This window comes from Myxocyprinus asiaticus, chromosome 2 (genome assembly GCF_019703515.2).
Source record: "Myxocyprinus asiaticus isolate MX2 ecotype Aquarium Trade chromosome 2, UBuf_Myxa_2, whole genome shotgun sequence".
Taxonomy (NCBI): Eukaryota; Metazoa; Chordata; class Actinopteri; order Cypriniformes; family Catostomidae; genus Myxocyprinus; species Myxocyprinus asiaticus.
Window position 1 is genome coordinate 32,083,048 of NC_059345.1, and position 134,119 is coordinate 32,217,166.

Genomic DNA, 134,119 nt, shown 5'->3' on the forward strand with positions numbered 1-134,119 from the left:
CAGATAATTCTTGCTCACTGTATCCACTTTTCTGATTAGGATAGCGCTACATGCACATTATTGGCAGTCAAGATGGATGTATCTCCAAACACTACCCTAAGCGATTGACAGTGCATACAAGTGTATATAATAATTATGTGTACCTTCAGTGGATTGCATGAACCAAATTCTGCCTCATTACAATTGCAATAATGCAAACTTGCTCATGTAATATGATTCCTGTTTTCTGAACTGTACCTTCTCCCTCTTGAAGAGCCTTCTGATCACCAACAGCCTCTGGTACCAGTTTGGCATAAGAGTGAGAAGGGCAGGCATCAAACTTTGCTGTGTCAAAATATACTGATCCATTTGATTCGTATCTAGTGAGAGAAGACATCAGAAACAAAACTGACAGGTTCTGAAAAGCTAGCCTTATTTAAAAGGGTCATATCATGAAAAATCAAAATACTCAATCTAAAATGAAAGGCAGCTCTGCTCCTACCCATAACCATTGTCCACAATCCTTTTGACAAATGCCACGATCTCTGGCACATACTCACTGACCCGTGTGAGAACATCAGGAGGAAGAACCTGTCAATCAACAATTGCCTTAAACACCCTTTTTTGCCACTGCTCAGACTTTTGATATTTAAACACATGAATCTAAATTGTTTATGCTAAACATACATGTCAACACATTAGATACAAGGCATAATTGGATCATTAACTTGTTTAAAGGACTGCTTTTTAAGTTTGCCCTTGGATTTCCCATTAAAGTCAACATGAAATCAAAACTGACATATTCCTGGGGCCTTTCTTCGTATGTCGCTTAATACATCTGAGATGATATGATGTATTCCAGATCTTCTAATATGCTAATTCCTCTCTGGCTAATTCTGTTCTTCAAACACATGAGCGGATTTGATGAGAATATCTGGATTGAGTTGTCTGAGATAATTGTGCGTTCCTGCGTTTACTGAAACGGGCACATGTATCGATACTCAAAACCATGATCAGCAATGCAGCAATTGGTTGGTGACGAGAGACCAATGTAATGACATTATAGTAAAAATATGAATATACTACAAATCATTATATGTATTTATTTATTGATAAACACTTACAGTATATAATGGATTTGATCAGCGGTGAATTCTCAGGGCCAGCAAAGCCTTCTCTGCTGGCCTAAAATGCCAAATAAATACATCTGGTTTATCCAGTCAGAATTTATTCAAAGTGTGACAACTGTTTCACAAATCACATGCCCAAAGCCAAGCTCATTAGCCGAAGCAGCGCGTGAGTCTGAGCTCCACCTCGTCAGGTCTTCAGAATTTCTTCAGAATCCCTCAACAGTGCAAATGAATGAGCAACTAAAGTCAGATTGTCAGATTCATCAGTCAATCAGATTGATTTATTTGTTCTTGGTGGGTGTGATCTTTAGGAAATGTTCCGGTCGAGGCCTTCTAGCTGGCCTTGAGCGACGCAATCATGCTTTAAGTGATGTACGTAATTCAAGAGAGAAAAGCATGAGATCTTGCTGATGAGTCGGCTGTCACTGCCACATCACCATTGAGAAAGGGATCCTTATGGATTTAAAAACAGGAGATGTTCTGCATGACCGTGTGATTGCTTAATTTATTAAACAGGAAAAGAGGACTGATTTTCACTTCAAGTAAACTGGTAAGTGCTTTTTGCATTGTTATAGTAACATCAGGAGTTTTCTGAGTGTAAATTAGGCTGCTGGAGCATTCAGTGTCGGATCAAGTTTTGAAAAGTAGTGCTGTGTTACATTCAACTCGGAAAGTCGGATTTTACAACTTCCTAAAGGAAAAGTGCAGTGGAATGCATCTTGAAGTCAGAATTACAACTTGTAGGCTCGTGCAGAAATTCTCAACTCCGATTTCGCCGAGATGTAGGGGTATGATGTCACACAAATATGTCAACATTCAGGGAGATATACAAAGTAAGTGATAAACATTCACTTTATTATGTAATATCGATAAATGAGTTTGTTTCCACATTACATGATATTAAAGCTTGTTTAACAAACACTTGCAGAAACAGGTGTATAAAACATTATAATCTCTTTTGATAATCATACACCTGAAGCACAAATGCTAGCGCTGCAGGATTGTTTATCAGTTGGGTTGCTAGGAGACATCTCTAATGAGAGTCAAACCCCTGCCAAGCTAAAGGGAGCGTTGCAGTTCCGAATATCGGGGAATGGATATCGGCGATATCAAATATTAATATCTCACATCTGATTTGAATGGAACGCAGGTACATAACCATGTATCCTGACGAAACGAAATTTATTGCAAGCAACATTTAAATCGCAAATATTATTAGAGAGCTTTTTCTTGGTATTATAGACCTCGTTGGTAGATTCATATGAAAAATTATGATTTTGAATGTCTGTTCGGGAGACATTCATTTCACAAAACAGTCATGCTGCAGTTCAAATTAGGCTTGCTTGAGCATTAAGTGTCGTTTCAAGTTCTGACTTTTGTGCGTGGACGTGTTTTTAAAATGTCAATTGGTATTATTAGTTAGCTGTGACATAATGTATGATGTCCAAAGGCATAGGGTGTCTTTTTAATTGTGAAACTGTGTTTTCTTAATGGCATGAATCACACTGAAGGCCTAGACTGTAAATGCACGGCCCGCCACTGGATTTGATATTTGTATATTTGTATATAACATAAATATGTACAGTACATAAAAATACTTTTTAAAAAAGCCTGCGTTCTTACATGGCCAGAAAACAATGGAAATCATGAAAGATTTTTATATTATGAAAGATGTACATGTTTTTAATGGCACAAATAAAGATATGGCTCTTTTATTTAGTCCATTACCTTTCTTGAGCTGTAGAGGGCGCTAAGAACCGAGGTCAATTCAGCCAGATTGCCTTAAAGTTAATGCACAAAAAAAATGTATGACTTATAAACATTTATGAAGTAGATTACTCCCTCACGACTAAAGCTGTACCTCTAAATGAACAAAATGCGCTGTACCTATTATAATCTACAATATTATTATTATTTTTAAATGATTACTAAAGTATAATCCTGTTTACGTTAAATAAGCCTGCTCCCAAGCAGGTTTGAGCTTACAGACCAGTTGCCATGACAGCAACTCCGAGATGTTCTTTGAAGAACGTAACAATCCACGATAGGGTCAAATCGTCGACAATGAAATCCAGATAACTAACTAACTAATCAACGTACGAAGAACAGGCCCCTGGTCTTCTCGTGCATGATTCATCAGTAAACGTTGTTCCAATGCAAAAATGCTCAGCTTCATAATCTTTTCTCTAAATACTGCACCTCTGAAAAGACCTTTGTTTTTGGCTGATGTCCCTAAGCCTTCTTATTTTTCAATATGTAATGCCCTCGTAACACAGTATGAAATTCCTGATGAATAAAATCATGTCCCACCCCACTTTATTTCTCGTTAAATATCCTGTCAAACTCAGAAATACACCCAATTGAAGAATGGGTTGCGAACTCTGTTTCATGTTGACTTTAACAGCTATATGTCTTCACTCACATTCAGAGCTTCCATGTCTTTATGAAACTCTCCCTCCCAGTACTTCGGCAACAAAGAGAAGATTGAGTTTTCGGTCACTTGGCTACCAAACTGGGAGTCTAACCAATCTGACAAAAGATCCTTGGCCTCCTCCAATAAAACCTAAAAAATCAGAACAATTAAGAAAGAACAGAACAGAACAGAACAAATAAAAAATATATAGTTTTAAGACTACACCACAAATTCACAATACTTCCTGTCAAAAGACACAACTACATTAATAAAGTCGGCACTGAAAGACATCACTCGCCAGATTTCCAACACTGTGGAAACTGATCAAACTAGGTCACATTAAGAGCTTTTACACATATTGGCTGTCTCTTGTTTGGAAGGCTGCATGCTAGGTAGGAAGCATCCTTTGTAGGATGCAGTATACCAAGTGTCCTCCTTTAAACAAGCCTCTTTTAAACGAGACGGCCTTCATAGGACAAACAGAAACGGAACGTAACATGGTTGCTATGACAGCACGCGACTCTTTAACAAGCGCGAGCACTTTGAGTGAGAAGGGAACAAAGTCCCTTTAGAAGGGAATGTATGAAATACATTTTAGGAGAGTTATAATGATGTAAAGAGAAAAGAAAATAGATTTTACAGGTGTACTTTTAGTCTAATAATTTATTTTAATTATATTAATATTAATATAATTATACATATTATATACTCTGCACCCATCTACTGTGGTACTTCAAATTGGGAATTAACATTACTTGCGTTTGAACATCATATTTACGGGCAAATTGGCATCATTTTTTTTCGACATTTCCGCTGAAGCAAAGAATTGTGGGTTGTGAGTGCCCACGAAGGATACACCTCATGCATCCTCCGAATTCCCATGAAAGAAGGTCGCATTCGAAGGCTGCATTCAAAATGTCCTACACGCTTTTCTGAAACGAGACAGCCTCGATGACGTATGCGGCCGAGAAATGCAACCTCTGGAGGACGCAGCCTTCCAAATGAGACACAGCCATTGTCTACCTCTGCCTGATTCTGGATTGATCCGTCTGCAGCTTTGCTCTGCACTGCCACTTGCAGGGGACCTAGGGCGGCGTCAACTGCTGCCTCCAGTCTCTCCAGCATCTGCTTCTTATCTGGGTCTGTAGTCTCACCAAGCTTGGCTTTGAAGGGCTAAATACAATAAAACTAATTTATATTAAAGCAGAATAAAGGGGAAAGAGATAAAAGCTATGACAACATTTGCGAGAGGGCCAGTCACAAACTGTCTGGAGTGTTTGAGGTTGTTTTATTTTGTGTTCAGGGTTGCTTAAATGACTTTAGTGCAGTCATTAATTTTCGTTAATTAATGGAAGTTCTGCCAGTACTTCTTTGTGCAGGTTATATAAATCTTTACCTTGGTAATGTTCACGTGGAAGGTTTGCGTTTATTGCTTTTTACTGCATTATCAGGGCACACTGATAATGATGACTGATAATACAGCCAAGACTAAAAGATTTGTGAAAACAGGCGACAGTCCTGAACTGTTACAAGAAGGGTTTATTTCGCACAGAATAATTTGGATTTAGACAAAAATGTGACTGAGGAAATTATTCTGATTTGCGAATTGCATTTCTGACCACCTAAAATTGGTACTTTCAGCATTTGAAATGTACAAATGGATCTTAATGGGATAGTACACCTACAAATAAAAATTCTGTCATTATCTACATAAGGACGATGACACTACACGACTTTAACCCCAAGTTTAGCTGCCCGAGTCGGTGCTATTCTACGCTAGTTGGCTCAAATCTGCAGATTTTGGGCCAGTCAGAGTTGTGTAGTATATAATCATCCGCCACAATAATATAATGCATTTTAATTATCTGATTTATTATATTTATAATTTAGATTATATTTAAAATTATTTAAATAACTATTTATAATTCTTTAGTCCTTATATACTGAATTATTGTTCTTTGAGGGCCTTTCACAGCAAATATTTATATATGCAATTCATTTTAATTAATTCGATTAACTAAGTACAACCCCAATTCCGAAAAAGTTGTGACAGTATGAAAAAATGCTAATAAAAACAAAAAGGAGTGATTTGTAAATCAGATTCACCCTTTGCTATATTGAAAGCACCACAACTACACATTATATGATGTTTTACCTTGTGAATTTCATAGTTTTTTTGAAAATGTACAGTAATTTCAAATCAGATGATTGCAACACGCTCCAAAAAAGCTGAGACGGGCAATTTAATACTAAAAACAATTTGACGAGTTGAAATAACAAGGCGATGTGAAACAGGAGATGTTAAACAGGTGAGGCAATTGTGTCATAGTATATAAGGAGCCTCCAAAAACAGCCTAGTCCTTCAAGAGCAAGGATTGTTCAAGACTTGTCAATTTGCCAACAGATGCTTCAGCAAATAATCCAGCACTTTGAGAACAATATTCCCCAAAGACAAATTGGAAGGATTTTGGCCATTTCACCCCGTACAGTGCACAATATATTTAAAAGATTCAAGGAATCTGGTCAAATCTCAGTGCGTAAAGGGCAAAATGAAAACCACTTCTGAATGTGCGTGATCTCTGATCCCACTGTCTTAAAAAACATCATTGATCTGTAATGGATATCCTGAACATGGGATTACTTTAGTAACCCTTTGTTTGTCAACACCACTCGCCGCTGCATCCACAGTTGCAAGTTAAGACTTTACTATGCAAAGCAGAAGCCCTACATCAACACTGTCCAGAAGCGCTGCCGACTTCTCTGGGCTCATTCTCATCTTAGTCCACATTTCAAAATGATTTTGAAAAACAAAGCTGTCGTGTTATCCGGGCCAAAGAGGAAAAGGACCATCCAAGATGTTATTAGCGTCAGGTCCAAAGCCAGTGTCTGTATGGGCCAGGGGTGTGTCAGTGCCCATGGCATGGGTAACTCACATTTGTGAGAACACCATGAATGCAGACAGATATGTACAAATTGTGGAGCAACATATACTGCCATCCAGCACCATCATTTCCAGGGACATCCCGGATTTGTCCAGCAGGACAACTTCAAACCACATACTGCCCGGATTACAAGTGCCTGGCTGTGTGAGCAGAGAGTGTGGGTGCTAGATTAGCCTGCCTGCAGTCCTGACCTGTCTCTAATTGAAAATGTGTGGTGCATTATGAAGCACAACATCCTGCAACGAAGACCCCATACAATTGTGCAGCTAAAGACCTACATAATGAATGAATGGGGGAAAATTCCACTTTCTAAACTTAAACTTGTGTCTCCAGTGCCCAAATGCTTAATAAATGTTATTAGAAGAAATGATGATATTTCACAGTGGTAAACACTCGACTGTCCCAACTTTTTTGGAGCCTGTTGCAATCATCTGATTTGAAATGGCTGTACATAAAAAAACCCCAATGAAATTCACAAGGTAAAACATCATATAAGGTGTAGTTGTAGTGCTTTCAATATAGCAAAGGGTGACTCTAATTTACAAATCACTCCTTTTTGTTTTCATTAGCATTTTTCATACTGTCCCAACTTTTCGGAATTGGGGTTGTAGCATTCCATGTAATTAATTCGATTCAAATTTTGAATCGATTGACAGCCCTACTTAAAAGATTTGAAAAATTACATAGAAATATCTACTGTATGAGTGATGTACAGTACATTATTCAAGTTATACTTGCTTTTCCCCACCTCTCTAGCTGTTAACACATCCAGAAGTATCTGAGAGGGACTGGGCTTCTTCTCTCTATACTGCTCCAGCAGGTAGTTCTGTCGGGCTCTTTTGATGATCTGAAATGCAGAGGTCACACTGCTGAACATTGTCTTTCCTTGATGTGATATTTAGATTAAACTTTCCACAATAGTTTTAAATGACCAATTTGTATTTGGAAAATTAAAGATAACTATTTGGTAAATTAGACTCTATGCAAACACTGTTCTTACCTTGTCATCAATATCTGTGATGTTCATACAGTAGAAGATGTCATATTTGAAATAGTTCTTCAATATTCTCCGGAGGATATCAAAAGAAATGTAGGATCTGAAAAAACAAGGACAATGAACCATCATGAAACACAGTGAACCAATACATTAAAAAAGTACACAAAACAGCCTTGCAGCTGCATGGGTCTTGGATGTAAAACTATCTATATTGTCTCTCTACCATGTTCATGAAAACATATCAAAACACAATACATGACATTTCTTCATGAGCAGGATTACAGCCTCACATACTCAATACATAAACACTAAAATTCCTATGCCTGGATTGAATGACTGAATGGGTGTTTAAGCCATTTCATTGAGCATTGTAGTGAGTCTACTGGGCCATTTTGAACAGCTGGGATACACAGAAAACAAAGAACTCTATGAATGGCTGAGGAACATGTCACCTGGCATGACCCATGTGAGAAGCGTCATACACTGTAGGGCCGCAGCAGTACCACAGAACCCTGTTTCCCCTTTGTGGTACAAACAACTCCTAATTGCAAAAAACAAGACAGATATTAATTATAATGGCAGTTCATTATTCAGTTAATTACTGACGATACAATGAAATGTGCTGTGCCAAGTAATGTGCAATGTCCTATCCACATAGCTGAGGTACATGAGGCAGTGTTGTTGTTCTTTCTTCAGTACCTTGGTTCGTGTGAGGCTGTTGTAGAAACGCAGCTTTGAAATGTCTGTTCCTTCTGGGGGAGACCAAGATGGCTGCACCCGTTTTCCCTTTGCTGCAAGACAAAATACATTTTTTACCAAAACGACTTCATCTAGTACAAAAAAGACTTACTGATCTAGATTTATTTATATAACAGTCTGAAATTAATCCCAAAAGTAAAAAGTATCTGAATAGTAGGCATCTCTCTGTGTCAAGACAACAGGTGCACCATGGGAAATCGCTTTGGTTGCACACCTGCTTTTAAAGTGTACAAGTGGGTTTTCTATCTCATAGAAAACATAAAACATTATGTCAGCTACACTAGCACATCAGTGCTCAAGATTAAGGATTTTTTTCTGCTGGCCTGGTCAGGCCAATACTTCAGATTTTTACTTGCCCTTGCTACATTTTAACTGGCCTCACCACAAAATAATTAGCATTTTTATTTTTAGCAATGCATTTTTGTATGCGTTTGTGCCAGAAATAATATTTAGACTTTTAATTAAATGTTCAGTTGTATTTTCCAAAATATACAAAATAAATAAAACTAGCTTTACTGGAAAACGATGGCATATGATAAGAAGACAATAACGATTGGCTTACATTTTCAAATATGACACTTCCAAAAGTAGTAATTTCAGAAATTTTGACAATCACATCTACGTTAATTAATGCTAAGGAATATTCCGGGTTCAATACAAGTTGAGCTCAATCAACAGCATTTATGACAATGTTGATTACCACAAAAAGTTTATTTTGACTCATCCCTCCTTTTCTTTAAAAAAAAAAAAAAGTAAAACTCGAGGTTACAGTGAGGCACTTACAATGGAAGTGAATGAAGCCCATTTTTGGAGGATTTAAAAACAGAAATGTGAAACTTATAATTTTATAAAAGCACTTACATGATTTCTTCTGTTAAAACTCATGTATTATTTGAACTGTAAAGTTGTTTGAATCGTAATTTTTACAGTCACTTTAGGGTTTGTTGACATTACATCATCATGGCAACAAAGTTGTAAAATTGGATATAACGTTGTTATTTTAAAACACTAAAATCATGTTAACACGCATATTGTTTATGTCTTGTGGTTATACTTTTGAAATAGTGAGTATTTTAATGTTTACGGATTGACCCCCATTCACCTCCGTTGTAAGTGCTTCACTGTGACACAGATTTTTGCTTTTTGTTTTTTTAAAGAAAAGGAGGAACAAGTATAAATACATTTTTGTGGTACTCAATATTATGCCACAAATGCTGTTGATTGAGCTTAACTTGTATTGAACCTGGAATATTCCTTTAAATCAGCAGCATTTGAGAAAACAATGTTCGATACATCACAGTTTGCAAAGCATAAAAACACATTTGCAAGATCAACAAATGTAAGATTTAGTGACAATGCAGTGCAGGGCCAATAGAGCAATTGGCAGTGCTGTCCTGCTGAGACTCTCTCACACTGGCCATCCTTATTGTTGAAATGTGAAAGTAAAACAAATAATGTGTAACAAAACCATATAACATTGTCTTCTAATGAAATAGCGGTTTAAAAGCTACAGAGTCCTCAGTGTGGACCAGACACCTATATTTCATGCCATGCTGGTTGTGTCCAGAACACACTTGAGAAGTGCTCATCTTGTTTAGACTGTAAACTACTTATCAGTTTCCGGTCAATTTCCAAGAAATACGATGAGCCACCCACTTCCTCTAAGAACATTCTGAACTCTTGCAACACAAACTGCAGGTCCCGAGTATAGACACAACTACGTACAAGACCTAGAAACCACAATTCAGCTACAACACATCTTAATGCACAACAGGGCACTGACTAAGACGGGCCGTAAATTCTGTCTACTCACTGCTGCATTCTGGGGTCTGGTCATTCATTTGGGGCTTCAGGGTGGCTATGTGTTTGTACCAGCGCAGGGCGTGGACATGCCGCTCGGGTGGGGGCCCACGGAAAAGTGAAAAGGCTTCTGCGTCCGCCTGCGAAGGCCCATAGCCGGCCAGGTAACTGCGACTGCTCAAATACTCATTGAGAGCCTCAACCCTGCGAGCATCCTCGCTTATGCGCAGTAAGAAGCCATAATCAAAGGCTGGAAAAACAAAAGAGTATAGACACATAAACACAGAGAAGCAGACATTAGAAAAGAGCTAGAGGCCCCCTGTCCCAGCCTATGCACACAGAAGGACTATGATCCCACCTGTAATCCTTTCAAACTTAATTTATCTGAAACCTAAGCTGTAATTAATCAGCTCACGCAATTATACAACTATGTACTCATGACTGACACTTAATTTCACAATTGACGGTAAAGGATATAACTTTATGAGTCAAACAGATGTATAGGGAAGTGCAATCCTGCTGTGAAAATGAAACAGAATTGAAACCCTAAAAATTATGGCATAACCATTAGACATTAAAAAGTGTTATTTCACTTTCTCTTATGACATACACTGGCTGCCAAAAGTTTGGAATAATGTACAGATTTTGCTGTTTCGGAAGGAAATTGGAACTTTAATTCACCAAAGTGTCATTCAACTGATCACAAAGTATAGTCAGGACATTACTGATGTTAAAAACAGCACCATCACTATTTGAAAAAAAGTCATTTATTATCAAATCTAGACAGGCCCCATTTCCAGCAGCCTTCACTCCAACACCTTATCCTTGAGTAATCATGATAAATTGCTCATTTGGTACTAGAAATTCACTTGCCATTATATCAAACACTGCTGAAAGCTATTTGGTTCGTTAAATGAAGCTTAACATTGTATTTGTGTTTGTTTTTAAGTTGCCACAGTATGCAATAGACTGGCATGTCTTATGGTCAATATTAGGTCAAAAATGGCAAAAAAGAAACAGCTTTCTCTAGAAACTCATCAGTCAATCATTGTTTTGAGGAATGAAGGCTATACAATGCTTGAAATTGCCAAAAAAACTGAAGATTTCATACAAAGATGTACACTACAGTCTTCAAAGACAAATGACAACTGGCTCTAACAAGGACAGAAAGAGATGTGGAAGGCCAGATGTACAACTAAACAAGAGGAGAAGTACATCAGAGTCTCTAGTTTGAGAAATAAATGCCTCACATGTCCTCAGCTGACAGCTTCATTGAATTCTACCCGCTCAACACCAGTTTCATGTATAACAGTAAAGAGAAGACTCAGGGGTGCAGGCCTTATGGGAAGAATTGCAAAGAAAAAGGCACTTTTGAAATAGAAAATCAAAAAGAAAAACAAAGGAGCGGGCAAAGAAACACAGACATTGGACAACAGATAATTGGAAAAGAGTGTTATGGATCTTAACCCCATTGAGCATTTGTGGGATCAGCTAGACTGTAAGGTGCATGACAAGTGCCCAACAAATCAGCCACATCTATGGCAAGTGCTACAGGAAGTGTGGGGTGAAATGTCACCTGAGTATCTGGACAAACTGACAGCTAGAATGCCAAGGATCTGCAAAGCTGTCAGTGCTGCACGTGGAGGATTTTTTGATGAGAACTCTTTTAGTTCAAGAAGTTCTGAACATGTTTTTCAAATTGTAATAGTAATTTTTCATGTTATTAATGTCCTGACTATACATTGTGATCAGCTGAATGCCACTAGAAGTACCAATTTCTTTCCATAAGAGCAAAATCTGTCCATTATTCCAAACTTTTAGCCGCCAGTGTATATAATCAGATATACATCTAGGACAACACCTGCAAAAGCGTCACTAATACTTGATACGTGTAAATCAATTCCAAAAAACAGATTACTGTTATTTTATGAAATAAGTGATGCAATTCTGCCTGACCATGTGCTGAGGCCAAAATAATTATAATGATAATAATAATTGAATAAATGAAAGTTAGCGCTAAAAGAACAAGAATAAGTATGTGAATACAACCGTTATGCTAAACACCTAATAAAACAAATGTAGAGACATTAGTAACTTAAGTAACTCATGCTCAAACATTGAGTATTGTCATTTTATTAAGTCTTTATGCTTAATGTGAGTAGCATAAGTGACGAAACTTTGCCTGAACATATGCTGAAGCTAAAATAAATAAATAAACTAAAAGTTGTCAAATAATTAGTACGTTAGGCAACTGTTATGCTGTATAATCATATTTTGACAGACATTGAAATCTGTCACAGTAACTAACACTGAGAATAGTAAGATTTTGTTTAAGCTGTAATTTAAATAATTTCACTCCTAGTGTGTCACTTCAGCTGTCAAACCAATGTTCAAGGGGAACAATGCAAAATCTAACAGCAATAGGAGAGACTTTGGCATGTTGCCACATATAACATTACACGTTTACTATATGTTTAAGAACACTATATGAGGAGAGTGCGTAGCGGTAACATCCTGAAACATATGCAGGTCTGGCTAGTACCAGCTTTGAAGAACCATTTAAACAGGCCTAATGGGAACGATGTGTTGATTTTCTACAGCATACATAACTACCCTTTCATCGCGAGCGAACTGAGATAAGTAAATAGAGTTAAATTTACCTTGATCTTCTGTACCTGCCATTTTCCACTATCTGATGCAACAATAACGTGTCCCGGAAAACCAAATAGGAACTCACAATGAAACACAGAACACAGAAATGAAAGTGCCGTGAGCGCTTGTACTGATCTTCAGCTCATTGACACAGATTCTGTGAGTGCATTATGATTTGCAGATCGAGTGATGTTTTACCAGAGATCTAGTAAAGAGCGTAACGGTCAACTAGCGTGTTACGACAGTAAGACACCGTTTGCGGATACCATATAAATGAACGGGGAGAGCCGTAAACTGACACCTATCTATCACAAAATTGTCCGTGACTTCTCTTATAAAACAGCAATTTTATCGTGGTAAACTCCACACATAGCTAATTCCAAAAGGATTTTTTCATGTAAAACATGTTGAATATTTGCGGACAGGTGGTCAATTCGTTAAGTGATGAGCTGTTTCCTCACAAAAGCTGTTTATTCAGCATACTAAAGCATCTCCTCCATAGACATCCATTTATTCTATGATAGATATATATATAGCTATGATGCTAACCTTGTAGTAACATTAGATAGAAGGGCTCTGGCAGAGAATGTTTAGCAAAGATGGGCCACTTCTATTAAAATGAATGGGAGAAATTGGAGCTCTGAGCGCCCAACGGTCAACAGATGTAGAAAGGAAGTCCCGCCTTACAGTTAAAAAGAGCCAATCGCCTTTTAGATACAGACATCACCTGTCAATCAACTTTAGAACGTACATGCGCATTAGCTATACAAGCCGCGGAAAATGCGTTTTTAAGCGTAATATGAGGTAAAGAATCACAATTTAGGGCTCCAGTATTGTCAGATTTTATTGTTGAGTTTGAAATATGTTCTTTGATCGTAAACTTGACCAACTGTTTTTGAGATTTTGGTCTTTCTCCATTCAAGTAGATAGGAGCTGCACTGGCATGACTGGAAATAGCTGCCCGAGAGCGTAACAAAGATGTCCGACAGTGGACTGACTTGCTATCGTTACTGTGGCTCTGGTTTTACGCCGGTTACGGGATTTTACAATACTTCCGGGTGTATTTTAAAGCCCCTTTTTCAAAGTAAAGGTTTCTACCCAAACGTATGCCGTTAATAAAAAGTACTTATTTAAGGAATTTAAGTAATTATTATTATTGGAAACATTTCCAATACATTTTTAAATATTCAGTTAAAGCTCAAATATATTTAAATTTTTGACAGGAATGTGGAACGAGGCTGTGAGGGACAGCAGTTTTGTCAATGTTTGTTTGTTGTACTGTTGTTTAAATTGGCGTTGATGAAACGTTGAAAATGCATCTTTCCTAAAACTCCAGAAAACACGAGTTCTACAAAAAATAACAGCCCTGTTTTCATTTCTGTCAAAATTAGATTGTTGCCACCTTTGATGTTTCTGAGATTTGTAATCCACATGGACCACTAGGGGGAATCCAAACATAACCATAGGAACCATGTTTTTTGGGCATTTCAAGTTGAATCTTTTTGAGTACTTAATATGGTTCATTTTGTGTGGATGAGAACTGTATGAAAACACACACACACACACACACACACACACACACACACACACACACACACACACACACACAAAACAGAAAACTGCCATGCACATTATGATTTCTTGACATTCATGGTAGGTCAAGGACCCTGTCAGCTCACTCTTATCTTGTGTTTGTGTCTCCAGACAAACTGCAGAACCCTAACCTCTTTGACAAGGGTGTAGATCATTCCTAGCTGTTGAACGGCAGACGCTGCTAACATATCCCTCACATCCCTCTCTGAATGCCACTGGAATGTGCAAAAGTGCCCACGTAGTCTGTGTGCATGGTTGATTTATTTGTGTTGATCATGTTTGAGTGGTCATAATATATGTCCCTCTGTCCATCGATCATGTCATTGCATTTTCTGTGTGCATAAAATGTATAAATGAATTCTCATCTCTATCACATTTGTTTGTAGCTATGCTTAATATGTGGTTATAATTTCTGTATTAAGTATCTAGCTGGTCAGTTAACAGTGCTAAAATACTTAAATCCCTCACACAGCATGTCACAGTGGTCGATAATTCCAGCTCATTGTAGCTCAGCTTTAGCAGATCCTCATAGATTCACACCCAGATTAGAAGAAAACCAACTGCAGGTCCCACAGTGAATACATTATAAAGTCATTACAACAACTTCATACAACTTTCAGTGTTTTACTGGGCTGACAGCACTCAAGAATCCAACCCCAATGCTCCTACAGCTAAACCTGTTTATGCAATTGTCGGTATGCAACTGCTAGTAACTGTCTACTGGAATGACATGTTGCTGACAGGCCTGTGTGACAATGGTCAAAGGAGTGTGCGCACATCAAAGGGGTGGACAGAAATACGTGGAAGAGAGAACTGATAAGCATGGTAATCTGTCATTTTAATAATATTTGCCTTTCAAAAGATAATAGAGGACACACAGTAGAGATATTTCACACTTCAAATGTAAGATTTCAAAACAATGAAAACTTCGCTATTTTAGGAGCCTTCAGCTGTATTCTTCAGTGTGTATCAAAAAAGAAAAAGTACAAGATGAATGGGCTATAAGCTGTCAAGATATAATATTAATGTAAGAGAACGTTCAGTTAAACAATAAGGACAGGCCTGGTCATTTTTCAAGATCAGATCAAACAATGTAGACGGGTGTTGATGTTCAGCTGTGTTCTTTATGTCTCAGGGTCAGGAAAAGGTTGACACAAGTATGACAGAAAGTGAAAACATTTGCAAAAGGATATTCATTTTGAACAACCTTCATAAAATACTAATTTCCAAGAGTGATAAAAGAGATAAACCTATTTTATTCATTTGCTTTTGAAGGTTCATAGTGTTCATCATGATAGTTTATTAAAAACTATGCATTTAATGCTGTAGCAAGTAAAGAATGCAAAACGGTGAATGAGTTTTAAAAGGATTTAACTTGAAAGACAACAGACCTGTTATCTTTAGAATTTATTGCAGTAAATTGTAACACCCAAAGCATAACTCAACTGACTTGAGTGCTTGGACAGGCCTCATTATCATTAGGCACTTGACACAAAAGGCCAAACTTAGTTTGACTGATGGTATGAGGACATGGTATGATGGCCCGACTTTGGTGTGTTAGTAAAAACACCTCAGAACTTTTCTATATTAGCAGTCAATCTCTCTGGCCCTCTCTGTCCAATATAGGCTTTTCATGGGCTTTTAAGACAAGAATAATTCAGTATTTAGATTGTTAAGTTGTTTTGCATTAGAAGCTACAGTATATCACACCCTCATATTGTTATTCAACAGTATTACAATATCATCAGACTCTTTTTTCCCCCTACAACTATTCTAAGATAGACATTGGTTTGATTAAAGGGATAGTTCACCCAAAAGTTAAAATTATATCATCATTTACTCACACTCATGTTGTTTCAAACCCGTATGACTTTCTTTCTATTGTGGAACAATAAAGGGGAGGTTAGGCAGTGTGTTAGCCTCAGTCACCATTCACTTTCATTGTATGGAAAAAAAGATGCTATTGACAGTGAATGGTGACTGAGGCTAACATTGTGCTTAAAGGGATAGTTCACCCAAAAATGAAAATGCTGTCATCATTTACTCACCCTCATGACATCCTAGATGTGTATGACTTTCTTTCTTCTGCAGAACATTTTTAGAAAACTATTGTTAATTATTGTACTGTAGGTCCATACAATGCAAGTGAATGGTGGCCAGAACTCTGAAAGTCCAAAAAGCACATAAAGGCAGCATAAAAGAACTCCATACGACTTCAGTGGTTTAATCTATATCTTCAGAAGTGATATGATAGGTGTGGGTGAGAAACAGATCAATATTTAAGTCCTTTTTTTAACTATAAATTCTCCTCCTGCCCAGTAGGTGGTGATATGTACAAAGAATGCAAATCACCAAAAACAAAAGAAGAAAATGAAACAAAGTGGAGATTTATAGTAAAAAGGACTTAAATACTGATCTGTTTCTCATCCACACCTATCATGTCACTTCTGAAGATATAAGGGATATTTACACTTGGTCACCTCATGCGTTTTTACTGATCAGAGGTGGTTTGAGATGCATTCCATTTGAAACTCGGTCAAATGTAGATGTATCTGGCTGTTCAAGCCACATTTTTTCTTTACTCCGCCCAAACAGTGCTGCGTCACCATAAGCAAAAAGCGAAACATCACAGCTGTTACTGAGCATTTGCATATGGCTCGCGGATACACATTGTTGGGGAGCCAGAACTTTTTTCTTCATGTATTTGATGCAGATTGCTGACGAAAACTGAAACTAAACACCACAATAAGTGCAGCTGATGCGTACGGACATATCTTACCTATGATAAGCCCTGAGGGAGAAAATAGACCGCACGCACACACACAGACACACACACAGGGCAAAGTCACTTGGAATCAAATAATAAATCACATCTTTTAAATTTCAGATGTGAACTCTGTTTTATTTGCATATGGCATGGAAATTGAAGATTAGATTTATATCTGTTTGGCGGAGACACATTGATGTGGCCAAGTGTAAATGGAATGTGCTTACTCAACTGCAAAGCAATAAGATCAGTAAAAACACACAAAGTGACCAAGGGTAAATACCCCTTTAGATTTAACCACTGGAGTCTTGTGGATTATTTTATGCTACCTATATATGCTTTTTGGATCTTCAAATTTCTGGTCACCATTCACTTGCATTTAATGGATCTACAGAGCTGAGAAATTTTTCTAAAAACCTTTGTTTGTGTTCAACAGAAGATAAAAAAATCATACCCATTTGGGATGGCATGAGGGTGAGAAGAATAAACTCATACAGGTTTAGAACAATATGAGAGTGAGTAAATGATGAGTGAACTATCCCCTTAAATAACCAAAAGTACCTTGTATACAGTAGCGGATTTAGGCATGGGCGACATGTGCAGTTGCCCAGGGCGGCATCTTGCGGGGGGGGGGTGCACGAGGCACCCACACAGACCCCCCCAACCCCCCACTCCCAGTCAACAACTTTGGGGGCGTGTTGAAGCGGGTTTCGCACAGGGCGCCATACAAGCTAGAACCTCCACTGCTTGTAAACCTTGTAACTTGCATTTTGAGAAAAAAAAGACACACATCTTAAACCTGTATATATTCTTTAATTGTTGATAGGCAAAGGTGCTGAGGCAGCATACAAAGCTGCATATTTAAAAGTTGTCTATTTCAGAAGGTATCTTGGCATGTTAGATGTAATTCAGGAACAAAAAAAGAAAAAAAAGGTGTTTTTTTTTGTTTTTTTGTGTGTATGCTTAGAGTTGGGTTTGGGAGGGAACATCTGGAGGGTTCAAGATACTTTGCTACTGTCAGACTCTAAATTTAACCCATCATCTCTTCTCTCTTATCCCTTATCCTCCTTCCACCTTTAGCTTTTTTTGTTCTGTCATCCAATGGAGGTGATGGAAGGTTGACTAAATTATAGGTCATGGTTTTAGACGGGTGATGGGGTGGGCAGAGTAGTTTGGGTATGTGTTAATCATCATCTTTGTTTAAAAAGCAAGTGAAGAGGCGGGGCATATACTGTGGAACATTTTGGGGGATGGGGGTATCTATTAAAAGAGAAGTGAGGTTGGTATCCACAATGCCTGTCTGTTGGAACCCATTAGGGACACTCAACCAGGATGCCGGAGCCAACTAAAAAAGCTGGTATGCAAGTGTTTCTTTTGTTATCATTCTATTCGAAAAGTGGTGCATAATGGAGTGTAATCAAGCTGAAGAGACTTTACATTTATCTGTTTGTAGTTTGTGGTGGTGTTGTTTTCTTTAATGAAATATAAATTTTTTATACTTCTAAACTTTGACCCTTTGTTTGTTGGGTTGACCACTGGAAAGGAAATTAAAACTTCAGCAATTTACAGTACATATGTGCAGGTGTATGAACACCTGCTCCTGTGTTCTTAGTGTAATCTATAGTAATATGGAACAATTACAAACATTTGTAATAAAACGTATAGGGAATGGAAAGTTAAACTTGGTTTGAGGAACTCATTAAATAGTTCAGTTTCTTCATTTTCATTACATACAGTATGTCAAGATCTGATGACAAAGTTCTTTTCAAGTCGGCGGCATGTTGCAATTGCTATTACAAGCCTAACGCAAGATCCTGTACATTAACAGCATTCATTACATCTGACTGTAGTGGTCACTTTTCTTGAGGTCCTTTTGTCATATTTCAGAACCAAAAATCTGGCACTGAAAAATATTTTTTTATTTTTTATTATTGTCTAAAATACATCTTCACAAAATTACAGTTATTAAAGTGCTGTTTTCAAGCCAGATCATGTACGTTAACATCATTCATTACATTCTTGAGGTCCTTTTGCCATATTTCAGAACCAAAAAACTGGCATTCTTAAAACAGAGGGGGGAAAACGTTTTAATTGTTTAAAATACATCTTTACAAAAGTACAATTAATAAAGGGCCAATTAGCCTAATGCCTCAAAAGTGCTACAATAATCCCAGTGGACTAAATGGCTTGCCAGGATTGGTGGTTTTTAGAAGCGAATATAATAGCCCTGTCTAAAGCAAGAATTAAAGGATTGCCATAATGTGATACCACCTGTTTTACAGCTCACTGTGGTGATATTAGCTAAGACCCATAGTATGCTAATAATGCAGTTGCATCATTGTTCTGTACCAAGCAATTCAAAAATCCATCAACAGAATATTTCCCTTCACACCCTTTCACAATTGCTTCAGTCTCTTTCAAAGGCTGTCCAGGTCTATAATACAACCCATAACAGGGCATCGCCACAGCTCTTAGTACTAGTTTTTCATGATTAAATCCATCAGATAGATGGCCCATTCTCTCTTGAAAAGCCAAGACACATCCACAGGAGGCAAATATTTGTGAGACAACAATCAACATCCAGCAGAAGCTTCCTGATACAGGTCACCTATTTACCTTGAACATCCCATAGTTTGTCTCTTTCACTCTATACAATTACACCTCCTCATGTATTATCTCTCTATTCCACTGTATATTAGATATTTAACCCAGTATTTCAGCTAATCCTTCATGCAGACATTTCATGTAAACATGCTAAGTGTGTTTGTACAGTTTTGTCCTGACTAACCTTTCTCTGACACCCTTGTTCTAACATTACAACTCAAAACATATTTACCACGTAGACATCATTACTTTATTGTCACTACTTCCATCCATCCATCCAGTCAGTGGAACAAAGACAGCATGGATACAAGCAGTTTTCAAATGGCAAAAGAGGGACCAGTACTTGATAGACAACAGAAATAGATCCCTGCTAATCCCTCTAGCAGCTACCTGTGGCTGTGTCACTGTGGACTGCTTTTCTCAGTGGGGAGCATATGCTCTCTATATTTAAACCCAAAGGGTTGGCTTGCTTTGTCGTTGAACCATCTGCACTGATGTGCTCAAGGTCTCTGATTCAAAGCGTAAGAAAGAACAGAGAATAAACAGTTAATAATGCAAAGCATGAAACCATGTAACAATAGCCCTAAAGTTCAAGTTCCAGCAATACCTGCAAGTGTCATGAGGGAAAACTACAGACATTCATGTCATTTACTAGGAGTAATTACTATGTACATACAGACTGTACACTCATGTCTGACTGCAGTCATAGCAGTAGCCTTTAAAAAGCTGTTTTATTTTACATGGAGCGGGTCGACTCATGGGGGCTGACATGTTCACATCACATGACCTGCCGAGTACTATTCACTTTTGTCTCTGAAATTTCACTGCCAATCACCTGAGTGGTAAATGCGATTCAATGGACCCTTTACAAATTACTGTGATGGTGTGTTTCTGCCTAATTTAGCAGCGTAAATCTTGCAAACTTTTTTATTTTTTAAATTTGTCAATTATTTAGTGTCAATTTGTGACATTTTACTTTGTATATTCCCTTACAAAAAATCAAAACTAGCCCCAAAACTTGCCGCAAATTTGCAGTAAATTTGCCGCTAGTTATTTTCACATGCAAATGAGCTTTCGATTCGCTGCAAATGTTTGCCAGAAGTTTGCAAATCTTCGCTGGTTGTGTTGAACCTCCGGCAAACCTTTAGCAACAACTGACAATTTGTCACAAGTTTGCAGCAAAGCTCATTTGCATGTGAAAATTATCAGTGGCGAATTTGTGGCAAGTTTGCATCAAATTTCTCGATTTTCCTAAGGCTTACCCTGGAATTAGTTCCAAAAAAACTGAGTGACTATTTGCACCTGGTGTAAATAGCACCTGCAACACAGCGCAGCTATTTGCGCTCCTATAGTCTGATGGAAACAGACCAACTGCATTCAGTAGTGTTACTGCAGTGGTGTGGTGTGTAAAGACAGAATTTTTTCCCATGTGGATGACCCGGGCTTGATTTCACATTTTGTCCCATTTTTTTCCCATCCTGTTACCTGTCTACACTCTTACCTTTAATAGCTTACTACTTATATAATAATAAATATTAATATAAAGATTGATTTCCTTGATCACGGTTTGGTCACGGTTAAGGTCAGCGGAGTTGAGACTATAGTAATATTGTAGTAACAATGTTTTTTTGGTGGAAGTCATAGTTTTAATGCAATTAACCATGATGTTACTACAATAATATGGTGTTAATATAGTAACCATGTTAATTTTGTGGTTACTATGATTTTACCACAAAATACCATGGTGATACTATGGTTACTGTAGTAAAACCATGGTTAATTTTTGTAAGGTAAGGGTTAGGTTTATGGGTATGGGTTGGTTTAGGGTGTCTGTGGGACTCTAAATAAACACAACAAACACGCTGCAGTGATCCCCAATATGGTAGGTTAGTATATAATTAGGGGTTTAGATATGGTACGGTATGTTAGAATCACATGACCAGCCGAATACTATTACCTTATTCTCAGTAACAGTCCTGTTATTTGACACTTTCACTCATTGATTAAAGTAATCATGGCTGACTGTGAATACTAAATTTCTACAATGGCATCTGAAATGGAAAACTATTGATTTGAATATGAATTTGCATCCAAGCCACTAGATGTCAGTGTAAGTCCAAGATGACACAAAGACAAAAGTTACTGAGTGCACTGAGTTTAACTATGTAAATCTGACACAAGCTGTGCCTCGTTTCGAAGGCTGCGTGCTAGCTAGGAAGTGTCCTTTGAAGGCTGCAGTATACCAAGTGTCCTCCTTTAAACAAGCCTCGTTTAAATGCGACGGCCTTCGTAGGACAGACGGAAACAGATCTTATCATGGTTGCTATAACAGCACACCACTCTTTAACAAGCGCGAGCACTTTGAATGAGAAGGGAATAAAGTCCCTATGGAAGGGAATGTATGAGGTCAATTTTAGGAGAGTTATAATGATGTAGAGAGAAAAGAAAATAGATTTTACAGGTGTTCTTTTATCTATAATACTTTATTTTAATTATATATTACTATAATTATACATATTATATACTCTGCACCTGTCTAGTGAGGTACTTCAACTTGGGAATTAACATTACTTGCATTTGAACATTATATATTCGGGCAAATTGGCGTTATTTTTTTCAGACAAATGATGTTAATTTCCGCTGAAGCAAAGAATTGTGGGTTGTGAGTGCCCACAAAGGATACACCTCATGCATCCTACCAATTCCCATGAAAGAAAATCACATTCGAAGGCTGCATTCGGAGTGTCCTACTTGCTTTTCTGAAATGAGACAGCCTCAATGACATATGTGGCCGACAAATGTGACCTCCGGAGGACGCAGCCTTTGAAACACAGCTATAGAATAACTTTTAAATTATGTCACAAATGCTACAAATCCACAAAGTTAAGAATTAAAGTTTAGAATTATTTGTTCGCTTAAGATTTGGATGCCACACTGTTAAAAAGCAAAATGACATATTAGTCATATTCGGGTTTGGAATGCAGAAGTAAAACAATAGCAGGGTAAACCTGTATAGCGATGAATGGGAGACCACAGCAAATATATTTTTTGCTTACCCGCTTGCTCCAACAGCAAAATAAAAAATCCACTATTACAATATCACTTTCCAAAAGAAGAAAAAAATAGAGCAGTGGATTACAGCAGTTAGAGTAGAAGAGAAAAATGGGGCTATATTTCCGGTCACTCCCTCAGCAGCTGTACTAGAAACCTCATCGCAGCTGTGGTAACTCGTTTAACCTATTCCAGGTTAATATACTACAAACAATAATGTTATACATTTACACAAATTAAAAAATAAAAATAGCAAATATACAGAACAGAATTAAGCAGTTTTAATTTCAAATTGAATAAATACATTAACTCCGCAAATATATTTAATGACACTATAACTTAATCAATGCCAAACATTATAACTCATTATCTTTGGTAGCTCTTCTGCTGCATTAACATTTCAACATAAAGCGATATACTCATATACTTATAAATGAAACAATGACACAAAATAGAAATTAAAACATACATTTAATAAAAACGGGGTGATGCATGCGTTCATCAGACCCCTCTCTCCTCCCTCACACATGGAGCATTGCAGAGTTTTAAGCGTGTTGTTGTTTCATTTAAAGAGTTCTGGTGCTGACACCTTCAACCTTCTGTAATTTGCAGTTCAAACTGATCTGTGGTTAAATGTCTGCTACAGACCTCCGTGTGAGGAGAAACAGAGAAATTTGCTTGGAATGTTTATCAGACATTGCTTTCTCAGATCAGCTTGGGTTGGATTAAAGTTTTGAACTTTTTATTCCAATGAATTTTTAAGATGCTGTACACAATAATGTTCAGAATATTTCTTCTGCTGTCTCTGAAATTTCTGTCTTATAAAAATCTTCTAACGTTCACTTAATTTAAGTGAGTTTCAGGAACTAGGTAACTGGCACATAACAGGAAATTAGTGAGCCACTTTATTTCAAAGCAGAAGTACGTCATGAGGTTCAGTGCAAGTAGTCCATTCAGAGTTTGCTACCAGTTTGTCTGGTACTTCTAGCTATAGCTTCCATTTGAGGATGACTTATGAGTATATGTGTTTTTTCTTTATTGCTAATCTATTACATATGATGGTGTGCTGGTCATCTAGAGACATCTCGGCATAAGGCTATGAAGTCTTGAGGCACATTGAAGGAGTGAGATATTGAAGAGAGAGAGAAAACAGGGTCAGAGCGAAACATTTTCATAATCAGTGAGCAGCAAAAATGTTTATGAAAATCTTCTTATGTGCTTGAGGTGGCCTTTTTACATAAACATTTTGGAAACGCATCCATTCCTTCTGACCTTACCTGCCTCCCTCACTCCCTCAGTCTCTGCCTTTACCAAGAAACCAAAGTCTCAGACTGCTGAGATTGGGGCAACAGTCATTTTTGAAGCGGAGACTGAGAAGCCTGATGCAAAGGTGAGATGGCAGCGAGATTCCAAGGACATCTCATCCAGTGACAAATACACCATCTCAGCAGAGGGCAATAAGCATTCTTTCACCATAAACAATGCTGTCCAGGAGGATGCAGTAGGATATGCTGTTATTGCTGGGGGATCAAAGGTCAAATTTGAATTAAAGTTAAAGGAGTCAGAAGGTGGGTGATTTTTGGATGGTGTCTCACTGCTACACTGCTTCCTGTATTTACCTCACGGACGGTCACCCCACCTTTTTTTCATCTGTAAACCTTCAGGTGTGGGTCAGTCACAGAGCACCATAACTAATTCACCTTCTGAGGCAATTTTCTCTTGAGGTATATAACTGGTTTTTGTTGTTTTTAAAAAGCACACTTTTTTTTAGCATGTCATCACGTTTGTGCATTGCTCTGAAGCTGTTCACTATTTTAAAGGACTTCTCAGCCTGCTGGGGAATCTGGGAAACTCTCCAGACCTCTTAAAGCTGTTCTTCACTTCAAACACTTTTGCCCTTCAGTTTCCTTTCTTGGAGCTTGTTACCCTGTTAGGCATTGTGCATGGAAAAAAAAAACTGATAACTGAGGGTTCAAAACATGAATTTTATACTGGAGGAAAAAATAGCTTAATAAAGCTTGTGTCTAGCCAGTCAAACTATCAAAGCTAATGAGGTGCGGAATTAATTTTTGTATCTCTTTATCCATCTTGTTGTCTGTAAATATTGACTAAACTTTAATTTTTGGGTGAAGTATCCCTTTAAGTATAGGTCTATGGTTATTAGGGATGTCATAAAATATTGATATATTTTTGAGGCATCGATATATTAAAATTAGCCGGCATTTAAATTAGAAGCTCAATTTGCCTGCTTTCCAATACACTTGGTTGGTCTCTGTTTAACAGTCTGGCGAAATAGCATTGGGAGACCACAAGAGGGTGATATACCATTTACTGAAGAACACGCACACACACACACACACACACACACACACACACAGGACAAGCTGAAGCGGCAGATGAGATGGTAGTCCAAATTTACAAAAGTTTTGGTAGTTCTTCAAGAATGAACAAAGTGATGTTGATTATGCAGTTTAGTGAAACTGGTTTAACTGCGCAACTGAACTTTTAGAAATTGCAATGTTTATTATTTATGTAGCCTTGAATAAGTCTTTCATTCAAACTGTCAAACCACAAAACGACATACTTGTAACTGAAATTACATTGTGTAGACACTTTGAAAGACACGTTCACAACAGATCATCCAGCGATGGCTAGAGTAAAATAATCTTTGTCCTTTGATTTGGGTCGAATTTAATGGAAAACTGTAAAAGTTACACTCCGTGGCACTGCAGACTATTGACGCTGAGTGTTGGCGGTGTTTTCGTACCTTTGTAGAAAATATATAATTGTTTCTCATTTTCATCCGCCAGATGTGTCCGTTGTGCAACCCCCTGCCGCTCACACTTTATTAAAGTTGTGTTGAGAAAAATGTCTGAAGAGACAAAGACTGTTGTGCAACGAGCAGCCCAATTTATGTCCCGATATATATCAATAATCATCGGGAAAATCTTCCGATTATCGATGCGTGAAAAAGGCATCGATCCCAAGCCTAATGGTTATACATAAAGAATTTAGAGTTTGTATCCAGCAGAGGCAGAAGATGAAAGAAAGTTTCATTCCTATTGTGTGTGGCCATTAGAATTCTGAAGAGAGCAATATCAAAGCTAAAAAGGTCCCACGGGAAACTATCTTGGTTTGACCTAGACTTTTTTGTGATATTCGCGATCCTTTTTACAGACATACTGTATGAGTTATTGTAAGTTAGTAGTGACTTCTCATAATGTTTCCATTGTTAAATTTGAATGCATTACCAGATGAGTGATCATAAAGAATCTAAAGAATAGAGAATCCAGTCCAGAGAATGCCATTATAATGTCTTTTTACATCTTTGCAGTGAAGGAAGCAAAACAAGCTGTACCCCCAGAGGCTGCAGCGATGGAAACTAAGTCTTCTGAAACTACAGGGGTTCCACCAGCACCTACTGAAAGTTCAGCACCAGACACCAGTGGAAAGACAACACCTGATGGTGAATACCAAAACACATATTTACACAGAAAGTGTAAAACTGAATATAAATAGATCACATAATTAATATAATTCCCAAAACAGAGCAGTGGTTGACTAAGCATAAGTGGAGTAAGTTGATAAAATATATACTTATTAAATATATACCATAAATACCATTATATTCATAATATCATAATATATTTCTAAATACATAAACATAGTTGTATATTTAAAAAGAACTTCGTTGCATTTGTGCCCCATAAAATACTATTCTGATTCAGATCAGTATTGTGAAGCACAGAAACAATGAATATCTCAATAAGATGTCAAATAATCTTTTACTGTTTTGATAAATACAATAAATATGTAACAATTAATTTGATACTGTAACTTGATCCATTAGTCAGTAAACAAATCCAGTGATCAGCATAATTTCAGCCAGAATGACCGTTTGGTCTTATGGTAAGGTTTTCGCCTTTAGTACAAGGAGTTCTGGATTCTAATCCAACCTCGTATATTTTTTATTTTGACAAACGAAGAAATTATCTGTACAGTGGATGTATATCATGAGCGGGGACACATCTGTTTTGATATATATTGAATATGTGATTTTTTTTGTATCATATTTGATACATCAGGCTTTAATGGTCATTATTTTGCTTGCAATTTCACTGAAAAGCAGCACAAGCTGCGGAAGAGCGGAGTGAGAAGAGCACGCGTCTGCATGCACGAGAGAACATCGCCGCCCGCTGTCACTCAGCACAACTCATAACAGCCACAAAGAGCACTCATTATAATATTAAAAATAACAAACTCCAGCACCAGAATTGCCAGTTATTATAACACACATGAATGAAATGGAAACTCCTGGTCAAGAACTGGAGATGTTTCTTCTGCAACAGACAATTACCTGACGAAAGCTATTTCAAAAAGTTGTGGGGACAAAATTGCAAAGGCAAAAAGTGATAGGGACATGTCCCACCCGTCCCACCTGTAAATGATGCCTACGACTGTGGCTCTTTTGGGGCATCAAACATTGCCATAAAAAGTATGGAAGTATTATGGGAAAGCTGTTCCTTTGGTGATGCTAGTGGGGATTCACTAATTTCAAAATATTAAAAATGTTTAATGACTTATAGCAGATTTATTGTTTCTGTTTTTATTTATTTGTAATTTTTTTTCTAGCTCTGCCTGAGAGTCATCGTCCTGACACAAGGCAGGACCTTACTGGTCTCTTCACAGAGAAGCCTCAGAGTGGGGAGGTAACTGTGGGTGAGTGACTTCTTGTCAATAGGACATTGATATAGGGGTTTAAAATAGCCTGTAAAAATCCAATCTTCCAATCTTCTCCTTCCATGTAGGTGAGAACATTACCTTTGTGGCTAGAGTTGGTGGTGAATCTTTGTTGAAGAAGCCTGCAGTAAAATGGTTCAAAGGAAAGTGGATGGATCTGGCCAGCAAGTCAGGAAAGCATCTGCAACTCAAAGAGCACTATGACCGCAACACTAAGGTCTGCATATTGTCTGATTAAAAAGACAGTTATGCAGTATACACTCACTGAGCACTTTATTAGGAACACCTGTACACCTACTTATTCATGCAATTATCCAATCAGCCAATTGCTTGGCAGCAGTGCAATGCATAAAATCACACAGATATGGGTCAGGAGCTTCAGTTAATGTTCACATCAACCATCAGAATGGGGAAAAATGTGATCTTAGTGATTTTGATTGTGGCATAATTTTTGGTGCCAGATGGGCTGATTTGAATATTTCTGTAACTGCTGATCTCCTGGGATTTTCACACACAACAGTCTCTAGTATTTAGTCAGAATGGTGCAAAATATAATTATATAAATATAAAATATAAAATATAAAAGAAAAATATCCAGTCAGTGGCAGTTCTGCGGAAGGAAATGCCTTGTTGGTGAGAGAGGTCAACGGATAATGGCCAGACTGGTTTGAGCTGACAGAAAGGCTATGGTAACTCAGATAACCACTCTGTAAAATTGTAGTGAGCAGAATAGCATCTCAGAATGCACAGCACATCGAACCATGAGGCGGATGGGCTACAACAGCAGAAGACCTCAATGGGAGCTTTATGTAGTGTTCCTGATAAAGTGCCCAGTGAGTGTACTTCTGCAGTAGATAATAAAAAAACAAATTAAATAAGTTTGTAATTGCCAAGATTTTGCAAAAACTTTGGGAACACTTTTTCATTCAGGTGTACACATTCGAGATGCATATTGTTGCAGCTAAAGCTAACTTTGCTGGAGCATATCGCTGTGAGGTGTCATCAAGAGACAAGTTTGACAGCTGTAATTTTGACCTCGTAGTACATGGTAAGACCCACACTGTTTGTTTTAGGCTGAACACAACAGCCTGAATAAGAAGAAACATGCGTGCTTGATAAATGAGACAGAACTGTCAATATACTGGGTATATGCCACCACTCACTCATCCAAATTGCACAGTTAAACCAAAAAATGTTCAAAGAAATAAAATCTTATCTGGTACTGGAATATGTCATTTATGTAATGAGCACATAATTCACAATTGTACCAAATTAATTTGCCTTTTTTCCACTGTTCTCCCCATGTTCACATTCTACACCAGAGGCTCGTACAACAGAAGGGTTTGATATTCGCAGTGCATTTAGGCGCACGTGAGTATTTTGTTTTCAACATACTTTATGATTATCTCATGAAGTGTGAATCCTAAAAAGAATAAAAGTGACTATTCATGCAAACCAGTAGTATTCTTTCATGCGAACCAGCAGTATCCTTTCATTGCAGCAACACTTGATTTGTTTGTTTTTCTGTTTTGGGGTTCATTGAAGTTTTTATGATTTTGAGCAGATGCTATCATTTCTTTTTGTGGTTTTGTTTTTATGTAAAGATAGCATTTCAATAAATTTTTGGGATTTAAAGTAATTCGTTTATACTGATTACCCAGGAGCACCAGTTCAGGTGGTAAGAAGAAGATGGGAGAGCCTGGCAGGTAGCTATACTGTAGGGGTTTGCTGCAACAGTAAGGGATATATTCACATGGTTGTTGTCTTTATTGAACTAAACCCTCAGATTTCTCATCACAAGGAATGTATTGGGCATTCACTCTCCATCCCTGTCTATTTGTCAGTCATTTGTTATTGCTTGCCCCTTTAATTCTGTCCTTTTCAATCTTCTTCCATTGTCTGACAACATCTAAGGAGAGTTGACATTAGTCATTGTTGACATTTTATGACCCACTCTCCAAGGATCTCTGCTAAATCTAATTCCGACTCTAATTTCCTTTCTGTTCTCTTCTCACCCTTTCCTCTGTTTTAATTATTATTATTATTTTGTTATTTTTTTTTGTGACAAGGGCAGTTTTCCTAAACTCCTTACTGGTATATCAGAGGCAGTAGGCCATAAAGTGAATATGATTTCCCTGTCCACTGATCTTTTCAAGTGCAGGCACTGATTAAGAGTGAGCAGATTAGAGGCATGTTTTGCCACACAGCATGTTTTTCCACCAATTTAATCAGGAACAGGACTATGTCCAGACAGTTAATCTGAAATAGTTTTATAATGCACTTTCATTCGGGTAATTTGTAATTTAATTACTGAAATCTCCTCAATATACCTGAACTTCTTTACAGTGGCAAAGATCTTGTCAAAACCAGTGGAACCAGCTGCGAAAACTTTGAGTGGAATGCTCCTTGTGTTGCTCCTCCTTATGCCAAGTTAAGATGGCATGCTCCTCAGGAGTGATTCATCATGGGTCGTAATGCTCATGCATATATCCTTTTTAAATCCCCTTAGCCCTGCAGATCAGAGAGAAGACTCTAGGATGAGATTAACACTTGTTTCCTTATTAAAAAAACAGCCAGATGCCAGGGCCTTTGATATGCACAGTGTTGTTTGATCATAGCGGGGGTCTGGTGTGGATTTCACAGAGTCTGTACTGTGTATAAGCATTTTTGCTATTAGTGTTCATATCCTCATCTGTAATGTCCCCCAGCAAAGCATACTTTTAAGAACAGCCAGTGTAGACAGTGTAGGACAGATCACTTTCAGATTCTATGGCATCAATAAAACATGTCTGTGTAAAGTTTGTATGTGGTGGTTATGCAATCTGTCCCATATAAGCTTGTATACACCTGTTTCATACAGTGGTCGACCGATATGGGTTTTTTAATGGTCGATGCCGATATCCTGAGAGCAGGGTGGCCGACAGGCAGATACAATGCCGATATATAACACAATTTAATACAGTAAATAACAAACATAAAATTGCTAAAAATAAACTTATTTAGCACTATATTTACTCAATATTGTATTTTAAATGGTAGATAGCAGTTTCTTCAGATTTCTGTTTAGTCATAAAATTTTTGTAATTTATTTGCACATGAAGAAATTGTTAATGTATTAGGAAGAAATAACAGTACACACAATAGTCCAGCAACCATGGATGGCATGTCCACGTTAGCAATCGCATTTACTCAAAAAATACAGAATCAAACCAATTCTACATACAGTGCATAGTGAAAAAGAAATGTACTTACAGCACAAGTGAAGCGCTTTTATTTTGGACTGCATCTGAAAACGTAGGCAGCTGACTTGCTACTTTGCTGCAGTTAATGGCTTAACTGACATCTGTTTTGAATGAATGGAACTCTTATGGAAACTGGTCTCCTAACAGTTTGAAAAGCACCTTATTTTCATCCTACCACCGTATACAGCCTCCGGAGGCAGCATTTTCCTGGTTTCGGACGCAGCATTGAAGTTGCACTCACGCACTCGTGCGGATCCATGTCCTGACAGTTTAAATGGCCTGGATTGCCTGCTTGGATTGTTACAGACAGACCGTCATGATTTGTGAATGAGAGGAACTTTTGATCCTGATCCTGAAGTTTTTTATTCTGGCTGATAGAATACGCGCTTCAGAGGAAGATATTAGATGAGCGCTCGACGGGAAGAAAACGCTTTGTGAGGTTCGTTAATGACATCTTTTTAAACGAGATATCTGCATATTTGCAGACGGTATATAATACAAGTTTTATTGATATTTGCCTTTTATCATTAGAAAAGTTGTTGAGGAGAGACTGTTAGAATACGTGCTTTAGAGGAAGATTTATGAGCGTTCCACAGGATGCTGGATCTGCTGAAGTTGTGTGGTGTTGGTTTATTACATCTGTTTAAACGAGATATGCGCATATTTGCAGACAGTATATGATATTAGTTTTATTGATATTTGCCTTTTTATCATTAGACAAGACAGTTAAAAGTTACAGGGAACTGTTGAGGAGAGAGAGGGAGAATGAAACAGGCGGGCACTTTAACATTATGAGCTCAAACACATCTAACGTGGCTCTGATATGCGGACCGTTTAAATGAGACTGTATTGCACACCGGTCTATTACTGTAGTAACACGATGGCACGTAACAACAAAACGAACCGTGACTGGTTGTTTACATGTTTCAGTCGCTTCACATGCAAGCAGGCGATTTTCGGCGCCCTCAAGAAAAAAATCGGCCAAATGGGAAAATTTATCGGCCGATGCCAATAATTAAAAAAGTCAGATTATCAGCCAGTTTATCAGCCTCGGTGATTTATCGGTCAACCACTAGTCTCATATACACCAGCATATATCCTTCTCTTAAATGCTTGTATACAACTCTGCCATACTATGTATGCAATATCCATTCAGTGTACACAAGTAGATATCCATTCCATGTACACCTGTATACATCTTTGCATGTCTTTTATATGCTTGAATACACCTGTCCCATGTACACCTATGTACATCTGTCCCATATATGCCTGTAGCCTATAGACCTGCCTCATATATGCTTGTATCTATCATCCCACACATGTCTGTATACAGCTTTCCTGTATAAGCATGTACACATCAGTCTCATATACACTTCGGTCCTATATCTGCTTTACACATCTGTCTCATATGTTTATATACTGTACATCTGTCCCATATAAGACGGTATACATTTGTCCCATTTTTGCCTGTGTACATCAGTCCCATACAGTATATGTGTGGGCACATCTGTGTCATATATGCCTGTATTAATCCGCCTCATATATGCCTGTATGCATCTGTCCCGTGCACACTTGTATACATCCGTCCCATATATGGTTATATACAGTACTGTGCAAAAGTTTTAGGCACTTGTGAAAACTGTTGCATAGTGTGGATGTCTTCAAAAATAATGTCATAAATAGTTTTCATATATCAATTAACATCATACAAGGTGCAGTAAACATAAATCAAGCCAAATCAATATTTGGTGTGACCACCTTTGTCTTCAAAACAGCACCAATTATCATAGGTACACCTGGACACAGTTTTTCTTGGTTGTTGGCAGATAGGATGTTCCAAGCATCTCAGAGAATTTGCCACAGTTCTTCATTCTGTTTAGGCTGTCTCCATTTCTTCCATCTCTTCATGTAATCCCAGACTGACTCGATGTTCAGTGGGGGGGGGGGGGGGCTCTGTTGGGGTCATGCCATCTGTTGCAGGGTTCCCTGTTCTTCTTTTCTATTATATTATATTTGCAAAAGGGATGTTTGAGAGTCTAAAATGTATATTTCCTATTGACACACTAAAGCTGAAGATATAAATAACCAGACAATGTGTTTGTGAAACATCTTATGTGCCTAAGACTTTTGCATAGTACTGTACACCTGTCCCAAATATGCTTGTATATATCCCTCTTAAATATGTCTGTGTAAATCTGCCTCATATATGCTCTTCGACGCATACAGTATATATCTGTCCCATGCCACATCCATTCCATATGCTATATACTGTACATGCGTATAAATCCTGTACATGAGCCATATACTTCATGATACCTTTGCTATAGTATTCCATTCTTTAACATGATAATGAATTAAGATAATTTCAGTTCGCAATTGTGCTTTACAGAAGGCTTTAATAGATTTTTTCCTATTTGGAAAATTAACCTACTTTACAGTGAGTTTAGAATTTAGCATTGTTTTGTGTGCTCATATTTTGTGGCCTGTGATTTCTTTCCCACAGTAGCACAGATGCAGGTGATGACTCAGGAGAACTGGACTTCAGTGCTTTACTGAAAAAGAGGTGAGTACTTGGACATCTTGGATAGTAAATTACGTCAGATACAATTAATGTATACAATTTTTAACAATTTAGTATATGTTAATTTAAAAGAGCTAAATTTGGTGTGTATGAATTAAGCAAATACTTTCCTGTATTAAGTGATTTGTAGTTCTTTAGAGTATGATGTGCACAGTGATTTTTTTCCCATTTATAATTTGTGTAAAATGTCCTCTTCCTCAATGCTACTACCATATTCAGAGAGTAAGTGAGTCATACTGAACTGCCTGCTTATTTGCCATGTGTATGAAGGAATGTTGAGTGTTGTATTGCCTACTGTGCGTGCCTGACAGATTTCCTTTGATTATTCTCCCTCCTAATCAGTCACCGATTGCACTTTAGTCCTATGTTTTTCCTTTGCAGACTGTACACCCACTTGCAACAGAACTAGATACACAGAGTCATGTTTAAATTATTTTTAGCAAGCTCCTTCACCATTACTCATATACACTGAATTTATCACATAAATACACCTAGAACTTCTACGTCATTCTACATCCCATGGAATTCTTTCCACGTTTAATAAGTCTTGACACGAAAGCATATCAAATTTGGTTTGTCAGTAAACTGTGCGATCATGCAAACAGCTTTCTAATCTCTAATCTTTATATAGTACACACAAGTGGCACATGAAGAGAATACATGTAAATAAGGCAGAACCTGCTCTAGGAGAGAATTTAGGCTGCATGTTTTGTTAAAGTGCTTTTATAACTTTGTTTAAAATTGTCTTGATGGTGAAGCAGTTATGTTATGTGATCTGAGAGCTTGTATAATCAGCTGTGGTTTGTCTTACCATGCTTGACGCTTGGGTTATGCCTTTACATAACTGCAGCAGCTTCTTAAAAACTGGCCCATGATAAGATATTGATAAGAAAAATCTATTTATTAACATGATGTGTAGCATATTCATTTTTTGATATTGTGAAGTAATAATGTAACATTAATGTGTTAATGTTTTTGAGACTTAAACATAAAGATAACAATATTAAAACATTGTGGAGATGTTTGCCTTGTGCTCAATAAAATGTATTTAGACCCGATTTATCACCTTTCCTGAACCTCCATCTTCTGTGTTGGGACTCCAGAGCTGTTCACGTGAGCACTGAGCCTGACGTAGATGTATGGGACATCCTACAGAAGGCCCCAGCCTCCGAGTATGAAAAGATTGCCTTCCAGTATGGAATTACAGACCTGCGGGGGATGCTTAAGAGACTTAAAAAAATGAAAAAGGAAGAGAAGAAAAGTGCAGGTTTGCAGCCATGTTGTTATCCACACTACAAAAATATAGTTCATTTACTACTTTCACTGTTAGTTTTTCAGTAGTTGTAAGGGTGAAACACTGGATGTGAACAGAAGACTGAAGTGTGCTGTTCATAAGAAAATATCAAAGATTTATTTGTCACATGCTCATGTGGTGCACTGGCAGTGAAATACTTTTTTCCAACAAATCAATTAAATTGTGCAAGAGTACAATCCCCCCAATAATGGGGTTATATATATATTTATATATTTAATATAATACTTTATAGTACATACATAAGTGCATAGATATATAAAAGAAGTAGTTTCTCATTCTAAAAGTAGCTGCTGATCTTTTTGTCCTCATTGTAATTCTCCTTGGCCCTGACCACAGCATTTCTAAGGAAGCTGGACCCAGCGTACCAGGTTGAAAAGGGACACAAGATCAAACTGCAAATCGAGGTGGCTAATGAAGATGCAGAGGTTAAATGGTTAAAAAATGGTCAAGAGATTCAACCAACAGGAAGGTATCTACTTGGAAAGGCATCCTTTTGATGTGCTCTTATATAAAAATAAATAAATAAAAAAACACAATTGTAAACATTGAGTAAACTTGACAATGCGTTCTCTCTTCATAGAATGATTTTGATCACAAATAACTGTCTATTTCTTTGACTCTTGCCATCACTGTGTGCCTGTGGATGGATGGACTGCCCTTCCTGCTCTCCAATATCAACCAAAGCAAGTGAGTAGCACTCAGCAGTCTGCATATGAAAGTATGCGGCTTACACGCGATAATGACTCATCTGTGGGGTTAGATGTCTCAAACGGCCTGTTGACTCTATGAATATGCAGGGATAGTGTTCCAAGAATACAGCACTGTAGACTCGCATGACAATGTGAGTGCCATTGGATGGAGGTTGTCATAGATGTTTAAGGACAGACTGGAATAACAATAAAGAAAAGCTATTCTCAAGTGGTGACTCTCGGTGAACTCAGTTAAATAAAACATGTTTCACAATAGAATATTAAAGGAAGAATTCACCCAGAAGTTACTCACCCTCAAATTGTTCCAAACATTTATGACTTTCTTTTTTCGTGAAACAAAAAAAGAGATGTTTGGCAGTCACCAATGTCTCAGTCACCATTCACTTTAATTTCACACACATACATATATATATTGGCACCAAAAGTTTGGAATAATGTACAGATTTTGCTGTTTCGGAAGGAAATTGGTACTTTAATTCACCAAAGTGGCATTCAACTGATCACAATGTATAGTCAGGACATTAATGATGTAAAAAAACAGCACCATCACTATTTGAAAAAAGTAATTTTTAATCAAATCTAGACAGGCGCCATCACCCCAACACCTTATCCTTGAGTAATCATGCTAAATTGCTAATTTGGTACTAGAACATCACTTGCCATTATATCAAACACAGTTGAAAGCTATTTGGTTCGTTAAATGAAGCTTAACATTGTATTTGTGTTTGTTTTTGAGTTGCCACAGTATGCAATAGACTGTCATGTCTTAAGGTCAATATTAGGTCAAAAATGGCAAAAAAGAAACAGCTTTCTCTAGAAACTCATCAGTCAGTCATTGTTTTGAGGAATGAAGGCTATACAGTGCTTGAAATTGCCCCAAAAAACTAAAGATTTCATACAAAGGTGTACACTACAGTCTTCAAAGACAAATGACAACTGGCTCTAACTAGGACAGAAAGAGATGTAGAAGGCCAGATGTACAACTAAACAAGAGGATAAGTACATCAGAGTCTCTAGAAGAAATAGACGCCTCACATGTCCTCAGCTGACAGCTTCATTGAATTCTACCTGCTCAACACCAGTTTCATGTATAACAGTAAAGAGAAGACTCAGGGGTGCAGGCCTTATGGGAAGAATTGCAAAGAAACTTTTGAAACAGAAAAACTAAAAGAAAAGTTTAGAGTGGGCAAAGAAACACAGACATTGGACAACAGATAATTGGAAAAGAGTGTTATGGATCTTAACCCCATTGAGCTTTCGTGGGATCAGCTAGACTGTACGGTGCATGAGAAGTGCCTGACAAGACAAGACATCTATGGCAAGTGCTACAGGAAGTGTGGGGTGAAATGTCACCTGAGTATCTGGACAAACTGACAGCTGGAATGCCAAGGATCTGCAAAGCTGTCATTGCTGCACGTGGAGGATTTTTTTTATGAGAACTCTTTGAAGTAGTTTAAGTTTATTTTTTTCAAATTGTAATAGTAATTTTCACATTATTAATGACCTGACTATACATTGTGATCAGTTTAATGCCACTTTGGTGAATAAAAGTACCAATTTCTTCCCATAAGAGCAAAATCTGTACATTATTCCAAACTCATAGCCGTCTGTGTGTGTGTGTGTGTGGGGGGGGGGGGGCAGGTTTAAGTTTTTTTTAGGTTATAAACTGGTAATTACAAGGGTATTATGCTATAAATGTGGTTTATGAGGACATTTCTAGTGTCCCCATAATTCATATCGCTTAAAAAAACATACTAAACAATGTTTTATTGAAAATGTAAAAATGCAGAACGTTTTTTGTGAGGGTTAGGTTTAGGGGTAGGGTTAGGGGATAGAATCTATAGTTTGTACAGTATAAAAATCATTATGTCTATGGGGAGTCCTCATAATGATAGCTGCATCAACAAGTATGTGTGTGTGTGTGTGTGTGTGTGTGTGTGTGTGTGTGTGTGTGTGTGTGTGTGGAATAATTGATGACAAACCGTTGAATTATTGAAAAATAATGCACACCCGAAGTGGTAATGCGGTCATGATGCGCAGCTGTCTTGTGAGTGGAACTACTTTCTTCCACCATGGATTCAGTGTCTTGCTCTGATACACCTCAAGGCTTCGTTGCTAGTTCAAAAACATCACTTTAGAACTAGCAACGGAGGATAGCGAGGCTCACGCTGCTTTAGCACTTACTGGAGTAATGAGGTAGTACGTTTGTGCGTGTGTGTGTGTGAGTTACCTATTTTGTGTTGGTCAAGAATGTTGTTATTAATATTTGGATACTTTTTTTTTTTAAGGCCAATCTGAGCTTAAAGGGTTAAACAAGTGTTTTATTCCCTATCTGTCATATATTTGTGTTGTGCATTTGTTAGAGCCTCTCTAACATTCATACTTTGTCCCTATCTAGAGAACAAAGCCAGAAATGTCACTGAATAATTTCTTATTGTCCCTCAGGTACATCTTTGAGAGTGTAGGCAACAAACGCTTTCTCACCATCAACAACTGTACACTGGCAGATGATGCTGCCTACACCTGCTTGGTTGGGGACGAGAAGAGCTTCACTGAGCTCTTTGTTAAAGGTAATTTATCTTCCACAGATGGAGGTCACTGAGAGAAGGACAGAGAAAATTGAAATAGCAGCTTCTACAAATCTATAAAATCTATTATGATTCTTGGGCTTATTTGTCATGTATTCTTTCCTCTCTTTTCGTCTCTTGTTTCTCTTTGTGCCTTTCAGAGCCCCCTGTTCTGATCTTGCGTAATCTAGAGGATCAGATGGTAATGAAGGGAGAAAGAGTGGAGTTCGAGTGTGAAGTGTCTGAAGAAGGTGCTCAGGTGAAATGGTAAGCCTGTCAACACGCACAACAAACAAGTTAATAATATTAAATGTATAGCTCACCCAAAAATGTAAATTCTCTCATCATTTACTCATGCTCATGCCTGCTCAGATGTGTATGACTTTCTTTCTTCTGCTGAACACAAACAAAGATTTTTAAAAGAATATTTCAGCTCTGTAGGTCCTCACAATGCAAGTAAACGGGTACCAAAATTTTGAAGCTCTAAAATGCACATAAAGGCAGCTCGAAAATAGTCCATACAACTCCGGTGATATACAGTATATCTTCAGAAACAGATCAATATTTAAGTCCTTTTTAACTATAAATTCTTCTCCCTGTCAGTAGTTGGCAATATGCACCAAAGAATGTGAATCACCAAAAACAAAAGAAAAATGAATGGGACGTGAAAATGGAGATTGATAGTAAAAAGGACTTAAATATCGATCTGTTTCTTACCCATACTTGCATTACTTCTGAAGATATGAATTTAACCACTGGAGTCTTATGGATTACTTTTATGCTGTCTTTATGTACTTTTGATATTTTGTCTCCATTAACTTGAATTGTATGGACCTACAGAGATGAATATTCTTCTAAAAATCTTTGTTTGTGTTCAGCAGAAGAAAGTAAGTCATACACATCTGGGATGGCTTGTGGGTGAGTAAATGATAAGAGAATTTTCATTTTTGGGTGAACTATCCCTTTAAATTACGTTTCAGACTAACGTTGGCCAGTTTGTGTATTTCTTCTCCACCTTCGAAAATGGTTCCAAAAGAAGCCAAAGCATCTAGCACAACTCGCTCAATGCACTGCTCTCATACGTGGTGTTTCGTTTGTAAACAAAGCAGTATTTTGAACAAATCGAAGACAGTGATTATCAATGAGGGGGCCGGGGCCCACTGGGGGGCTCAGTAAATTTCTAAGGGGGCCATAAGGTGACTTCAAATAACCTTTAATAAAAATGCTCAAAATCAAGTTGTACATGTAAACAGACATATTTCTTATTTTAATTCAACAGCTGCCTTCAACTGTTTTTACTGAAGAATAATTTTTTCTATTGACATTCCTAGTTTCTGTTAATAAAGTTTGCAACTTTCACATTAAAGTAGAAATACCAGAGGAAATATCTTAGCCTGTATGTGGGGCCTTGAAAATTGTCTTGGACAGCGGAGGACCTTGGAATCAAAAAGGTTTTGAGTGAACAAATTGTTGACTTGATGCTCCCACATAAACATAAAAAAAAGCTTATTTGTCGCCACCTACTGGCATAAAGATGTATTCAACAGAAATGGTCACTAAACAAATCAGTACTATTTGATAAGCCACAGACACAGACAAGAGGAGTGATACAAATAGTGAAATGTCCCAGTGCTATTAAAATGTTGTCATAAGTTAAAAGAAGTAGAGTTTGAGTGTGAAGTGTTTGAAGAAGGCATTTGCATGCACACTTGTTCTTTCCATTAGCCATAACCCCATTTCCAGGACTGACCAATAAAAGGCCTTTCAGGTAAGATATGTATCTGTAAACATGTACACACAAGCAAACATGATGCAATAAATGCTGAAACCAGAGAAGAGTTTTAAAAAGATGAACATTTCACAAGCTGTCCATCTTCCGGGATGAGTCAGAGTCCTGACATTCCTCAGATGTCCAGTAGATGGCATATGTGTCTCTTTAAACGTGGCTGACTGGCTGGTAGGGTGAGTCACACTGACTGACAGATGGAGGTGTGTGAGTGAGTGCTGGCTCTGCCATAGCTGTAGCCAAGGCTCTATATCACCCTGGGCTGTAAATGATCAGAGCCTGGAAAAGGTCACAGCAGCCTTTTAGCACCTCAGAAGTGTCCTAGAATAGAATGAGTAAGTCCTTGGCAGTTTGTGGCAACTCTCTTGAACAGTGGATGATTTTCTAGAATCAACATGATTGGAGAAAAACAGAACTAGATACTGTTCCTGGTACTAATACTCCCTAATATAAGGCTTTATATTACAAGTGGAATGGGATAGGAATTTCGCTTTGTGTAAACTTATTTGAATGAAAATTTGTGAACTGTAATGATACAGAGTTGTATCACTTTGGGATCAGTACAAAAGCTTGTGGGCCTATGATAAATGATTAGCAGCTATTCACTTAAAGGGATAGTTCACCCAAAAGTGAAAATTCTCTGATCATTTACTCACCCTCATGCCATCTGAGATGTGTATGATTTTCTTTCTTCTGCAAAACACTTTTGAAGATTTGTAGAAAAAGATCCAGGCTCAGCAGGTCCTTAGAACAGGAGAGGATGGTGATTAGATATTTGTAGGTCCAAAAATCACAGATAGTCAGCATAAAAGTAATCCATCCTGTCTCCAGTGGTGACATTAATGTTTTCTAAAGCGAAGCGATCACTTTGTGTGCAAAAAATAATGATATTTAAGCACTTTAACTATAAAAGATCGCTTCCAGTCAGGCGTTGGTGAATGGCTGAATTTACCCGAGTGCTCCCGTGACGTAAGCGCAATGGCATTTTTGGGTGAACTTTCCCTTTAATATGTCGTTACTCCTTCACAACATCTGCTATTTGATTTATTTAATTTTGCTGTCATTGCCTCTCAGTAATGTTCATAAATGAAGATTGATGTTTCAGAGGCTGATGAGTATAGTACATAGCCATGACACCTTTAGTCATAATTGTTGGTCCTGCATAGTTCAAGTGAAACTTTCTTGGAATTTAACTCACTATTGTAAATATTTTAACTTTTTCCCCCTCAGTTTCCTGCTTTAATGTTCATGACTTTAGCAGTATAGTTTGATACATATTTAAATGTATATATGTATGGGTGAATATATACATTTATGATTAATGATTAATTCACATGACACTTAAGTTTACCTGACAGTTTTAAAGGGACAGTTCACCTAAAAATGAAAATTCTCTCAGCATTGACTTTCTTTCTTCTGCAGAACACAAATGAAGATTTTTTAGAAGAATAGCTCTGTTGGTCCTTTCAATGCAAGTGAATGGTGACCAGAAATCTGAAGGTCCAAAAAGCAGCATAAAAGTAATCCATAAGACTCCAGTGGTTTAATCCATATCTTCAAAAGCAATATGATAGTTGTGGGTGAGAAACAGATCAATATTTAAGTAGTTGTTTTTACTATAAATCTCTGCTTTCACTTTCAGATGTGAAAGTGAATCTAAACAGGTGCCACATGCAACTTTCAGATGTAAAAATGAAATGGAAAGTGGAGATTTATAGTAAAAAAGGACTCAAATATTAATCTGTTTCTTACCCACACCTATCATATCGCTTTTGAAGACATGGATTTAACAACTAGAGTCATATGGATTACTTTTATGCTGCTTTAATCTGCCACCATTCACTTGCATTGAAAGGACCAACAGAGCTGAGTTATTCTTCTAAAAATCTTTGTTTGTGTTCTGCAGAAGAAAAAAGTAAAATACTGTACATCTGGGATGGCATGAGGTTGAGTAAATTATGAGAGAATTGTATTTTTTTGGGTGACCTATCCCTTTAACAAATATTAATGAGTTCCAAACCTCTGAATCTTACAGGGAGAAAGATGGTGTTGAACTCACCCGAGATGAGTCTTTCAAGTACCGCTTTAAGAAAGATGGATGTAAGCATGTCCTTATCATTAATGATGTGACCAAGGAGGACTGTGGACACTACCAGGTGAAAACCAATGGAGGCCAATCTTTAGCAGAGCTCATGGTTCAGGGTAAGTAGGACTAGCTGATTGATTGTAGTATTTCTAAGTCTTAGGTACATCACCATAGCTTGTTCTAGTTTATGTGACATGATAATTTGCAGATTGATTTCTGTAGATTGTTTGGGTTGCGAATACCATATTTGACCGTGGGAAGAATGCTTGCATAAAAATGCTTTGCATAGTAACCCATTTTACCCCATCTCCCTTAAACCCCACCCATTTATGGTCATGTCACTCAAAGCTCACCTCTTGTCAGTTCAGAAAACATGGCCACAAGGTTACAGCACACACAATGCCCACATGCCAGCTATTGTTAGACCGCCTGGCCCATATATTTTAACAGGGCAGGTGACTCTGTCTGTTTCTTGCTCACTTTCTCTTTCTGTCTCTGTCACACACTGCTCTCTCTCTCTCTCTCTCTCTCTCTCTCTCTCTCACACACACTCTCACTCTTATTAGAATCTAAGAAAGATTTATTACTCGTTCCCTTTCTCTCCCATTTCTTTTTATTGTCTGTATCTCTCTCTTTCTCACTCTCTTTCTTCTGTATTTCCCTTCATCATTCCATTCTCTATAAGCCATTCTGAATCTTCAAGCATGCATTGCACTATACAATCAACCTAATACCCAGGTATGTCTGCTGCCAAGTTATCTTAGTTTATCTGGGCTTTAGATCAATTACTGGATGTGCTTATAAGAAAAAGAAAAGCCAGCTGCCAAGCAATACCAGTGTGCTAGTGGGAATGTTACCATACCATTACCATACCCCACCTCTTAATGTTATGCTCTTAAATGCTGCTCAGTAGGGCCTGCTTTGCAGCAGTCCAAATTACCTTCTAGAGAGGATTTTGCTATATATTTTGGACTTACTTTTAATAAATATATGTATTTTTATTAGGTTATGTACTTTTAAATGGCCTAAATCCCTTACAAATGTACTGTGACAGCACCATGGTAAAGTGATGGTATCAAATAATAATACCATGGCACTGACTAATAACCATATTCATATACTGTAGGACTACTTAAGTATTTACATTGGTACAGGTCTTCAAGGTACTTAAAAGAAATCCATAGTACTGTGTAGTTACTGATGTTAACATATGGTAGCTCAGCATTTGTCCTGTAATATGGTAAGCTTCCATATTTTTTTTTTTTTTTTTTTGCTGTTTTGTCTTTTCAGTCTGTTTAAATGTTTGGTCAAGTGTGATGATGTAGTGTCCTCTTTGTCCTGTAACCTTTAGAAAAGCAGCTAGAGATCTATCAAAACATTGCTGACCTGACGGTGAAGGCCAAAGACCAGGCTGTGTTCAAGTGTGAGGTTTCTGATGAAAATGTTAAAGGCATCTGGTACAAAAATGGAGTGGAGGTGAAGCCTGACGCCAGAACACATATCACACACATTGGCAGGTGAGTGTGTGTGAGTTGGAGAGGAATGCTGAAGGTACTGTAAATGTACTGACTGTGCACCCTTCCCTCAGATGAAAATGTTTAAGACAACAAGAAGACAAAATACTGATTAAAAATATATATGTAAATATATGTACTGTATATTGCATTATATGCAATTCCATCATATGAGCAGGATCAATGATTTGTTCATAAGAGATCTTGGATCTTAAATTGAGAATATTAAGAGAATCCTTTTCTTTAGGATTCATAAGCTCACCATTGATGACGTGAAGCCAGAGGATGAGGGTGACTACACCTTCATTCCTGAGGGCTTTGCCTTCAATCTCTCTGCCAAGCTCAACTTCTTGGGTATTTCCTCTCATTTAACACAAATGTATGCATTAACCCTTTTTCATTTCTGCAACATTGTTATTCAAATTATTGTCTCTCTTTTATCCTTACAGAGGTCAAGATTGACTATGTTCCTCGTCAAGGTAAAAAAGGACAATTTATCAATAATATGTAATCAAGTTTTTATGAGAACTACTTTACATCCAAAATATTAAAATAAAGCAGTGTAACAATGTGTTTGACTGGTGGCCGCTGACTCTGATCTTATTTACTTAAAATTAAGATCCTCCCAAGATTCACCTGGACTGCATGGGGCGCACAGCTGAGTCCACTATCTTGGTTGTAGCAGGAAACAAACTGCGACTTGATGTACCAATTACAGGAGATCCTGCCCCCACTGTGGTTTGGACCAAATCAGAAAAGGTAGGAGCAATTCGTTAAATTTTGTCTGCCATCGGTTCTCAAAGCTGATAGGTCTGCTCAGTTCTAACTGACATTCAGAATGTTTTTTTATTTTTTATTTTAATTTTTTTACATGAACTGCATTCTATGAATTCCTCTGCAGTATTTTGAAGTGTGTGTGGTGTTTGTGGTGTACTGTACTTCTTTACGATTTGCCATGTTGTCCTGCAAATGTAACAGGAGATCCAGCATGTGGGCTTCAAAACGCTTAGAAGCCTTGAGAGGTAGGTAACATGTCCCAGCCTTAACCAGAAAGTCTGTTGAGGTTCAGTGGGACTGGGATGTTTGTACTGAAATTGGAGGTTGATGGTTCAGTTTCTCACACTTAACCTTTGATCTGGTTGCCATGGCTTCACTGCTTCTGCTCTGCTTATGTAGGATAAGTCTAAGGAGGGAGAGTCGCATCCTGAACCAACGCGCACATGGACACTGAAGAGCGGTGAAGTGAGTTTGTGCCTGAAAAACAACAACACCAACCTGATCACTTGTACGGCGCACATTATCATGTGCTGCAGTGTCTTCTATGCTTCATGCTCTGGCTGTGATGTCTTTTTATTAACTCATGTTGCATGGTGATGCAGTCTTGGTCAATTTAATCCAGGGGGACACTCCACAGAACTTATGTTCATATATTTGCCTGTTAATATTTATTGCTTCATTTTTAAAGGTGCGCTCAGTAAGTTTTTGTTGACGATGTCTTGAACTTACACTGACACCTAGTGGCGTAGATGCAGCATCATTCAGACGCAACAGTTTTCAGTTACTGATGTCATTGTAGAAATTCACTATTCATGACATGAATCAGCCAGACATGATTAATTAAATCCCTGAGTGAAAGTGTCCAGTAACAGGGCAGTTACTGAGATTAAAGTAATAGTTCACCCAAAAATGAAAATTCTTTCATGATTTACTTACCTTAAAGTCATGTGGATTATTTTTATGCTGCCTAAATATGCCTATTGGACCGTCAAATAGCCAGCAGCCTGATGGCACCCATTTACTTGCATTGTATGGACAAACAGAGCTGAAATGTGCTTATAAAAATCTTCACTTTGGTTCTGCTGAAGAAGGAACTTCATACACATCTGGGATGGCTTCAAGGTAAGTAAATCATGAGAGGGTTTTCGTTTTTGGTGAACTAACCCTTTAAGCAAGTAGTATTCGGCTGATCATGTGATCTTAACATGGAAGCCCCTATGAGGGGACCCTCTCCATGTAGAATAAAACCAATTTTATAGGGTTTGTGATATGACTGGAGTCTTCATCTCAGCAAAATAAAGAAACGTCCTCTCACTTTCAACTGCTTTTATTTTCAGCAAACTTAACATGTGTAAATATTTGTATGAACATAAAAAGATTCAACAACTAAGACATAAACTGAACAAGTTTCACAGACATGTGACTAACAGAAATGGAATAATGTGTCTTTGAACAAAGGAGGTGGGGGGGGTAACAGTCAGTATCTGGTGTGGCCACCAACAGCATTAAGTACTGCAGTGCATCTCCTCCTCATGGACTGCACCAGATTTGCCAGTTCTTGCTGTGAGATGTTACCCCACTCTTCCACCAAGGCACTTGCAAGTTCCTGGAAATTTCTGGGGGTAGTGGCCTTAGCCCTCACCCTCTGATCCAACAGGTCCCAGACGTACACAATGGGATTGAGATTCGGGCTCTTCGCTGGTCATGGCAGAACACTGACATTCCTGTCTTGCAGGAAATCATGCACAGAATGAGCAGTATGGCTGGTGGCATTGTCATGCAGGAGGGTCATGTAAGGATGAGCCTGTAGGAAGGGTAGCACATGAGGGAGGAGGATGTCTTCCCTGTAACGCACAGCATTGAGATTGCCTGCAATGCAACAAGCTCAGTCCGATGATGCTGTGGCACACCGCCCCAGACCATGACGTACCCTCCACCTCCAAATCGATCCCGCTCGAGTACAGTTCTCAATGTAATGCTCATTCCTTCGACAATAAACGCGAGTCCGACCATCACCCCTGGTGAGACAAAACCGTGACTCGTCAGTGAAGAGCACTTTTTGCCAGTCCTGTCTGGTCCAGCGAAGGTGGGTTTGTGCCCATAGGCGACGTTGTTGCAGGTGATGTCTGGTAATGACCTGCCTTACAACAGGCCTACAAGCCCTCAGTCCAGCCTCTCTCAGCCTATTGCGGACAGTCTGAGCACTGATGGAGGGATTGTGCATTCCTGGTGTAACTCGGCAGTTGTTGTTGCCATCCTGTACCTGTCCCGCAGGTGTGATATTCGGATGTACCTATCCTGTGCAGGTGTTGTTACACATGGTCTGCCACTGCGAGGACGATCAGCTGTCCTTCCTGTCTCCCTGTAGTGCTGTCTTAGGCTTCTCACAGTATGGACATTGCAATTTACTGCCCTGGCCACATCTGCAGTCCTCATGCCTCCATGCAGCATGCCTAAGGCATGTTCACGCAGATGAGCAGGGACCCTGGGCATCTTTCTTTTGGTGTTTTTAAGAGTCATTAGAAAGGTCTCGTTAGTGTCCTAATTTTTTATAACTGTGACCTTTAATTGTCTACCGTCCGTAAGCTGTTAGTGTCTTAACGACCGTTCCACAGGTGCATGTTCATTAATTGTTTATGGTTCACTGAACAAGCATGGAAAACATTGTTTAAACCCTTTACAATAAAGATCTGTAAAGTTATTTGGATTTTTACAAAATTATCTTTAAAATACAGTGTCCTGAAAAAGGGACATTTCTTATTTTTTTCTGAGTTTATAAGAAGTCATAATTTTAGATGTATGTTTCAAAATTGCAATTAATTTCTGTTGAAATAAAACTTTTAAAATGAGGAAAGAATTACTGAATGCACCTTTAAATGTATCATTTGCTCTTTTATTGTTCAGTGTGGTGATTGAAAATGTGAAAATTTGATAAAGCCAAACTGTGGTTCTTCTTCCCCTGGGTACAAAGGAAACAAGCTGCTCTAACATTAACACAAGCATCACTTTGAATTACAAATCAAGTGACACTTCTACAAAGCATCAGGAGTTTCATACACACTACACACAACTCTGTAGCACACTGTGTCAACCAGGTGAGTGCATCTTTCATAATATAAAGTTCATAAGAAATGAAGTTTGAACATAAGAGCTATGCACCATCCAATCATAGGAATTAGGGCAGGTAATGAACAGGTAATGTATAATAGCTGAGATTTCAGATATCAGTGTTATCTAAGGGTGTGTTAGCATTTGCAAGGACTGTATTATATTAGAATTTCTTCTTTGATCTGTTCTTGATTGCCTGGTTTTTGATTAGTCTGCTAAGTTGAATGTGAAAGGCTTGTGACTGATCCAGAGTGACGTCAATAAATTATTGATAAATTATTTTTATAACAAGTGGTTGTGATTGATGGATCAGGTGCTGACAGACACAGATGGGCGTGTCCATGTGGAGAGTACCAAAGGCCATTGCATCTTTACCATAGAGGGGGCGGAACGTCAGGATGAGGGCGTGTACTCTGTCATTGTTCGGAATCCTGCTGGAGAGGATACTGCTGACATTAATGTCAAAGTTGTTGGTAAGCTTCTTTAAAGCCCATTTGGATGGGTACACCTGCCAGCTGTTCCCTGGGAAGCTGAAGTTAGCCTCTGATTTGAATGAACCCATATTTTTGTATCGTTTCATTTTTTAAATAGTTTTGTGTAAATTTACAGCATTAAACTTGGTGTTGTTTTACCCTAGGATTAATTAACTTAATTAAGTTACCACTGCTGTGATGAGGTTTCTAATGCAGCAGCTGAGGGAGTCACAGAAAAGTTGGCACATTTCTCTCTTCTGACTACCATAAATAATCCACTGCTCTTCATTTTTTTTTTTTTTTTTTTTTTTTTAACCCTTTTGGAAAGTCATAGAGAAATACAGTAACAGTGAAGTTTTTATTTAGCTGTCGGAGCAAATAGGAATATAACAATAATATTTGCTGTGGTGTCCTGTTCACCACAATAGAAGTTTACCCTGCTATAGTTTACTTCCGAGTTCATCGTTTATCAGTAATAATAATCAAATCTATTGTCAAGTTCCTCTTTGCATTAAAACGTTTATCTAGACTTGGTTTATCAGTTGGTTCTCAATTATACGGGTTGCGAGCACAAAGCTCTTAAAGCTCGAGCTCTTAAACTCGCAGCTTTGCGAGAATCAGTGAGTAGGGGGGCGTTCATCAAAAAAAGGTTGAGAACCACTGCTCTATCAGAAACGCTCCGTTTAGGTGCTGCTTCTCCTTTCAGATTTGACAGTAAAAGCGCACTGTTATGATTGGCTCTCTGCTCTTGACTGATCTGCTCTCTGTATTTGCCATCCCACTCCTCACCACTGCTAGGCGGGTTACGGAAGTGACAAGGTAAAGTAGGCATTGATGTGTCAGATGTAAATGTCTACCACGGTGTGACATTACAAAGTGGAGGAAGTAGAGAATGAGTAATTTTAGCAGCTTGGTTTAAACAAATCCTCTTTTTGCAGTAAGGAGGAAGTTTTGAGTTCTGAAACTTGAAAGTTTTTATAGTACAATGACCTCTTACTATATACGTCAAAAGATCTATGAATTTTTTATTCGTCATGTCATGACCCCATTGGCCCGAGGAGGCACACTGAAGCCCCTGAAGAGACTGTGGAAACGCAACTGGCCCTGGCACACACTAGCACACCCATATTTGGCCTGATAGTGGAAACGCAGCTAATGTTCCATCAGACAGTCTAGGTCCAGTTCTTTTTCTGGCAGTTTATTTTCACCCTGTGTGTGAAGTTTTGCCATCTTAACTCTTGTCCTACATGTTTAATGCTTGGTTAAATAAATAACTTTATTTTCGACATGCCAGCCAATGATGTCAAAATACCTTGGGCATTTGTACGTCCAAAAGTGTTACAGAAATCCATTGTTTGAGAGTAGAAACCTCTGATGTTGTATGACTTCCTTTTAGAGTATTAGACACTACTCAAAACTTATTAGTAAAAAACATTTTCACTTATCATTCACTCTATTTATAACTCAGTGGCTCCTACAGATGTTTATGTTATACAGTTATACATTCAAAATTACATTTTAAATTGCAGGGGGCTTATTAGCTGTACCGCACTTCACTTTGACTGCACTATGTGACACCACATACTGTAGAAATCCTAGAGGAGAACTGTGAATGTGGGTTGATATGGAGAATGCTTTAAAATATATCAATATTGTTTTTGTGACCGCAATCTTTTGTGATAGAGCTCTTAATTTTTTGCAGATGTGCCAGATCCACCTGAAGCTCCCAGAATCCTGAGCGTCGCTGAAGATTCCTGTGTTGTCCAGTGGGATGCCCCACTGTTTGATGGTGGCCAGCCAGTCATAGGTGAGTTACCTAATTATAGTAAATAGTGTTACTAAAGTTAGTTCATAATGTCCCAACTGTAAAATATTGTTGTTGACCTCATCATCAAGTTCTTAAGACCTATAAATGAATTTGACTTAAGGCTAACTTGAGGCAACCTTTAACTAACTTCATGGTGAATTTTAATAACACCCTAATGTTGCTGAAAAATGTTGAATTCCCCTTGTAAGTTCCAGTTTGGAGGAAATGTATGAGGAAAATATTGAGCTTATTTTGTCTTTTCAGGTTATGTACTGGAAAGGAAGAAGAAAAAGAGCTACAGATGGATGAGACTCAATTTTGATCCTTTTAAAGATACTACATATGAAGCCAAGAAAATGATTGAGGGTGTACCCTATGAGATGCGCATTTATGCAGTGAACGCCATCGGAATGTCCCGCCCCAGTCCCGCCTCCCAGCCATTTGTGCCAATTGGTAAGTTCTGCTGCTTTGGTTTATACCTTTAGTTGTGTGTCCAGGTGACATTTTTTTCACCAATTTTGTATGTTGTTGAATGCTTTTTTTAAGCCTCTAAAAGAAGAAATTTGCATTTACATTTAATTGTTGTTTTGGTAAACAGGGTAATGCATGCTGAATGTCATCAGTAACAGGTGTAGTGGACTCAGACCATTGTTGTTGTTTTTGTTTTTTTGTGTGTGTGTGAAATCTAGTCATTTAGTAGTGCTATATTTTGGAAAGATCCAAGCCTTACTCAAGGTACTGGCTATAGTGCTACTGAGAGGTTGTGCTCTATGTTGTCCTTCTCATAAGGCATCTGCTTTCTAATCCGCTTGCCATTTAAGGATGGCTTTTCCAATCAAGACACCTGGAGCTATCTAGTTGACACAACGAACAGGTTGTGTTCTGTTAAAGGGTTCTAAAAAGCTCCTATTTGGTGATACAACGACTTAAAAAATTGACATATTTTCTAGCGTCCATAATTTGCCTGGCTCATCTTTAACATAATCTTCCAGTGAGAGGTGTTAAAAGCATTGCTATCTGTGTAGACTGTTGTCGGTTGTAAGGCAGCTGATTAGGAAATTATCTTTGGCATCCTCCTCTATAAATAATGGCACGTTAGCACACCGCAAAGCTGTGTCCAGTCTTGTGGTATCTATTGCATTGTCAAAGGAGAGGAGGGGGCTGGACGCTGCACTTTCTTTGTTGCTTACCCTGTCAACGTCACTGCGCCCAGAGGAGAGGACCACAGCAGGTGTTACAGAACAGACAGACACTATTCAGGAGGCTCTACTTGGAAAACGCACCAGACTGAAGTGACCCAGAGACAAAATGACCAAACCTAAGCTCCCCAAGACTGCTGAGAAGAAGCCAGCCGATGCACCACCGGCCGATGCTCCTACAGAGACCAAAGAGCCAGAGGCAAAAGAAACACCACCTCCAGAACAGCCTGTGCAAAAGGCCAGTGCTGAAGCTCCAGCACCTCAAGCTGAGGAGGCAGCAGCTCCTGGAGATGAAAAAGCTCCTGCTCCCCTTGCAGACAGTGCTCCCTCAGGAGAAGCAGCTCCACCAGTAGAGGAGGGGACACCATCTGCTGTCGAAGCATCCCCAGCGGAAATTGCCCCCCCACAGGAGCCGGAACCAGAGCCTGAACCTTTTGGCAGTAGGCATCTATTTCTAACACACTCTGTCTTTGTTTGTGAAGCCTGTTAATACATGGATTATGTTCTCATAGTCTACAGTATGTGACATCTTTATATTTGTAGGATGATTTTGTTTTCAAAGTGGTTGATAGTGGCATATATTTGGCTTTTTTTGATTCACCATTATCTGTCATTACACGGATAGGTCAGCCAGAAATTTAAATTGTCATCATTTACTCATCCTTTTTATTTCTTCTGTGGAACAAAAAAGGAAATGTTTGACAGGATGTTATCCTTAGTCATTCACTCTTACTGCATCTTTTTCCCATACAACGAAAGTGAATAGTGATTAAGACCAACATTCTGCCTAACATCTCTTTTTGTGTTCCACAGAACAAAGTAATATGGGTTTGGAACAACATGAAGATGAATAAATGATGACTTCGTTTTGGGTGAACTATCCCTTTAAATATATTACAAGAACTGTTCTCTTATGAAAACACCATAAAGTACTATAAAAAAGCCAAACAATTTGATAGTGCCTGTCTACATGCAATTAATGGCTAATGCATTGGGCTTGCACAGTGGTGTGCTTTAAAGTGATAGTTCACCCAAAAATGAAACTTCTCCCATCATTTTCTCAGCATCCTGCCATCCCAGATGTGTATGACTTTCTTTCTTCTGCAGAACATGGAAAGAAAGTCACCCGCATGCCATCACAGGTGTCGTGATGGCATGAGGGTGAGTAAATGATGAGAGAATTTTCATTTTTGGGTGAACTATCCCTTTAAGATATTGTTTTATTGCATTGTTTCAATGGTACAGCTCATTGAGCATGTAGGAATTTACAATACGTATGTTATAATGTAAACTGTTGAATCTAAGACTAATATTCACCAGCATTCTATAGCTGATAAGTTGCTTAATCAATTAGCCCCTCATTTAGAGTGAGAAATGGACGTTTGCATTTAATAGAAAAGCTGTAGATGGAAACTCTGCTAACTTGGCCAGATATGAATAGATGTTCTTGGATTTGCTGCAAGTTCACAGGCTTTATAAATACAGCTTGACCTTGGCATGCCATTGCCTCTTAAATATGGCAAGAACATTTTAGACTGAAGCTTGCTTGCAAATCAGAGCAGAGAGCATGTATATCTTCAGGAGGCCCTTATCACCACTAACCTCAGACTTATTCAAGCAATGTCAGTTATTCTTGTCTGTGACGAAAGGCTTACTGTGAGGGTAGTATGTAAGGTAACTGTAGATATACCTCACACAAATGTGGTTGTTTACATAGTTTTCATGGATCCTTTTTATGGGAACAGGACTCTTCTTACATTGTTCAGTGGAACTTTGCTGGAGACCACAGTGACAAGTCCAAGTAAATCCTGGCACAAACTAAAAAGTGTCCAGTTCTATCTTTGTCTTTGCTGGCCTAGTAAAACTCAAATTACATCCTAAAGGTTTTCCTTGCTGTCAGATGGCAAAGCTAATCTATAGTACATGTTAATTTTAAATTGGCTCTTTAGAAAAATGCTAACCAATTTTTGACTATGATGTTAATGTTAAGATAAAGGGTCTGAGAGCATCATATATGTTAAATGTGTTTTGTGTGTGTGTGTGTGTGTGTGTGTGTGTGTCTACTGCTTATGTATCTGTTTCTTTGTATGCCTTTGTGTCATTCTTATGTACCCCTGATTATGTTCTTTATTTTATTTTTTCTGATAATAGTCACTTTATTTTGGTAGTGCAACTTTTTTTTTTTTTTTTTTGAAAAAGTTTTTAGAATGGCACTAAATACATACAATTTTATTATAAAAAATAGAAACTTTGGTAAGACTATACAATAAGGTTCCACATTAATTAACAACATTATTTAATATTAACTTACAATGAACGATACTTTTACAGCATTTATCAGATTAATGTTAATTACAACATATAGTAATCAAAACTTGTATTTGTTAACATTAGTTAATGCACTATAAACTAACATGAACTAACAATGAACAATGGTATTTTTATTAACTAACATTAACAAAGATTAATAAATGCTGTAAAAAAAAATGACTACCTAATGCATTAGCTAATGTTAACTAATGGAACCTTATTGTAAAGTGTTACCGAAACTTTATTATAAATAAAACATAAAAAATACACTTTATAAATGCAAAGTTATTATTATTACACTATGTAACACAATTTTTCTTCCTGGGTAGTAAGTGTTATTTCCTAATTGCTTATGCCTCAAAAGTATAGAAAATGGCTATTATTCCCCACAAACTTTGCTTTTGTGACCAAGACAGTGATATTTTGAAATGTACCTATTTCCAATGAGAAAACGGGTGAATTTGTATCTTTTCGTTCACATAAAGTCAGAAAAAAACAACATATGAATCCAAATTAACATGTATTTATACTAAAGTAATACAAAAATGACTACAAAAGATTTAGAAGTGAGTAGTTTTTCGAGATTTACGATTATACTGTAAATCACTTTCACGAATCAGCCTCCAAATGAACTCATCATACTTCAAGGTGTCCAGCAAGGTCTTGATGCTGTTATAATCCTCTTTGAGGTGCACCAAGTAAGCCAGGGGAAGAGACGGGTACTTGTTACCATTATGGAGCAGCATGGCTTTGAGGCTCCTGGATGAGCTGTCAATGAAGAGGCGCCACTCATTCTGGTTACAGGCGAGTCCGATTGCCTCGAACAGACTGGTCACTTTGTGGCAGAAGCAGAGCCCATCTTGACGGGTGAAGAAGCTGGAAAAAGGTTGGCAATGCTTCCTCTGATTTGCACACTTTCATCCAACAAGTTCCACTGCTTGAGCCTAGAAGTCTAAAGCTCGGCATTGGACTTGGTGATATCAAGATCTCTAATCAAGTCAGTGAGGGTTTTTTGGTTGGGGTAGTATGGGTTTCTCTCCTCAGCTCCACCTCTGAAATTGTCATCTGGATCTACAACGTCTTCCTCACTCTCTGACTTGCTGCTCTCTTCTAAAGACGGCTGCTCTCTCTCCGGAGGAGTGGGTACGGGGAGATCATGGCAGTGTGGCACCGGGACGATGGATGAAGGAAGGTCTGGATACATGATAGCAGGTGCTATGTGCCAGTTCTTGCCAGTGCGATGTTTGTAAGGGTCCACAATGCAGAAGTAGCAGTTGCTTGAGTGGTCAGTGGGTTCCCACAAAATTCTTGGGATAGCAAACTTCATGGCTCTCTTTCCCCTCTGTACCATCCTACAAAAATACATTTATTTCACCCATCACCCATGACTAATTACTAATGACTAATTCTCGCAACATTTTTCATATATGATATATTTTTTCAATAACATTGAAAATTGTAAAACATTTTAAATTAAAAACTTTTACAATTGTAAATATGTAAAAATTTTATAACATAAAATTCCGAGCAACAATTGTCCATCTTACCTTCCAGAGCTTTTCTGCAGTGCTCGCAGGTGAAATGAGGTGCCCAGGGTTTGTCTTGATACCCGACAGGCATGCCGAAATATGCCTTGTAGGCCTCACACATCTTTGCAGATGCTTCCACGGAGTACATTTTCGCTCTTATTTTGATAAATTGGCCGCAGACATAGCAAAATGCGTCTGCCGGATGCTTGCAGCCTCTTGATGCCATCTCAGAAAAATGCAGAAATGTATCCACTTAGGCAGCTTGAACAAAACTGAACTGGTGGGCTTAAGGCCCCTGTATTTATACTACTACTTATATTACTGGAAAGTTCTAGAAAGTTCTAGAAGTTACTCCAAGTTTACTCAGCACTGAATCTATCTGGAATGTTCTGGAATAGGTACATTTCAAAATATTACTGTCCTGGTCACAAAAGCAAGGTTTGTGGGGAATAATAGCCATTTTCTATACTTTTGAGGCATAAGCAGATAGGAAATAACACTTACTACCCAGGAACCAAAAAAAATACATAAAATATTTGTTACACGGTGTTATTATTATTTACTTTGACTGGCGATACAATGTTACTTGAACAAAAAGAAACAAAACTTTATACAAAGTCAGAATACAGTCATTACCTCTTTACCTTTTTGTTTGTGTGGAACAGCATCTCATGCTTATCGACTTCCTGCCCACAGCTCCTACTAGCGAGCCAATTGGCCTGTGTGTGGATGACATCAGTGATACCTCCATCTCACTGAAATGGAGGGCTCCAGAGAGGATGGGCTCAGCTGAACTCGATGGTTATGGGGTTGAGTATTGCAAGGAAGGCTGTAAGTGTGCTTGAATGAGTATTGTTTTAAAGCTCAGCTTCAGCATGTCAGCAAATCTAAAGATTTCTAATTTTATTTAAAAACAGTATTCATAGAGAGACAAAAAAGTTAACTCTTCTGTGAAACTGCAACAGAACTCCATCCATAAATTCATAACACAAGCTTGCCATGTAAATTGAGAGTCTTTGTATACCCATTTATATAAACCCAAGGCTCTAGTCAAAAGAATTTTGTGCCAAATAATCTTGAGACATAATCTTTAAAGACTTGGCATAAACACAGATGTTTCCTGCATATGAGCCTGAGTTTACTGAATCAGGCTGCTCTTGGCTTAATTTAATGAAATGGGGTTATACAGGTTAATTTGCACATTTTCTATTATATCATATATCCTGGAACCACTTCAGAAAAGATTCAATATATATTGCAAAGATTTGTCTGTAAGACCACTGCACTATAATAATTGTTTTATGGAGCTCATATTGCTCACTTGCACAGACGGACAGATAAGCTGCTCTGTTTGAATTCTCCCTGGTATGCTGCTGGTGATTTCTCAAAAGCTGACTTATACCAATATGTATTTTACTGTAAAGTTATCCAGGGATATCCTCATATTTACAATAGGTTCTAATTCTCTCCATCATACCTGTTTTACACATAGACTCATGCTGTTATGTATTGGTACTGTCTGTATTTATATCTTATTGCAGGTGTATTATGTTAATTATACCTTAATTTATGTGTGCAATGTGTATTATTCTTAAAAGTACTTCTAAAAGTCCTCAATGTTCTGTGTCTGAAGTCTGTCTTTTATACCTGTAGCTGATGAATGGATTCCTGCATTTGCGGGTCTCACAGAAAGGACCTCTGTGATCATCCGTGACCTGCCAACTGGAGAGAAGATGCAGTTCCGTGTGAGGGCATATAATATGGCGGGCCCAAGCCCTCCTGCCACATTGCCACAGGCAGTCACCATCCGCGAGATCATGCGTAAGTTACAAAGCAGTACAGACAGGCAATGCCACAAGAGATATGTGTGGTACATAAGCTCAACTTGGTCAACACATTTCATATAATAAAGAGAATGACCTTAAAATGTTAAGTTAGCTCATTTAATTAGCTTGCTTCGTTGAAGAAGTGCAGAGGTGGCTGGTTTGATTAAATATCGGACACCTGGGCATAATAAAATTTGTTTACTTTATCTCATTGCAGAGCGCCCCAAAATCTGGATCCCCCGTAACCTTCGTCAGACAATCATCAAGAAAGTAGGAGAAACTGTTAACCTGGTAATTCCCTTCCAGGTGAGACATTTTTGTCTTCTTCATACTTCATTTATTATATATATATATATATATATAATCTAAAATATTATGATTTTGCAAATAATCCTTTATATGAACATACAGTATAACCTTGGTCAAATGCAAACTGTTTAGAGTGGTTTCTTGGAAGGCATCCTTCACTGTAAAAATACAAAGTTGAGTAAACTTAAAGCAACACATTTTTTAGTTTAATAAACTTCAGGCAAATAAGTTGTACCAATTTAACAATTCAACAATTCAAGTTGGATTATAACTCAATACAATAAGTTCAGCAAACTCAAAAATATAAATTATTTATAAGTTTAATAAATTTGCATTTTTAAGTACAACTGTCAGCATTATTTTTTAGTTTTATTGAAAATATATAAAAAGATATATATATATATATATATATATATATATATATATATTATCCCCTTTTCTCCCAATTTTGAATGCCCAATTCCCACTACTTAGTAGGTCCTCGTGGTGGTGTGGTTACCTCAATCCAGGTAGTGGAGGAAGTCTCAGTTGCCTCCGCTTCTGAGACCATCAATCTGTGCATCTTATCATGTGGCTTGCTGTGCATGACACCACGGAGACTCACAGCACTTGGAGGCTCCTGCTACTCTCTGTGATCCATGCACAACTTACCATTTGCACCATTGAGAGTGAGAACCACTAATCATGACCACGAGGAGGTTACCCCATGTGATTCTACCCTCCCTAGCAACCGGGCCAATTTGGTTGCTTAGGAGACCTGGCTGGAGTCACTCAGCACGCCCTGGATTTGAACTTGCGACTCCAGGTTTTGTAGTCAGTGTCAGTGCTCGCTGAGCTACCCAGGCCCCCCATAAAAAGACTTTCTTTATTAAGCAGATATACATCTCAGCTTAAGATCATGTGTCTGCCCAACCAAGATACCACATAATTGGTTCAACTTAAAAGGTGGTGTAATAACAACTACTTTAACTCAACTTAATAACTAAAGAAACTTATTCAAAGCGAACACTAATCACCCTGATGGTGATTTTAAACAAACCACAACTTTTTACAGCAAAACATAATTAAAATAACACATAGAGCCAAAACATCTATTAATTCAAAACAGATTATTTACTAATTATTTACATGTCTTCTTAAATCGGCGCACTTTGAACAAACACACTTAAATTAAAACGCAAGGGATTGTGGGTATTGCCTTCAGTCACAATGCTTCTTCAGTTGGCATGCTCTGTGGCAGATGCAACAATATGAAGTTCATAATGCTTAGCCTTACAAGGTTCCTACAGATTTTGATTTTGATTATTCTGCCACAAATGGCCTCCTGAGCGTGCTCAAAAGCCTGGAAGTTCTACCTTAACCACCAAACTTGACATTGTATGTGCTTACTGTTTAAAAATTTAAGTTGCTCTGACTTAAGTAATCTCAACTTTTTTTTTAACATTATAGTTCCATCAACTTTTAGAATTGAGTTTATCTGACAAAATTTAAGTTGGATTTTTCAGTTTCAGTAGTATGAAAAAAATCCAACATAGTTCCATATTGCTGTGTACAGCAGTATTATTTAAAGCAGTGTGAAACAGTTGGCTGTCCTCTTTTGATGCAGACATTGACCTCCAACAACTTCCATCAGCCAGAGTGCTTTGCTAGACTGTAACTTGTCCACTTGTTTGTTTACAGAATCTAGTTTGCGAAACATAAATCTTTATTCTTTATCCCTTGCCATCCTCTCTATAAATACACTGAGTTCTATGGCTGAAATTCAATGAGAGAGGCTACACACAGATGGTAGTCAATGACACAAGTTTGAACAGCAGCTGTAAAACCCCTATGGGGAACTTTGGTGTCCAAAACACTGCAGGCTAACACACAAATACACAAACATAAACACACCCAATGGGCAGATGGATTGGTCTACATGTCTCTGTGATGGCTCATAAAATATCAAAATATTTTCAAATACAACATATATCTTATTTCTTTTTTTTCTCTCTTTTTTTGATTTTCTCCCCAATTTGGAATGTCCAATTCCCAATGCGCTCTAAGTCCTCCTGGTGGTGTAGTTACTCGCCTCAATCCAGGTGGCGGAGGACGAATCTCAGTTGCCTCCGTGTCTGAGACCGTCAATCCGTGCATCTTATCATGTGGCTTGTTGAGCGCGTTACCGTGGAGACGTAGCGTGTGTGGAGGCTTCACGCTATTCTCTGCGGCATCCACGCACAACTCACCACGCGCCCCACCGAGAGCGAGAACCACATTATAGGGACCACGAGGAGGTTACCCCATGTGACTCTACCCTCCCTAGCAACCGGGCCAATTTGGTTGCTTAGGAGACATATAAACATGGTATGGAATGTGAGTAACTCCACATTTCAGCTTTGATTTCAACTAGGCTTGGGAGCAATTCCTTTTTCACTGAAGATTTTCCAGATGATTATCGATATACAGTATATCGATATTCTAGATTCTAGATATAAATAGGGCTACCAGTTGCACATTAGTCTGTCTTTTCAAAAATACAGTATTACCCAGTGAGCGGCAGGGTAAATTAAAGGGGATCGCACACCGGACATGTCTGACGGACGACATGGTGCTTTCTAAAATTAAAAATAATTATTTTCTATGAAGGTACATACACAGCATGGTCTCGCCATCTCACCAAGCTCTAAAATACCCATCCTATGTTGTGTGTGATACCTGCCTTGCGACCCGTTTCTGTAAATGTTATATCACCCCCTTGTAGTCTCCCAACGCTATTATGGCAGACATTTAACAGAAGCCTAACTGAGTGAAGTTGAAAGCACGCAAATTAGGCTTCTAATTTAAATTTCGCTAATGTTAATATATCAATGCCTCAAAAATATATTGATAAAATATATTGATCAATAATCAATATATTGATATTTTATGGCATGCCTGATTTCATCCTTTAATGTTTTCTTTGTTTCTTGTGAGTAATATAAATGAACAGTAAAAATTCAGAGACCAATGATAAATTTTAACTCATTCTTCACCCACCTCCTGTTTAAGGGTAAACCACGTCCTAAAGTAAACTGGACAAAAAACAATGAGCCTCTGGACTCGAAGCATGTCAACGTAAGGAACAGTGACAATGATACCATCCTCTTCATCAGGAGATCAGAGAGGAACGATTCTGGGAAGTATGATCTTCAAGTGCAGATTGAGAATATGGAGGACAAGGCCAGTGTGAACATACAGATTGTGGGTGAGTTACTACATACTGTTTGGATACTATAATTGAAACATGCTTCTGTTTTGCATGTTTCATGTCAAATGTAATTATCAACATAACAATTTGAGTGAACAATTAATTCCCAAATTTCTTAGTTTTGGTTTGTCCACATTTTGTTTTAATGAAAGCATTGCATGGACACCACAAGTGATCCATGTTATCCCAGCATGATTGAGTGCTTAAGTGGACTCAAGGAAATCTAATCTTTTGTACAGAGTTACCAGTGTCACAAATTTGCTTTTCATTGGTTAGTGACCTATAAATATTTATTTTTCATTTTGTGTCCTAACATTTCTTTATTTTAAATTAATCAAAATCCTAAAACTTTTTATTTAAAAAAAATCCTAGATTTTCAGTATGGTCTCAGACTTTCGGTTCCCACTGTACCTTTGTATAAGAGTAGCATCTAATAATTTAATATGGCAAAATTAACGCATTAAATCAACTGCTCTAGTAATTGAACTGTGCATTCAATAATAGAGAGAGGAGTGGCGAGTGTTTACATGTTACAGTAACCAACTGGGTTATCGTAAAGAACTTAAGAGCTCTTTATACATTGTGTCCTTAATGAAAAGTAAACATAAAAAAATATATTTATTCTCTTCTCCTATCAGACCTGCCAGGTCCACCCCAGAGATTAAAGGTGGTGGATGTTTGGGGCTCCAATGTTGCCCTGGAGTGGAACCCTCCCAAGGATAATGGCAACTGTGACATCACAGGCTACATTGTCCAAAAGGCTGACAAGAAAACCATGGTAAGCCCAAACCTACAAATTAGGTTTTTGCTGAAATGGACAATATTTTATAAAAAGTCTTACCAAGTTTTGACATGACTAGAAAGATTAAAGTAAATGCCTTATACATTAATATTGTGCAATGGCCAACGTTTTGTGGGGAAGCTTATGACCAATGACACACGTTCTCTTTAAAGCAGAGTCAAGTCTTTGAGCATGCAAAATCATTTCAGACCATACAATGAAGGATCTATGCTATAGGGTATCTGCTTTTAATAAAAATACAGTTACAAATAACAAATAATGTTACATTCAGAATGTTATAAAGCCTCCCTCCACTGATAGCCTGCCAGTGTCTATCTAAAGCAGCTAAGCTTGTGATCACTGTAAATGAGTAATGTATGTGCACTATTCATCAGTGGCACAGATTTGCATGGACTGTATTTGAGTTTTAAGCCTCCCTTGTGACATGTAGTTGGCCAGTGGTACTGGACTGTGGTCAAGAAGAACAGCATCCAGAACATCCAGTACCCAAAGCTCCAAAATGACCCTGGCTGCACACCTGTGCCCTCTTTCAGTGCAGGCATGCTGTAATCTTAGCTTGCGGCCTTGCCCTGATTTAAGTGCTGTCATTATAGTGCGCTCTTTACCTCTTTGTGATATTGAGCTACTAGGTTAGCAGCTAAATAAAAAGCACCCGGTTTGGGTTTCACCTCACATTGTTACTAGAGCCAGTCTATTCCTCTTGCTGTGTCCAGAACAGCAGGCAGGAAGACAGTGTATTATCAAGTTTCACAGGACAATCTCAATCAGTAACCGGAGGTGCCCTGCTGCTAAATATAAAGCACTTTAGGCTGCAGGCCATGGGGCACACTCATGGGCAGGTGACTTACCAGTAATGACAGTTCGGCTCAATAAATGTCAAAAAGATCATATGTTGTTTTTGCCTATTGTCCATATCAATGGACAGAATAATTTTGTACAGGATATTTAATAACAATGTGACAATGTTTAAAATGTTACAACACATTACTGTATAAATTAGATTAGCAGGGATAAGTGTGACATTGCATAGCTACATACTGTATGCTGGTCATATCAGGAGGACAAAATGATTAAAGGGGTCATGATATTAGGAATCAAATTTTCCTTGATCTTTTGACATATAAGAGGTCATTGTACTATAAAAACATACTGTAAATTTCAGAACTCAAAACTTCCTTCTCTCTGCAAAAAGAGCATTTGTTAAACCAAGCTGCTAAAACGACTCATTCTCTACTTCCTCCTCTTTGTGATGTCACACTGTAGTAGACATTTGTATCTGACCACCTCCACAACACATCACCACCTACTTTACTTTTAATCACTTCCGTAGCCCACCCAGTAGCGCTGAGCAATGAGATGGCAAGGAGAGAGCAGGTCAATCAAGAGCAGAGAGCCAATCATAACAGTGGGTGTTTACTGTCAAGACTTAAAGAGAAGCAGCGCCAAAACTGAGTGTTTCTGACAGAGTGTCAGAATGAGGGTGGAAAATTATCATGTTTTACAAATATAGGACTGTTTTTTGTGCAAAAGACTTTTCTAATACAGTATTATAAGTGAACCTTTAAGGAACATGTTAAAATAATATATAGGCATGTAATGTGGTAATATTATACAGGCTAGTTTTTTGATTTTATATACATTTTTATTGTTAAACTGCAAAAAATCTGTTAGAAAATAATACATTTAGTGAGGTTATGCAGATGGAAAAACAAAAACAAATTGCACTTATATTAAAGATACATCCTCTGAAAACAGATCTTAATATCCCATGCAATTTTAAAGTAACATTTAAAAAGCAAAGTATATTTAACTTGTTTTAAAGATGTTTTGATTTTTCCTGGAAAACAATACAAAGATACTAAGAAAAGGTGCACTCAATTTGTTACTCATTAAAAGTCTTTTACCTCTAAAGAAATGTATTGTACTTTTAAAAAATATGTTTAAAATAATATACACTGAAGTGCAGATTGACTGGACACTTTACTATCCCATAATCACTCCTGAGCTGAGGAGACTTCACGTCAAAATGATGGATTTAAAAAAACAGCTGATAACTGCGAGTCGAGTGGCTCTTCTCAACTGTAAATGATTTACACTCACCGGCCACTTTATAGGTACACCTGTACATCTACTTATTCATGGGATTATCTAATCAGCCAATTGTCTGGCAGCAGTGTAATGTATAAAATCATGCATATATGGGTCAGGAGTTTCAGTCAATGAGTTACCGTAGCCTTTCTGTCAGCTCAAACCAGTCTGGCCATTCTCTGTTGACCTCTATCATCAACAACGCATTTTAGTCCACAGAACTGCCGCTCACTGGTTGTTTTTTGTTTTCCGCACCATTTTCTATTCACTCTAGAGACTGTTGCGCATGAAAGTCCCAAGAGATCAGCAGTTTCATAAATACTCAAACCAGCCCGTCTGGCACCAATAATCATGCCACGGTCAAAATCACTGAGATCACATTTTTTCCCCATTCTGATGGTTGATGTGAACTTTAACTGAAGCTTCTGACCCATATCTGCATGATTTTATACATTACACTGCTGCCACACGATTGGCTGATTAGATGTTCGCATGAATAATTAGATGTACAAGTGTACCTAATAAAGTGGCCAGTGAGTGTATATACCAAGAAAGTTGCTCTTTGTGATTAAATGAGGCTTGTTTAACAAAACAAGAGTACATTATTTTCACGTTTGTGTTATAGAGCTGTTAAGCTTGTAGTCCAAACACCTGGAAGACAATTCGCTATGGGTTCCCTCAGGATTTTCCTATGGGTTTTTTGAACTTATGAGTAAAACAAGGTCTGTGGTAAACATTACTTGACGATACGTGGACATTTTGTTCTACATTATAAATTACACACATTCATACCTCAAATGTTATAGTCTTGATAGTTTCTAAGGTCACTTCCATTCTGCTGCACCAAACTGGTGCAGCTTCTAATCAGAATAAAAATAGTCTTGCAATGTACAGCATATGATACTTTGTATTATACAATGCATAATACTCAATGTATATTTGTGTTTTTTGGTTCTTTTGAAGGAATGGTACACAGTGTATGATCAGTATCGCCGCACTAACTGTGTGGTGTCAGACCTGATCATGGGGAATGAATATGTGTTCTGTGTGTACGCCATAAACATGGTGGGTCTGAGTCCAGAGCCTTGCCTTTCTAAAGACAGTGCCTACATCCAGAAAACAGGTGACTATCTCTGCCCAGATTCTTCTCAGTTTGGTCCATGCCTGCTCACTAGTCTGCAGTGTAGATATCAGAAGGTTTCCGCTAGAATTAGATGGTTAGATGAAGAGACTGTCAGGTTCATTTAGAAGACCAAGTTTGTACATTATGTAATGCAGTATAATGCAGTCATTTTATTTAATTAAACAAATTTGTCAAATTTATCATTAGTACTGTGAGGCAGGATTACATCTGGTCAAATACAAAATGCATGCATACATGTATATACTGTACAGTATACAGAAATGCTTATTTGAATAAAATTAACATTTGTGTATGTATGCATGTATATGTATGCTTTGTATAAATGATTCCTCCTACTTAAACATCTGAGACTTTTTTTCTTGCCACTGTTGCCTTTGGAAAAGTATATATTGTGAAAAGCACCCTGCAGATAAATTGAAACCATTGTCTTGCAGTTAATGTCAGTTTCAAGACATTTATATCAGTATTTAGGGCCCATTCTTGTGTCTCATGTGTGACATTGATGTTTTAGGCATTGTGTACAAATCTCCCACCTACAAAGAGCATGATTTCTCTGAGGCCCCCAAGTTCACACATCCTCTCATGAGCCGCTCGGTTATAGCTGGATACAACGTTACACTCAGCTGCTCTGTTAGAGGCATCCCTAAGGTGAGCACTTGTGACCGCAACATTAAATGTCATACTGAATGTTATAAAAATACAGAATAATATCACCCTGCTTTTGAAATGTTTTTGATAGCTTCATACTGTTTTACACTTAAGTTGTGTTTATGACAACCAAGTTTCTTAGCCCAGATATCAACAGGGCGTAAGAAATAAAAGCAAAAGGATGGATTGCTATCGTAGCCACCACCTGAATATACCACCTGAGTAAAAGCATTTAAAGGGATATTTCTTCCAAAAATTTAAATTCTGACATCATTCATTGACCCTTATGTTAATTCCAAGCCCATATAATTTTCACAGCCTCGGTCAATATTGACTTTCATTGCATCTTTTTTTTCCTTATAATGAAAGTGAATCATGACTGAGGCTCTCATTCTGCCTAACATCTCATTTTGTGTTTGAAGGAAGAAAGATAGTCATATGGGTATGGAACAACATGAGGGTGAATAAAAGATACAGTTTAACTTTGGGGGTGAACTAACCCTTTAAACTTAAGGATAATCTGTTTTCTAATTCCTTAAATTAAAATTCTCTCATCATTTACTCACCCTCATGCCATCCCAGATGAGTATGACTTACTTTCTTCTGTAGAACACAAACAAAGATTTTTAGAAGAATATCTCAGCTTTGTAGGTCCATACAGTGCAAGTGAATGGTGAGTGACCAACATTTTTAATCTCCATAAAGTACATAAAGGCAGCATAAACTTAATCCATACAACTCCAGTGATTTAATCCATGTCTTCTAAAGCGATCTAATTGATTTTGGGTGAGAACAGTCCAAAATATAACTTATTTTTCACTGTAACTCTTGACATCAGCAGTATGCTTGGCGATCATGATTTCAAGCTTGACTACACTTCCTAGCACCATCTAGTGCTCTGCGCATGCGTCAAACAATAGGAAGTGTAATCAAGCTTGAAATCAAGATCATGCCTAGAGACTGCAGTGGCAAGATGTAAAGTGAAAAAGGAGTTATATTTTGGTTGGTTCTCACCCAAAATCAAGTAGATATCTTCAGAAGACATGGATTTAACCACTGGAGTCATATGGATTGCTTTTGTGCTGCCTTTATATGCTTTTTGGACTTTAAAAGTTTTGGTCACAATTCACTTGCATTGTAAGGACATACAGAGCTGAAATATTCTGCAGAAGAAAGAAATTCATTCACATTTGGGATGGCATGAGGGTGAGTAAATGATGAGAGCATTTTCATTTTTGAACTATTCCTTTAATTAGATTTTAATTGAATATATTCCATTGTCTTCTGCAGCCTAAAATCATATGGTACAAAAACAAGATGGACATTACAAATGAGGCCAAGTACCGTATGTTCAGCAATCAGGGTGTGCTGACTCTGGAGATCCGTAAACCATGTCCATTTGATGGAGGTGTGTACATGTGTAAGGCAGTCAATGCCAGCGGAGAGGACATGGTAGAATGCAAACTGGAAGTCCGTCGTAAGTACCCACCTCTAACTCAGAAACTATTTGCTGGTAAAATTATGACATGGATGTGAGTCGGTGCTAGGTATACTGAAGACAAATATTGGTTTAACTAGATATACATACATTTATAGAGGAGTTCTAAAGAGAGTTATTTGAAAACTTCGTTCTTGTAAAATGGTTTGTTTTTATTTGCACTGGAATAGTCATGGTATTCCTTCCTGGCAAACCAAAAACATTCCTCAGCTTTGTATATTTTAGCACATTCCACTATAGAAAAAAAGTGAAAAATGCAAATAGTCTGATATGAGGTGTTGTTCCATCTGAATCCAGCTCACTGTTACTGTATGTATGATGGTCGAATGTGCATCGAACATAAGAACATAAGAGAACACTCTTATGTAATGACCAAGTAAGGGATAATCCATGGCTAGGTGTGCGTTAAATGATTTTAAATGCACAACGTGGAGGTGAAGAACCTCCGTGAAGTGCATTTAAAATCGTTTAATGCACACCTAGCTGTGGATTATCCCACTTATACCATGGCCACATGCCAGAATTGATTAGCTACAGCTGTAATATATTTTTTGCAGCACAAATTTAGACTGGAAGAATAAAAAAATAACGGTTAATTGTATCTAAAGGCTGTAAGATATGCAGCTAAATCAGACGCAGAGGAAAAATTAGTACGACCACACACTTGGTCAAAACTGTGAATTGAAATGCACAATCCAGAAATAATAATATCTACAGAATGTAGAGGGGTTGGCACTATAGGGAAAATTTATTATTACATTTACATTATTCATGTCATTTTCACATTGTCACAAAATCCGACGTTACAAATGTGGTAGTGAGAGTAAAAGTACCACTTACTGTATTATAAGGGGAAAACCATTCAAAACACTCCGGAATCTGCAGATTTTGAACACCTGAGACATCAGTATGGTATCCATCAAGGCTGCACGATTGACTGAGTTAATGAAATCGCAATTTGTCCCTGTACAGTAGTGCTTCACCACAAGAACGTGTTCACCTGCGTTTTGTAAACAACTGCACTTATTCAGCATTTGAGTCAGAGATGTGTGAGTGCGGGGGGCTTCTAGTGGCTATAGGCAGCACTTCAGCATATAACATACACATTATGTTACAGTTTAAATCGTCTTGCATCGCCTTGCTGGATGCGAAAGACGCATTTAATAGGTCCTGATTTCAATCTCTCACCCTCCGTGCAAAACACGCTGAATTCCATTATATTAGCTATGCTGATGAAAGTGGTTAAGAAATGTTTTCAATTGCTATTTCTCACACTGCTTGCTGTGATTAAATAGTGATTAAAACTGACCGGAACTAGCATTCAACAGTTTGAACTGCATGCATTCTAGCCAATCAGAATCGAGTATTAGAACAGGCCATGGTATAAATTAAAGATATATGCTCAGACATATAAAGCAAAATCCATGGTTTCTGTTTGTATCAACATTTTTTTGTCAATCTGTCATACCTTAGAATGAGAGTACTTTTCTTCTTCTGATTGATAGTTCAACTTCTGATTGTCATGTACAAAACTTATACATTGATAAAAAAAATTTCCAAAGAAACATGGATGATATTCCTGACATACATCAACATTTTTCATTTTGGCAAATAACCTTTTGATTGGACCTTGAGGTGTGTCTAAAAGTCCAAAATGGATCCATTTCCAGTGATCCATGATTCCTGAGGTGTCATTTTTTTTAATAACGCCTCCTTGCTTCCTGTTTTCCATCACATTCCCCAGTACCCTCATCCTACATCTGAAACTGCTCACTTGTTTCCCCATTCACTATCCTTAATATAATGGATGCCATATAGTTCACAATATGGAAAAGGAGTGAGTGAATTCAGATGCAACACAACGTACTGTTTGAATACTGTACACCAGAGAGACTCTAAAGCTGTTGTGTGTTCAGCAGCTAGGCAGCTTTTCTGTGCTCATGGCCATTGGAAGATCTACTTATGAGGCACAAAGCCTCAAATTTTCATCCATCCCTAAAACAGCAATAAAGTCATCAGTAGCATTTATTGATAAGACGATTGATAAGTCTGTTACCAACAGACTGTCAGAGAGAGAGAGAGAGAGAGAGAGAGAGAGAGAGAGAGGGAGAGCACACAAACCCTGTGTGGGTTTGTTTACATTTGAATTAACGAGCATGCTGTATTTGAACATTCTGTCAATGTAAGTCTATGGGATTTTTCAAATGTTTTATGGTCCACTGTGCAAAAAACATTAATCCGATCAGTTAGAAAAGAAATAGCACACTATTCCAGAACAGTGTAAAGGTTTGTACCTAGTTTGGTGGATGGAACTTGAAAGCTCTAGGAGGGGAGATAGTGTTAGAAATGTTTGTTTCCATTTAGGGATTTCGCAAAAACACTAAATAAAGTTTATAGGATAGAGCGCAACAGTCTGGTTCCAGAAGTAAAAATCCCATTAATTTTTCCATAGTCTAATTGATTGTCAATGATAACTCTTAAAACTTTAAAGACAGACCTACCTTGAGCTCCGAGGTTGTTTATCGAAGGTATATGCATCCGCTGAAGCCATCTGTTTGCGTTATTTCAACCTAATTGTTTAAAATCGCGTTTGATGGTGGAAATTCATGGTAAACAATTACAGTACCCATGGTCCAGCAGAGTAAGCTTCACCAATCAGAGAACCGTGGCAAACTAAGCCCGTGAAATGTGCCTCAGATCGACTGCCCACTTCCATGATGCACAGGGAATAACAGATATAAATACATAGATGCCTTATTTGGCTAGTTTGGATATGTCAAACGCGGCAGCATCTTGGAACGGTCTGCAAGGCGAGCTGTTTGAATGCAAGTGAATGGAGATGCCTCAGACTGCTGCATAAACTGCTTTTGTGTGGAAACTGTTCAAGTAATGAATTGACTGACTGGAGTGCTAATTTTCAGCATGTTTGCCATGAAATATTAATTTGTAGAGGACATTATTTGCAGTTTGCTATGGGAAAATAAACATGTTTTAGAAGTCTGGAAATTGCATCAAGTAAGATTTATTTACAGTAACTTACTATCATAAAACTCTGAAAAGTTCTATATACAGTATAAATACAACTTACTATGTGTAGTAATATGACCTTAATATTGATGTTATATTATATTTTGGATGTCAGATTAAAAAACAAATTCATGATTTGAATAAACAAACATATTATGGATGTTTTTATTTTCCTTTATGCCATTGCGTTTATGATCACTAGTAGCACTGCTTATATATTTGAAGCTTGCAGCATCAGACAGTGCTCTGAGTATCAACATTATTTAGAAGAGCGTTTTACCAATATTCAGTTTAATTTGGAATTTTATATGATCTACTGTAAAATGTTGCCCAATGTTAATGGAAAATCAGATAATGTGAAAGTTGGCTGGAAAAGACTTTACTTTTTCATGTGTTGACAAACGGCTCCTGACCTTTCCAATGTGGCGGATGCTCCAACGTATCGCAGTTGATTGGAACAGCTGCTAATAAAGCGTCTACGTATGTATATCTATGCTGTGAATGACATAATCGAGTCAGTGACTCTTCAGCCTTAAACTATTTATCTATTTGTTCATATCAGAATATTTAGCAATAAACTGAAAATAAATTGTTTCTATACTTATAATCAATAACCTAAAATAAATAGTTTTATATATTCCCATAATTTTTTATTCAATTGCCTCATTTGAGGTGCTTCATGGGATTGTAAAAACACAGTTACAAAAAAGTTGGGACAGTATGAAAAATGCTAATAAAAGCAAAGAGTAATTTGTAAATTATATTCACCCTTTGCTATATTGAAAGCACTACAACTACACATTATATGATGTTTTACCTTGTGAATTTCATTGGGGGTTTTTTATGTACAGCCATTTCAAATCAGATGATTGCAACACGCTCCAAAAAAGCTGAGACGGGCAATTTAATACTAAAAACAATTTGACGAGTTTAAATAAGGCGATGTGAAACAGGAGATGTTAAACAGGTGAGGCAATCGTGTCATAGTATATAAGGAGCCTCCAAAAACAGCCTAGTCCTTCAAGAGCAAGGATTGTTCAAGACTTGTCAATTTGCCAAGAGATCTTCATCATATAATCCAGCACTTTGAGAACAATATTCCCCAAAGACAAATTGGAAGGATTTTGGGCATTTCACCCTCGTACAGTGCACAATATATTTAAAAGATTCAAGGAATCTGGTCAAATCTCAGTGCGTAAAGGGCAAGATGAAAACCAGTTCTGAATGCACGTGATCTCCGATCCCTCAGACCTCACTGTCTTCAAAACATAATTCGTCTGTAATGGATATCCTGAACATGGGTTTGGGATTACTTTAGTAACCCTTTGTTAGTCAACACCACTCGCCGCTGCATCCACAGATGCAAGTTAAGAATTTACTATGCAAAGCAGAAGCCCTACATCAACACTGTCCAGAAGCGCTGTCTCGGTCTCATCTTAGATGGAAAGTAGAACAGTGGAACTGTGTTTTTTGGTCTGAAGAGTCCACATTTTAAAAAAAATTTGAAAAACAAAGCCGTCATGTTATCTGGGCCAAAGAGGAAAAGGACCATCCAAGCTGTTGTTAGCATCAGGTCCAAAAGACAGTGTCTGTATGGGCCAGGGGTGTGTCAGTGCCCATGGCTTGTGTAACTCGCACATCTGTGAGAACACCATGAATGCAGACAGATATGTACAAATTGTGGAGCAACAGATACTGCCATCCAGCATTGTCATTTCCAGGGACGTCCCTGCAATTTCCAGCAGCACAACTTCAAACCACATACTGCCCGGATTACAAGTGCCTGGCTGTGTGAGCAGAGAGTGTGGGTGCTAGATTAGCCTGCCTGCAGTCCTGACCTATCCCCAACTGAAAATGTGTGGTGCATTATGAAGCACAACATCCGGCAACGAAGACCCCGTACAATTGTGCAGCTAAAGACCTACATAATGAATGAATGAGGGAAAATGCCACTTTCTAAACTTAAACTTGTGTCTCCAGTGCCCAAATGCTTAATAAATGTTATTAGAAGAAATGGTGATATTTCACAGTGGTAAACATTTGACTGTCCCAACTTTTTTGGAGCGTGTTGCAATCATCTGATTTGAAATTACTGTACATAAAAAACAATGAAATTCACAAGGTAAAACATCATAAATGTGTAGTTGTAGTGCTTTCAATATAGCAAAGGGTGAATATAATTTACAAATCACTAATATTTGTTTTTATTAGCATTTTCCATACTGTCCCAAATTTTTCGGAATTGGGGTTATAGTTTGTGCCCTCATGAAAGACGGTAAGTACACAGCCTTGTACCTTTTGTCTTTTTTTCCGATTTTCAAACACGTTTTTGCCTCAAAACAAAATTTGTGATGTTGTGATTTACCTTGGAGCTGGTTGGTTTAGCTCATGGTTTACAACTCTTTTATGAAGGATTTTTTGAAAAGTTTATGGGAAAAATTAATGGGAAAAATACTTCCGCAACCCAGACAGCTGAATAAGTGGCCAACATAATGAGTGGTTTATGGGAGTAAAACAGTCCACTACACAGCAAATGCAATTGTTCACTAAGAATTTGGACACCACCACAAAATGACTGACATCCAGTATAGTGTACTATACATGGAATAGAGAGCGATTTCAAACACAGCATACTGCCGTATTTATGCTAATACCTGTACGTTTTCATTTGAAAACGCGTAGCTTTTGCTACATTTATGCTTCTCATCTGCACTAGGAGTGTTTTCCTCCACCAAAAAGCAAGCATTTTGAAAACGCTCTCCATAAGTGCATACTTAAAAAAAAAAAAAAGCCATTATAAAACTTGGGAATGGAAACGGACTAGTGTTGCATATGAGTGTATCCAGTTAGATGTAAATCTAAATTATTTCACCAGATTCACTAATCCATGATTGTTGTTTTTTCCTGGACTAATAAAAAAAAAGATCACATAAACACAACTTAAACATGACACATTAAACATTCCTCATAAGATCTGATATTTACTCAACAAAAATGGTTGAATCCTTCACTTTGAAAATGTAAGTTTGGTATGCATTCAAGTTTGTTGTAGATCACTCACATTTTGAAGCAAGTAATACATTACTTTGAACCTTACTGGTAATTTTGGAGTGGTTCATGCTACATTGGTAGCCTTTATCCTATAAATCGAGGATGCCATCTAATAATGTTCCTTTCACTTGTTTACAGCTCAAGTCACAAAAGAAGACATCAAGAAATGAAAGAGAAGAGATGTAATGGGCTTGTCTCAGGGTTTGGAGAAATTGTGACTCTTTGTTCTCTTTCTGTCTTCTGTCCTAAACATTGACCCCCATGACATGTCGATGATCTAATAACAGAGCATATTTTATTGGTTTTCTTCATTAGCTTGTGCTCTCCGATTCTCACTCACATACAACGCCCTTGTGCTTAGGTGTGATTTTGTGTCTTTATTGCTTGTATTCATTTTATTTCATGTCATTTCATTGTGACTCAGTATTTTTCCTTCCACACTGGAATGTTATATAATATACTAAATAAAGGATTTTGTTGACATTTAATGATATTGACTGTTTTTCATTTAAATGCACTCTAATATGATTCAAGAAAAAACATTTCCAGTTTCATTTACACTTCAGTGAGTTACAAGTAGAGTAAAAACAATTGCGCAAATCTTATTATACATTACAACCAGAATTTCTGGGGATTTGTTTTAACTAACACATGCCAAGGACACCATTAATTACTGAGATGCCATACTGGCATTGAGAGAGGCAGACAGGTGTTTCCTCTTAAGTCTACATATATCATGTGACGCACTCTCCTGTCTAGGCCAGCGATGGCACGACCAGCAGATGCATTTTTCAGGGACTCACATGGTTCACACTTCACAGTATGCCCCAGAATCAACAAGATAATGTAATGTAACAAAGCCCATACAAAGCCAATCGGGAAGCTTCAACTCATTGGTATTATCCACAAGAGCTGATAGCATAGCTGACTTGCATGGCTTTGACTGCTCTGGGATGGTTTCCAGTAGCACTATAGTGGCAGTGATTTGGGAGGATAAAATGTTTGATATGAGGCCCAGAAGTGCCGTGCCAAAGGTGTCACAATGACAGTCGACCATGGATGGCCTGTTCTATATTGAAATGAAGCAGCTGTCTGTATCATTGTGCTCTGTCCTTGTGCACACAGGAGCCTTTGCACTGGATCACATTTGCTTACAGTTCCACACACAAATTAGTTTTTGTTCTGGCATGTGCAAACCAAAAACAATATAATTTGGACTATTTAAAAGGTCACAGAGCCAACAGCTTTCATTATTCACGTTTTATTTTTAATTCAGCATTTAAAAACCTGGAATATTGTTCAAGGGAGCCAGAAAACAGGTATCTCTGACTGACTTGCACTAGAAAGACATGACTGGAAAGCAGTCCGAGGAAATGTAGAGGTGTGCTTGAATGACAGATTAATTCATTAATACAGTCAGCAGGCCTATTTTTCATCATTAACACAGTGCAAACTCTCTGCACCTTGTCAGCAGAGGGATTGTTTTATATTACGTGTTATTAATAGGCTCTGTAAGACTTTCAGTGTCAATGACGGTATGGTCTTCGTCTTAAAGATGGAACCTGAGACAGAGAGAACACAGTCGATGACAATGTTGACAAGAAACTAAATTGGCCTGACAAATCCTTGGAGGGTATGTTTATTGGTTTGTGGCCATGTGCCATCACATTAAGACACAGACGTCATGCAACTCCATACTCTTGTTCTTTTATATATGTTTTAAAGGTAACACTTTACAACAATGTTACATTCATTAACATTAGTTAACATAACAATTTTACAGCATTTAATGATCTTAATGTTAATTTCATCATATAGTATTTATAACATTTTATAACATTTGTATTTGTTAACATTAGTTAATGCACTATGAACTAACAGGAACAACAATGAACAATTGCATTTTTATAAACTAACATTAACAAATATTAATAAATGCTGTACAAATATATTGTTCATTGTTAGTTCATGATATCTAATGCATTAACTAATGTTAATGACTAAAACTTTATTGTAAAGTGTTAGTTTAAAATATTTTTAGTTTTTGAGCATGTATATTTCAGGATATGCAAGGACTTGTCTAAGATTATATTAATATACTAAAACATACTGTTCGATTCATTCTAAGTATTTCAGTTGAGTGTTGAAACAGAACTGACACCAGCAACCAACTATAATTCTGTTGTCCTGCAGTGCCCTCTAGTGTTACGGTAAAACGCTCAATAGTCTGGGCAATGATGCAATATTGTCAAGTTGCCTGTGAATGCTATTAATATTACTATTCATTTTTAATCTTCTGTGTTCTCTCTCTCTCACACACACACACACACACACACACTCACAAGAGATATTCAAAGGTAAAAACAAATGGCAATAACTCAAACACACTAAAGACTTAAACACACAGTATAACTAAACTGCATCCTCAAAACAAATAACTTTTTGATCAATCTTTATACACATCCACATTAATGTAACACAATACAGCAAGGATAGAAGTGTCAAATAATACAATAGTACAACAGGTTCTTAAAAACAGCTCAAACTAGCTGACCAGGCATTGAAATAGCTCCCACAAAGGTTGCAAGCTTGGTCTTTGTACTTGAAACACAGGGAGAATGTGGTCTAGATAAACCAATACAAAGCATTCCTGGAAAAAAATCTTGACAGAAAAATTACTTATCAAAAAATGGAAAAATATCAAAAGAAAACCAGTATACAAAAATAGTTAGTTAACCCCCTTTGGACAATACTACATATTAATGGGGAGTGAGTTACCTGTTTGAGATGGTAATATAAGGATTATGTATTATTGCTCTAGTGATATGAGGCTTTAAAATCATGATATTGTAGAAACATCCAACCTGAGCACCTTATACACCACAAAAAGTTGATTCTTTATGCTTTTATGTCATTCACAATAATGATTCCTTTATGTAAGACATCAGACCACACTTTTATCTCTCACCCCCAAAACACCTACGTATCTCAGCTCAGGGTGAGTCATGGGCCTCTATAATTAGACATGTTAAATATTTTATGAGAGACAGAGGAAAAATAGACTGTTTTTTCCAAGCTTGTCAGACACACACTGAAAATACCTGCATTTGTGGTTAAAAATACATCAAGCGTGTTGCATTTTTAACATGTGAAAATGAGTACAAAGAGAAAGTACAGTGTGAAACTACTTTTTAAAGACCTTTTTTATCCTATCTTGATAAGTCAGTATTTAAGAGAAAAAAAACATGTCAATTAAATCCTTAAAATTTTGTTATGACATTAACAAGAAGTGCTGAATCTTATGTAACCAATTTAATAGGATTTGCACTGAGGTATCTGGGTGTAAGACCTGAAAAAGCTAACAGCTAGAAAACTCTAGATCTGCATCTCTAAATAAAGAAATGTCTAAAGTCCCCATAAACACTAGACAATCTGTATATGGGTATATTAACTACTGACTTTTCAGAGAAAGGACTGATCAGGTTTTTTTTTTTTTTAATAAAAACTATAGATGGCAGGTCATGTTGCATCAAGGAATCTGTTTTAGCTTCAGAAACAAATAAATGAAAGAAAATTACAGCACCAAGTGATTAACATTTTTACTTAGACAAGTTTCATAAAAACATAACTTGAGCGTGTTGGGATGGATGACTCGGTCAGCATATTGGTAATAATGCTGACATTTTTTACATTATTCATTCGTTGCTGTTTCCCTAGGATTATGGTCAGTTGCTATCTCATGATGCATGTATATGATAACCATTTAATTAAAAATGTTGCAGGTTTTTGTAATTATCAGCATGAACTGGGTATACAATATGAACCCATAGCTGACTGAAAGGCAAGTGCCATATTAACATTCAGAACGCGTTATGAAACAAAAGACAGCCGAACAATAAAATAACTAAAACTTGCTAAACTCCTAAAGAGTGTTGCTGCTGCAAGGTTTTAAGTTAAAATCTTAAATTCTAAAAACAAAACAAACTGCAATGCAAGCTTCAATAAGAAATTTTACTGCCACATTGTTTCTCTATGTGCTTTATAAGGGGCAGTACGCTATGAAAATTTTACTTTAAACAATCTATCTATCTTCAGTATCTAATGCCTAAACTGTGCAACTAGCAACTCCTCTGAACAGCTGTTTGGCTGGACCGCTCAGTGCCCTTTGTAAAGATTCCATTCACTAATATTTAATCAAAAGCAATATGTTTAAATGTCAATCAGAGCCAAACAACTCTAAATCAGTCCCAAATTAACAATTTTGGTCAATTCTTGTTTGATGAAAGATGATTTGTTTACTTGATAAATCTGATCTGCCAATTACTGTAGACATTAACAGCATGTATCCCTTTCCGTGCATTCATGACAGAGTGAAAGGTGGCAGTATAAACATGCATTGCAAACGTGTTCTGAGAGTCAATCAGTTTGGGTCAGTAAGTGGAATCTGTCTGGCATTTAAGTGTCTTTTGTACTAGAGTATATGGAATATTTACAGCTGACATTTTGTGTTGGAAGAAAACAGCAGTTCGGATGGAAATGCTTGTGTCACCACTCCGCCATTTATCTCTCAGGAGATTTAAAGTGAGATTTTGAAATATTTCTGGTGATCTTTTCCTTTTTCCTTGGGCAAACACTAAGGAAAGCAAGCAGGAAAAACAAAATAACAAACCCCTACACAATTTGTTTTTTTTTTTTCTTTTTTTTGAGATGATGGTGATTCTTTTCAGAAATGTGTACACTTATTTAGCAGTTTGTTTAACAAGGTGGTAGTATTCATTCATTTTGTGCTTGGACCATAAAACGCAGCCTATGATGACAGCATTTTAAGGGCTGCAGACACTTAATTTATTTTTATTTTATCTCTAGGCACTTTTTTTTTTTACATTTTCATTCAAATCACCTCAGGAGTTGAACATTGCAATGGTCCACTTGCATATCTGACTAATCAACATCCCAAATGACAGTACATTCTTAATAATGCAACAACAGTGCACATATGTGATGTCTAAGTGACCAATATCAATAGCCCATGTAGTGTTCATGCTATGAGAAAGAAGTGTGTGAAAAGACTGTTAAAAACTTGAGGAGGTGAGGATTTAGAAAATTTCACAAAAAGTAGTGCCAAACATGTGGCTAATCCCTGGCTGGAGAAAGGGGTGAGTGAGTGTGAATAAGGAAGACAGATGGTAGAATTAAAGACAATGAGAAAGAGAGAGATGAGGGGGTGGGGGCACAAGCAAGATGCCCTACTGGGGGTAGTTGTTCTGTTGCCGGCGTTTAGCAGACCTCAACTTCTCAAAGCGCGACTCCATCTCTTCCAGAACCTTAGGGGTGTGTCGTACCACCAGCTTCACTGTACCCTGAGCAGCCTTCAACAGCTCCACAGCCTTCTCATGGTGCTCTCCTTCTACACTCTGAAATAGAGAGACAGTGAGACATCACTGCTCTTTGACATAGTGTACTTTATGTATTATCATCATCAGAATCTGGTGCGTCATCATTTTGGTCACATTTTAGCTTTTTAAAAGTTTACAAATTCTATGTATTCCATCAATAAATATGATGTCTTGACATTGCATATGCAGGGCAAGAAAAAGTATGTGAGCCCTTTGGAATTGTCTACTTTTATATATACATTTGCCTTAAAATCTTATTTGACCTTCATCTAAGTTACAATAATGAACAAACACAATCTGTTTGAACAAATAACACAAATTACTGTGTTGTTCTTGTACATACTGTATACATCATTCAAACATTCACAGTGTAGGTTGGAAAAAGTATGTGAACCCCTAGGCTAATGACGTCAACAAAAGATAATTAGTCAGGAGTTGGCAAACCTGGCATCCAATTAATGAAACAAGATTGGAGTGGTGGGTTAGAGCTACTTTGACTTATAAAAACATTAAAAAATGTTGAGTCTGCTATTCACTGCTGCTGATGTGGACCATGCCTTGCAAAAAAGAGATCTCAGAAGGCCTATGATCAAGAATTGTTGCTTTGCATAAAGCTGCAAAGGGTTACAAAGTTATCTTGAAGAAGATAGACATTCATCCGTCCACAGTTAGACAAACTGTCTATATCTGGAGATGATTTAATACTGTGGCTACTCACTCTAGAAGTGACCATCCAGCCAAGATGATTCAAAGGACACATTGCAGAATGCTCAATGAGGTAAAAATAAACGTAGAGTGACAGCTAAAGGCTTGAAGGAATCATTGGAACTGGTTAACATCTCTGTTCATGAGTCTACTATATGGAAAACATTAAGCTGGCATGGTGTCCATGGCAGGACACCACGAAAGAAGCAATTGCTTTCCAAAAAAAAAAAAAAAACATGCCTGAAGTTTGCCAAAGACCATCATGACACTCCACAACGCTACTGGGAAAATGTTTTGTGGACTGATGAAACTAAGGTTGAATTGTTTGGGAAGAACTTGTAGTATTACGTATGGCATAAAAAGGGCACTGCATACCAACATGAAAACATCATCCCAACGGTTAAGTATGGTGGAGGAAGCATCATGATTTGGAGCTGCTTTGCTGCTTCTGGGCCTGGACCGCTTGCCATCATCAAGGGAAAAATGAATTCACAAGTTCAAGATATCAAGATAACCTACAGGATAATGTCAGGGTGGCTGTGCGCCAGCTGAAGCTCAGTAGAAGTTGGATAATGCAGCAGGACAATGACTATAAGCATTGAAGTAAATCCACTAGAGACTTCAGAAAAGTAAATACAACTTTTGGAGTGGCCAGTCAGAGCCCAGACCTTAACCCAATAGAGATGCTGTGGAATGACCTCAAGAAAGCCGTTCACACCAGACAGAAGCAGTTGTGTAAGGAAGAATGGTCCAAAATTCCTTCTGTTGTGCCAGTCTAATCTGCCAAATTGCTTCCATAGGAGAATCGACCAGTTATTAAATCCAAGGGTTCACTTACATTTTCCACAGCACTGTGAATGTTTAATGGGATGTGTTCCGTAAAGACATGAAAGCTTATAATTGTTTGTGTGTTGTTAGCTGTTGTTAGCTTAAGCACATTGTGTTTGTCTATACTAGTGAATTTGATGAAGATGAGATCACATATGACCAATTAATGCAGAAAACCAGCTAATTCCAAAGGGTCCATATACTTTTTTTTGCCACTGTAATATAAGCAATATAATATATAAATATATTATCTTTATCTTACATTATCTTTTCCGCATCTGTTTCTATTTTTGTTGTTTTTGATCAAATGGATTTCGTTGATCTCATCTTTAGACACGGAATGAGTCAAACCAAACTTTTACTCAACACGCAGTGAAAGGATCTCTGTGCAAAACTTCTTCGCCAATATACTGGCGAGTAATATCTGAACATTTATCAGCCAGTGGTTAGTGACATTTTTAGTCGCATAGCGCAAAATTTAGTTGCATATGCAAGTGATCTACTCGCATCAATCTTGGGATTTAAGAATCCCTAAGAATCCCTTGAAGAGTCCGCTCCCTAACAATGAAAAGAATGCATCACAAAAAACAAGAGAGCATTGATGCTAACTATGTTAACTTATCAAAAATGTCTTCATGTCTTCTTAGTAAAGGCTAACTTATACTTACTGGGCAACAGGCTTTTATTTTTCCTGAAATGTATGACGAAATGTACGTATTTGTTCTGCTATGGTGATCATTTGATGTTTGCGCACATCCCTGAAATTCTTGACCTAGGAGAACTCAGCTAGTCATCAATGCTCTTTGACTGACTGACCTACAGATGTGCCATCTGCCCGAGAGTTGACAACATTAGATGATGCCACCTTCACCAAACCAATTTTAATGATCCTGCACTTAGTATAAACGCAGGCTTTATTTGCCTAGGGTGATTTAGTTAATCTTTTTAATTGTTTAAGATGAGCAAATATTACATTTTTTGATGTCAAGCCCTCATTTTCTTACCAAGAAATTATATTTGTAATTATCTTCAATCAACAATGTGCACGAAGGGGAAACAATCCTACTTGTAGATATTACAGATGCTAGAAGATTTAAAACTTTATACGTTTTATTTGTTCATTTACTGTTTATAATTTCTTTCATAATAGCACTGTACATATTAATATCAAACGAAAATATACGGTAGTGTTAAAAAAAGCGATGTTGTTGATTAATACATAACCTTGGAATTTTGTTGCAGGTAACCGATGTCCCAATGTTTAGTACAGGGTTCGGCATCTTACATCTGGCGCGCTGAGGGGTAATCACTGGCACGTAAGCAACATCGAGAGAGTAGACTATTTTATTTATATGTATTTATAAGTCCCTCGCACCTGCATGCCAATCTACATCTTAATTTAATCCTTCCTCATGATCATGCAGCATGTTTCCATGGGCTGAATGGAAGGCTAAACACTTTTAAAGTGTGACGAGAATGCAGTATAGTCAATAGATGATTGCAGCGGGTGCAAGCTATTCACACATCACAAGCCAGCACTGCAGATCAATTCAGGCAAGGTTTCACGTTCGGTGAATCGCACCTGCTTTGCTTTGGTCGCACTGCACGGTTGAGCAGATGACAGCCTACACATTCTTGTTTTATTTGTTTCTTTTTGCGGAGTGACTATTTGCACTTCGATACTCTACTGGAAAAACAGAAATTGAAGGCAAATTTCCTCTAGTGGCGCTGCAGTGGCGTGGGTTGTAACAACGGTGTGGAAATGGTTTTATCGTGCTGAAAACCAGGGTTAAATTCCGCCTTTTGACACACTTTTCCCATCCTGTTTCCTGTCTCCACTATTAGTATTAGCTGACACTCTTAGCTGAAATATATAATTTCTGCAACACTAGTGCCAATGAATGGAATTGCAAAAATAAACTGTTTTCTGAGAATGCCCCTTGCCTGCAGTTGTTCAAACAGTCAGATAGTCCCAACCCCAACTCATGCCATTGGTTGAGTAATGTTGGGGCGGGTCTAAGTGGGTCGCTCAAAACAAATACAGGAATTTTTATAGCGCCACAGAGACAGTGTTAACAGTTTTCGAGAAATTTAACCTATGAATGGCTTACTCATAGTTGTCTCTGCATATTAAGCTGGGAAAGTATAAAGTATTTTATGAAAAAGTTATTGAAGAAGTTACCTACTTCTACTATAATACTACTTATAATAATAAATAAAAATTAATATAAAGGTTGATTTTCTCGCAGTGATTTGGTCACGGTGAAGGTCGGGGAGTTGAGAGAAAGGTTTGAGCGAGTTAAATTAACCATGGTTTTACTATAATAATATTGCAGTAACCATGTTTAGTGGAAGCCATAGTTTTAACGCAATTAACCATGGTGTTACTACAGTAATAGGGTATTCATATATTTACCATGTTTAATGATTTCTACAAATACCATGGTGATACTATGGTTAATTTTTGGTAGGTTAATGGTAGGTTAAGGTTAGGGGGAGGTGTAGGGTGTCTGTGGGACTCTAAATTAAAACAATAAATGTGAAGTAAGTTGTGGGACAAGACCGTAGCTGTGTACATACTACTCCATTCACAGACAGCAGCTGGTCTCCTCTCTTCAGGCCACCATGCCGATCAGCGATGCCTCCGGGAATGATACGTGAGATGTAGATGGGCGAGTTTTGTTCCTTCCCACCCATGATGTTGAAGCCCAGTCCCTCCTCAGTTTTTGGGAGTTCCACCACACGGGGGTGTGAGTGACCCTCACTAGCTGCAAAGGCAGCCACTGTAGCCTTGAAACAGAGAGAAGATGGTATAAAAATGAATCTACCCACAAGTGGGTGGCACATACACAACAACCCATCTATTAATCTTATGCAAAGGGAATAACTGTAATTTTATATGTATACAAATATCCACCAATGGCCACATGCTAAAAATAAGCTGCTTGTATATTTTCAGGCCATCAGTCTGGTGTTGCAGAGATGGAGGTTTTACAACTAAACTAATCAGATAATGAGATTGACTGTCTCTCTTTCAATGTTCATGCTAAGAATAGCTTGCAGAATTAAAGAGTGGATTTGAGGTTAGTTACAGGAAATGTTTTAATTACTTGGTGTACAGCGACTTACCTTTGCTGTTGCATTGGCCCTCACCTCTGGGCTGCTATTTATGTCCACCGTCTCATACACATGCTCATACACCTGAAAATGAGAAACAAGAGACGGAGAACACTGTCTGAATTTCACAAAAACCCAAATCTACAAGTACAGCCTCCTCTGCCAAAACAATCAAGATAAACAAACAAAAACATTTCTGAACCAGGTTTACAGAACCTAAAAAACTTATCCATGGATCTCAAGGGCCAGTTTCCAGGATCCATCCAAGCTAAGTCCTAAACTAAATTGCTTGTGGATCGTGATTCACCCTGAAAAAGCCTTTTGTGTCCGGAACATTACTCAAGTCTGCATCAGATGATCTTCACTGGACAGTCACCATTTACGGTGCAACTCTGTCCTACACTGCTTGTAATCTGTGCCTGGAAAACCATAACATTAAGTCTTGCACTTAGACCAACATAACAGTGGCAGTGAAAGCGATATCAAATCACATCTCTTTACATGGCTTGATGCGGTACAGCCATTTGACTTCACCCTGTTAATATGCGCTCAACCGAAACACTGAACTGCTGTTGTTCTTAAACCACTATTCCATCTCCCATTCATGGCTGCCTTAAGCATCCACCCACATGCCATAGCATTCAACTGTGAGTCGTGCATGTTTATTTGAGAATCAAGGAAGCATTCAGAGGTTCAGGGCAAAACATAAAGAAAGTGACAGCATTGTTGAGTTACTAATCATCCACTTTATTTATCTACCACAGAAGAGAAGCACTTAACTCAAGCACCATCAAATACAGCATAAACAAGCATTTCCAGAGAAAAGCATGGGCAGCCTTGATGTCACAAAACAAGCAAAATAAAGACTTGTGTCCTTCCAGGGGTCCGGTTTACTAAGCCTGCGTAGGAATAGATTTAAGGGACAGGCTGGAAGCAAGTTAAATTTTCCTTGAGTTTCAGTTAACTACTGATCCATCTACAAGACAAACACACAACAATGGGGCTAAAAAAAAAAAAAAACTGTTGCAACTTATGTCACTGTTTAAAATTAGGCTACAACACATTTTAGAAAATGCATAGCTTTGACTACAAATTCTGATTCAATTAGCCAGTTCGAAACTGTTGTAAATCAGAGAAATGTTCACTTGTGACCACACATTCTATATTGAAAGGGACACCCAGAAACCTTTCAAATATCCTAGGGGGAAACCCCAGAAAAAAAATCATTGAAACACATAGCCTCATGACTTACTGCTCTAATATAAACTAAGAATACAGTTAATATGGAAAAATAGAATTTAAGATGAGTGCATAGATCTAGTCTGCCTTTGAATTCACCTGCGCGCCTTATATTCGTGATAACCAATGGTCATTTTCATGGAGCATCTTCTAACTTTACCCAAACAAATCTTTCCACATTTGCCTTCAGAAACCCCTGCTTTATTCAAGGCTTTCAAGCAAGGCAAATAACAGCATCTCTGGACTTAGCATCACTTCTGTTGAGACTTCAGAGTTTAACAGTGAGAGCGACAGATGACCAAGCAGCAGGGAGGAGACCTGACCAGTGCCAACAGTCTTAGATTGGATGGGCAACAGAACACTACAGCCGAGTTTTATGCCTAGTCTGAAACAGACAAATGGATTGATGCTATTTGTAGACATCCTAATCGATATTCAGTCCTTCTGCACAACGATGACTACCAATAGTACACTGTTGAGCACACTGTCATAAGCACTAGGACTGCTTGAGTACTCGGGGTGTAATTGGCAACCATGGAGCAAGTTGGGTCTGCTTTATTTTTTTAATAGTAGGTCTATATACACATGCCTCCTGATGGACAGATGGATGTCTTAAGCTGTTGCATCGAGTCTTGTTGTTTTTCAGCATCTTAAGATGGGGTGTCAAGACAAAAAAAAACGCATCTCTAATAAGCACATGCTCTCTGTTTTGTAAAGGAGAACTAAAACAGTCATGCTCACAGTATGACAGAGTATTCGTGTCCTGGCTTGTGAGGACTTTGGTATGAATTGTTTGAGTCTGCCTTCACATTTCATTTTGTTATGCCTAAAATTTCCATCACAATACCCTAACACTTCTTTCATGCCAAAGGGACTGTCTGTTTGCATATTTACTGAAAATATCATCACTTGGAGATGCCAGATTTGCTGGGGTTAGGTGGCAACACAATCTCCTATAGATGAAATTACTGTTTACAAACAAAAGCTTGGCTCCGGCACTTCCAGGTTCTTTTGGCACCGCAAAAAAGAACAGAGTCCAATTGGCGCTTCGCTCAAATTGAGATAGAAATGCCCAAAAAGTGCTATTTGTGGGGTTGAAACACCCCATTTCCAACAGATTATTGGAGATTTGGGCTTCGTTAAAATTCCATCAGGATCAGTGGAACAGGACAAACTCAGGATTTGACTAAATGTATCATATTTCACGGATCACCATCATTGTTATCGCGTCTGCTCTTGTAAGACCCATATACCCCGCAGCTGTTGTTGGTAGATTTAAACTTTTCACAAAGGAGTCACACAACTTCGATCCTAAACGGCTGTTTTAATTTCCAAAGTGCAACCGCTGAGACAGATACGAGGTCAAATATGATCTAACGAACAGGACCCCATCTCCCCCATTGCTGTGGAAAGGCTACTGTTAGTATAAGGATATGTGAATAAGGGTACTTTCATACTAGCACTTTTGGTGTGCACACGGGTTCGAATGACATCAAAGTTCGGTCCGTTTGGATGATGTGAACGCTGTTTTCCGAAATCGGGTGCGCGTGAAAAGTCTGGGGTACGGTTCATGTGTACTCTGAAACGGTTCGCTGCAAATCGTACCAAATCGTGGAAGTAAACCGCTTGTGCTGACATATTTTTGTAGTTTATTGTGGCATAATACATTTCTCATACCTGCTTGTCTCAAAATAAATCCCCTTCAGAGAGCAGTTCACATACTTCACATCTCTTGCAATGCATCCGTGCGCTTGCGGCATACAAACGCTAACATTCTTCACATCATTGTACATTCAATGAATCCGCGGGAGACAAGTGTTGTTCAGTGCATGGCAAGTTTTCGTGACAAATCCAAAGAGACTAACTTTAATATTTCACTTAACACAGTGACATCTTTTTGGTTGTAACCTAGGTAAATAGCTGCCCCTTCTACTCACGTTGATGATGTAATCAGACCATGGTTCAGACCCAAATAATATGATGTGAACAGAGACAGAGTGGGAGGAAACGAATATGTGTTCGGTCAAAGCAATCGAACCAAGTGTGAAAGCACCCTAAAAATAATATAATACATAAATCATGTCTTCTCATTAAATTAGACTGCAGTAAGTAAAATGTTCAATCAAACCTGGCTGTTATTAAGTCTGAATATGGAATATGATGATACTGAAGTCAAATATTATTATTTACTGTATGTGAACCAATAATTTAAGCAGTAAAGATGCATATTGCAAGTCTCATGGTAGTTTTCATTTTTAAATTTAACATTTCACAGTCTTTAAGTGTGTTAAACAGGTGAGGTTGTGTATTCATCAACCTGTTACATGTTCAGCATAATCATACAGACCGATTAAACCCAGTTAAAACTTGTTTTGCCGATAGTTCAGAAAGAACCTACATATATTTCTTTACTGTAAACTATAGATACCCATTTACAATAACTTTTATTAATATTAAAATAAAAATATTTTACACCCAGAAGCGCAGTTGCCTGCTGTGTGACGTTGCGGTAGTTTCATCTATACAGGCGAGCTACACAAAACAGTACCCCCCTTTTTTCACCCCTAAAGCGAAGTTGCATTTCATTTGAATGTATGGATGCTGTGCTGGAACACGTACCTCTCGTACAGCATTGCAGAACTCACTCTGTAAAACCCTCTGCAGTGCCTGCAGCTTCTGCGGTGGCACTTCCCCTGTTCTCTGGAGCTTGTCCAGCAGTTCAATGGCACGAGATATGTCTGTGGAAGAAAATTTGCAAAACAATGAGGCATGAACAGACCCTGGATAATCATTTGCATGACGCCATCTGGAGATGTTGTCTTAGGCAAAGAGCTTTTTTGTAACAGCTAAAGCTAATAAAGACATTAAATGCGTGAGTAAATACGAAAATGCTCAATATTTCAGAAGGTAAATCTCTATACATTTTATCCTGACGTTTTTTTTTTTGTTGTTGTTTTTTTAACAACACTACAATAAGTGCATGTACCAGTAAATTTCAATAAGCTTCTTTGGTTTTTTTTTCTACAGCTACATCATGTTAGTCACCTTAAAAAAAAAAAAAAAAGAGACCAACTTAAAAACACTTCAGAGTACTTAGCTTCAGCCACAGAAGTAATTCATCCCAAATTTTTCGTTTCTCAAACACTGTTTTACTTAATAATTAAACAATTGTATTTCTGAGCATAGAGAGAGATAGAGCTTTCATTTCGTAAACCTAACGAATATCAATTAAACATATACATCTCCCTTATCTTAATAAATCAGCACTTTTATTTACTACTACTTCTGACAGCTGTCCTTATGTTTTGCTTTTACTGAACGTAACCACGGTGATTTAAAGACATAAAAGATTTACATCTTATACGTTTTCGCAGACTGAGTTTCTTAACGTTATGAATGTTCTGATACAGTGAATTGGAGCTAGCTCGCTGTCGTCCACTAATCCATCCTCATGAAGTGACAGCGGGATGTTTAGAGCAAAAGGCGTGATTTACACATCCTCCTGGGCATAACATTTAACACAGACTGTTTCCAGCGAGCATCTTACCTCTTTCCAGACGTACAGGTTCTCCTAATGAGGCCATTTTAGCCCGGGTTACTGAGTTTGTGTTTGGCGAAAGCTCCACGCTCGCGTGTCGGGCACCTTGTTTTGCTGTTAGCTCGGTGAGCTGAAGCACTGTGGCTAATGCAGATTAGAGGACGAGTCAAGAGCATCACTTCTGCGCTGTGCATGTGCAGTCACTTTCCATGCCATAACGAACACATTAGCAGCTCAAGGAAACATCATTATGAGCTGTTATCATTATTATTCTTATTGATATTTGAGCTCATCCTGGATATATTAGGATATACTGTATAGCAGGGCTTCAATGGGTGCCACAGCCGTCTAAACAGACATCTTTGGAATTTATTATGATATAGTTTAATGATATTATTTGAAACATAAATGGATAAATCTATCTATCTATCATTATTATTTTTTCACATTTTAGAATAATAGTAAAGTCATCAAAACTATGGAATAACAGAATTATGGGAAATATGTTGTGACTAAAAAAATCCAAACTAAATAAAAAATATGTTTTAGCATCTTCAAAGTAGTCACCCTTTGCCTAGAATTTGCAGACATGTACTCTTGACATTTTCTCAACCAACTTCTTGAGGTATCACCCTGGGGTGCTTTTTAAACAGTATTGTAGGAGTTCCCATCTATGTTGGGCACTTATTGGCTGCTTTTCTTTATTATTTGGTCCAAGTCATAAATTTCAAAAACTTTTTTTTAAATAGAAATTTAGCTTTATAATTAAATAAATTAATATTTTGGCACAATTATATTTTTGTTTACAAAACTAATTTCAAATATTTGAGCCTTCAGATCAAAAGATTTTTAAGATCATGAGAAACATTTCAGTCAAGCGTTTCAAAAGTTTTGACTGGTAGTGTGTGTGTGAATATATATATTATATATATATATATATATATATATATATATATATATAAACATATACACATATACACACATATACATATAAAGTTACTTTTGGCGGCCAAAGGTTTGGAATAATGTACAGATTTTGCTCTTATGGAAAGAAATTGGTTCAACTGATCACAATGTATTGTCAGGTCATTAATAACTTGAAAAATTACTATTACAATTTGATTTTTTTATTTGTATTTATTTTTTATTTTTTTTCAGAACTTCTTAAACTTCTTCAAAGAGTTCTCATCAAAAAATCCTCCACGTGCAGCAATGACAGCTTTGCAGATCCTTGGCATTCCAGCTGTCAGTTTGTCCAGATTCTCAGGTGACATTTCACCCCACACTTCCTGTAGCATTTGCCATAGATGTGACTGTCTTGTTGGGCACTTCTCATATACCTTATAGTCTAGCTCAGGGGTGTCAAACGCAGTTCCTGGAGGGCCACATCCCTGCAGAGTTTAGTTCCAGCCCTGCTCCAAAATGCCTCCTTGTAATCTTCAAGCACTCCTGAAGACCTTGATTATCTGCTTCAGGTGTGTTTAATTAGGGTTGGAGCTAAACTCTGCTGGACTAAGCTCAATGGGGTAAAGATCCATAACACTCATTTCCAATTATCTGTTGTCCAATGTCTGTGTTTCTTTGCCCACTCTAACCTTTTCTTTTTGTTTTTCTGTTTCAAAAGTGTCTTTTTCTTTGCAATTCTTCCCATAAGGCCTGCACCCCTGAGTCTTCTCTTTACTGTTATACATGAAACTGGTGTTGAGCGGGTAGAATTCAATGAAGCTGTCAGTTGAGGACATGTGAGGTGTCTATTTCTCAAACTACAGACTCTGATGTACTTCTCCTCTTGTTTAGTTGTACATCTGGTCCTTCCACATCTCTTTCTGTCCTTGTTAGAGCCAGTTGTCCTTTGTCTTTGAAGACTGTAGTGTACACCTTTATATGAAATCTTCAGTTTTTTTGGCAATTTCAAGCATTGTATAGCCTTCATTCCTCAAAACAATGATTGACTGATGAGTTTCTAGAGAAAGAAAATATTATTTGCCATTTTTGAGCTAATATTGACCTTAAGACATGCCAATCTATTGCATACTGTGGCAACTCAAAAACAAACACAAATACAATGTTAAGCTTCATTTAATGAAACAAATAGCTTTCAACTGTGTTTGATATAATGACAAGTGATTTTCTAGTACCAAATTAGCAATTTATCATGATTACTCAAGGATAAGGTGTTGGGGTGATGGCTGCTGGAAATGGGGCCTGTCTAGATTTGATCAAAAATGACTTTTTTCAAATAGTGATAGTGCTGTTTTTACATCAGTAATTTCCTGACTATACTTTGTGATCAGTTGAATGCCACTTTGGTGAATTAAAATTCCTTCTGAAACAGCTATATATATATTTGTGGTGTTGCGGCTGCCTCCTCTTAGGCGCCCCCCAGCAGGTGGCGCCCTAGGCAACCGCCTAGTTCACCTATGCCTAGAAACGGCCCATTGCATTAATGCTTTAACATCGACAGCACTAATACACACACACACACATATATATATATATATACAGGGTTGGGAGGGTTACTTTTGAAATGTATTCCACTACAGATTACAGAATACATGCTGTAAAATGTAATTTGTAACATATTCTGTTAGATTACTCAAGGTCAGTAATGTATTCTAAATACTTTGGATTTCTTCTTCAGCACTGGTAGATTTTTTTCACTTGTTTTGACTATAAAAACTCTGTCAGTACAGTAAGACAAAATACACGTTAATAATACATTCTCTGAAAAACCTAAATATCTTATGCAGTGTTGTTTCTAAAACAAGATAAATCTAATTGATTTTGTTTTAAGGATTTTATGATATTTTTACAGGAAAACAATACAAAAATTATTATCAAGAATAAGATTTTTGTCCTAATATCAAAGGTCTTACTAGAAAAAAAAAATAAAAAATAATAAAATTATGATCCAACGTGAATTTTCTTGATAAAAAACATATGATCGTGCCTGGTAACGTGCATGTAAAATGGCTAGAAATAGCATTTTAGCTTAGCATAAAGCTGACAATTTACACAAGGTTTATTTCTATTTCTTCTGCTCCAAACTTACTTCAAACTTACTTCTCTGTCTGCTCGTATGAACGTAACACATCATAAGAAAGTGTTTCACCGTAGCTCAAATGCTCTTTGGATCGCATCATTTATATGTATAAATGTTTTCCATCTGAAAGGACTAAATATTAAATTAAACAAATTACAATAAAATGCAAAGTAATCTCTTCAGTAATCAAAATACTTTTTGAATGTAACTCTATTCTAATTACCAATTATTTAAATTGTAAAATTGTAGTGAAATACAGTTACTTATATTTTGTATTTTAAATACGTATTTCCGTTACATGTATTTCGTTACTCCCCAGCCCTGTATATATATATATATATATATATATATATATATATATATATATATATATATATATATAGTTAGTATATATTATACAGTATATACTTATACATATATTTGTTTTACTCTATGGAATGCATTATTCTGATTGGTAATCACTCCATTATGCTGTTAAATATATATTTTTTTAATGTGTAATTGAACGTTGTACTAAGCAACCAATTTCCTAGCTGTGCTAGTTTCATGTCCATCTTATCACTCTGAGGCCTTTCATCTCTCGTTCCTACTGAAAAAATAAAAATAAAAATAGAATCATTTAAAAATAGAATAAAACCATAAAAAACTGATTTGCTGGTCTTAAGCTGGTTTAAGATGGTATAGCTGGTTTGTCAAGCTGGTCTTGGTGGTCCTCCAGCTTACAAGTGCCCAATACCCCTCTGAATCAGCAAACAGACCAGCCTGCACAGACTGGGAGACCAACTAAGACCAGCAAACCATCTTAGGATGGTTTAATTATTATTTTTTGTTTTTTTGTTTACCAACAGGGATAATAAAGTGATTTCAACTCATCAAATCATAATTTTATGTCCATTCATTAATTTATTTAGTTGTGTAATAGGTGTGATAATGAAATAAACCCCTTCATGGTGATACAAGACCTATCACACCATTGGGATTTAATCTGCAATAATAGCCAGCTGACTGTACATTATACGGTATTCTACAAAATAATAAATATTATGGTGTATTCAAAATTAAATATAAAAACAGAAATAAAAACATTTTGATAAACAAACATACTAAAACATATCTCATATCTCAGATCTGATAACCCTGAGAAATGTTCTATTCAATTTTGCATTGATTGTAAACACTGCATTAGAAATATAGAAAGTTTAATCATGCACATGAAATAAAGATTTTTTTCTGCAATTATTTTATGATATATCATATACTTCATATTTTGGTATTAGTTACTTGATATTCTCATCAGGACCATATAGCACTATCAAAACCACATACCCACTGAGCCGAGAGAACTGGACAGAATTGCTAAAAACAGTGATTCCGAGAGTTTAGTTGCTGGTATAGTAGAAAGGGAGTCAGAGAATAAAGTGGCCTACTTCTGTAGCAAATGGGACAGGGCCCTGCTGGGTCTTAAGGACTACTTTGAACTGGGGGAAATCTGAGCCTCACAAAAATAACTCCTGAAATAACTCAAAAAACGCACCAGACGAACATTGTATTGTCTGTTTCCTTATCTATCCTTCTAACTGATGCAGTATCACTTACATATTGTAGTTTGAAAGGCTCACATTTTATTTGTTTGAATTGTTTTTGATCAATAAGTCAAAACTTTCATGTGTTGTAAGTTGCTTTGTTCAAAAAAGTAGACTTAAGCAATACTGATTGCTGTCACTCTTTCCTAAAATACAACTATAATTATCATTTTTATACCATAATTCTAATTGAAGCAATACGTTGATGATTTGATTCAAGCAGATCTGGAAATTGTACTGTATGCATTTGCTCAGAAAGGATGCACCCATGATCTGATATTTTTACTGCTCGGCAGACTTTTATTTCTTTGTAGCCTACATCACCTACTTCTGATGCAGTGAGACACTTACCGTAAACGGATGAAAATTCTGTGTCCTCCTTCATCTGTGGTAGTGTATCAGTGTCAGATCATTTCTGTTCAGCTGTCTGATAATAGCCTTTGAAGGAAGCAGGTTTGTGTATAGGTCTGTGTCTGTATTCAGGTGTATCAGATATCTCGTAGAGTGCATTGGAGTGTTGACTCCATTGATCCATCTTTTAGACAAAGAAAATCCTAATCTCTTAGTGATAGCAACGATAGCCTATACCCTCTGATTAGACACAAACACCAAACATAGGGCAAATGACCTTATCACGATTTCATGTTGGACTGGTTTCCATATAATTTACATGAAAAGTTCACAATAATTCTTACCTGAGAACTCATTGGACTGAAGAGTCAAGTCTACATTGGATAAACGTGTTAATCTGTTTATGTGTTTACACCGTTTAGCAGTCCATTTTTGTAGTAAATTCTTCATTGCGGAGATGTCAAACTTGCTTTGATCAGGCCCCACTTGATTATACAGTGAGTCTGTGATCTCTATGGTGAGAGGATAGAATATATTTAAATAGATCTTTATCTCTATGGTAATAATCTACATGTAAGATTCTTTGTATGTACACTGTGCAAGAGGATGTTCTCTCCAAAGTTTTGCCAAATTTAGACCTGCAAAGGGAGAGCTGAAACTTTATTGACATTGGTTTTGTTTTTCAGTTGCCTATAGTAATTTTATTTCTTCAAATATTTCAATTTAATATTGCAAACAACTTCACAACATACAAAATGAATTATATTAATCCAGAACACATGTCAATGAATAAATTTTATATATATATATTTTTTCCATCTTGTGGGGATAAAAAAATAAACAGCAAAGCTTTGACAACAGCACCTTGACATAGTATGTATTTCCAACATTACCTTGAGAAGTTGAGGATAGTAAACAGACAGAGTACTTAGAGGAGGAAATCCTGTTATGGTTGAGAATGTAAACGGAATGTTTTGATCGGAAATCAATTCCTTGTTTTCTCAAAGTGGACAGTTTCTCAATTCACAATTGAAGCAGCATGCAAGTTTTTTTTTGTTTTTTTTTCTTGTATGTAATTCTTCCTCACCCCATCCTCTCCTCATCTCTCAAAATCTTGGCAACGTAAAAAACACAATGTCTTGAGGAATGTGATATAGTAATTTGAACTGGGCGCAAATGACTTACCAGATCTTCTTTTAATTGTTTATAAGGTCATGAATATGTTCAATAAATAGACTGTAGTATCACTTTTACTGTATAAACTTCATCTTTTTTACATGCAGTCCATAAAATTTTCATCTGACGGAATAATTTACCCTGTTATGTATATATACAAATAGATATTTTCTCTTTTCTCTCTCTTTTTTAGAACTCTCAATAAAATCTATACATTTTGTGCACTATCTGCCCCTCTTAATGGTCAATGTGCATACACACGAAGTGTCTATCCGTATAAACCGCCAGCCAATCTTCCTTTTGCTATCCATGGTAAGGGCTCGCACATAAGACTGGGTTGTCCGGCATTGTGAGTTATAGTGCCGCTTGTCTATTCCTCGGCAGCCCTCCTTTGTGTACCCTAAGGGGTTGCATTTGGTCTCGTAAAAGTATTGCTTCAGCTGACCGTTAGTCACAGGGACTTTTTCCAGAACAGTGACTGTCTGGCCAGACATATCAATGGCCGTCTTTTTGTCCACAGCTGTCACCCACTGGCTAATACTGTCACAAACGCTGAGCTCCCCTCGCCGCGTTGGGTCTGAGTGCCGCCGCACACGCATCGACATGTTGGCGGCATCCAGGTAGTTTTTGTATTCCTCCAAGAGAAAGAGTAACGGTGGCTCCAAAGGCACTTGGTTGCTGATCATCACCCGCGAGGCATACAGGTCAACGTCCTTCGAGTCTGCTGCGACTGCGGCGGGACCACCCCCTCCTTGGCCCTGGTCGGCCCTGGGCCCTAGTTGCTGCGATGCCTCCCCTTCCACTTCTAGCAACTCCTCGATCACCTGTTCGAAAGTGTCTGTGAGCGAGGGTAGCCCCCCACCACTCTGTGGAGTCCCGTGGCCTCGGCCGCCTGTGGTGACAGCAGCAGCGGCAGCAGCGGCAGCAGCAGCACCCAGGTAGCCCTCGGCCCGGTGGCCCCCCTGCACGCCCGGGATCTCTCTCATGGGCGCAGCTCTCATGCAACTGAAGTATGAAATAACCATAGTAACGAACAGGATGGTCATCACTCTTCTAACCTGTTGGAACTGGGGACAGCGAAAGGGACAAGACGAGAGGGATGGGGGACATAAGGAAAGGGGAGGGATCAGACAGAGGGAGAAAGAAAAAATTGAACTTAAAATCAATGTTTTCATTTAAACATACTTTGCCATACCCCAGGTAATGCTACATAAACACTTCTCCCATATGATTCATATAAAACTGATCTCATTAATGGTGTTGCACCAATTTCTGAACTGATCTCTTTATGGGTCTCAATAATGTCACTTTTTATGTAAAATCTTGCAGAGTGCAATTCTTTCTCTACGTCTGATTGCTTTCTCACAAGTCACAATTAGTTCTAATGGTTTATAGTGGTCTTATTTTATTGTGAAGATCTCAGATGAACTCCGTAACGGCATACAAAGGGCAATATAAACACAGCATGCCAACTTGTTATTTCTTTATTTTATTTTTAGTTCCTGGCCTAAGGGAACACAACTAACGGGGCCGATTTCTCTGTCTCTGCACATGCAAATCCCCCCCCCCCCCCCCAACAAGCAGGCTACATTCAGAGACCCTGGAGTATCATTAGGAGGACATGAGAGGATTGCTCCCACTCTTCTCAGTCTCTCTTCCTCCACCTCTCTCTTTTGCTCCCTTGCCTCCTCCTCTGTTCCCTTAGAGGAGTGTGACGTCTTGACTGCTTTAGTGAGTACCAAAAAAGCAGTCCAGATCCATAATCTGGCTTTTTAGGCATTTGTCTTTGGAAACAGCTGAACTGGGATGATTTCTACACAAAAACCTAACTCACATACTATGATGCTGTAGAGATGATTATCTTTCCTCTAAGAGAAATGAGAGTGAAATAGAGAGACAAATAAAAAGAGATAAAGACAGATAAAGTCACAGTTAGAAAAACAGCAGAGAGAGAAAGAGAGAGAAAAACAAGAGATTTTGAAATGGAGACATCAGAGGAAGAGACAGAATGGGAAAAATGCAGAGAAAGACGAAAAGATGCCAGTCATACATTCACCTATTCATACTATATATATACAAACTGCTATATTCAAATCGATCCTTTCTCCCTGGTATTTAACTGCCCCAGCACAAAATAATATATAATATAATAATAATATATAAAGATGAATGCAAATAAATTACAGTTCCAGGAAAGCCATCATCATCCTCTTTGCTTCTATATTTCATTCTTCCTCTCTCCCTTCCTCTTCGCAAACCCCTCTGCGGCTTACCTCTCTGAAGTCCCTCTATGAGTCACTGTAATTCATTGCATCCAATGGCATCCTAGCGCAAATGAACAGATAGGCATACCTCCATAAACAACAACTACAAAAATGACAACCATCACCCTCACTTTTCTAAGGAGAAGGAGAAGGGTAGAGGTAGGGGGTGGGGTAAAGGGGTGGGGGGTGGATGCATTTAAATATATCCAGCACCGCAGCATGGCTTTGCCAGTTCTCTGCGTGCCCTACTCCTGATGCCCCATGCAGCCTCAGGAAGAGGCAGAGTGAGGATCCGCTCCCAGAGCAGAAAGAAGTACCAGCCAGCAGGAGACAAGGAGGGACACGCCCTGTCTAAAAGGCATTTGTTTCATTCTTAATTGGTGTCTGGGGCCACGGCTGCAATTTGCTAGCGCAGCGATGACTGTCATGGAGATGCGCGTTCTATAAATAGGCCGACTGGGAGTCCCACAGTCTCGATTCAGAAAATCACAGCCCTCTACTTAATGAGCTCAAATTCCCTTTGCTCAGTGACGTTGCAGTCCATGAGGGGTGTGTGTGTGTGTGTGTGTGAGCGAGAGAAATGTGTGTGTTTGGAAAAGGAGATGAGGTTGGAGCATCTTTAATCTCTCCTCGCAAATAGTCAAAAACAAGAATGGAAAAAAAAACCCCAGAGCTGAGGATACAGCTGTGGAGGACAGATCAATCCTAATCAAATCATGCACTGCACAAAATGTGTGTACAAGCTGCTTCTGCAGGCATGAAAAGATACTTCAGTCTGTCAGCTTTCCAGTAATGGAAAAAAGCTTCTTACATTGTCAGCAATTACCTCTGCTGAATATAGCAAGTAATTTAAAGAGCCTGCTTGAGGGTTATTCAATGATTCTGTCTTATTTTATTTTCGCTTGCTTGAAATTCTTCCAGATGCGTTACATCTATGAGGATGGATGCGTTACTGCCAGTGTTCCTTACTTCAATACAACCTTTAATAATATTAAATGGGTTATATGGGTTTACACACAAATACACACACACAGAACCATAGCCGTAGTTTCACAGTAACCGCCCCAGTTTCAGGATGATCCCAATTAGCAAACATCTGTCATCTCGCTAATGAGAGAGGTATTTATATACATTGCAGAGGCTTCTGAATGAAATACCAGCATCAGTCATGCTGACACCCATATTCCTTCTCTCAACCTTCCTGACAGCAGGTGGAGCAACAATGCCTTCTCTAACTTTAAGTATATTAAATATGTACATAGCTTGCAGTATCTCCAAGCCAATAGGCTTCACGTCATGCAAAGGCGTGATGGAGAGTTATTGTCTTATGGTAACTTCAGAGAACTATGGTCCAGCACACAGCACTGACTAAATCATATCTTTCCCTCCTATTTAGACTACAGCACCGATATCTAGTTGTGTGGAAGGGGGTGGAGGCCAAGAGCACAACAACCCTGATGACGTCTCTCTCTAGTCTCCAAGGGGGTTGAGAGAAAAAGGGCGGTGGGGCTAGAAGACGTGGTGCTAGGGGCCAATGCCACTCATCAGCTCGCAATTGCTTTCCATTTTCCTCTGGGGTGCCTTCTCACCGGCAACAACAAATTATTTTATTTCTCACTCGCTATTTCCTGTTTCCATCAAGAGAATCAATATGGATTATGCTTTCAATCAGCTTCCTGTTAAAACGTAATCTAGACGATGAATCACTTTATTGTTATGGGACTGAGTTGGCAATAACTGAAACCTTCTGTTTCATTCAAAGCAGAGAGAAAAGACAAGATTACCTTGACGAACATGTTTGTTCTGCTTTAATATGTTGACTGCGTGCGTGCGTGCGAATTGCATAGAGTAATGCAATATCAGTTTCCTGTCAACATATGATGTGCAAACACAATGTGTGTTTGTGTACATACAGGAGTACGGGGAGCGGTTTTGGAAGGGTCAGTGCCAGTGAGTTGTATAGTTGGAATAACCTTTGCGTAAAGAATCTAATTACTGTTCCTCAGGTGTGTTTAACTGTTTAAAACGGAAATTAAGACTTTTATGCTTTCAAAATAGAGGTTGGTGCAAAAATCCTCCTTTCAATTGTCAAGCAAACCAAAACTGCTAATTCATACCTTTTGTACCCTATTTGCTAGAACTTTGAAGCCAGATTCATTAGAAGCCATTCAATATATGGCAAACAAAGTTTCCATCAATCAAACCTCTCACATGAGAAACTATCTAGCCTTCAGTGACCTTTCAATCTCTCTATCTACAAAGTAAGGTACAGAAAGCTTGATGACATACTACATTCACACAGCTGTATTTGATGCATGTGCTTGGTAGGAGCACGTTAAAACACCTTTCACTGTAAAGCAAGATTGTATCTCAGTTGCGTATGAGTGGAAGTTCTGTAGTTTTAGGAAAAAGAGCACAAGCACCTGCTCAATTGTTTAGAAAGGGGCAGGTAGGACAGGATAGTTTGGTCTGCATGATCCTGATTCCCCCACAACTGTATTTGCTTAAATGTCCATGCCATAGAGGGATTAGTAAAGAAATAAACTCATGACAGATATCTAATGCTCTTCCAACTTGAAAGAACAGTGGTAAAAGACACTTTACTCTATACTAAACTTAGCACAGCAAAGGAAAAAGAAGAAAGCATTCCCTCCCTAGGGAGTAATATATTAAACAATGTAAGATTAAACATCTGAATGGAGCAACAAAGGAGGGCAAATAAATGCTTGGATTATAAGAAAAGATTTTAGATTGCTTTGGTGGACATGATGCAATTAGCAGAACACTGTAGCGTGCATCACCTAAGCTCACACAGGTGTCTCAAATGTTTATTGTTATTATTACTTTAAAAACACATTTAAATATGCACTCCATAATGGTTACATCTAGCATTAGAGTCTACACAACAAGAAACAACTACAAAACAAATAGTTAACACTCTCTATTCCTCTATCGTGAAATCTATGTTCTCAAATGCAAGGTTGAATTGTTGCTAGTTGAAGTATTCAACCTTTACTAATGCATGACTGTAATGTATTTTCTGACCTTAACCATACAAATCATGTAAGACTCAGTGTAGTGAAGCAAACACTGAATTTGCAACCACCATGAACCCCCCATCCCATCCCAGATGTTTCAGTCCAGCTAATATGCCAAAAGCTTTATTATCTTCAACAAAATTGCACACAGTTACTTGTGCACAGGAACATTTGTCTTTAGGGCTGAATTAGGGCTCCAATGAAAAGCCTCTGTGTGATAAATCCTGTCAAGTAATCCCAATTTTAGGCCTTTCGTTTCCTAAGGTTTTGAAACTGGGTTTCGACCACCCATCCAAATTAAAAGCTGCAGATGTTTTCAAGTAAACCAACGAGAATTCTCGAAACTTATCTTAGATTTTTTAAGTACGTTTGTAGCAAAAATATGAACGTGATGTAGTTCACGGTTGTGAATGTGTCTCTATCGCTTAAGGGCAGAAGACAAATTCAACATAAGTGCTTTAATAATTTATGTATAAGTTTCGTCATTTCTTGTAACAGGAGAAAGGGCAAGCATTGGCGAACTGGATCCGCAAGGAAAATACCATGTAAGATTTGCAACTGATATGTTAGTAGATATTGCTGTCTTAGGAATTTGCAACATCCTGAGGGTACAAGTATCAAAAACCTCTCATCTCATCATCATGGTGCGTAGATATGATTTCACTGCATAAACAGTGATATTACATTTTTTATTTTATTTTTTACCCTGGAAAGACACTGATGTCAGAGAGAGGTTGTTTTAAAAACAGTGGCAGAAAGCCTCAATTGTTACTTTACACTGTACAACACCTTTGCACTAGATGGCGTATTCGTCAAAACAAAGCGCCTGAGACACATTTTCAGTCAAGGCAAGCGGAAAAGCATACGCTCACACAGAGAGAACGCAGGGGACAGTATATAAGAGACATTCTCATAGAATGAATAGTTGACTTTTCTGTTTTTAGCCTGTACATTAATGCTTCTCTTCTAAAACAAATTACGCGTACAAAAGTTTTTATAATATCTTGAATATATAACGAATACTACATATACATTATGATAGCATCAAAAAAGCGGTCCAGAACTATGATTTATTTGCGTAAGCTATTCGTCCCTAATTAAATCGCAAACTTTATCTTCGCTTTTGGAGTTTATCTATTTCAGGGAAAGGCTAGACTCTACACGGTAAACCTGAACGACGATCTCAAGTTTCATGTCTTGAAGTCTCTTTGAATTCACCAAACCCATTTATTATCGGAACGTTGGCACAAGTAGCCTGGCTTTAACTTAAATGATATGAACAGTCAGTCTATCGTTACGAATAAACACGTTGATAAAGGCTATATATATGCTTTTACATAATAAGTATAAAAATAAAAATATTTAGAGGAAGATTGTCCATTATACACGATCTCACCAAATAGCTACCCTTTAACTAACTGAACAGTATAGATAAAAGCTGTTTGGAATAACTATCAATCATGGATAATGAGCGAAACAAACCTTTTTTCTTTTTTTTTTTTTTCTTTTTTTTTCTAATGACCTCTGTCAGAAATGCAATCAACATAATAACCCAGTCTCTTATCAATGAACAAGAGGATAGCGTTTCATGTTGCGGCACAGCCGGTGCTGTTGCATTATCCAGCACTTGATGACTTTTTCCTCTTAACTCCCCGTCTAATTTTGGACTTTTCCGTCCATGCTTAACATCGAAATTGACACAAAAAAACCTACCTTTACTGTCCAGTCGTAAAGGAGACCATTCACCAGGACAGTGTCATCTGGGATGTTTTGGGTAAGCCCTCCGCGCAACTATTTTTTTGCGATATTTTCTGCTCTTCGCCAAGCAGCAGCTGCAAGTTGTCTCTTCAGCTTTGGAGCAAATAGATTAAATTATTGATGGTGGAAATTGCATGGTTGAGGTAATGGACTCCCATGACTGAGCGGATCCTTTGGAGATGGGTTGAAGTAGTTGGATGACATGGTAAGCTTTCGCGGTGTAGTGCGCATTGAGAGACCTCTCGAGCTTGAAATGATGGCTAAATTCCTCCTGGCGACTACAGTAACTAACTACTGCGTGACGTTGCAACATGTGACTCCACAGCAAGCGCGACCGAGCGCCAACCGAGTGAGAATAACGCGCGCCAAAGACCAAAATATGAAAGTAATCTAAATCTTTTGAAATGATGGAGATATTGAGGAAGAATATGCTTTTCAAAGCCGTCGGTCGTCGAGTCATCTCATTCTGTTTAAGTTTAATATGTGCTTTCGATCTTTACGCGTTGTCGTTTTACTTATTAGTTAATATATACATAAAAATAAGACGAACCGTTTGTGAGACGATAAAAAGAGAAGCAGGGAAGCTTATGTGTAGGTATCACTTTCTATGTGCTTCATTTTATTTCAGGGCATTTGAAATGCTAACAATTGGTTGCATGTTTTGTGTTTTGGTTAAACGTCGGACTGATTTATTTGTTTTGTTTCACGTTCAAAGCTTCTTTTGTACATTTGGTTGTTTTATTACAAAGATAATTTATGGTTTTATTACATTTATCACTCTCAGTCCCCACATAGTTCATCCCATTTAGCTTTAAAATCAGTGACTTGCTGGCTCCAAATGCTGCAATGAGTTCCTAAATAGACAGCCATTAAGTTCATATGAAACCTTTTTGTGACAAGACTATAGCTCATCTGCTGAAATTGATATTTGCAATTGTGACACTACAAAGGTAGCTTCAAAGTAAAAAGCTCGCTCCTTGCCCCCGCCACATCAAGGACCTATTATTCCCTGGCCCTCTGTGTATGTGATATTTTAAACCATTGTCAGTTTGAGTCCCTCTATCTGCCAAAAGGAGCTTATGTGCCAGATGTTGGTTCATTGCTTTTAATACTATTCATTGTTGTTCCAGTATCAGTTTGTTTCCTCCAATAATAGGAGTGATTGGTTTGAAATTTGTAACCTACATAGTCAGAGATGTTATAACTAATAGAGAGTGATGTAACTTTGTGCTTCAGCATTAACATTTATTCTATAGTAGTATATACGTAATATGACCTTTCATTGGGGGTTGGGAGTGGCGGGGGGTATCTGTTCTTTCTCCCCTTGCTCCACACTACTACATCATTTCCCACATATTTTCACCTATGACAATGCTCAGAAGTTCCCTGTGCTTTTGGAACTAGTCCAATGCAAGATTTATATTGATGAGTTTGGTGATGATTATTATTCTCTGCATAAGGTAATGAGGTGGAGGTGTTTCAGACCTTGCTGTTCCCAGCATGGGAGTGGATGCTAACACCTGCCTTATCACAAACACACACACACACACACACACACATATGTTGGTACTCCTATCATTACAAGGACTCTTCATAGACATGATTTTTATACTGCACAAACTATATATTCTATCCCCTAGCCCTACACCTACCCCTTAACCTAACCATCACAAAAAACTTTCTGCATTTTTACATTTTCAAAAAAACATTGCATAGTATGTTTTTAAAGCTGTTTGAATTACAGGGGCATTAGGGGTGTCCTCATAAAACACATTTATAGCATAATACTCTCATAATTACTAGATTGTAACCAAAAAATGTCCTCATAAACCACAAAAACCAACTCACTCACACACACACACACACCTTCTTTCTCCTAAATATTTTTAACAACACTTCTATATTCAGAATAAGACTTCCATAATATACTTTCATCTTCACTCGTTCAGGCATACTTATGCTTACAGGCTCTTCTTCTCTCCTATAAGGAGAAGCCAAGATGAATATAACTCATCCCATAGGTTCACAGAAGGAGAAGGCAAACCCTGGATGGCAAAGAGTTGCATCAGCAATTACTGAGCGACATGACTCCAAGAGAGGTAAAACAAACAAACACACACTCACACACTTTCACACTGTGCATTAGGGCTGTTCCAACCAGGTAATCCAGAATAAATCACTCTGCTTCTCATGAGGAGCACAACAACAATGTGGATCTCATTCAGAACTGCAAATGCAGCACAAAGTTGACACCAACACCACAGATACAACAAAGACAACCACAAAGTGGGCATACGGTCTAACTAGAATACAGAATGAGATGGAAGCAAGAAGTGAAAAAAACTTACATTTCCTACAATGTTGTGGAAATGTTTGAACACAGAAATCTGTGTCATTATGACCATTAAGGGCAATGACACAAACATTTCATTTGTACTAAGATCAGTCTATTGTTTGGGCCAAATGCCTGAAACTTGAAGCAGTAAATCAGCTCTACCAGGTGCCCCCAGCTTGCCACCCCCTTGTCCTCCAAAAAAAAAAAAAAAAAAAAAAAAAAAGATCAGAGGATTGACGTGTTGAATGTTGAGAGAGTCGGAGCGGCGTCAGAAGCGATGGCCGTGTCTCTATCCAATAGGTCGGGTCGCTAATGACGTCACCTCAGCTTTCTCAAAAACTCCTCTGTTGTCTTGTGTGCTGTCTTGGCCCATCTAGCGTTATCCTGGAACAGTGTTACAGTTCTTTCAGAAAATGGTATTTTGAAGTTGCATGTTGACATTCAATGAAGCATCATTTTGACCATGTTGGAGGAGATCTCTGCCATGTGCAACCTGAAATGGTTGAAACTTTTACATATTTCCTTTTCCTTCAAGACAAGATGACAAAAACTTTTAGGGTATTAAATTAGCTGTAAAAAACAGAGGTGATGGCCTCTTCGTCAGCCACAGAGGGAAACAGACAGAGCTTTTGTCTGCTGTTAGAAGAAAATGAGAACACTAGACCAAGTTGTGTCATTCTCTCTGGTCTAGTATGACAGACCAATAAAATAAGTTTAAAGCTTTCACTAAACACATCAAATTATTGTCACAGAGCAAATAAGAGTGAACAATGTCACTTCTGACCATCTGCACTGCAACAAAAATCACAATACTTATGTTTGCATGGCACCAAATCTCAAAATGAAATGGCCAAGTTTTCTCCAGTATTTTCCCACACTAGCGAACTGTTGACAAAACACATGAATAAAGAAAGTCAAAGGAGGAAAAAACATAAATCATGCAGAATGTATTTAAAACTCAGTCCACATCAATGATTTAGCATTATTTTTAGTCTGTTGGGGTGATATGCAGTGTATATAAGATTTTTCAATAGGGTCTCGGCTTTACATTTAGTCATTGCACTAAAATGAGTAAGATACTTTGTGGAACTTAAGATCACTCCCAACAGCCAGGCTGCCCATTCCTTGGTGCCTGTGTTTCTTTTTCTTTGGCTCAGTGTCTGTAGGGAAGGGAGTCTGGGCAGTGCTTTGTGTGACTCACATCATCATCTATCATCTAAGACCCATTCTTTGCACTTAAGAATTGCGCAGCGCTCATCTCTCCAGCAGCAAGCTGCAACAGGTCCCTGTTATCAATAAAGTGCTGATGGTGGTCAACAGCATCCAGTCGTGTATGATTAAGATCTCAAAGTCTTGACTTATAGCAGCTACACTATTGGTACACACAAAGATATCCATTTTAGCACATAGACACAATGAGCTATACTATCCACGTTACTGTAATCTATCCCTTGCAGCACACACCAGCTACACTGGTAATGTATCCGTGGGGTATAAGCCCTCTGCTGCACTTTATCCCTTTGTACACACATCCTCTGGTAATCTAGCCTTTTGCTTGCCCAACAAACCCTTATGTGTCAAGGGTGAGTATATTTACATAATTAGGTTCTTGTCATGCACCACCATAGCATTTTTGTTTTTTATTATTATTATTTTATTTTTATTTATTTTTTTGCGCAAAAAGAACTGCATCTCCAAATAAAAAAACTTTTTTATTTGAGCTCAAAATGGTACAGATTCATTTATTCATTGTCAAAGAAGGTGAGAAATTAAAGACTTCCAAAATCAAATGACTCAGTTATCCAAGAACAGGGCATGACAATCGCTGTTCTAAAAACCAGGAAAAAAACAGAAGTCCAAATGACCACAAATAAATTTTAAACATTTAAATGCGGAAAAAGAGCCTGTATGCAAGTATATCAAAGTCAGAACACAAACAGTCTGGATGCCATTCTGCCAACATCCACAGAGGCAAATACATAAGAGAAGTCCTGCATACATACCCAAGCATTGACGTTGGCAAATAGTTTGAGGATTCCTTGGCGGAGCCTTAGTTGCCAGGCACCAGCGCTAATGCTGTTTTGTAGCTATTCACATTCAGAGAGGCAAGTGCTACATTTTATGTAAGTGAGTAAAGCACACAGGTGGGTGTACAACTAACAATGCTCATATACAGTCCAACAGCCCCCTTGAACTTGAATGCTGGAGGTAAAAAATATAATAGACCCTACACATAAACAGATACATAAGCACAATTTTTACACAAACAATACATGCAAATAAACAGAGAAACCGATGCAATGGGTTCACAGCCCCCACAAATAGCATATTCTTTTCAAAAGGCCTAGAATATATATATATATATATATATATATATATATATATATATATATATATATATATATATATATATATATATATATATATATATATATATATATATATATATATATATATCATATATATATCCAGAGTCATTAACGCTCTTGCTTAGTATTAAGCGCGCACCCAATTCCTTAAGCCCTTCTTGCGCAAAAACCCGCTATAGGAGGTGCCCATACATTTAATGTCTTAATAATGGTCAATAACCTTATCGACAAAGGAAATATTCAATAAAAACATCCGTTTTTTTATCATTATATTATTTTTGGTGCCGCACTAGGATATTTAGATTACTAAATTATTCAAATCATGACCAAAGACATATTGTTAAATCTTAATATGACAATGATTATTAGAATATGTTACATTTATTGTTGTTGCCATTTTATTGTTCGCAAAATGTTTGTTTGTATTTATAAAGCAAGATATCTTTAGAAAAGAAAGGAAAAATCGATCTTTTCTGCAACTGTGACGCGCATCAGCTTTTATTTCCCAAAGGAACTCTGCATATTCAGTATAATAAATTGTTCCCGCGAGGAAACCAGCACGCAATAAGTCGGTATCTCTATGAAAGTTAATTAAGAAAGCCGGCCCCCGTATGCAAAACAACTTTCATATTTGGGTTATAAATATCCCATTGATCATCCATGGCAGCAAGTCAACGTGGCTGAATGAAACGCCGATTAAACTGTAAACATATAGCGCCACAATAACATTATGTGATATTTGGATTGAAACCTACCAAGCTCAGATTTGTTATTGACGCCCACCCTTAACTCTGCAGCTATCAGGGAGCAGAGGGGAGGGGGGCGGAGAGGGAGATTCTCAGCTAGATAACACAACCCCATTTATGGACTGATCCGATGACGTACATTGCAGAAAGTTCTATAAAAAACCCTCCGTACATACAAAGTGTGTCGTGCCATCCCCCAGCACCCCCACCCTCCCCGCATCCGTCTCTATTCCCCCTCCCCCGCATGCCCACACCCACACCACCAACCCACATCTCTATCCCTCTCATGAACAAAATATATATATAAATATATATATATATATATATACATTTATGTTTTCATATATATATATATATATATATATATATATATATATATATATATATATATATATATATATATATACACACATTTATTAAAAGAAAACATGACTCTGAGCAGCATAGTTAGATATGTAAGGAATTGGAAACCAGTTATTTAGTAATATCGATCCACTCCGGGCAAGGCGAAATAATAATAATAATAATAATAATAATAATAATTCACAACAACAACAGTATAAATCTAATAGCCTACGTTGATGCATAATTATTCAGTCATTCACCACTGGATTATTTGTCAGCAAAAACAGGGATATTTTCTGAAAACACAGAACTAAAATAATGCAATAAGTATTTGCGTTTATGACAGCTGCATATCAATTATGTTCATAATGTCCATCATATTTGCCCAATAATGACAAGACTATTACGAAGATTACAATGACACAACATACGGATAATAAAATCAAGTGAATCTATCAGGTACGACTAAAAAGCATAGGCTGATTGTCCCACTTGATTTACTGTCAGTTTAAAAAAACAGTTGGTTCTATACATTGTTTTGTAATGACAGAGATTTCCTCGATAACATATTTTGCACGATTATGAAAAGAAGAAAAATGTTTAATAGAGAAATTACCGATTTAGCAGTGCTGAATGAAGCTAACGCAGCCGGACAAAGAGAAACGGTGATAAGAATCATTTAAAAGCAGCTAAATGACACAATGAATGCATTCCGCCTGATAGACTCTTGATTAACGCAGTGCCGAGAGCGCCCGTGGGCTTTGATATCTGTCTGTTTGTCATTCAATCGCTTCACCCTTTAATCAGATTCTTGGAAACAAAGAAAAAAAAGCGATCGTAGCCAATATCCTCCGTTCATCCCCCCCAGAAACTGAGACGAATTCCTAAACTTAGTCGGCATAAAAGTCATAAAATCATCAGCGAAAGGCTCCTATAAAGCGCTGACTGTCCTAGTTTTGTCTCAGCCTTGCGCAGCTTTTCTTCAGCTCTCTCCACAATACGCGTGAAACCCTCTCTGCCATTTCCTTATCAGGCAATCTTATCGGTGGCTCCATCTCACCCAGAACAATTGACAAAATCTGACCACGCCTATCCAAATTCTTATTCACTTTAACTGGAAATATAATTATATGAACACGGACACACACACACGCACATAATGTTTAGCCCCTCGGGCTATTTTTGTCGAGGCAATTTAAAATACTTTAAAGTGATATGTTATCTGTAGCGAAAGCTTTTAGCTCTAAGTGGTTCCCAACTGTTCTGCGTGTGCACAGACAGACCTGTGCGTCGGGGAGCGAGCTGAGCAGGTGATGCTGGAGGAGAGGAGTGGAAATCTCGGGATGAATGAAACGGAGAAGCGGTCCGTAGTAGAAACAAAAAAACACTAGCAATATGTCCACGTTGACGAAGTGCGGAGATGCTACAGACGCGGTTACACGTTAGGATCGATTCAACGAAAAAATAATCCCGCCATACTAACGAAAACAACATTTAGTTTATAAGAAAGGAAGATGATAATGACAGGTATAGATAGATAGATAGATAGATAGATAGATAGATAGATAGATAGATAGATAGATCGCAACCATCTTATTTGTCGCTCATACAATAAGTAATCTGTTATTCCATTATTCTGCAACCAAATAAAAAAACTGTGAAACAAATGCGCATTTATGACAACAGGAATTCCGCAAAGCATTTGATTAAGGTAAGGACGGAAAGTCAGCTGTTTACGCACTTACATGCACATGTTTTGTTCGGCGCTATGAATTACAGCACATATAAAATAGCCTAATTGTTAAATGTGGACCACACTATAATAAAAGGGTGAATTGTGTGACGTGCAAATATATACATTATTACATTTCTATGAATGAGTGACGGAGTTGTGCTTGTAAATAAACAACTTTGACATCGTTAGATTTTTCTGCAGTAGCCCTAATGTAAAACCATTCGAGTAAAGTAGACTAGATGCAAAAAAAAAAATAAAAAAAAAAAAAAAAAAAATTATAACGCAAGTTTATCATTTCCCTCACGACTCACTGTCCTCTCTCTACCATCACTAAGCCTGTTCCTCGCAGCATAACATTTTCTCCAACGGTAACCACAAATCAAACTTAAAACAGGTGAAGACACACGATGTCCCTGTATAAAAGTCAGACATTTCCCCAAGAATGGATGCTACAAAGTGGATAATAACACAAACAGATCTTACCTTTTAAAGAGCTGACAACCACTATCAGTGGTTAGATCTCCGAGACCAACACTTGCATTTCCCAAAGTTAACGCTGTGCACCAAGTGGAGCTTGCAAAGTACGTGCACCCTACAGCAGCTCTAAGATTTCAACTTTCACATGCTCTAAGTGGCGACAAAACTCCAAGCGCCAAGTAAGCAGCCCCACTATTGACTGGTTCTTTTTCCTCGCGTTTGTTTGATTTTTTTTCACTGGTCTCCAACCGAAAGCGAAGAAAGAAGGAAAAAAAGTGAAACAATTCCCTAGCTTTGGCAAAAGAACTGCAAAACACAGAAGGCGATGTCCACTCCGTGTTAGTCCGCAGCGATCAACGACTCAGGTGCCTCTGTCCGAAGTGCTGAAATCATAGCACAGCTAAGGTTACTTTAAGGCAAAAATCTATACTTTCGTTAAGTGCCACTTGATATTGCATTACTCTATTCCTTCCCCACGCCTTGTCACGTGAATATATCCCTGCCAAACCCGTCCTGTTAATATTTGATCACATGTTGGCTGGTCCTTTTCTTAACAAAAAAATCGTTTATTTGAAAAGTCAGTCATAACCCTCTAAAGAGTAGTCCCCCTAAAAGGCTTGGAACATGTCCCCAAATCACACAGTAAGAGGTTTCGCTCCGTGAAGCGTACTGGTGCTCTGCTTTAGTCCTGCATGGCAGATGGACATGGGTACACATGTTGCTTTTTCACTGACTTGGAAACAATCATATTCAGTATAAAGAATAGCTAAAAGCCCGACTGGCATCAAAGTGCTGTTTGGCACAGAGCGCAAGAAAAACAAAACCCCAATTAATGTATATTCTCTACGGCTATATGTGTGCCTGCGTTTGCTTTGCTCAGATTTTTTTCTCCATCTACGAATCACAGAAAACAGCACAATTACAAAGTTTTACATTCTTGTTAGCAACACTGAACGCTCATTTAAGTAGCCTTCAGCGTAAGGGTCCATAAGCACGAGACCACTCGTATATGTCGGATATCAAAATATATTCTTTTCATTACCAGTGTAAACACAAGCCATGGCATTTGGAGTAATTATTCCGTTAAGTATAATATTTCCATACTACTTACCATATTTCCGCTATGCTGTCCTGGAGATAGAAGTGTCTTAATATCCACACACTCCAACAGATGCTGGTAGGTAATGTGTCTTGTTTGAAGTCATCATATGAGAACTTCTGCTGTGCTCAGAAGATCGCCCACCACTTGGGTGACTTATGAATCTAATAACCCTTTGCAATATCCGCGTGCTTAAACTCTGTAACACCTTGGGTGACTGTGCCGAAAGGACAAATAGCAACCAGTCGCGATTTACCGAAAAACCCTTTACAGATTTACGCAATGCCCTCGCTCAGAGAGAATCTCTGTTAGTGCTCTTACGTGATTGAAATGGGCGAAGGCGTCAAGTTTAGGTGGGAACTGAACTGACCAGTAACTACAGCAAATGTCACTCCTAGACGTTGAGTGAAACATGAATGTCCATAAGAAAAGTTACGCGTCCAATATATCAGTGGGCACTTTATGATTCATTGAGCGTAATATGTCATCAGTAAACGAAGCCGGTACAGTTCACGACATTTTCAATCTGAACGTTTTCTCAGCTGAAGGAGACCTTAGTCAGGTAAGATCAAATTCCACAATCTCATTTTCTGCCAAGTAGCACTAAGTTCTCGGGAGACTTGTTGCTGCAGCAAAGCTAGCATTGAAAACCTAACAGAGGAAAATGATTGCAAGTACCATACTTACATCTGTGCAATACACTTTTAGCTTCGTTATGTATGTACTATCGAACAAGAGAAAAGGTGAATCCTCGTCAGTCTTGAGGCACGCTGTCAACTTTAAAAATGACAGTATCTTGGCATAAAGAATGAAATCGTAGTCACGAAATCCAAGTAGGAACGTTGTCTGTTATCAGTAAAATTCCATCAGTTGCGCGGTGAACACTCAGACATCTAATTGTTATGCAGTGACGAGGCGCTATGCTTGCATGTGTCCTACAAATGTGCTGGAAAGTAACATGAGTAATAGGTTACCCACATATGAGCCAAGATTCGCTCGAGCTGGAGGGAGTTGTAAAAGAAATGTATTTTATATATAACTCAGAGCAATAGTAAACAGTATGCTTAGGAAACGCAGGCACGCACGCAGGCACGCACGCGCGCGCGCGCGCGCACACAGATGAACAGGAGGAAAGAAAATCGTCAAAAAGTGTTCAAAAGAGAAAAAGACCAGTGGACAGACACCTGACCACAGCCATGCTCACATAAACTTAATTTGCAATTAGTTTTGTAACACACATTGTTTTCTATGACTGTATAAGTCTAAGCTGCTCTTTTGATTCAACAAGTTTATAATAATATACAAGTTTCTAAACAACGCACATTCATTTGCCCGTTTATATACAATGCCCTGTATTCAGATGCTATGTGCACTGTAAGTAACTATAAACATAACAAACAGCAGTATACAACTACATATCTAATCTGTTAGTAAGAAGTAAGTTATGACAGAATATAACTGGAAATGAATACCCTCATATATGGACAAGAACTGAATGTAAAGATGCTGGTTCGGTCTCTTGTCTTTCGGTTTGCTTCCAAAAAAATAAATTAAAAACATTTTAAAAAAAGAAACTTACTTTTTTGAACTTTCAATTAATTACGATGAGATGAAGTTATTCTCTTAACACATAGCCATGTCTTTGAAGCAACCCCCTTTGAAAAAAAACAGCAATACCTTCCACGTTACATTACATGCTTTGAGTTTTTATTTATTTATTTTTTATTTATTTATTTATTTTTTGGCACATTTGATGGATTAATTTCTATTCTGTTTTCTGCCACACATTTTTCTCTGTGTTACTGTTTTTGCACTTGCAGGTCTTGATGCACTGCAGAGTAAGGCATAGTTCTTAATGATCAGATGAAGATCAACAATACACTGTCAGGATACACTAATGAGTATGGATATTATTGGAGAAATTTCTTAAAGAGTAAATCGCTCAACACTGTAGTGAGTGTTGGTGAGTATAATCCAAGACCCTTTCAAGGCAAGTCAGTCCACTGGGCGGGCATCTTGGGAAAGCTTCAGTGTAACTATTATCCATGTATACAAGTGGCATATAAGTACAGCTCCTATTCACTTGAATGACAAAAGACTGAAATCTCCAAAAACAGTTTGTCAAGATTACAGTCAATATATTTCAAACCAGCAGTTAAATCTGACAACAATGGTATCATAAATTGTGCTTCTTTAGCTCAGATCACACACACACACACACACACACACACACACACACCACACACACACACACACACACAAATCTTTTGCCTCTAAAACCATATTGGGTGTTCCAATTTCTCCCATTCATTTTAATAAAAGTGCTCTGTCTCGGGCTAAATAGTCTCTTTGGTAGAGATTTTAGTGTATAGGTTTTTCAAATGAAGACTGCCATGACGGTCGAAGGAGGACTGTGTTGCTTAGGGAAAGGGGCCTTGAAGTTGGTAAAATACTGTCTTATTGTTTGAAAAGTATAAAAGATGTGAAAGGTCATGGCCAGGACTAAGGACACAACATTGATGACCCATTACATTTTTAAACAGCATCCGGAGCCTTTTTAGATTAACCTGTCGTCACTTCCTCTCCTTTTTCTCATAGCTGCATCACTTCATCACTCCACAATGTCCTGTCCTCTCCTCCGTTCTTTCCATGCTCCCACAATTTTCACAGGCTCCCTGGATGACTCACACTCGGCCCTCTGCACCACTTCTGCCCTCCTCCATACGTCCTAAACTGAGATACCCAGAACCTCAAACTATAGGTCAGTTAGACCACCTCCACCTTCTCCTAACTAAGACTACACTCATCCTTCCAGTTCTCGTCCGACCCCATTGTTTTGGTTTGCCTCTAAACTCAAGCACCTGAAACACAGACATTTATTTCACATTTAAGCAACACCACCATTAATACTGAATTGAATACAAACAATACATAGATAAAAACAAATAAAAGATATTGGAAAAGAAATAAGGAACTCTAGTAGCTGTTAATAACTTATAACATAGTCATAACATGGTAATAACATGGTAATAACACAGATTTGTTGTGTAATTAATTATTTTTTATTTTTTTGTTTATTTATTATTATTTTTATTTTTTTTTACAATAAAAGCATGTCCTTATGATTTGTCTTAATAGGACCTCAAAAGAATGTACTTTTCTTTTGCATTTTTACTAAATCAGTGATCCGTGAGGGAATACTCCGGGAAGGATATATAATTTAATATTGATAAAACCAACAAATGTTTGCAGTTGGTTCTAACATCTGATAACCTATGTGTAGATGAGCACTATCCTCTGCTCCTTCATTGTGGCAACTTTATATATGGCCCTGTCATTCAGTCTTTCGCTTTTTTGAGATCCTCTAATAATTTGGACTACTTTGATATTGTGGCTAAACTTTAAAGTCTTCATCTGTTGTGTTAAACATAAGAAGTCTTGGTGACACACCAAACTGATACCGAAAACAAATTGGCTTAAAAAGGTTACTTCTGACAGTGATTGGTTATTTATGTTGAAGGAGACACATTTTATTTTTCTTCCTATTGCCTTTTTCAGACACATTTTTGAAAGAAGAAAATGACACTGCATAATGAGAAAATCTTTTCTGATTGGTTAAAACTCACCTCGGCTACCACCTATGAAATGAAAATAATAAAAATACATCTTTTACCTAATATGCATGTAAGTTAGGCACATTGGTACATTGATTAAATCAATTATTTTTGATCATTTTAGTTGTTACGTTAATTTTGTATACATTTTTGAAGAGGCAAAGCCTCCCTTGCCTCCTCTGACGGACTGCCACTGGTGGTTTATTTTAAAGGAATACTTCTCTCAAAAATGAAAATTCTGGCATTATTTCCATCATGTGCTGTTATTTTTTTCACTGAAGCAAAAAAGGAGACATTTTGAAAAATGTACATGTTTCTCTTTTTCAAAAAACAACAGTGCATAGTGACCATGGCTGTCAAGCTTCAAAAAGGACTTTCTTATATGTAAGAAGGGAAGGCTTCAAAGAAAACAATTTGGGAACCAGTGCCCTAACCCAAACCCATTCTTAAACCTAACCAATTATAAACATATTACAGACAGTTACATTTAATCACAATAATTTTAGTTACATTACACTATTATATAGATATTTTTGAGCACTAAACCACAACTCTACGCTTTAACCTAACCACTTCTCAACAATATAAAAGATGTAACAAGCAGATACAAGTACAGTCACAATTTGTGGATTTGAAAGGCCCAGTCTCACCCCACACCTGCTCTGACCTTCACTTCACACAAACATCAACACCTCCTGCAACCCCCCTCCTCCCCCCTCCTGCTACTCAACCTGCACTTAAGATCTGTGGAGAGGAGGTGTGCTGTGTCTTCTGGAAACAAAAGACAAGGAAAGCATAGGGACCAGGCAGTGTTTCATCCACTTGTCTAAAATCCTGTGCTAACCAGCTGGCCCCCATCTTCACACTGATCTTCAATAGATCACTGGAGCAGTGTGAAGTTCCATGCTGCTTCAAACACTCCATCATCATTCCTGTCCCAAAGAAACCCAAAATCGTGGGGACACGTGACAGCATGAGAGAAGCAGACATGTGATTGCAAGCTCTGCGCACTTTGCTAGTTTTAAAATTATTTTCATGTTATAATCTGGTGAGATTCGATACACCCAGTTACATACTAGCTCTTTGAGGTAAACATGGCAAACAAGTAAAAATCCTCAGACATTAAAAGACACTTACGAGTTCAAGCTGAGGCCTCTGGCGTCCCTGCGAGCCGGGGACTCAATTTGGAAGGCACGTCGGGAGAAGAAATTCAGCGTCAACTGTCCAACATCTCGGTGATGCTGACGAAGGTTGTTGCTGACTTGGAGGATCTCGCTGTAATACATCGATCCATTACGGCGATGGAAACAAAATTTTCTGAGTTGGTCACAAGAATGGAAGATGTTGTGAAACGAATCGATTATCTGGAGTCATCGGAAAGGGAATTATCCACTAATCCGCCCGTGTCTAGAACAGACTTGGAACACATTTTGGAAAAACTGGAATATTTCGAAAATATGAACCGAAGGAATAACATACGGATTGTTGGAATTCCTGAGCACGAAAAAGGCAGAGATATGGTGAAATTCCTTTGATGAGCTTTTCCCGAGTCTGCTCGACATAACAGGCCATAAACTGGAAATCGAGCGAGCTCACAGAGTCCCGGCTCGGAGATCAGCTGAGGGAGACAGGCCCCGATCAATTCTGCCAAATATCTGAGATCATCCAATAAAGATCTCGTGTTGCGCAAGGCAAGGAGCAAAGGAAAGCTTTCTTGGAAGAATCACAATATTTTCTTTTTCCCGGGCTTTGCGAATTCGACAAGAGAGAAACGCGATCGATTCAAGGAATGTAAGAAACTCTTATATCAACGGAAGATCGCTTTTGCACTGATGTTTCTGGCCAAACTGAGAACAGACACAGAGGATGGCAGCAAAGTATTTACATGTCCAAAACAGGCACTCTCCTTTATAAATACATTGGAGTGAGTAAGCCATTTGATGTTTCTTAAATTAGCGGACTGATTCGCTGTTCAGTGACTCAGTTGTCTGAGGAAGCTGTGCACCATTTTTGTTTCTTTTTGCGTTGGCTCCGCCTAGCGGCTGGAGTTTGTTGTGTGGAATGACACTTCCTTTAAGAAACTTTTGCATTGACATAAGACCGTTTTTACACGGAAGTTCCCGGCCAGATTGAGAATGGACACTATGGATGACCGCAAAATATCGACATGCTCACATAAAGGACGTCTTTTATAAAGTTGATGGGCTGAGTAAGTCATGGTGTATTTATTTATTTATTTATTTATTTTGCGCGGCCTCCGAGTGAGTTTAGCTCGTGGTCATCCGAGGAACCGGGATGCCTGTTTTTTTTTTTTTTTTTGTGCTGGTTCTGCATAGCGGCTGGAGCTTGTTTTGTGGAATAACACTGCTTCGGGACAGTTGTGGATGAATCTGTTCGTTCTTTGTGCTTATGCCTCCTGTTGTGGAGTATTTTTAAGGGACATTAGAAATATTTCATCATCTGCTGCACTCATAACAGCCAGCTCACTGAACAATTGTTTGTCTGTCTGAGGAAACTGAACGGCTTTATATGAGCTGGAATTTGTTTTGTGGAGGAACACACCTTCGAGACAGTTCTGTGAATTAATCTACATGTTCTTTGTGTTTATTCTGCCTGTTGGCTGGGGTCTGATTTACAAAGTATTTTCTGTTATGTAATTTTGCCTCACAAAATTTGTGCAGAAGCACTGGACTTGAGCAATCTGATGGCAAAGTTGTCACGTGGGCTCTCGTAGGCGTACATGGACTGTTTGAGTTTAGAGGGATTGACGCCGGTTGGCACTGTCGTGCGCGGGGTTAATGCGCATGTTTTTCTTTTTTCTGTTTGTTTTGTTCGGGGGGAAGTTCGGGGTTTGATTGTTGCAGTAATGGGGAATGTGGTCTGTATAATCTTGTTTTTGACACACAATTTTTTTATTTTTTATTATATCAATATGTCAAATGAGTAGGTTATCTCTCTCCACATGGAATGTGAATGGGTTGGGGCACCCCATAAAAAGAAGGAAGTTATTTCTTTTCTTAAGAGTAAGAAATATGAAATAGTATTTCTTCAAGAAATGCATCTTTCCCCGCAGGAAGCTGAAAAATTTGGGAAGATATGGGGTAGACATTTTTTTTTTTTTTAGTGCTGGCTCAAGTAAGAGTAGGGGAGTCATTACACTAATAAGTAAACATCTACAATTCAAACAGATTAATGATAAATTAGGAAGAGTCATTATTGTTTTAGGAGAAATTCAGGGGCAAAGGTTGATTTTGGCTAATATTTACGCACCTAACACTGATGATCAGGGCTTTTTTATAAATCTTGAAGGGGTGTTGCAAGCCGCTTGATATAATATTGGGAGGAGACTTTAATCTTTTGATGAACTCAGTCCTTGATCATAGTGAAGCAAAAGTGTGTAAGCCACCTAGAGCAACAGTGATGCTTCACAGGATGTGTAAAAATCTTGGTCTTGCAGATATTTGGAGACTTTTGAACCCATCTGGTAGGGACTATACATTTTTTTCATCAGTCCATGAGATTTATTCTAGAACAGAAGTCCCTCATTTCATCTGTTGTTGATTGCTCAATTGGAAACATCTTAGTCTCAGATCATGCCCTGGTGAGTTTAGAGGTGTTGCCGCATATGGAGAAAAAGAAATCATATAGTTGGCGCTTTAATGTATCCCTTTTGCAAAATCCTGATTTCCAACAAATGTTAAAGACTGAAATCAATGTTTATATGGAGACCAACTGGTCCTCAGTATCCTCTGTGGGCATGGCTTGGGAGGCACTTAGGGTGGTTCTTAGGGGCTGGATCATACAGTATGCCTCATTCACCAAAGAATCCAAAGCACGAGAACTTGTGGAACTGGAAGGGAATATTAAAAGTGTCAAGGCAGAACTGAAGCGCTGAATGTCGTCTGATGGCCTCAGAGAATTGACTCATTTGAAATACAGATATAATACAATTTTGTCACGGAAGGTGGAGTTTTGGTTATTCAGGGCAAGACAGTCATACTTTGAGTCGGGACAAAGCAGGGAAGCTTTTGGCTAGATATATAAAGCAGAGAGAGTCTTTTTCTACCATTCCCTCAGTGAAATCTGCTGGTGGTAAAATTTTTACTTCATCCATTGATATTAATAATGCCTTTAAAGAGTTCTATCTTGATTTTTATAGTTCCACATCTTCGTCTACTGATGAAGATATTAGAAATTTTGTGGTACCATTAGAACTCCCTAAACTGACGACTGAGCAAAAAAATTCTCTTGATTCTGAGGTAAACTTGGAAGAGCTTGGCGAGGTAATTAAGGTCTTGCCTACAGGCAAGGCTCCAGGGCCAGATGGCTTTGCCGCTTAGTTTTTTTAGATCTTATACTACATAATTGGCTCCACTTTTGTTAGAAGTTTATAGGGAAACATTAAAGAATGGAAAGCTTCCGCCAACCATGACACAAGCCCGGATCAGTCTGATTCTTAATAAGGACAAAGATCCAAGCGAGTGTAAAAGTTACCATCCAGTTTCCCTGATCCAGCTAGATGTAAACATTTTGGCAAAAATTCTGGCTAACCGATTAAGTAAAGTTAAGACATCTTTTATACATATAGATCAGGTGGGGTTTATTTGGGGCCGCAGCTCTTCTGACAACATTAGGCGTCTCATTAATATCATGTGGTCATTGGCGAATGATCAGACTTCTCGCTGCCATCTCACTTGATGCCGAAAAAGCGTTTGATATGGTAGAATGGGATTATCTTTTTAAGATTTTGGAAATATATGGGTTCGGAAATACTTTTATTGGTTGGATTAAGTTACTTTATAGACACCCTGTAGCAGCGCTACAAACAAATGGATTAATTTCAGATCATTTTACTCTGAATAGGGGCACTCAGCAGGGTTGCCCTCTTTCCACATTATTGTTCTGTCTTGCCCTGGAACCATTAGCAGCCGCGATAAGAAAGGAGGATGATTTTCCAGGGGTGACGGCGGGAGGTGTGGCGCATAAGCTTTTCATTTACGCAGATTATATTTTATTATTCGTCTCCGACCCCACTAGATCTATGCCTTGCCTCCACAGAATTATTAATTCCTTTTCTAAATTTTCGGGATACAGAGTTAATTGGTCTAAATCCGAAGCATTAGCTCTGACTGCGTACTGCCCAGTAACGGCTTTTCAACCGGGCACCTTTCAATGGCCCAAACAGGGCATTAAGTATTTGGGCATTTTATTCCCAGAAAAATTATGTCATTTAGTCAGAGTTAATTTTGACCCTTTAATAAAAAGGTTTTCGAGTGATGTGGGCAGGTGGGCTTCATTACATTTATCGATGATTGGGAAGGTTAATGTAATTAAAGTGAATTGTATTCCAAAATTCAACTACCTACTACAATCTCTCCCTGTAGATGTCCCCCTCTCTTATTTCAAGTAATTTGATAGTATAGCGAAGTCCTTCATTTGGAATGGAAAGGTTACATTTCAACAAGTTACATAGGCCGATTGACAAAGGTGGGCTAGGCCTACCCAAGATTTTGTTTTATTATTATGCATTCGGTCTCAGACATTTAGCTCATTGGTCACTTCCACCTTAGAGATCCCCTCCCTGGTTTGGAATTGAACAGGAAGTTATTGCCCCTATTTTGCTATTCAGAATCAGCTTTATTGTCAAGTATGCTTACACATACAAGGAGTTTGTCTTGGTGACAGGAGCTTCCAGTGTACAACAATACAAAAACAATACAAAAACAGCAGCAAGACATAGATAATAATAAAAAATAAAAAATAAAAAATAATTATACACATACGTACAGACACACACATACATACATACCTACACACATACACATGGGTAGTGCCAATCTGTTATGTACAGTGCAAATACAAATCTGTTATGTATAGTGCAAATGTTTTTTTGTTGTTGTTTTTTTTTTTCAGAGGAATGAAATGGCAGAAGAGGTTGGATGTGTTGGATAAATATAAGAAAGACTAATCTGTGTATTGCCCATAGTTATTGCTCAATGGGGAAATTTAACTGTTCATGAGATGGATAGCCTGAGGGAAAAAACTGTTCCTGTGCCTGACGGTTCTGGAGCTCAGTGCTCTGAAGCGTAAGCCAGAAGGCAACAATTCAAAAAGGTAGTGGGCAGGGTGAATGGGGTCCAGAGTGATTTTTCCTGCCTTTTTCCTCACTCAGGAAGTGTATAGTTCATGAAGGGGGGCAGGGGGCAACCAATAATCCTCTCAGCAGTCCGAACTGTCTTCTGATGTCTGATTTTGTAGCCGAACCAAACCAGAAAGTTATTTAAGTGCAGAGGACAGATGCAATGACTGCTGAGTAAAACTGTATCAGCAGCGCCTGTGGCAGGTTGAACTTCCTCAGCTGGCGAAGGAAGTACAGCCTCTGCTGGGCCTTTTTCAGAACACCTAAAGGAGATGTTAGGCAGAATGTTAGCCTCAGTCACCATTCACTTCCATTATATGGAAAAAATGCAAAGTGAATGGTGACTGAGGCTAACATTCTCCCTAACATCTCCTTTTGTATTCCACAGAAGAAAGAAAGTCAAATGGGTTTGGAGCAACATGAGGGTGAGTGAATGACTAGCACACTCTCATGACGAAACGTCATTGGGGCGACTTTGCCTGCACCACCAAAACATCACCATTGGTACATATTTTAAATATCTCTCTGGTGCCGTATTATACACATTTCAGAGCTTTCCATTACTTTGCCTAAGGGAACATTTTAAAATTAAATGATCTGAAAATTCTGTCATCATTTACTCTTTGCATTATTATTTAATTTTTATTTTGTTTGCCTGCTGGCGAAGGAAGTACAACCTCTGCTGGGCCTTTTTAACAAAGGAGTCAATGTGGGTCTCCCACTTCAGGTCCTGTGAGATGGTAGTGCCCAGGAACCTGAATGACTCCACTGCTGCCACAGTGCTGTTTAGAATGGTGAGGGGGGTCAGTGTTGGGGTGTTTCTCCTAAAGTCCACAATCATCTCCACCGTTTTGAGTGTGTTCAGCTCAAGGTTGTCTTGACTGCACCAGTGAGCCAGCTGTTCAACCTCCCTTCTGTATGCAGACTCATCGACATCTCGGATGAGGCCGATGATAGTGGTGTCATCTGCAAACTTCAGGAGCTTGACAGAGGGGTCCTTGGCGATGCAGTCATTGGTATAGAGGGAGAAGAGTAGTGGGGAGAGCACACATCCCTGGGGGGTACCAGTGCTGATTGTACAGGTGCTATAAGTGAGTTTCCCCTGTCTTACAAGCTGCTGCCTGTCTGTCAGAAAGCTGGTAATCCACTTACAGATAGACATGGGAACAGAGAGTTGGTGTAATTTATTCTGGAGTATAGCTGGGATGATGATGTTGAAAGCCGAACTGAAGTCCACAAAAAGGATCCTTGCATATGTCCCTGGTCTGTCCAGATGTTGCAGGATATGATGGAATCCTTTGTTGACTGCATCATCCACAGACCTGTTTGCTCGATAAGCAAATTGAAGGGGATCTAGAAAGGGTCCAACACCAGTCTCTCAAATGATTTCATGACCACAGACATCAGGGCGACAGGTCTGTAGTCATTAAGTCCTGTGATTTTTGGTTTCTTTGGGACAGGAATAATGATTGAGCGTTTGAAGCAACATGGGACTTCACACTGCTCCAGTGATCTATTGAAGATCTGTGTGAAGATGGGGGCCAGCTGGTTAGCACAGGATCGAAGACACGCTGGTGAGACGCCATCTGGTCCTGAAGCCTTCATCGTCTTTTGTTTCCGAAAGATGCGGCTCACATCATCTTCACAGATCTTAAGTGCAGGTTGAGTAGCAGGAGGGGGGAGGAGGGGGGTTGCAGGAGGTGTTGGTGTTTGTGTGAAGGGAAGGTCAGAGTGGGTGTGGGGTGTGAGATTGGGCCTTTCAAATCTGCAGTAGAACATATTCAGGTCGTCAGCCAGTTGTTGGTTCCCTACAGGGTTGGGGGTAGGAGTCCTGTAATTTGTGAGTTGTTTCATGCAACTCCACACTGATGCAGGGTCGTTAGCTGAAAACTCGTTTTCCTTTTTGGCCTGACAAAGCTGCCTGAGCTCTGCTGTAAACCCGGTTTGTCATTGTTGAACTTTAAATAAGTCCTAGTAGGAATGCACATATCCTCACAGAAACTGATATATGATGTAACAGTATCTGTGAGCTCATCCAGGTCTGTGGCTGCAGCCTCAAAAACACTCCAATCCCTGCAATCGAAGCAGGCTTGTAGCTCCCGCTCTGCTTCATTGGTCCATCTCTTTATAGTCCTTACTACTGGCTTGGTTGATTTTAATTTCTGTCTGTAGGTTGGAAGAAGATGAACCAGACAGTGATCAAAGAGTCCCAAAGCTGCTCTAGGGACAGAGCGAAATGCATCCTTTATTGTTGTGTAACAATGATCCAGTATGTTCCTGTCTCTGGAGGGGCATGTGATGTGCTGTTTGTATTTGGGCAGTTCATGTGTGAGATTTGCTTTGTTAAAATCCCCAAGAATAATAATAACTGAGTCCGGGTATTGTTGTTCCGTGTCTGTGATTTGATCAGCCAGCTGTTGCAGCGCTGTGTTCAAACACGCGTTTGGTGCGATATACACACTCACCAGAATAAACGAGGAAAACTCCCGCGGCGAGTAGAAAGGCTTACAGTTAATAAAGAGCACTTCCAAATTAGGACAGCACATCCTCTTTAACGTTGTTACATCTGTACACCAACTTTCATTGATATAAAAGCATGTTCCACCACCTCTCGTTTTCCCCGTTAACTCCATGATGCGATCTGCTCTGAACAGCTGAAAGCCTGGCAGATGTAACGCGCTCTCCGGAATGGCTTCACTCAGCCAGGTTTCTGTGAAGCACAAGGCAGCAGAGTTTGAAAAGTCCTTGTTTGTGCGGGTGAGGAGATGTAGTTTGTCTGTTTTGTTAGGAAAAGAGCGGAGATTCGCTAAGTGAATACTCGGCAGCACTGTTCGAAATCCGTGCCGACGGAGTTTGACCAGCGCACCGGCTCGTCTTACTCACCTGCGTCTCTTGAACAGCAGAGCTGCGCCTCCAACTAAAATGTCTAGCAAAACATCTGAATATTCAAAAACCGGGAAAAGATTGTCTGGTATATATTGTTGAATGTTCAGCAGTTCGTCTCTGTTAAAACTGACTGGAAAAAGATTACTAAACACAGGACAAACAAACAAAAACAACAAAAGAACTGAGGAGCTCCACACCGAGGCAGCCATCAGCGGCGCCATCATGAAAAATTAAATATTACAAAGCCTTTCTATTAAACTAATTGGAGAAGTTAAGTCACACCCCATCATCTCGCATCTGCACGCGCTATGGACAAAAGTGTCCAGAGTGTTTAATTCAGACATTTATTTAAATGTTGCCTTGAGCATATGGCTAAACCGAAAGTTGCGTATTGGTGATTCCCCTTTCTGCTGGTTGGAGTGGATTGTGAGGGGTGTTAATACACTCGGTTACATACGTATATGAGACTGGTGGGTCGAGATCGTTTGAAAATTTGGTCCAATATTTCAGGATTCCTAGATCTCAGTTCTTCAGGTACTTACAGCTGCGCCACCTGCTCTGTACTATTTTTGGGAGTAGCATACACCCCCCTAAAAGGGCAGATACTCTAGAAGTGGTGATTACTGCTTTTGGAAAAGGTCATGAGGCATCAGTATATTGCTCCCTGTTAATTCAGAGTCTGGGGGATTGAGCTTCAACTTCTCTCAAGAGATTATGGGAGAGAGATTTAAATTTGGTATTGGAGGAGGGAGTGTGGGCTAAGATTCAAAAAAATGTCAAGTCTACATCTAGAGATTCAAGGGTGCATCTGATGCAATTTAAGATTTTGAATTGATTATATTGGACACCCTCTAGATAGTATAGACTTGGTCTTAAAGACACACCCACCTGCTGGCGATGCCAGTCAGAAGACGGGGACACAACCCATGTTTTTTGGGGATGTGTTAAAATACAGGAATTTTGGTTGAAGATTCAGGGATTTATGTGTGATGTGTTGGACACACGGTTTTCATTTTGCCCCAGACTCTGCATTTTGGGTGATGGGGATGTCATTCATTTTGGGGATAGCCATTTGAGAGGTTGGGTCCTGGCCGGAGTTATGGTGGCCAGGCGAATAATTCCCAGGGGGTGGAAGACGGCTGGGGCACCCTGGTTTTGGAAGTGGTGTGGGGAGATAAGCGAGGTTGCGACATTTGAGGAAGTGATCTATAGAAGGCTGGGAAAGTGGGATTTGTTTAATAGGAAGTGGGGTGGATTTTTTGATTTTTTGGAGGGTTCTCGGGGAGGGGCAGTGGAGAGGGATTTTTGATTTTTGATTTTTGATTTTTAATTTTTTGTTTGATGTGTATGTGCACTCTTGTTTTTTGAAAGTATATATTTTTATATATGTAATGCGTGTTTGTGTCGGGTGGAGGGGGTTTAATTTATATAATTGACTCCTTATTTTATGTTGTGTTTATTGGTTTTTGTAGATGGAATCAATAAAAATGTTTATGACAAAAAAAAATAAATAAAATAAAATAAAGAAAAACTATTTGCCAATTGGTTAAGAAAAAAAATTCAAAGGGAAAACAAATTTAATTTTCTGACTCTGCATTGGCAAATAGTTTTTTATTTATTATTATTATTATTTTAAGCATAAACCTCACAAAATTTAGTTTTGACTTAATGTCTTGTCATTCTTCTTTTCAAGTGATTTTTTCTTGTTGGATGATTAGATAATTTACTAGAAAATAAGAAAAAAATACTAAAAAAAGAAAAAAAAGAAACCCAAAATCACAGGACTTAATGACTACATTCCTGTCACTCTGACATCTTTGATCATGAAATCATTTGAGAGACTGGTGTTGGCTCACCTGAAGGACATCACTGGACCCTTTCTAGATCCCCTTCAATTTGCTTACCGAGCAAACAGGTCTATGGATGATGCAGTCAACATGGGATTGCATCATATCCTGCAACATCTGGACAGACCAGGGACATATGCAAGGATCCTTTTTGTGGACTTCAGTTTGGCTTTTAGCACCATCATCCCAGCTAAACTCCAGAATAAATTACACCAACTCTCTGTTCCCATGTCTATCTGTCAGTGGATCACCAGCTTTCTGACGGACTGGCAGCAGCTAGTGAGACTGGGGAAATTCACTTCCAGCACATGTACAATCAGCACTGGTACTCCCCAGGGATGTGTGCTCTCCCCACTACTCTTCTCCCTGTATACCAATGACTGCACCACCAACGACCCCTCTGTCAAGCTCCTGAAGTTGCAGATGACACTACTGTCATCGGCCTCATCCAAGATGATGATGAGTCTGTATACAGAAGGGAGGTTGAACAGCTGGCTGTCTGGTGCAGTCAAAACAACCTGGAGCTGAACACGATCAAAACAGTGGAGACGATTGTGGACTTTAGGAGGAACACCCCAACATTGACCCCCCTCACCATTCTGAACAGCACTGCGAGCAGTGGAGTCATTCAGGTTCCTGGGTACTACGATCTCACAGAACCTGAAGTGGGAGACCCACATTGACTCCTTTGTGAAAAAGGCCTAGCATAGGTTGTACTTCCTTCACCAGCAGGCAAACAAAATAAAAATTAAATAATAATGCAAAGAGTAAATGATGACAGAATTTTCAGATCATTTAATTTTAAAATGTTCCCTTAGGCAAAGTAATGGAAAGCTCTGAAATGTGTATAATACGGCACCAGAGAGATATTTAAAACATGTACCAATGGTGATGTTTTGGTGGTGCAGGCAAAGTCGCCACAATGACGTTTCGTCATGAGAGTGTGCTAGTCATTCACTCACCCTCATGTTGTTCCAAACCCTTTTGACTTTCTTTCTTCTGTGGAATACAAAAGGAGATGTTAGGGAGAATGTTAGCCTCAGTCACCATTCACTTTGCATTTTTTCCATATAATGGAAGTGAATGGTGACTGAGGCTAACATTCTGCCTAACATCTCCTTTAGGTGTTCCATGGGGTGAACTATGCCTATAAAAATAGGCCATATGACTTGTGCACTATGTCAATTTCTTTGAAGTCTGACTACATTTATGATATTTTATTTTTTTATTTTATTTTTGTTTTTTTTTTGTTTTTTTGCTAGCTGCAGTCACTATGAGCTGTCGTTGTGTGGAAAAGAGGAGCATGTAGATTCTTAAAAATTTCTCCTTTTGTGGAATATCTCCTTTTGTGTGAAAAATAACAGCACAAGGGTTAACAACATGAGGATAAGTAAATGATGACAGTAGTTTAATTTTTGAGTGAACTATTACTTGAGCTATTCATGAGTTTCTTGGGTCAGAATTATAAGTTCTATTTCAGCGGATGTTGTTTTCTGTTCAACATTTTTTGGAGAAAATCAGAATGGAATTCTCTTTCAATTCTGTACAAGCCTAAAACTTTATAGTATGTTTCTCTAAAAAAAAATAAATAAATAAAAATAAAAAAAAAATTATTTTTATTTTTATCAGGGTCAGAAATTAACCAGGGCTCGGGGCAAAAATGCCATTTGTCAATGTCAATTGAAGTGTTTGGCATAAATGAATAGCGCACTGTGTGTTATACAGTATGTTAGAATAACATGCCCTTTATAAAGGTAAAATGTCCATGAAAATCAATTTCAGGAGTAAATATCACCCCTTAATAAAAATGTTAATTTCTTACTACATTGTATTTTCTATGAACACCTGGTTTGTGTTGTTGTCTTTATGCAGGCCACCTGAGCTTGCTTGTTTGTCATTTCTAATTACATTTGGGCTTTGCCCAGTCTCCAAAATCATTATGAGAACTGAAGTGTATGGCAGCCAAAAGAACTGCACCATCAGCATTTTTGAGCCCCCTTCTTCACTCCATTTACCGACCACTATTAAGAGTGGATGGGTCCTCGGGGAATGCCATATCATTTCTCTGTTTCAATTTGTGTTCCATAAATATCAGTAATGGGGCCTGTACGTCACAACTTACATGGTACCTGGCAGTAAAAATAACCCTCAGCAGTGGGTGGGTGCACGTGTTGGTGGAAGGATGGATCCCATCTCTTGAATGGCTGAGGGGATATCTATTGTTCCTCCACTCTGCTCTCAATTGCTCTCAATCATCCTCATTAACTCTGATATAGAAAACAATTAGAATGACTAACATTCAGGTACATTCATATGCAATATACAGAAATATAATTTTTTCATGTAGACAGGGAAAAAGGACACATTTAAACAAGTGTGTGTGTGTTACCTCCCCACTTATGTTATCTTACATGCTGTGTGCAACAACATGTGTTAGTGATGTTACCTAGTGGTTAAAGATCTTTGAATTTGTACTCACACTGGTATCCTCCAATAGCAAATCCTACCTCTTTATGTCAGTAAAGTGCCAATGACTGAATCACACAAGGAGGTGGATCTGTATATTATAATGAGACATCATACAGTGAGACATCATAAAACTTATGATGTCAATCTTGTGATGACTACAATCTGAGTAAAATGTCTGAGTGACTTCGATGTACTTCAGTCAATGATCTTTTTTTTTAGATAAAGTTTTTGTCACATGTTATGCTTTGTGAATTATTAGATTTATGCTTTTGAATATGTGAACTGCTCCATAATTTTGGGTCACGTTGAAACAGAAAAACATTTTGAGTTGTGAAAAGGAATGCCTCAGCTTTCTAATGATATCATTATGTTTCTACTCCAAATGTTGTGAGATATAATCATACATTTTGGCTGAGACTTGCCTTTTTAATTAAGTGCCTAAAAATTAAAATGTGTTTCTGAGTCAAAGTGACTCAAAATGATTGAGCAGGTCACATATGTGCATTATCTCCACCACATCTTGCATATCAAGAAATGACTCATTGTCAGATAGCAATATTAATTCATTTAATTCTTTAAGGTGGAAAGGAAAGTAATTGTATTAACCCTTAAACACATACCTCAAGTCTTTAGTGACCCAGGACTTTTTTCCACCCCATGTTCCTCATCCAGTTTTTGGAGTTGTGCCCACACCTCTTTAGTATTTCTCTCTTATAAATAGTGTAACACATGCATACACACACACAGGCCAAAATTGCAATAAAATAAAAAATATAAAGTTTTATAAGACCAAAAGTGTATTGACCATGTTTCATGTGACATCACTGTATGACCGCGCCGCCATGTTTATGACCAATATTCCATATACCTTCAATGTGCTGCACTGTTGGAATTTTGTTTCTATTTATAAATCTTGAAAAGGTGATACTGCTGTTTAATTACCAGAGCCAAAATGTAAATTTTCTTTCAATAAAGTTTTACATTGTAATAAATAAAAAGCACTATAATGTGAATATTTAGTACACATTTAATGTGTATATACTAATATCAGTCAATAAACAACACACCTTAAGATCATGAAGCAAAGACTTTATTCACACCACCATGTAAACATATTTGGCTTATTCACCAATATGCCTCAGTTACTTTCTGTGTATTCTTTATGAGTTAAAAGCAGCTCTTATATCATACAGACGTTTTGTTATATTGTTATATTGTGACCAAATCAGAACAGAAAACAACACAAAATAAAACATTTGTAACTTCTAAATGAGAGATATTCACGGTGATGTACTGGTATGCGTGAGCACTCGCCAGTCACACATCAGACTCGCCGGCATATGGAGGTAAATCGTGGATAAAATATATTTAATGTCTGTGAAAGTCAAATTTGGCAACATTTGTGCTGACCTTAGACCTGTATACACCTTTCCTGGGAAATTACAAAGATAAAAAGCATTTTTTGAAGTTTTTCTTGAGATCGTTTTACGGGTCATTTCCATTCACCGCCATTGTTTCCTCCTGCTGATGGTAACAAATATGGCAGCAGCGGGGAAAAAGTGACGTCACTGAAACAGGTCAGTAGGGTCATTAGAGACCCTAGATATGTAAGAGTAGAGTGTTGTTGTTGTTTTTTTCTTTCTATTATCTATCTATTTCTTATAGCAAGAGAAATGAGTACTCTATTCATATTCATTCAAATAAATACTATATCACATTGATTTTCTGTGCAACAATAAACTCCATATACGTGTACAAATACTAATATGTATTTACATGTTATTTCTTACTCAAGGTGGCACTGATGTGTCAGTGATTGACTTGATTTACATTTTACATTGCTATTTGATGAAGAAACAACATGGAAGTAAACTATAGCAAGTACAACACATGAACAGTATGATATGACTATTGTCATTTGGGTGTACTACTGAAATTATGTAAGTTGTGCATCTAATTAGACTCAATAAGCGCCTGCTATTAATAGCTCTGCTATTAATGCTGGGTTTAAAATTGTTCCTGACATTTTCTCAGTATCCTTGCCACTCATGTGGCAATTTTTCTATTGTGTTATTATATTACGTTGTGTTACATGACTGGTGTAAAGTAGAACTCTCTAGCTCTCAATTATCATTCTTTCTGTCCTTCAGAGATGCACTACCTGGCTAAAAGTATGTGGACAGCCCCTTTAAATTAACAAGTCTGGTTATGCAACTTCTTTCTGTGAGGACAAATTTTAATGCTACCCCTTACAATGACATTCTAGAGAATTGTGTGCTTTCCTCTTTACTGCAGCAGTTTTGGGAGGGACATTTTCTATTCCAGCATGACAATAACCCAATGCATAAAGCAAGGTCCATAAAGAAATTATTTACTGAGTCTGGACTGGCTTTGAAGAAATTGACTGGTTTGCACAAAGCCCAGACATGAACTCCACCGAGATGAACCGAAATGCTGACTACGAGCCCTATTGCCCAACATCAGCCTGATCTCATTGATGCTCTTGTGTTTGCTCTTGTGAACATTTGGCCATTAATTGCTGCATATGTTGCAATAATGTTGGAAGCACAGAATTCTCTAAAATGTCATTAGTATAACATTAAGATTAGTTTTCCCTGGAATACCCAAACCTGTTCATTACAAAGGGGTGTCTTTATACCCTGCATTAGCATTCATTTGGTAGAACAATTGACAAATATCAAATGTGAGAGATTAAGTCATCATATTTGTACTCAGAGAGACAAGCATGTTTGAATGCTTTCATGCATATACAGATATACACACATAAGCACACACTTTCATGCACACACATATACACACACTAATCCTCACACAATACATGATAGCTGTCAGTGTACTAAGTTATGGAAATTAACCGAGCAATGCTATGTTGTAATACAGCCTATTCATTTATAACTCATGAACTTACACAACACTGTTGTGCAAGTATACTGTATGTCTTCTATTAAAAAAAATGCTCTTATATGCACTTCCAAACATAAAAAATATTCACAAAATATGTGCATTATTTATATAGCTTGCTTAAGTCACAAAAGAGCAGAAGTATTGTGGCTAATTTTGTCATGAACATCATGTCCACTCCATTCAGTCCAACACATTTACATATTAAACATACTGCACAGTTGTCACGTCACGATATCAGTATAAGGCAAAAAGGACAACGACTACAACCTACAGTATGTTTACCCCCACCCATAGGTTATGCGGCACAGTTTATTTGACTAGTCCTATTTGCATGCCTTCAATAGTAAAGGTTAGGGCCAGCAGCAGTGAGGCATTGTCTATTTGCATCTTGGAGTACATAGACATCTAATATTGAGCTGTTCATGCAGCCATAAACAACAATGCTTTATAGTCCTCCTGACAAAAGTATTTGAAAAAAGGACAAATAGGGCAAACTTTAAACAATTACAGTAATCGGTTGACATCATTAGGTACCAAGACATCAAAGCTGTTATTTTTATAAAGTCTGAGACATGAAAGCTGTGCATATGCACTTGCTCTTTTCATAATTTGAATTCATCCGGTGAGTCAGAGGCCAATTTGAGTCAGAATTTGGCCTGTTGTGGTGGTAATCTTGGCAGTTGTAAAAAGTTTCTTGACTTTTTATTTCATTAAGATGTGACAGTGTGAAAGACAAATGAACAAATTGCAAATAATTAATACTCCAAAATAATAATCTGTCATTTGACATTTTCATTTGATGACGGGTGTTAGTGACAGGACTTCACAGAACTTTATGATTAATTACTTAAAACAAAAGTGAGGCAAAGACCTGTGTCCTCACATTCATTAACCGCTAAACTATTGTTTTTGTTCACGTTTAAATGGTGTCACAGCAACACATCATTTGCAATGTATCATAATGCAAATTTTCGGAGAGCACATTTTGTTACGTCATCATTGGCAATGTACCTTTAAGAGTAGATATCTTGGTGAGGGCATATTAGCCACATTGTTGACTAGGCTTGTTATTTCTACCTCTTTTTTAAATAACAGGTGTGCCTTCAAGTCAGTTTTGACACTGAGCAAACATGTGTGCACTTGGCGCGATGCCACTTGGTTCTGTTACACTGTATGGCAATTTCCAACATGTCTATCCTCTCTCACATTTGGCATGCATACAATCAAACACACACAGACACACATGCTGCTCTCCCCATGACACTATAAGAATAAACAGCTCACTCAATGGTCTAAAGTAAGGCCATTATAGTGAATAAAAGCGGCAGTTGCTGAAAGGCTGGGAATTGTTAAAGACAGTACTAAAAGAGAGGGATTTCTTCCCTGTTGATCTGTTAGGGATATCGTACTCCAAATGCTTCTCTCTCTATACATCAAAGAGCTGCCGCAAATAAAAGCATGCTTGTCGAGGATGAACAAACTGCCTCCTTTGTGCCACCTCCCAGCTAAACTCAACCAACACAAAGCAGTTGGATGTAATAAACTGCAAAAAGAAGCCTGCTCTATTTAGATGACATGCTCTGCTCTGGCGGTTGGCTGCGCACCTTTGTCTGACTCAAGCTGGGACCGACATATAATATTACTGCATCGAAATCCTCTTAGACTCCTAGAAACCAGGTCCAATTACAAACAGCCCCCTGTACCTGCCTCCAGTTCTTTTCTTCTTTTAAACTAAGCAAAGTTGATGTAGTCTGATAAGACAGAGACTGTTAACACTTTAGCTCTTTAGCTTGGGGCTGTATAGTTGGGAGTGGTCTGACAGATTGTACCCATATAGTATGAATATCACTCATGTCAGTCATATGACATGGAGTAGAATTATGTGTGTACACAAACATAAAGCTAAATACATTCACTGAGAACCCTAAGGTTCTAATAAAGTGCCCGAAGTGGTCTTCTACTGTTGTAGCCCATCTGCCTCAAGATTCGACTTGAGCATTCTGAGATGCTATTCTGCTCACTACAATTGTACAGAGTGGTTATCTGAGTTACCAGCTCAAACAAGTCTGGCCATTCTCCATTGACCGCTTTCATTAACAAGGCATTTCCGTCTGTTTTTTTGTTTTTGGCACCATTCTGATTGAAGTCTAGAGACTGTTGTGTATGAAAATCCCAGGAGATCAGCAGTTACAGAAATACTCAAAGAAATCACTGAGATCACATTTTTCCCCATTCTGATGGTTGATGTGAAAATTATCTGAAGCTCCTGACCCATATCTGCATGATTTTATACATTACACTGCTGCCATGCGATTGGCTGATTAGATAATTGCATGAATGTGTAGATCTACAGGTGTTCAGTGATAGTATAAAAAACTGTTGCAACCCAAATTAAAATATAAATAGCAAATACTACCTATCTACTACTATAAATACTATCTATAGGTTTAAAGGTTTCATATTCTAACGACTTCTCTCTTAACAACATTTGTCATTAGATAGGAATGAGATAAGGTATGTTTTTCATATATGTAAATTCAATTGTATTTATTCAAACTACATGTATACGTACCTGTCTGCACATTACAACCTCTTTTACACGTTTAAATAGCCTATCTCTATACATTACCTATAATTAGTTTATTATTTTAGTTTATTAGTTTATTATTTAGTTTATTATAATATTTTTGTGAGTACTGAGAGCTTTTGTCATTGAAGACAAATTTCTTGTATCTGTAAGCATATTTGACAATAAAGCTCTTTCTGATTGTGATTCTGATTTTTGATGTAGAACATCACTGGTTTTATAGAACTTTAAAATTGTCAAGTCTAAATGACTTGAACCATCAAAATAATTTCATTCATGCAATTTCCTTTTACTTTGTTTGAAATTTTACAATCATATTTGTCGGTTTCTTAGCTAATTATTTGACAAAATACACACACACACACACACACTTTCTGGCGGAGGCCTAATATCTACTCAGGTAGAGGAGCTGTGCTAGTCTCTCATTGGCTCTTCATCTCACTCCCCATGGGTAATATGCTGCCTTTCAATGAAAATGTTCAAAGAGAGGCTTGATTTGGAAGGGCATTGAGGGGAAGAACTGTGAGGCTTGGAGCTCTGCAGCTGCATGGTTCTCACAAGGATACCTGGGCGCCGGAGCCATGCTGGATTTCACTGTGTTTGTGAGGAGAGAATAAAACAGCCTTAAAGTGATGTTATGACTCATCTCCAGGGTCATTTGCTCTCGCTGCAAATGAGAGTGGGTGTCTCACTAACTTTCAGATATAAACTGGATATTGTTTTCATTATTCTACAGCTATATTTGGTAAAGGAGGGAGAGAGAGAGTGAGAGAAAGAAGTATATAGAGAGAGAGACAAAAGAATGTTTGCATCAACACATTCCCTCTCTTTCTGGTACATTCCTCCTCTCCTTGCAAGAGAACAGGTAATGTTTATTGTTAAACCCTCACAAATTTCAGCTTGTCATTAAGGGATGGACATTTGTCCTTGGTTTCTGACACCAGGGCTTACCTAATCAACACGAGTCCTTTATGACTCAGTCAACTGAGTTTCTCAAAAATGGGCTAAAACTTAATGACTTCTATTGGTTAGAACAACACGGTAGAATATCAACTCCAAGAGGATGTCCACGCTAATAATCAAATCCAGCCTCTGGATTATGTGCCATTTTTCATTTCACTGTCAAACTTTAGAACATTTTCACCCCCAGGATAAGGCTGTAGCCATGCTGTGGTGTGGATACCATGGCAACGCAATAGGCAGCCGTTAGTTGTCCTCACAATAAGAGGGAGGTCACCAGGAGCTGACTCATCAACATCAATGCTCCATAAGTTTAGCCTGTTCATTGACCCACTGAACCGTTAAGTAGGGGACAAAGTCCAACAACAATGTAATTTGGAGTGCAAATGAATATGAGAAAAAAATAAAATACAATATTATAAGAATAAAAGACAGTACCAGGAGCAGGAAGGGGATGATTAAGCCCTTGTTTGAATACCTCATCTTCTCTCAATACCTAGCATTTATCCCTGTGCTGTAGCAAAAGGTTCTCCAGAGCCTATGAAACAACCTTCATTAGATGCACACATACCATATGTAACCATAATTACACACACTTTCTGTGCCTTTCAGATGATTTCTGTGCAATCAGAATACAATTGCCTGCCATCATGCGATGGGATATTGTGGTGTTACTGCATCTTGGTTTGAATATATTTGAATGAAAGCTGCATTGTTTTCACTCAGCTCTTGGCCTCTCTTTGCCCTATGACAACACACCTTTTATGTTGAAAGGCGAACAACATGCAGAGCATTCCGAACGTGGAGATTGTCATTATTCTCATCAGGAATTACTTCTCACCTAAATACTTCAGACTTGACCAGGAGTACATCTTATCTGCATGTCTATGACCTGCCCTGTAAGGTAGCATTTCGATGGGTGCTCTAAAGGAACTAATATTGCACCAGCATGCTAATTCCCTATGGACTTACCTTAACGCTATGTGCTGCTAGGTAGTGTTGGACCAGTGGTCCCATTTGACTAGGTCTGATTTCAGAAAACGAGCCAGATCCGCGGATTCTCTCCCTGCACCAAGAATTAAAAAATTTGTCTGAGTGGTGGAGCTTGCAGTGAGCATTAGGGAGCGGGTCGATCTCCCATGTTCCCTGCTTTACATTTCAAATCTTAGCTTATCCAAGGATTTCCATACCATCTATTTGAATATTTTCCACTCTGAAAGTTGTGAATTAGTGTGCTGAAACATTCTTGTTTCATAATCCTTCATATGAAAAACTTAGCAATAATAGATACCCCTCAGCCCGTAAAAAAAATAAATAAAATAAAACTTATCCTTATTATCTCAATTGTTACGAGGAGAGCAAATGGGATCAGTATTGCCCAACTTTAAGTATCCAATCATCATACTTAAAAGTAAAGATACCTTTATGAAAACTGACTGAGGTAAAAGTGAAAGTAGTGCATGACAAAAAATACTTAAGCAAAAGTATTAAAGTAGC

The 134,119-nt window shown here is 38.0% G+C and overlaps 4 protein-coding genes across 8 annotated transcripts in view; 1 reads left to right on the forward strand and 3 right to left on the reverse strand.

The window, feature by feature from the left end:
• LOC127451266 (cysteine--tRNA ligase, cytoplasmic-like) overlaps positions 1–12,838 on the reverse strand; it is a 24,538-nt gene extending 11,700 nt beyond the window's left edge. Inside the window, exons 1-10 of one of the 3 annotated variants that reach the window (XM_051715820.1) lie at positions 12,681–12,836; positions 10,034–10,270; positions 8,161–8,252; positions 7,914–8,002; positions 7,465–7,561; positions 7,213–7,311; positions 4,546–4,695; positions 3,532–3,672; positions 482–570; positions 238–359 (exon numbers count right to left, since the gene is read on the reverse strand). In XM_051715820.1, the coding sequence (XP_051571780.1) occupies positions 238–359; positions 482–570; positions 3,532–3,672; positions 4,546–4,695; positions 7,213–7,311; positions 7,465–7,561; positions 7,914–8,002; positions 8,161–8,252; positions 10,034–10,270; positions 12,681–12,702 (1,138 nt within the window). In that variant the 5' untranslated portion in view covers positions 12,703–12,836. Of the gene's footprint in view, positions 1–237; positions 360–481; positions 571–3,531; positions 3,673–4,545; positions 4,696–7,212; positions 7,312–7,464; positions 7,562–7,913; positions 8,003–8,160; positions 8,253–10,033; positions 10,271–12,680 lie in introns of all 3 variants that reach the window. The other 2 variants (XM_051715838.1, XM_051715830.1) reach the window with 2 other exon arrangements.
• Positions 12,839–18,299: 5,461 nt separating this feature from the next.
• Positions 18,300–72,541, forward strand: LOC127451329 (myosin-binding protein C, cardiac-type-like). Its single transcript, XM_051715925.1, has 32 exons — positions 18,300–18,389; positions 23,986–24,255; positions 26,022–26,153; positions 27,320–27,406; positions 27,496–27,644; positions 28,358–28,475; positions 28,750–28,798; positions 29,089–29,133; positions 33,173–33,232; positions 34,354–34,517; positions 34,902–35,034; positions 35,250–35,252; positions 37,721–37,845; positions 38,004–38,109; positions 41,664–41,830; positions 43,066–43,231; positions 43,476–43,582; positions 43,678–43,707; positions 43,848–43,987; positions 44,405–44,470; positions 47,427–47,586; positions 49,289–49,393; positions 49,658–49,846; positions 55,128–55,262; positions 56,085–56,252; positions 56,475–56,563; positions 59,597–59,792; positions 60,434–60,573; positions 63,649–63,808; positions 64,341–64,477; positions 65,768–65,954; positions 72,192–72,541. Exons 1-32 carry the CDS (start codon positions 18,365–18,367, stop codon positions 72,221–72,223), a joined length of 3,840 nt encoding a protein of 1,279 aa, XP_051571885.1. The 5' UTR covers positions 18,300–18,364; the 3' UTR covers positions 72,224–72,541.
• A 757-nt stretch (positions 72,542–73,298) lies between these two features.
• Positions 73,299–87,028, reverse strand: LOC127451317 (protein lin-7 homolog C-like). The gene is made up of 5 exons (XM_051715898.1): positions 86,886–87,028; positions 85,958–86,076; positions 82,112–82,183; positions 81,563–81,772; positions 73,299–77,467 (listed from the first exon to the last, which is right to left on the reverse strand). The coding sequence occupies exons 1-5, from the start codon at positions 86,920–86,922 to the stop codon at positions 77,300–77,302; spliced, it is 606 nt and encodes a 201-aa protein (XP_051571858.1). The 5' UTR covers positions 86,923–87,028; the 3' UTR covers positions 73,299–77,299.
• A 5,494-nt stretch (positions 87,029–92,522) lies between these two features.
• On the reverse strand, positions 92,523–133,682 carry LOC127456718 (brain-derived neurotrophic factor-like). Of its 3 annotated transcripts, none has more exons than XM_051725244.1 (2): positions 133,595–133,682; positions 92,523–94,096 (listed from the first exon to the last, which is right to left on the reverse strand). In XM_051725244.1, exons 1-2 carry the CDS (start codon positions 133,637–133,639, stop codon positions 93,254–93,256), a joined length of 888 nt encoding a protein of 295 aa, XP_051581204.1. In that variant the 5' UTR covers positions 133,640–133,682; the 3' UTR covers positions 92,523–93,253. The 3 variants fall into 3 exon arrangements, with proteins under 3 accessions (XP_051581204.1, XP_051581213.1, XP_051581221.1); XM_051725253.1 differs by lacking the exon at positions 133,595–133,682 and adding an exon at positions 109,208–109,278; XM_051725261.1 differs by lacking the exon at positions 133,595–133,682 and adding an exon at positions 100,045–100,401.
• Between the last annotated feature and the right edge of the window lie 437 nt (positions 133,683–134,119).

Excerpts from the sequence above, each read along its gene's own strand:
- LOC127456718 (XM_051725244.1), bottom strand. The coding sequence starts at position 133,639 with ATGGGACCACTGGTCCAACACTACCTAGCAGCACATAGCGTTAAG. Across the intron at positions 94,097-133,594 it reads TAGCAGCACATAGCGTTAAG|TTCCAACAGGTTAGAAGAGT; the intron begins GTAAGTCCATAG and ends CGCTGTCCCCAG.
- LOC127451317 (XM_051715898.1), bottom strand. The coding sequence starts at position 86,922 with ATGGCCTCATTAGGAGAACCTGTACGTCTGGAAAGAG. Across the intron at positions 86,077-86,885 it reads ACCTGTACGTCTGGAAAGAG|ACATATCTCGTGCCATTGAA; the intron begins GTAAGATGCTCG and ends TTTCTTCCACAG. Across the intron at positions 77,468-81,562 it reads TGCTGTCTGTGAATGGAGTA|AGTGTAGAAGGAGAGCACCA; the intron begins GTATGTACACAG and ends TCTCTATTTCAG.
- LOC127451329 (XM_051715925.1), top strand. The coding sequence starts at position 18,365 with ATGCCGGAGCCAACTAAAAAAGCTG. Across the intron at positions 41,831-43,065 it reads AGCAGAGCTCATGGTTCAGG|AAAAGCAGCTAGAGATCTAT; the intron begins GTAAGTAGGACT and ends TGTAACCTTTAG. Across the intron at positions 63,809-64,340 it reads TGCCTACATCCAGAAAACAG|GCATTGTGTACAAATCTCCC; the intron begins GTGACTATCTCT and ends TTGATGTTTTAG.